General features: G+C 51.1%; 7 protein-coding genes across 18 annotated transcripts in view; 5 read left to right on the top strand and 2 right to left on the bottom strand.

Moving 5' to 3' along the window:
• ARL2 (ARF like GTPase 2) overlaps positions 1 to 3089 on the bottom strand; it is a 5907-nt gene extending 2818 nt beyond the window's left edge. Inside the window, exons 1-3 of the mRNA XM_035263242.2 lie at positions 2988 to 3089; positions 185 to 295; positions 1 to 88 (exon numbers count right to left, since the gene is read on the bottom strand). The exon at positions 1 to 88 is cut by the window's left edge and continues 75 nt beyond it. Of these exons, the coding sequence (XP_035119133.1) occupies positions 1 to 88; positions 185 to 295; positions 2988 to 3052 (264 nt within the window). The 5' untranslated portion in view covers positions 3053 to 3089. The remainder of the gene's footprint in view (positions 89 to 184; positions 296 to 2987) is intronic.
• A 19443-nt stretch (positions 3090 to 22532) lies between these two features.
• Positions 22533 to 31512, top strand: BATF2 (basic leucine zipper ATF-like transcription factor 2). Of its 2 annotated transcripts, XM_002755518.6 has the most exons (3): positions 22533 to 22628; positions 24935 to 25039; positions 29325 to 31512. In XM_002755518.6, exons 1-3 carry the CDS (start codon positions 22590 to 22592, stop codon positions 30006 to 30008), a joined length of 828 nt encoding a protein of 275 aa, XP_002755564.4. In that variant the 5' UTR covers positions 22533 to 22589; the 3' UTR covers positions 30009 to 31512. The 2 variants fall into 2 exon arrangements, with proteins under 2 accessions (XP_002755564.4, XP_035119132.3); XM_035263241.3 differs by lacking the exons at positions 22533 to 22628; positions 24935 to 25039 and adding an exon at positions 27659 to 27776.
• A 16010-nt stretch (positions 31513 to 47522) lies between these two features.
• MAJIN (membrane anchored junction protein) lies at positions 47523 to 79531 on the top strand. Of its 6 annotated transcripts, XM_035263237.3 has the most exons (12): positions 47523 to 47742; positions 55099 to 55145; positions 56092 to 56209; positions 61118 to 61163; positions 63891 to 63966; positions 64422 to 64547; positions 66167 to 66198; positions 66524 to 66612; positions 67821 to 67884; positions 74570 to 74642; positions 75914 to 76019; positions 79187 to 79531. In XM_035263237.3, the coding sequence occupies exons 3-12, from the start codon at positions 56109 to 56111 to the stop codon at positions 79233 to 79235; spliced, it is 762 nt and encodes a 253-aa protein (XP_035119128.1). In that variant the 5' UTR covers positions 47523 to 47742; positions 55099 to 55145; positions 56092 to 56108; the 3' UTR covers positions 79236 to 79531. The 6 variants fall into 6 exon arrangements, 5 of the variants coding, with proteins under 5 accessions (XP_035119128.1, XP_078197521.1, XP_054097020.1 ...); XM_078341395.1 differs by lacking the exon at positions 67821 to 67884; XM_054241045.2 differs by lacking the exon at positions 66167 to 66198 and having other exon boundaries at positions 64422 to 64651; positions 66524 to 66695.
• Positions 79532 to 81782: 2251 nt separating this feature from the next.
• Positions 81783 to 83189, top strand: GPHA2 (glycoprotein hormone subunit alpha 2). The gene is made up of 4 exons (XM_002755516.6): positions 81783 to 81842; positions 82215 to 82317; positions 82500 to 82684; positions 82786 to 83189. The coding sequence occupies exons 2-4, from the start codon at positions 82215 to 82217 to the stop codon at positions 82885 to 82887; spliced, it is 390 nt and encodes a 129-aa protein (XP_002755562.3). The 5' UTR covers positions 81783 to 81842; the 3' UTR covers positions 82888 to 83189.
• On the bottom strand, positions 83186 to 93041 carry PPP2R5B (protein phosphatase 2 regulatory subunit B'beta). 2 transcript variants are annotated; one of them, XM_002807363.7, is made up of 14 exons: positions 92702 to 93041; positions 91806 to 92267; positions 90833 to 91029; positions 89849 to 89950; positions 89594 to 89686; positions 89339 to 89469; positions 87529 to 87588; positions 87321 to 87429; positions 86127 to 86180; positions 86003 to 86053; positions 85746 to 85865; positions 84751 to 84878; positions 84403 to 84504; positions 83186 to 83963 (listed from the first exon to the last, which is right to left on the bottom strand). In XM_002807363.7, the coding sequence occupies exons 2-14, from the start codon at positions 92002 to 92004 to the stop codon at positions 83816 to 83818; spliced, it is 1494 nt and encodes a 497-aa protein (XP_002807409.2). In that variant the 5' UTR covers positions 92005 to 92267; positions 92702 to 93041; the 3' UTR covers positions 83186 to 83815. The 2 variants fall into 2 exon arrangements, with proteins under 2 accessions (XP_002807409.2, XP_035119127.1); XM_035263236.2 differs by having other exon boundaries at positions 91806 to 91891.
• An 8227-nt stretch (positions 93042 to 101268) lies between these two features.
• Positions 101269 to 122766, top strand: ATG2A (autophagy related 2A). 5 transcript variants are annotated; one of them, XM_017978266.4, is made up of 41 exons: positions 101269 to 101513; positions 104083 to 104245; positions 104350 to 104502; positions 104659 to 104761; positions 105152 to 105287; positions 105416 to 105514; positions 105816 to 105912; positions 105991 to 106155; positions 106258 to 106398; positions 106960 to 107197; positions 107282 to 107429; positions 107527 to 107619; positions 108017 to 108172; positions 108286 to 108529; positions 108847 to 108943; positions 109067 to 109226; positions 110198 to 110340; positions 110441 to 110580; positions 110688 to 110848; positions 111292 to 111442; positions 111574 to 111773; positions 111928 to 112008; positions 112274 to 112380; positions 112467 to 112559; positions 113776 to 113846; positions 114073 to 114149; positions 114746 to 114910; positions 115053 to 115179; positions 115257 to 115471; positions 116569 to 116777; positions 117032 to 117167; positions 118496 to 118702; positions 118920 to 119021; positions 119112 to 119196; positions 119307 to 119442; positions 119531 to 119603; positions 119770 to 119852; positions 120456 to 120577; positions 120709 to 120863; positions 121877 to 122029; positions 122105 to 122766. In XM_017978266.4, the coding sequence occupies exons 1-41, from the start codon at positions 101343 to 101345 to the stop codon at positions 122339 to 122341; spliced, it is 5793 nt and encodes a 1930-aa protein (XP_017833755.3). In that variant the 5' UTR covers positions 101269 to 101342; the 3' UTR covers positions 122342 to 122766. The 5 variants fall into 5 exon arrangements, with proteins under 5 accessions (XP_017833755.3, XP_035119124.2, XP_078197519.1 ...); XM_035263233.3 differs by having other exon boundaries at positions 114746 to 114916; XM_078341393.1 differs by having other exon boundaries at positions 101269 to 101541; positions 114746 to 114916.
• Positions 122738 to 127452, top strand: LOC144577926 (uncharacterized). The gene is made up of 4 exons (XM_078339147.1): positions 122738 to 122790; positions 123688 to 124066; positions 124652 to 124719; positions 127207 to 127452. The coding sequence occupies exons 1-4, from the start codon at positions 122738 to 122740 to the stop codon at positions 127298 to 127300; spliced, it is 594 nt and encodes a 197-aa protein (XP_078195273.1). The 3' UTR covers positions 127301 to 127452.
• The last annotated feature ends 10155 nt before the right edge of the window (positions 127453 to 137607 follow it).

Here is a 137607-nt window from a genome sequence, read left to right as displayed (position 1 = left end):
GATAAGGCCGTCGGTGCTCTCAAAGTAGTTCCGCCAGTAGGACCGCAGGGACTTCTGGCCGCCCACATCCCAGATGTTCAGCTTGAATCTGGGCAAGGAGCAGGTGGGAGGAAGGTCAGCTGGGCCCCCCTCCCACCTTCCCTGCCCTGCTCCGGGCTGGCCCACCCATGGGGACCCTGCTCACCCTCGGTGCTCCAGGGTCTTGATGTTGAAGCCCAGTGTTGGGGAGATGGTGTCGATGTCCTCCCCGTTGAACTTCTTCAGGATGGTCGTCTTCCCAGCATTGTCCAGGCCACTGGGCGCAGCAGGTTAAGGAGAAGTCCCTGTGCTCTGCCCTGCTCATCAGAGCTGGGGCGAGTGACCCAGGCCCAGGATAGGGGTGAGAAGGGGACTTTCCCTGAGGCCCAGCCTTAGCCCCTGGAACCTGGTTGCTGATAAGCCCCTGCCCTCAAGCCATCATCCATGTTTCCTTCACCTCTTGATCATCCCCACTGGCTGATGAGCTTTCCGTTCTTCCTCCTACCTTAAAAAGAGCAAACAAAACCCTCGATCTCTCTGCTGCATCTATTTATTCATTTATATCTTGCCTTGTTACAGGAAATCTCAGAATAGTCTTTTGTGCTCACCCCTGCTTCTGCCTTTTTGCTCTTTCTAGACACACTCCCATCAGGTTTTTGCTTCTGCTGTGCCCAAAACTGCTCTTACCAAGGTCAGTTCCCAAAGACCTCCCTCCGGCCCTCCAGAGCCGGAGCAGCCCTGTCATCCGCTCCCCACTCAGCACCTGTCGGAGGGGCTCATCCTCCTCCCCAGCACATGCTGTCCTCAGCACTGGGACATACACCCACCTGGTTCTCCTCCTCACCTCTCTGACTTTATCCTGGTATAACCGGGTTCTCTTCTCGGGCAAGGCTCATCCCTAGGTGACCTCATCCAGGATCACAGCTTCCAACACCATCTCTATTCTGACAACACCCAAATGTGTACCTCCCACACACGACATCAGTGCCTACATCCAGCTGTCTGCCTGACACTTCTGGGCTGTCCAGAGGCATTGCATGTGGCACATACAGGGCTCCCATCTCCCCTCTGAATGTGCTCCTCCCGCAGTCTTCTCCAGCTCAGCAAATGGCTCCTCACCCTTCTAATTGTTCAGGACAGAAGCTTCCATGACCTCACTACTTCCATCCTGGTCCAAGCCACCATCCTATCTCACCTGCATGGCCTAACTGGTCTGATTCCTTGTCTTCTCAGCACTTCTCATCAAAAGGGAAAACGAAGAACCAGAAGGCCCTAGGTTTCCAGTCAGCTCTCCTCAGACCCACTGCCATCTCTCCAAACATGTTAGTCCTCCCAGGGCCTTCGCTTTAAAGTCCCCCCCAACCGAGGATCGCTGCATGGTTCAACACTCACCTCCCTCATGTACTCAATTTTTGAGAGAGTTTCAATTTTTTTTTTTTTTTTTTTTTTTTTTTGAGACAGGGTTTCACTCTTGAAGCCCAGGCTGGAGTGCAATGGTGTGATCTTGGCTCACTGCAATCTCTGCCTCTCAGGTTCTAGTGATTCTCCTGCTTCAGCCTCCTAGGTAGTTGGGATTAAAGATGCCACCACACCCAGCTGATTTTTGTATTCTTAGTAGAGATGGGATTTCACCACGTTGGCCAGGCTGGTCTGGAATTCCTGACCTCAGGTGTTCCACCCGCCTTGACCTCCCAAAGTGCTGGGATTATGGGTATGAGCCACCATGTCCAGCCATCATACAGTGGCTTTCTTCGACCACTGTAAATTGCATTCTTCTCCATACATATATACATATTTATATATGTACTGGGAGTTCATCCTGTAGCAGGATAAGGTCCTGTTCCCCAGAAGCATGGTCCAAAGCATGGCCCATACATATGCAGTATATATGGGGAATTATATGTGTATAAATATAGAGACAGGGTCTCACTGTTGCCCAGGCTGATAAACTCCTGAGCTCAATCGTTCCTCCCACCTCAGCCTTCCAAAGTGCTGGAGTTACCGGTGTGCGCCACTGCACCCAGCACATATCACATATTTTACTTACTTCCTGTGTTGTCATCTTTCTATCCCCCTGCATAACAGAATTTCCTTGAAGGCAAGATGTTTTTGTTTTGCAGTGAGCCAAGATTGCACCATTGCACTCCAGCCTGGGGAACAAGGCGAAACTCCGTCTCAAAAAAATTTAAATGAAACAGACATGGGCCAGACTCCGTAGCTCATGCCTATAATCCCTGAGTTTTGCGAGGCTGCGGCGTGAGGATCACTTGAACCTAGAAGCTTGAGGGTGCAGTGAGCCTTGACTGCACTCTGGCCAGGGCAAAAGGGCAAGACCCTGTCTCAAAAAATAAGAGTCATGAAGTGATGATTAAGTTAGATGTGCATGTAAGCGTCTTTTCTCCCCTGCCATTCCCCCGCGGGGCCTGGCACAGAGCAGCGGGGAACAGGTGCAGGCGCCTAACTGGACTCAGAAGGCGCACAGGGCACTCGGGTCCACACATCCTCAGCCGCAGGGACATTCACGGGCCGCGTAGCAGCAGAAACAAAGAGACGGATTGTTGGATCCACGCAGCCCATACCCGCCACCCCGCACACCCCCGGAATTGGGAGCTCGAGGACGGAGCCGGGGCCTAGAACCCTCGGGCCGCGGGGAGGAGATCAGGCGGGCCAGGCCGCAGGGTGGTGGCGTCCGAGTCACCTCCGGGTCCCACCAGCCCTGACACTTGGGCCGCCCGGTCCCGCCGATGCGCCTGCAGGCCCGTTTCAGCGGCCCTCTGAGCTGGCCCCAGCTCCAGGCCGGGGATGCGGTTCCCCCCGGCCCTCCGTGGCGATTGGTGGGGCCCGCGTGGTGACGCCAGGGGCAGCTGGGAAGCGCCGGCCGCCGCGCTCCGCTCCCGGCAGGGGGCGCCCGGTACCGCCCGCCCGGCGGGGCCCCGCTACGCCCGCGGCTCCGGCGTTGGGGAGGATACAGCATGAGCAGTCGCACCTCCCGCTCTTTCTGCTTCATCTTCTTCAGAATGGCCAGGAGCCCCATGGTCCCCGGAGCCCCCTCCCGGCCACCGTTTCTTCCCAGTCCCGGGACCCCGCTCCCGGCTCCTATTGGCTATCACGCCCGGCGACGGCACACCTATTGGCCGGCCGCTGGTTTGGTCCCGCCTTCGCTGCACGTGACCGCAAGGCCGGCCCGCGCCGCTGCTGCTAGAGTCCCTCTAGTGGCGCAGGGGGCTTCAGCGCGGCTGCTCGCCCTGACGCTGCGCCTCCCGAGGGCTGAGGCTGGGGTAGCGAGGGCGACACCCCCACCCTTTCCCCCGCCGGACCCGGGCGCTCGGCCGGAGCGGAAACCTTGAAGTTCTTGAATCGTATCTTGGCTGCGTCTGACCCGAGAGTCAGAACGCAGGGCCCCAGGGACGGACGGACTCATCCTGGGGCCAGTGTAGGCCCCAGTTCCCAGAAACACGGTACACATCTGCTCATCTGGGCCATCGGCATCATCCTCAGTCGGCCAATGACAGAGCAGAAAGTTGGGCCTCCCCATACCCCGCTCCGGTGGCTCTCAATTCAGGGCGGCAGTGCCCCCTGGAGGCCGTTCGGAAACGTGCGGGGCGCCCAGGGTTCCAATGAAGGAATCCTAGTCCGCCCCAAAGGCTGCTGGTCCCCAGAGGCCCAGCGGTTCCCAGTTGAAAAGTACAATTCCTGCTTTTGCGGATGGGAGAACGGAGGCCCAGATGATGCTTAGCACAGTGGCTGGCACGTAGTAGGTGCTCAATAAATGTTTGTTGTTCAATGAATGGCTTTGTCCAAGAGTTTCGTTCTTGACCTTAGCGCTCAAGAAGTCCAACGTTTACTTCGTGAAAAAGAAAAAAGAAGTCCAACTTGAGGAAACTGAGGCCTGGGACCAAGCCGATCGTAAACTCAGGAGAACCTTATTGTCTTAATTCGGGTCCCAGCAGGGTAAATGTGAATAGGCAGCACGGAGGAGCCTCTCATGCTTGGGAAAGAGCTGTCAGCACCAGCTGAAGACAATGGCTAACTCATGTGTAACTGTTTGCAACGCACTCCACGTGTTCAGCTTCATCCTGCAACCCTGAGAAGTTTGTATTCTTTTTGTAGCTATGATAATGGAATTTAGAGAGTTTAAGGAGCGTGGGTGACATTCAAACTCAGGTCTAGTCAATGGTAAAGCATACTGTCTTCACGCCTCCATGAAGTTTGCCTAGAGAGAGGCCTGGAAGGGGCTGGGTGCGGTGGCACACTTGCCTGTAATCCCAGCACTTTGGGAAGCTGAGGCGGGCTAATCACCTGAGGTCGGGAGTTCAAGACCAGCCTGACCAACATGAAGAAACCCGATCTCTACTAAAATACAAAAGTAGCCAGGTGTGGCGGCGCATGCCTGTAATCCCAGCTACTCGGGAGGCTGAGGCAGGAGAATCGCTTGAACCCGGAAGGTGGAGGTTGTGGTGAGCTGAGATAGTGCCACTGCACTGCAGTCTGGGCAACAAGAGTGAAACTCTGTCTCAAAAAAAAAAAAAAAAAAAGAGAGCGAGAGAGAGAGGTCTGGAAGAAACTAGAGCTTCCCATCTTGCAGAAAGGGACTTGTGGTCAGAGGAGAGAGCTGGACAGTAGGTGCCGGAGTGGGACCCTTCAGTCGGCACCATTTACTCTCCATCGGACACACACAAAGGAAGAAACTGAGCATAGCCCTTACCCAGAGGCTTTTAAACGCAACTAAGATCAATGGTAAGTGCCTAGATGGTAGGAGTCTGCCATCCTGCTTTGAGGAGCCTGCACCATGGAAACTCTGGCATTGCACAAGAACGTTTATGACAAGAAAGTTCACTGTGGCATGGTTTGGAACAGCAAGAAATTGGAAAAAACTTAAGTGCCTCCAGTGAGGGCAGGTTATCTAAGTCGGGTTAGGTGCATGTGGATTCCATGAAGCCCTTAAAACAGGGAAGCGGGCCAGGCACAGTGGCTCATGCCTGTAATCCCAGTACTTTGGGAGGCCAAGGTGGGTGGATTGCTTGAGCCCAGGAGTTCAAGACCAACCTGGCCAACGTAGGGAGACTCTACAAAAATTAGCTAGATGTGCCTGCTTGAACCCAGGAGGCGAAGGTTCCAATGAGATTGTGCCACTGCACTCCAGCCTGGGTGACAGAGTCTGTCTCAAAAAAAAAAAAATGAGCTAGGTGTGGTGGTGCACATCTGTAGTTCCAGCTACCTGGGAAGCTGAGGTGGGATCCCGGAAGGACGAGGCTGCTGTGAGCCGTGATCACGCTACTGCACTCTGGCTTTCACGACAGTTAGATCCTGTCTTAAAGAAACAGAAAGCAGTGGGCCAGGCGCTGTGGCCTGTAATCCTAGCACTTTCAGAGGCCTAGGTGTGTGGATCATGAGGTCAAGAAATTGAGACCAGCCTGGCCAACATGGTGAAACCCCGTTTCTACTAAAAATACAAAATTAGCTGGGCGTGGTGGCAGGGGCCTGTAATCCCAGCTGCTTGGGAGGCTGAGTCAGGAGAATCGCTTGAACCTGGGAGGCAGAGGTTGCAGTGAATTGGGATGGTGCCATCGCACTCCATCCTGGGCGACAGAGCAAGACTCCATCTCAAAAAAAAATTAGAAAGACATTAACTAGAAATATGCCCACTTCGCAGCATTTCAGTCTATGGGATCCTTTCCATTAAGGAAGTGGATTGTAAAATTAGTGTCGCAAATAGGTTGAACCATGTGAAACTGCCCGTATTTGACAGTTCTCACTATGCAGACGTGTTTCATGTGGTTCACCCTAGTAGCATTAACAAAAATGAAACAGAATGAGCAGAACAGAAAACATTACTACCTTTACCCATGTAGTAAAGGTAAGTAGTGTTTGGCAAAACATTTGTTTCAGATATTGATACAGATATGTGTACTTCTCACTGTAAGTCACAGTGACAAAAGTTTGAAAATCACTGTAATGCAGCTGTTAACTGGGCAGTAAGTTTGGGGGAACATAAAATTATTACCTTGGGTGTTTTTTTTTTTTTTTTCTTTCTTTCTTTCTTTTTGAGACAGAGTTTCGCTCTTGTTACCCAGGCTGGAGTGCAATGGCGCGATCTCGGCTCACCGCAACCTCCGCCTCCTGGGTTCAGGCAATTCTCCTGCCTCAGCCTCCTGAGTAGCTGGGATTACAGGCACGCGTCACCATGCCCAGCTAATTTTTTGTATCTTTAGTAGAGACGGGTTTCACCATGTTGACCAGGATGGTCTCGATCTCTTGACCTCGTGATCCACCCGCCTCGGCCTCCCAGAGTGCTGGGATTATAGGCGTGAGCCACCGCGCCCGGCCCTACCTTGGGTGTTTCTAGTTTTCTTTTTTTTTTTTTTTAGACTTCCAGGCTGGAGTTCAGTAGCACAATCCCAGCTCGCTGCGACCTCGGCCTCCTAGGTTCAAGCGATTCTCCTGCTTCAGCCTCCTGAGTAGCTGGGATTACAGACACCCAGTCAACATCCTGGCTAATTTTTGTATTTTTAGTAAAGACAGGGTTTTACCATGTTGGCCAGGCTAGTCTCGAACTCCTGACTTCAAGAGATCCACCTTCCTCGGCCTCGCAGAGTGCTGGGATTGCAGGCATGAGCTACTGCACCCAGCCTTGGATTTTTTTTTTTTTTTTTTTTTTTTTTTTTTTGAGGCAGAGTTTCACTTTTGTTGCCCAGGCTGGAGTGCAGTGGCACAATCTCAGCTCGCTGCAACCTCCGCCTCCCAGGTTCAAGTGATTCTCCTGCCTCAGTCTCCTGAGTAGCTGAGATTACAAGCATGTGTCACCACACCCGGCTAATTTTCTATTTCTAGTAGAAATGAGGTTTCTCCATGTTAGTCAGGCTGGTCTCAAACTCCCAACCGTAGGTGATCCACCTGCCTCAGCCTCCCAAAGTGCTGGGATTACGGGCATGAGCCACCACGCCCGGCTGGATTGTTTTATGTTATTTCCTACCACTAGCACTGAAAGAACTTGTTCAAATGTGTAGCTTAAAATCATGCCTGGGCCGGGTGCGGTGGCTCAAGCCTGTAATCCCAGCACTTTGGGAGGCCGAGGCGGGTGGATCACGAGGTCAAGAGATCGAGACCATCCTGGTCAACATGGTGAAACCCCATCTCTACTAAAAATACAAAGAAATTAGCTGGGCATGGTGGTGCGTGCCTGTAATCCCAGCTACTCAGGAGGCTGAGGCAGGAGAATTGTCTGAACCCAGGAGGCGGAGGTTGCGGTGAGCCAAAATCGCACCATTGCACTCCAGCCTGGGTAACGAGCGAAACTCCGCCTCAAAACATAAAAATAAATAAAAAATAAAGTCATGCCTGTCCGTGCAGTCATAACTCCCTAGGGGCCACGTAGTAGAATTTCAGTGAATAGCAATTAAACAAAAAAGAAAGAAAGAAAATCCAAGCTCTGTGACAAAGGGGTAGTTGAGAAAGTAACTATGTTTAACTTTTAAAAAATTATTTAGAGGCAGGGTCTCTGTTACCCAGGCCGGTGTGCAATGGCACAGTCATGGCTCGCTGAAGCCTCAGGCAGTCCTCCCACTTCAGTCTCCTGAGTAGCTGGGACTACAGGTGCATGCCATCAAGCCGGGCTAATTTTTTTAATTGTGTGTGGAGACGAATGTCTCGCCATGTTGCCCAGGCTGGTCTCAAACTCCTGTACTTAGGTGATCCTCTCACCTCAGCTTTCCAAAGTGCTGGGATTACAGGCATGAGCCTCCCCACTTGGCCTGTGTTTAACTGTTGAAGAACCGACTGTAGCTAGAAATTGGGTGGAGAGGCATTTAAAGACAAGTAACAGGACTCATTAAAAGCTATGTTTTCATTTGCCTCATGGAAATGAGAAAACAGAGCTCTTTTTTTTCCCCCTTGTTTTTGAGACAAAGTTTCCGCTCTTGTTGCCCAGGCTGGAGTGCAATGGCGCAATCTCAACTCACTACAACCTCAGCCTGCCAGGTTCAAGTGATTCTGCCTCAGCCTCCCAAGTAGCTGGGATTACAGGTGTATGCCACCACACCTGGCTAATTTTGTATTTTTAGTAGAGATGGGGTTTCACTGTGTTGGTCAGGCTGGTCTTGAACTCCTGACCTCAAGTGATCCACCCACCTCGGGCTCCCAAAGTGCTGGGATTAGAGGCGTGAGCCACCACTCCCGGCTTTTTTTCTTTTCTTTTTTTTTCTACTTTCAAGCAGAGGAACAGAAGAGAGCTCTTAAATAAAATATTTGAGAAATACCTTTGGAAGAAAACTAGAAAAGAAGATGTATAGAGTTGTAGTTATATATAACCGTGAATATGAATATATATGTATGGTTGGTTTTTTTTTTTTTTTCACAAGAAAGAATCATGAAATTAAAATACCCAAATCGTGACATCTGTGAAACCTGCTTTTGAAGGGAAAACTTCTTAGGGCTAAGTGGCTTGTAACTGAGGATAGAGATCTAGAGCCTTTTAACAAGGCAGGTTTACCCAATATCTGGAAAGGAAAATTGGGCATTATTATTATTATTATTTTTGAGATGGGGTCTCACTCTGTCACCCAGGTTGAAGTGCAGTGAGTGGCACGGTCATGGCTCATGGCAGCCTTGATCTCCCTGGGCTCAGGTGATCCTTCCACCTCAGCCTCCCGAGTAGCTGGGACTAAAGGTATGTGCCACCACATGCAGCTAATTTTTATTTTTTGTAGAGGCTGGATTTTGCCATGTTGCCCAGACTGGTCTTGCACTCTGGGTCTCAAGCAATCCTCCCATTTCAACCTCCCAAAGTGCTGGGATTACTGTTGTGACCCATTGTGCCAGGCCTAAAAATTTGGCATTATAGTTTTAATTTTAAAATGTAAATTTCATATTTCACATATTACCTTTATAGCAGTAAGAAAAATAACCAAACTCTATATAATTCTTCTTTTTTTTTGAGACAGGGTCTTGTTCTGTCATCCAGGCTCAAGTTCAGTAGCATAATCACAGCTCGCTGCAACCTCCCCCTTCCAGGCTCACCTGATCCTCCCACCTCAGCCTCCCAAGTAGCTGGGACCACAGCCACATGCCACCATGCCCAGCTATTTTAAAACTTTTTTCTTAAATAATGATGAGGCCAGGCATGGTGGCTCATGCCTGTAATCCCAGCACTTTGGGAAGCCGAGCTGGGTGGATCACTTGAGGCCAAGAGTTCAAGATCAGCCTGGCCAACATGGCAAAACCTCATCTCTACTAAAAATATAAAAAATTGGGGCGGGCAGGATGACTCACACCTGTAATCACAGCACTTTGGGATCATGAGCTCAAGGGATCGAGACCATTCTGGCCAACATGGTGAAACCCCATCTCTACTAAAAATACAAAAATTAGGGCTGAGTGTGGTGTCTCACACCTGTAATCTCAGCACTTTGGGAGGTTGAGGCAGGTGGATCACAAGGTCAGGAGTTCAAGACCAGCCTGTCCAACATGGTGAAACCCAGTCTCTACTAAAAATACAAAAGTTAGCCCAGCTATAATCCCATACTTGGGCGGCGAAGGCAGGGAAATCGCTTGAACTTGGGAGGCGGAGGTTTCAGTGAGTCGAGATGGTGCCATTGCACTCCAGCCTGGCAACAGAGTGAGACTGTGTCTCAAAAAAAAAAAAAAGAAAGAAAAGAATTGGCCAGTTGTGGTTATGTGCACCTGTGGTCCCAGCTCCTTGGGAGGCTGAGACATAAGAATCACTTGAACCTGAGGGTGGTGGGTGGCAGCAGAGGTTGCAGTGAGCCGAGACTGTGCTACTGCACTCCAGCTTATATGAAACAGAATGAGACTGTCACAAAAGAAAAAAAAGCGGGGGGCAAGTTATGATTTTGTTCATGTGTGAGAAGCAGCACTTAGATCTGGTGTAAATTGCTTCAAATTTCTTATGCTTATAAAGGAGTCTTAATAAGATATGGGAAATTGCGTTCTCTGGTTTCTTTTTCTCTGTTAAACTCTTCACTCATTTGCTGCCTTCTGTGGACTTGCCTTCTTTTTCTGCAGTGTTGCAGCAAGTGAAGTATTTTCCATGCAGCTGCTCATGACACCTTCACGAGGAGGTAGCAGATATCTGTGTCAGAGGGGTCTCTTTCCCTTATTAGATGATCTAAGCTAAATCGCTACCAAGTCTAGAGTGCACCAGTGTCAGGCATGGTGCCCAAACAATGTCATCGGGAGTCAGACTCTTACCCTATGTGCCGTCCTCCGGGCTGGCTACATTCTCAGGCAGAGCTGGCTCATGGGAGTAGGAAGGCCACCAGAAACACCAGCTTAGCAGCTTCCCAGGGGGGCACATCCCAGCCCTTGCCACTTCCCCAGTAGTTCCAACGAAAGTCCCAGGCCTGCCCTTCTTTGGTCTGGCTTGGGCCATGTGCCTATTCCTGACATCAATCACTGTGAACAGGTGAGATGAGGCAGGGCCAGGGCCCCAAGCCCATCCCGGAGCCCAGGGTAGGGGCACCTTGTTGCCCTCAAGGTCCTGGGCTCAAGTGATCTGCCCACCTTGGCCTCCCCAGGCGTGAGCCACCGCGTCTGGCCTGTTTAATTCTTTTAAACGACATCGTTTATATTAGATTGTTTATAATAAAGTCACAGTTATGATGAGAAGACAGAAAACCTGTTTTCCCTCTCTGATAAGACAATCTTTGATGCCCATCTTATTTTTTGGACCACATGCCTGTGACAGAGGCGCCAACCAGCAGGTGGAGGCAGCTTACCCAAGTGTGGGTTTGTCCTGCTAATTAGTAAACAAAGACCTGGAAGCACAGAAACGGCAACCGCACACAGGCCATAGTTCTGTCCTCCCACCGCTCGTCTTCCTGTAGGGTTTTTTTTTTTGAGTCAGTTTCGCTTTTGTTGCTCAGGCTGGCGTAGTGGCGCCATCTTGGCTCTTGCATGCGATCTGGTGCAACCTCCACCTCCTGGGTTCAAGCAGTTCTTCTGCCTCATCCTCTCAAGTAGCTGAGATTACAGGAATGTGCCATCATGACCGGCTAATTTTTGTATTTTTAGTAGAGGCGGGGTTTCTCCATGCTGGTCAGGCTGGTCTCGAACTCCTGACCTCAGGCGATCCCCTGGCTTCGTGCCACTGTGCCCAGCCATTTGTTTTTAGACAGGGTCTTGCTCTGTCACCCAGGTAGGAGTGCAGTGCACCATCTCAGCTCTTGCACGCATTCTGGTGCAACCTCCGCCTCCCGGGTTCAAGCCATTCTCCTGCCTCAGCCTCCCAAGTAGCTGGAATCTGGAATTACAGGCGCACACCACCACGCCTGGCTAATTTTTGTATTTTTAGTAGACACAGGGTCTCACCATGCTGGCCAGGCTGGTCTTGAATTCCTGAGCTCAAGTGATTCACCCACCTCAGCCTCCCAAAGTGCTGGGATTACAGGCATGAACTGCCGCACTCCGCCTCTGTAGGTTTCCAAAGGCAGCTGGGTCACCAGTGCTGGTCGCTGATGATTCAGTGGGTGTGTACATCCTGCAGGCCACTGCTGCATGCCCCATAAGACAAGTCAGAGTGTTCAAGCATCTTCATTACAGATCTTAGCCCAGCTGCCTATGTGGGAGACAGCAGAGGCATCCTCTCCAAATTCCAGATGACAAAAGCAGGTGTTACTCACCACCCAAGGGCACAGGACATCTGCAAGCCCTTCCAGAGCCTTAGGAGGTAGAAAGGACTTGAAAAGCTGAGCTCTCGCTACAGCCACATCCCCGTCCACCGCACCTGTTGCCTGTGGCCCCTCGAAAGCAAGGCTGTGCTGGATGCTTCCTGCCTCCACAGGAATGAACACAGGAGCAGCTGCTGCCCCCCCGGCTGCCCAAGCCCTGCTGTGCCCTCAGTCCGGAACCTGAGGGGCAGGTACCCCTCTTCTCTCTGGGTGACAGACCCCCCCCACTCACCTGCATCGCTGCAGCAGTCCCCTGACCAGCTTCCCTGCTCCCCTGCTCCAAGGCACAGGGTTTATTTATTTGTTATTTATTTATTTACTGAGACCGAGTCTCATTCTGTTACCCGGACTGGAGTGCAGTGGCATGATCTCAGCTCACTGCAAACTCTGCCTCCCAAGTTCAAGTGATTCTCATTTCACAGCCTCCCAAGTAGCTGGGATTACAGGCATGAGCCACAGTTTGTCTAATTTTTGTATTTTTAGTAGAGACGGGGTTTCACCATGTTGACCAGGCTGGTCTTGAACTCCTGACCTCAGGTGATTCCCCTGCCTTGGCCTCACGAAGTGCTGAGATCATAGGCATGAGCCTCTGTGCCCTGCCAACCCTTTTATTTTTAATTTATTTATTTTATTGTTATTATTATTTTGAGACAGAGTCTCACTGTGTTGCCCAGGCTGGAGTGCAGTGGCACGATCTCGACTCACTGCAACCTCTGCCTTCTGGGTTCAAGTGATTCTCCTGCCTCAGCCTCCTGAGTAGCTGGGGTTACAGGTATCCACTACCACGCCCAGCTAATCTTTAGTAGAGACAGGGTTTCGCCACATTGGCCAGGCTGGTCTCAAACTCATGACCTCTGGTGATCGGCCCGCCTCCGCCTCCCAAAGTACTGGGATTACAGGTGTGAGCCACTGCACCCAGCCTATTTATTTATTTTTGAGATGGAGTCTTGCTCAGTGGTGCAATCTCAGCTCAACAGTGCGATACTTGAACTCAGAAGGTAGATGGCACCTCCTGAGTGCAAGAGAGCCTCCTGCCTCAGCCTCCGAAGCATGCGCCACCACATCCAGCTAAGTTTTGTATTTTTAGTTTTGTATTTCATCATGTTGGCCAGACTGGTCTCAAACTCCTGACCTCAAGTGATCCTCCTGCCTCGGCCTCCCAAAGTGCTGGAATTACAGGTGTGAGCCACCATGCCCGACCAGGGACCTTTTAACCTGTGCATCAGATCACATTCTCCTCTGCTCAGAGCCCTCTGGTGCTCTCTGTATCTTTCAGAGGAAAAGCCCAAGGTTCTCAGTGGCCTATGAACTCCTGCATGAATGACCCCGTGGCCTCCACACCAGTCTCTTGCTCCCCTGAGCCTGCCAGTCCCAGGAGTCCACTACACCACTCAGCCCCCAGCCGAAGCCAGTACCTCACTATCACAGCTCTCTCCTCTTCAATTCTTTCCTCAGATGTCCAAAGTCAAAAAAAATTTTTTGGCTGGGCCTGGTGGCTCACACCTGTAATCCTAGCACTTTAGGAGACTGAGGCAGGTAGATCACAGGGTCAGGGGTTCAAGACCAGCTTGGCCAAGATGGTGAAACCCCATCTCTACTAAAAAGTACAAAAATTAGCCAGGCATGGTGGCACGCCTGTAATCCCAGCTACTTGGGAGGCTGAGTCAGAGAATCACTTGAACTAGGGAGGCGGAGGTTGCAGAGAGCCAAGATCACACCACGGCACTCCAGCCTGGGTGACAGAGCAAGAGTCTGTCTCACAAACAAACAAAGAAACAAACAAACAAACAGATGTCTCCCAGCACCTAGAGCAGGGCCTGCCACATGGGAGATGCTCGGGAAATACTTGCCGAGTGATAGAAACGTACAGATTTCTGAATTGCTTTCTAGCTACTCACATAGACAGGAAGCAGTGGGGCTTCACCAGCCTTGTTCTCACCATCAGGTTTCTCAGCCCCCAAACTAAGGCAGACCCAGCTCCTGCTTTCTGAGATCCCCACAGATTCCAACTCCCACACTGGGCCCGAATCAAAAAGGGTGTCTCAGCGGGGCATGGTGGCTTATGCCTGTAATCCCAGCACTTTGGGAGGCTGAGGCAGGCAGATCACCTGAGGTCAGGAGTTCAAGATCACCCTGGCCAACATGGCAGAACCCCATCTCTACTAAAAATACAAAAACTAGCTGGGCTTGGTGGTGGGCACCTGCAATCCCAGCTACTCAGGAGGCTGAGGCAGGAGAATCGCTTGAACTTGGGAGGCAGGGGTTGCAGTAAGCTGAGATCGCCTCATGGCACTCCAGCCTGGGAAACAGAGAGACTTGGTCTCAAAAAAGGCATCTCATAGTTACCCCCTCCCCACAGGTGCTGGGAAGGGAAGACTGAAACCCAGGGGGTGGAAGGCAGATGGCAGTGCTGGGGAAGGCACCTAGGTCTCTGTCTGCAGCACCAGCCTTGGTTCATTGCTAGTCCCGTGTTTAGAAAAAGGCCTCCCTTCTGCACATGGTTGGTGCTAAGAAAAAAAAGAAAAAGGCCTCCTAAGAGGGTCAGGTGGGCCCCAGTCTCCAGCACAGCAAGAAGGACCCTGAGAAGTCATTGTCAAGCGCTGTGTGGTCTGTTGCATTTTGAGTCGCTGGCCAGCCTGGGTTGGGCCTCACTCCCCACCCCACTGTACCCCAGCCAGCCCTCCAGGCCCTAGCTCTGGGAACCTGGCTGGCCACTGGCTGGCCACTCCTGGCACCAGCTTCCACATGAGGCCCTCCCATCTCTAGGGATAACTGGGACAAGAGAGAGGGACTTGTCCTTTCTGAGCTCACTGGTGACCACTTTCCATACCTTGTTTCAGACCTCATGGCACCTCCGGCAAAGTGAGGGAATCGTCACTGTTTTACAGACAAGGACAGTGAGAACCCAGAGCAACCAAGGGCCTTGTCCATGCTCACATAGTAGCAGGATAGAGCGAGGATTTGAGCCCGGCTCTTTCCAGGGCTTGGACCACCTGGGAAAATCCAGGAGCCGTGGTCACAACTGTCATTTCCCACAAAGCCCTGGGATGCTCTCAGACTCATCAGAGCTCAGCTGTTTATAATTTATACTGCCTACCCATTTCCAAAAGTTCCAGATTGCTTCCCAGAAAGATGTGTAAGTATATTAAAGGAATGGCAGAGACTCAGAAGCACAAGGCATTGGAGGCAAAGGGCCCAGCAGGACTGGGGGTTGGGGAGGGGAGTGAGCGTGGGAAGGTGTGCTGAGGACTGGGCAGTGATGAGCCCCATAGAGCCCCGTGAAGTCACTTAGTTCCTGGGAGGTCTGGCTATTTGCAGACTCCATCTTTTTAAATTTTTATTTATTATTATTATTTTTCTTGAGACAGAGTCTTGCTCTGTTGCCAGGCTGGAGTGCAGTGGCACAATCTCAGCCCACTGCAACCTCCGTCTCCCGGGTTCAGTCGATTCTCCTGAATAGCTGGGACTACAGGCATATACCACTATGCCCGACTAGTTTTATATATCTTAGTAGAGACGGGGTTTCACCATGCCAGGATGGTCTTGATCTCCTGACCTCATGATCAGCCCACCTCAGCCTCCCAAAGTACTGGGATTACAGGTGTGAGCCACCACACCCGGCCTATTTTTGTTGTTGTTGTTGTCGTTGAGACAGAGTCTCGCTCTGTCACCAGGCTGGAGTGCAGTGGTGCAATCTTGGCTCACTGCAACTTCTGCCTCCCAGGTTCAAGCAAGTCTCCTGCCTCAGCCTCACCAGTACCGGGACTACAGGCATGTGCCACCATGCCCAGCTAATTTTTATAATTGTAGTGGAGACGGGGTTTCACCAGGTTGTCTAGGCTCGTCTCGAACTCTTGATTTGCCAGCCTCGGCCTCCCAGAGTTTTGGGATTACAGGCATGAGTCACCGTGCCTGGCCCAGACTCCATCTTAATGAGCACTGAAATGTGCTATGCACAATGTACTATGCTGAAATTGAAGTCTGTTCTCTCCCTACACCCTGGGGAGTCCCCCGATGTGGCTTCCCTGTCTCTGCCCAGCATTCAGTACATCTGGAGTCATCCTTTAGCAAGCCTTTGCTTTCCTGTCCACGGGTCTCTGATCATGGAGATCTTCCTCCACCTCTTGGGCAGGTGTGGGGTAAATGGCAGGGAGATTGCTCAGCTTGATATCAGAGACATGGGGGATGGGAGTCCATCCACCTGCGGGGGTGACCAGGGCCGGGGACGAGCTGCTGAAGAGCGACTTCCTCATATCGGAAGCTGAGCTGAGGCCGTGGCATTAGCTCAGCATCTACCCACCCTTCTTCTGCCAACAGCACCCCAATGCCTTGGAAAACTGCCACTTCCTTACCCCGAGTCCTTATGGTTTAGATGGGGATTACCCCAACCCTGGGCTCCAGGATGGGCTCAGGGCCCTGGCCCTGCCTCATCTCACCTGTTCATAGTGATTGATGTCAGAAATAGGCACATGGCCCAAGCCAGACCAAAGAAGGCCAGGCCTGGGACTTTTGTTGGAACTATTGGGGAAGTGGCAAGGGCTGGGTATGTGCCCCCCGAGGAGCTGCCAAGCTGGTGTTTCTGGTGGCCGTCCCACTCCCGTGAGCCAGCTCTGCCTGAGAATGTAGCTAGCCCAGAGGACAGCACATAGGGTAAGAGTCTGACTCCCAATGACATTGTTTGGGCACCATGCCTGACACTGGTGCACTCTAGACTTGGTAGTAACTTAACTTAGATGATCTAATAAGGGAGAGAGGCTTCTCTCACAGATATCTGCAACCTACCGGTGAAGGTTTCATGAGCAGCTAGCTGCATGGAGAATACTTAACTTGTGGCCGGGTGTGGTGGCTCATGGCTGTAATCCCAGCCCCTTGGGGGGCCAAGGTGGGTGGATCACAAGGTCAGGAGTTTGAGACCAGCCGGACCAATATGATGAAATCCTGTCTCTACTAAAAATATAAAAATTAGCTGGGCATGGGGGTGCACTCCTATAATCTCAGCTACTCAGGAGGCTGAGGCAGGCAGGAGAATTGCTTGAACCAGGGAGACGGAGATTGAAGTGAGATGAGATCGCGCCACTGTGCTCCGGCCCGGGTGACAGAGTGAGACTACGTCTGGGGGAACAGAGAAGAATACTTCACTTGCTGCAACAGTGCAGCAGAATAAGGCACGTCCATTCAAAGGGCAACAAATGCCAGTGACGGGTTAAACAGAGAACGCAGTTTCCCATCTCGTACTGAGACTCCTTTGTAAGCATGAGAAATGTGCAGCAATTTACACCAGATCTAAGTGCTGCTTCTCACACATGAACACAATCATAACTTGCCTCTTTTTTTTTTCTTTTGAGACAGTCTCATTCTGTCTCATACAGGCTGGAATGCAATGGCACAATCTCAGCTCACTGCCACCCCCGCTGCCACCCACCACCCCTGGGTTCAAGCCATTCTCCTGCCTCGGCCTCCTGAGTAGCTGGGACTTTAGGCACATGTGACCATGCCTGGCCAATTTTTTGTGCTAGGATCCCAAAGTGCTGGGATTACAAGCGTGAGCCACTGTGCCCGACCGCATCATTATTTAAAACAAAAATGGGTCCTGTCCATAACTTGCTTTTTCATTTAAAAGATATTTCAGGCCAGGCACGGTGGCTCACACCTGTAATTTTAGCACTTTCAGAGGCTGAGGTGGGGAGATCACCTGAGGTCAGGAGTTTGAGACCAGCCTGGCCAACATGGTGAAACCCCATCTCTACTCAAAATACAAAAATTAGCCAGGTGTGGTGTCGGGTACCTGTAATCCCAGCTACTTGTGAGGCTGAGGCAAGAGAATTGCTTGAACCTGGGAGGTGGAGGCTGCAGTGAGCCAAGATCACGCTACTGCACTCCAGCTTGGGTGACAAGAGCAAGACTCTTCTCTCAAAAAAAAAAAAAAAAAAAGGCCAGGCACGATGGCTCACCCCTGTAATCCTAGCACTTTGGGAGGCCAAGGTGGGTGGATCACTTGAGGTCAGGAATTCGAGATCAGCCTGGCCAACATGGTGAAACCCCATTTCTACTAAAAATACAAAAAATTTGCTGGGCATGGTGGCGTGTGCCTGTAGTCCCAGCTACTCAGGAGGCTGAGGCAGGAGAATTGCTTGAACCCAGGAGGTGGAGGTTGCAGTGAGCTGAGGTCATGCCACTGCACTCCAGCTTGGGTGACAGAGTGAGACTTCTTCTAAATAAATAAAGATAAAACAAAATACAAGGCTATTGTTTCCTGAATAAAAATTAATCAGATATGTATCGAGTGCCTTCGTTACATTTAACAGATGTTTGTGTGGCTTAACTATGAGCTGTGCACTGTTATAAGCCCTTTACAAACATTACTTAAATCCTTCTTTTATTATCCCCATTTTATTATTTATTTATTATTAATATTGTTTTGAGATAAAACATTGGAGTGCAATGGCACAATATCAGCTCACTGCAACTTCCGCCTCCCGGGTTCAAGCAATTCTCCTGCCTCAGCCTCCCAAGTGGCTGGGATTTCTTCATGTTGTTGGTCAGGCTGGTCTCAAACTCATGACCTCAGGTGATCTGCCCACCTCGGCCTCCCAAAGTGCTGGGATTACAGGCGTGAGCCACTGTGCCTGGCTTATTATCCCCATTTAAAAAAATGTTATGTTTCTCTTTGCCATAAAGATAACCACCATAAAATAGTATCCCCATTTTACAGATGAGGCAGAAAGAGGTCAGTGAAGTAACTTGCCACGAACAAGTTCCAGGCCTTGGGATAGGGCCTGCCCGTCCTTCAGTGTCTCTTCAAAAGAGCTCCTGCTCTGGAAAGCCCTCCCTGACCTCCCTGGCAAAGGGAAGTCCCTTCCCCAACAGATGTGTCCCACACGCCCTGGGTTGTAAAATCCTCCCAGCTGAGGCTTGGCTCCCATTCAGGTGTGGATGGCAAGTCAGCAGCCAGTCAGCCCTGCCAGCAACTTACTGGCCTCTTTTTCTGCTTTCATCTGTAGCCCCCTGGAGGTACCCTGAGGAGGCCAGGCCTCATATGGCCTAATCCCTAATATGAGGGATCCACGTGATGGAAGGACCTAGAGTGAAGGGTCCTCATCCTTCAGCAGCTGGAGATCTGAGCATCCGCCCAACCTCAGCAGATGTGGGAAAGAACTGGGACAGGGTAGGGGCTGGGCACAGTGGCTCACTCATACCTGTAATCCTAGTACTTTGGGAGACCCAGGCAGGCAGATCACTTGAGGTCAGAAGTTTGAGACCAGCCTGGCCAACATGGTGAAACTCTGTCTCTACTAAAAAAAATATATAAAAATTAGCTGGGTGTGGTGGTGTGCACCTGTAGTCTCAGCTACTCCGGAAGCTGAGGCAGAAGAATTGCTTGAACCCAGGAGGCAGAAGTTGCAGTGAGCCGAGGTCTCGCCACTGTACTCCAGCCTGGCAACAGAGTGAGACTCCATCTAAAAAAAAAAAAAAAAAAGAATTGGAACAGGAAGTCAGTGTATCCTGGCTTCTCCCAAAACAATGATGTGACTTTCCCTTCCCTATACCTCAGTTTCCTTTTTTTTTTTTTTTTAAAGACGGGGTTTTGCCATATTGGTCAGGCTGGTCTTGAACTCCTGACCTCAGGTGATTCACCCACCTCAGGCTCCCAAAGAGCTGGGATTACAGGTGTGAGCCACCTCGCCCGGCTACCTCAGTTTCCTCACTGATAAAATGATGAGGTTGGCTGGGGAGAGCCCTCAAGGAACCCAGGGCAGGTCCTATGGGAATGAGCAAAAAGCATTGTTTCTCAGGAAAGTTGTAGGGTTCCTGGGTGGCAAGTTGCCTGCTGGACCTTAATTCATTAATTGAGCATCTATTATGTGAAGGCAGTGTCTGAGGCACTGGGGATACTTCAAAGAACCTGTCCTGCCATGCAAGAGCTCACTTGGTAGCTATGGTATTTGGGAGGCCTCAGAGCCTCCACCCACTGGGGCTGCTGGCTTTTTACTAATGGACCAGGTCCTTCCAAGCAGGGTGTGGGGCAGAGTGTGGTGAGGCCTGGAAGAGAGAGGTCGTGTTCACCCTCCAGCTCTGCCCCTCCTGTGGGGTGACCTGCTCGTCTCGGCATTAGTTTCCTCACCCTCTTTTATGGACTAAAAGTTTGTGTCCCCCGAAAACTCACACTGAAGTGCCACCTCTCAATAAGATGGTATTTGGAGGGAGGCCTTCAGGAAGTCATTAGGTTTAGATGATGTCGTGGGGGTGGGACCCTTCAATGGGATGAGTGTCCTTATGAGAAGGCAGAGAGATCAAGTGAGAACACAGCAAGAGTGCCACCATCTTCCAGCCAGGAAGAGGCCTTGCCAGGAGCCAAACCTGCCAGCACTGTGCTCTTGGACTTCTCAGCCCTCAGAACTGCGAGAAATAAAAGCCTGTCATTAAGCCACCCAGTTTCTGGTATTGCATTATGGCAGCCTGAACTGACTGAGACGCCGTCCAAGGGGGAGTCAGACTGGATGGTCCCAGCAGCCCGGGAGGACGTCCGCCTCTGGGAAGAGTCTCCTACAGCCGTTCCCAGTTAAATGTTACCTGCTCCCGCGCCACGCCTCCCTGCCACTCCCTCTCCCAGCCACCTCCTCAGGGAGCCATAAACGCTGCCTTCTTTGGTCTTCTCCCAGGACTGTGGCGTTCTGAATAAAGCTGTGTCACCTCTGCTGGAAGCCAGGGTCTAGAGGGGAAAGACTGGGGGTCCAGGGTAGGGGGGACCCTCAGGCTCTAGCCCCTACACACACACACACACACACACACACACACACACACACGTGTTTCTTCTTAGTCCCATCATGCACAGGGCTCCTGCAGACCATCCCAGGGGAGCTCATGGGCTGGGTTAATGAGCTCCTCAGGTGCCTGCCTCAGGCAAGATGCCTTTCTGGTTTCTGGGAAAAAATAATTAAGAGAAACAAGGATGGCCTCACTGCGTGGGGCCATCTGCCCCCAGTCTCTCAGCCTCTGCCCCCAGTCCCCTCAGAGGCAAGGAGGACAAGGCCCAGCTGTCATGCCCAATCCCGCCCACCCAGGCATTTTAAATCAGGAGCCTGCATTAGTAATACTAGAATCCAGAATATGACACCGAAAATCTCAGGAGGGGAATCCTTGCCACATAGCACTTTACAGTATCCCAAGAGCTTTCTTCTCATCTCATTCCTCCCCATCTTCAAAACAACTGTCAAATAGATATCATTTCTTTGTGATCGCCAAAACACTGAGGCTCCAGGTGATAAACTGGGTGAGTGGAGTTCCAGGACCCAGGGTCACATCTTTTGACTCTGAAACCCAGACTTGTTTTATGCCTGGTTCTAGGGATAGCAGGGGACTGCTGCTTTCCACACCTCTGCTCAAAACAGACATCACTAATCGGTCACGGTTTGGCAGATATTGCTAATCAATTGCAGTACTTTTTTTTACTAAGCTCAGAGGCGTGCATGAACTCTTTAAAACAATGTTCAGCCACCATCACCTATCAGAAGATCACCCTCTGTATGTTTGCCATTCTTGTGATCCCACATCATTAGCATGAGCCCTCAGGTCTTAGGTGCAGCCCCAAAATGCCGTAGTCACTTGACTGCAGGACACTGCATACGGCATGCATGCTGTCCTTGACGTTACTGGCTCCTCTTTACAATATCCCAAGAGCTACTGGCCCCTCTGGCCCCCAGAGGCCCCATTCAAGTGTGGTCTCTCTTAGAGATACGACAACCATGCAGATACGCCTGGGGCTTTAGGCTTTGCTTTATTTTTACTTTAAAAATTTTGATTATTTATTTTTTTGAAACAAGGTCTTGCTCTGTTGCCCAGGCTGGAGTGCAGTGGCAAGATCATAGCTCACTGTAGACTTGAACTCCTATGCTCGAGTGATCCTCCCATCTCAGCCTCCTGAGTAACTGGGAATACAGGTGTGTGCCACCATGCCCCACTAATTTTTTGTATTTTTATTAGAGATAAGGTCTTGCTGTGTTGCCCAGGCTGGTCTCAAACTCCTAAGCTCAAGTGCTCCTCCTGCCTTGGCCTTCCAGAGAACTTGGATTACAGGCATGAACCACGCACCCAGCCTAACAGAACTGTTTTTATCCCCACTTTACAGATTTGGAAATGGAAACGCGGATGAAATTATGAACCCAAGTCACGTAGCTTGGAAGCCAGGCTCCTAACCACTGGACATCAATCTTTCCACTGCCGCTCGGTCTGTTGTATGAAAACAGTCATGTATCCATCTGTTCTATCGAAGGCATTGCTTGTTTTTGCAGATATGCTTCAATTGTGGTCTCAGAAGGTTTGGGGGTGGTTGTATTATCTAGCTTAGTTCCTGCTGTGAGCCTGGGAGTATGTAGTTGTACCATCCTCCGGCCCATACCCTTACAGATGAGAAAATTAAAGCTCAGAGAAGGAGAGTCACTTTCTGAAAGCTGGACAGCTCCAATGTGGGCTGTGATCTGGAGTTCCCCAAATTCCAGAGCCCAGAGGCTCTCTCTTACCTCACAGGAGCCCTCAGTCCCCACTGGCTTCTCCTCTCAGCTCAGTCCCTGGCTGCCTGTCCTTTCTTCCCTGGAACACCCTCCCCACACCTGGCCTTTGGTTTTCCATCCTCTCCACGCTCCACCGTCCTCTTTCCAGAGAAGGGGCCCAACCGGAAGGCCAGTTCATATTAGGAAATTCTAGCCACGTGAACAGCCCTAAGCCAGGGATTCTGGGCAGCTGGTGGCTTTAGGAGAAACTGAAACTTGGTTCTCTGGGGGCGGGCGGAATGGTCACTGGGGATTTAAAGAGCTGTCGCTTCCTCAGGCCTCCAGAGGGCACTGGGAAGTCACAGCTGCTGAGGGACGCCTCTGCTCCCCCACTTAAGCCATGCACCTCTGCGGGGGCAACGAGCTGCTGACCCGGACAGTGAGTACAGGGGATTGGAGATGGGGGAGCAACCCAAGGATCCCCAGTGCCAGGCAGTGAGGGCTACAGGTGGGAGGGCCTAGTCCCAGCTCTATACTCTGAGCTGTGTGACAGAGGGCTCCACATGCCCTTCTCTGGGTCTCACTTTCCTCCCCAGGGGACTGGAAATGAGGCATTTCCAGCTCTCACGTTGCAGGTCCAGCCTCTGGTTTAGGACTTGGCCTCTATGTACTTGCCCTCTCCTAACGTACCTGTTCCCCCGCTACTACCCTCACAGGACCCTTTCCTTCCTTCTCCAAATAACCCAGGCCTGCTGGGCGTGGTGGCTCACGCCTGTAATCCTAGTCCCTTGGGAGGCCAAGATGGGTGGATCACATAAGGCCAGGAGTTCGAGACCATCCTGGCCAACATGGTGAAACCCCATCTCTACTAAAAATACGAAAATTAATCGGGCGTGGCAGCGCACGTCTGTAGTTTCAGATACTCGAGAGGCTGGCAAGAGGATTGCTTGTACCCAGGAGGCAAAGGTTACAGTGAGCTGAGATTGTGCCACTGCACTCCAGCCTGGGCAACAGAGAGAGATTCTGTCTAAATAAAATAAAATAGGCTTGGCACAGTGGCTCACACCTGTAATCCCAGAACTTTGGAAGGCTGAGGCAGGTGGATCACGAGGTCAGGAGATCGAGACCATCCTGGCCAACATTGTGAAACCCCGTCTCTACTAAAAATACAAAAATTAGCTGGGCGTGGTGGCACATGCCTGTAGTCCCAGCTACTCAGGAGGCTGAGGCAAGAGAAACGCTTGAACCTGGGAGGTGGAGGTTGCAGTGAGCTGAGATCATGCCACTGTACTCCAGCCTGGGTGACAGAGAGAGACTCTGTCCAATAAAATAAAATAAATTCCCTGTGCCATGGTTTCCTTTGGAAGCTCTGCCTGTCTCACAGGAGCCCCTGTGAAAACTCACCGTGGGTCCTGTCTCAGCCTCTTGTCTCTTGGTGCCCCAGTGTCTACAGTGAGCCTGCCGTGGACACGGCCCAGGGAGCATATGGCCAGGGTGCAGCTGTGGGAGGAGCCTAGGAGCATTCAGAATCTGCGGCCAGGGCGGCCATGGCCTTGGCTGAGGTCCTTGCCCTCAGAACACACACCCCAGAGAGACCTGGGGGAAGGGGCTGGGCTGTGAGCGCTCCAACAGTTCCTCTTGCTCTGACTTTGCAGAGCTTTAGACATTTGGATAAAATATTTCATCTAAGTTTCATTGACCCCAGGGTACAGGGTGGTCACAACTGTCAACCTTTGAGTCCCCTCTTCCGCCAGAATGAACATTTCATTCATTCATTCTTGGCTACCACCTCACTAGAATGTGAGCACTTTGAGGGCAGGGATTTGTGTATATTTTCTTTGCTATCATGTCCCCCTAGCTTAGTGCCTGGAACATAGTAGGTGCTTACACATGCTTGTTGAGTATACGAATATCTGCTTTGGGCTTGAGCTGGGCATGGGCACAGGGAACCAGATCTCCCTTCACGGAGCTCACAGGAAAGTCTACACCTTGGTGTGGAGATCATGACAATGAGAAGAATGGCAGCTGAGCTTCATGCCACGCTGTCTCTGGGCTGCCTGCCACATGGGCTTTCCCCCTCTGCTGTGGTGCTTCCATTGCAGGGATAGGGCGACTGGGCTCAAGAATGTGGGCTTGGCCGGGCACGGTGGCTCACACTTGTAATCCCAGCACTTTGGGAGGCCGAGACTGGTGAATCACCTGAGGTCAGGAGTTCGAGACCAGACTGGCCAAGATGGTGAAACCCCATCTCTACTAAAAATAACAAAAATTAACCAGGCATGGTGGCAGGCGTCTGTAGTCCCAGCTACTTGGGAGGCTGAGGCAGGAGAATCACTTGAACCTGGGAGGCAGAGGTTTCAGTAAGCCAAGATCACACCACTGCACTCCAGCCTGAGCAACAAAGCGAGACTCGTCTCAAACAACAAAAAAGAAAAGAAAAGAGAGAGAGAGAATGTGGGGTTTGAAGTCAGCTCTGTCAGTTTGAATCTCAGGCTTCCCATCCTCCCTGCTTTCCCTCCTGCCCCCAATGTGAGCTGTGAGCAAGACACAGGGGTGAGGCTGGCTTGGCAACAGGGTGTGCAGTGCCTGCTATGGGGGTTGTGGGTGCCAAGTGAGCTTCTGGGAGAACAAAGACCCTCAGGAACTTGACTCAAAAGGAAACCCTTAGCTTTATAAACAGCGGGTCAGGATGGAGGGCACCAGGCCAGTCCGGGCCCGCTAAGTCCTCTGCCTCGTGCCCCTCAGGACTTTGAGGAGCATCAGAGGCAGCTGAAGAAGAAGCAGAAGAACCGGGCAGCGGCCCAGCGAAGCCGGCAGAAGCACACAGACAAGGCAGATGCCCTGCACCAGGTGCGGCCAACCCCTTTCCTTGTCTCTGTCTCCACTTACTGGCCCAGCCACCTCTTCTCCACCCCACCTGTGAGCAGATCACCCCCAAACTCCTGTATTTTTCTAGGTCACCTGAGTTTGGGATGAGGAAAGGATCCTGTGGCTGAGATTTGGAAATGTCTGGGTGTTGAGTACAAACCATGTGCTAGGTACACACCAGGCTCCAGGGACACAAAGGGTTATCCTCAGCCCAGCCTTGCCCTAAGGTGCCCACAGTCCAGGGGAAGGAAGACAGGAAGTGGAGGCAAACTGGGAGACACCAACACAATGGCCAGCTGAGGCACTGCTCACACCTGTAATCCTAGCACTTTGGGAGACTGAGGCTGGAGGATTGCTTGAGCCCAGGAGTTCAAGACCAGTCTGGGCAAGATAGCGAGACTCTGTCTCTACAAAAAGTAAAAAATAGCTGGGTGTGGTGGTGCACACCTGTAGTCCTGGCTACTCAGGAAACTGAGGCAGGAGGATTGCTTGAGCCCAGGAGTTCAAGGCTGCAGTGAGCCATGATTGCACCACTGCATCCAACCTGGGCAACAGATTGAGACCCTGTCTATAGAAAAAAAAAAGTGGATTAATCCTCCTCTGCCAGGTCCCACCTCATAAGGCCAAGTGGGGTCCAGGGACCTGCACGGTGATCTGTGATTAATCACCGTGGGGTCAGAGTTCAGGAGGTGACCAAGATCATACTGTGGGAACTCTGGTTCAGGGTCAGGATGGGTGGGGCTTCCAGTCCCAGTTGCAAGTTACTTCCTTTACCGAGCTTCATGCTCATCTGAAAATACCATAGACGGTGACTTAAAAAACAGACATTTATTTCTCCCAGTTCTGGAGGCTGGGAAGGCCAAGATCAAGGCACCAGCCAATTCAGATCAGTTGAGGGTGCTCTTCCTGACTCGTAAGCGGCTGCCTTCTCTCTGCTTGCTCATGGTCTCTCTGTGTACGGGAGAGGACAGAGTGATCTCTTTCCCTTCCTCTCCTTTTTGGTGTTTTTTGTTGTTGCTGTTGTTTTGTTTTTGACAGAGTTTTGCTCTTGTTGCCCAGGCTGGAGTACAATGGCACCATCTCGGCTCACCACAACCTCCACCTCCTAGGTTTAAGCCATTCTCCTGCTTCAGCCTCCCAAGTAGCTGGGATTACAGGCATATGCCACCATGCCCAGCTAATTATTGTATTTTTAGTAGAGACAGGGTTTCTCCATGTCGGTCAGGCTGGTTTCAAACTCCCGACCACCCACCTTGGCTTCCCAAACTGCTGCGATTACAGTGTGAGCCACTGCTCCCTTCTTTTTTTTTTTTAATTGAGACAGAGTCTCACGCTGTCACCCAGACTGAAGTGCAATGGCCCTATCTTAGCTCACTGCAACCTCTGCCTCCGGGATTCAAGCAATTCTCCTGCCTCAGCTTCCTGAGTAGCTGGGATTACAGGCATGTACCACTAGGCCTGGCTAATTGTTGTATTTTTAGTAGAGACGGGGTTTCACCATGTTGGCCAGGCTGGTCTTGAACTCCTGGCCTGAAGTGATCTGCCCACCTTGGCCTTCCAAAGTGCTGGGATTACAGGCATGAGCCGCCATACCCGGCCCTCTCCTTTTTAATTTTTTTATGCATTTATTGTTTATTTACTTCTTATTTATTTTATTTTATTTCTTTTATTTTTATTTTTTAATACAGATGGGGGTCTAGCTATGTTGCCCAGGTTGGACTTGAACTCCTGGGCTCAAGCAATCCTTCCATCTCCACCTCCCAAAGTGCTGGGATTACAGGCACAAGCCACCATGCCTGACCCCTTCCTCTTTTTGTGTGTGTGTTTTTGTTTTTGTTTTTGAGAGGGTCTTGCTCTGTTGTCCAGGCGGGAGTGCGGTCCATGATCTTGACTCGCTGCAACCTCAGCTTCCCAGGCTCAAGCAATCCTCCCACATCAGTCTCCCGAGTAGCTGGGACTATAAGCACGCACCACCACACTTGGCTAATTTTTGTATTTTTTGTGAAGACAGAGTTCCTCCATGTAGCCCAGGCTGGTCTTGAACTCCTGGACTCAATTGATCTACGTACCTCAGCCTCCCAAAGTGCTGGGATTACAGGCTTCAGCCACCGCTCCCAGCCTCCCTTCCTCTTCTTACAAAGCCACCAACCCTATCAGATTAGAACCCTATCCTCTATCCTAGGACCTTATTTTATCTAAATTACTTTCTAAGAGCCTTATCTCTAATTGTAAGCACACTGGGGGTTATGGCTTCAACATATCAATTTTGGAGGAAATGCAGTAGAGTCTATAGCACATAGGTAGCGGCATAAGGGGTGGTCTGAAGAGGAGATGAGCCAGGCTTGGTGGCTGATACCTGTAATCCCAGCACTTTGGAAGGCTGAGGTGGGTGGATCACTTGAGGCCAGGAGTTGAAGACCAGCCTGGCCAACATGGTAAAATCCCATCTCTACTAAAAATACAAAAAATAGCCACACATGATAGCTAATTAATTAGCCAATCCCAGTAGCTGGGATTATAACGTGTGGTAGCTAATTAGCCATGCCAGTAGCTGGGGCATGAGAATTGCTTGAATCTGGAAGGCGGGGGTTGCAGTGAGCTGAGCTTGCGTCACTGCACTTCAGCCTGGGTGACAGAGATTCCGTCTCAGAAAAAAAAAAAGAAGATGAAGTATGAGCTGATCTTTAAAGATGAATGAGTGTTTCCCCAGAGGATGAAGGTAAGAAAACACTCTGGGGACAAATGACACAGTTCTGGCACAGGCGTGGGGAGCAGCACCCTGTAGACTTGGCGAGAGTAAGGACTGGCGCTCAGAATGGTGCCTAGGAGACCCATGCGTTCATTTATTCCCTCCTTCCGGAAACACCTGTTGAGTGTCTCCCGTGTGCCAGGCACTGTTCTAAGCACTGGAGATAGAGCTGTGGACACATAGACAAAAACCCGCCCCAGCCCCACCCACAGGGCTCCTATTCTCCTGGGGAAGCCAGACCAACAGACAGAGGATCCCTGCAGTGGTCAGGATGTCAGATGGTGTGAAATCCTGTTGGGAAAAAAGGGAAGAGGGAAGGAACGAAATTGCAATTGTCACTCCTTGAGTGGTGATGTTTGATTCTCCTGAAGGTGGTAAACGAATGAACAAATGAATGAGTGAGTGGCTCAGCTCCTGGAGGTGAGTTGAAGCCTTTGGAGAATTTAGGTGAAGGGTGACGTAATGATACATTTTAGAAATGTTCATCATTCCACCTGCAGAGACAGAGTCTGGGAGTGGGGCCGCTGGTGGCTTTCAGGCCTGTTAGAACTTTGAGTCCAGGGCCAAAACCACATTTCTAAGCAAAACACCCTTGGAACTTCTTTCAAAGTGTCCAGAAAAGGGGGTGGAGGGACTGAAGGAAGTTGTTCAATTTGTTCAGCCCTGTGAGATGTAGACATCACGTTCCTTCTGCATTTGTATTATTATTGCCATCATAAATGGTTATTTAGAACTGCATGTTGATAGTGTCTCAGAGGTTCGCAGAACTGGTGTTCAGCAGAATAGAACTTAATAAATGCTGATTCAGGGATGCAGAATCGAACACACTCATGCTGTCAGCCTGTAAAACAAGCCCCTGAATCTTCCCACAGTGCTCGTAGGAGTGAGTTCTGGGCCCTCCAAAGGTCTGGCAGTGTTAGTAAGCAGTCTAGGACAGTATGACATCAGGTTGCCACGGGAAGGCCCTGTTGGGATTTGCAGGCGGGAGGGCGGTGGAAGGGTGTCCAGGCAGAGGAAACAGGAAATGTGGCAGGGAAGCAGAGTTCATGTGACGGTCAGGAAGGGAGGGGAGCAAGAAAGAAGGCGGGAGAGAGAAGACCAGAAGTCTGAGCTGCGGCCACCGCGCAGGCCTGGACTCCTACAAGAGGGAACTTGGTGCGAGCCTCTAAAGGGCTTTAACCTGCAATTAATGACATGGTCGCCAAATGACTCCTGTGGGCAAGAGAATGGGTGGTTTGTGGGGGGGGCACATGAGTTGGCAGCCCATGGAGATCCCAGGTGAGAAATGGCACCAGCTCAGGGCACCAGCGATGGGATGAGAGCAGGCAGATCTGAGCCCCCTCGGGGTGGGATGGGGGATATTTGGTGGATGGCTATGAAGGGCTGGCCAGGCACTTGGCTATTCCGATGCTGGTGGCATCTTTCTCCTGAAGCTGAGGACCCTGGAAGGGGCCAAGGCTCTTACAGGGCCCTTGACACTGGCTGAGTTCCCCTCCCCGCCCATCTGCTTCTCTGCAGCAGCATGAGTTTCTGGAGAAAGACAACCTCACCCTGCGGAAGGAGATCCGGGCCCTGCAGGCCGAGCTGGCGTGGTGGAGCCACACTCTGCATGTGCACGAGTGCCTGTGCCCCATGGATTGTTCCTCCTGCTCAGCTCCAGGGCTCCCGGGCTGCTGGGACCAGGCTGAGGGGCTCCTAGGTCCCAGCCCACAGGGACACCATGGCTGCCCGGAGCAGCTGGAGCTGTTCCAGAGCCTGGACTCCTGCTCCCCAGCTCAGCCGCTCTCTCCAGGTCCACATTCTCATGATTCACCCGGCCTCCTCCAGTCCCCTCTGCCTTCACTGTTGCTTAGCACCACGGTGGTTCCCAAACCTCCTGTCCAGCTGTCCCCCAGCCCTCTCCTGTTTTCTTCACACACTGGCTGCAGCCTGCTGAGGTCTTCCTCTAAGCTCAGTGCCCTCCAGCCCAGCCCCACGGCCCAAACTTCCCCTCCACAGCCCCTCGAGCTGGAGCACCCCGCCAAAGGGAAGCTGGGGTCCTCTCCCAACAACTCTTCCTCTGCCCTGGGGCTTGCGTGTTTGCAGAGCAGAGAACGCAAACCTGCTCTCTCAGCAGCCTCTTGGCAAGGGCAGGGTGTCGATCCCAGCTCTCACCCTCTCCTGGCCTTTCCTCTGCTCTCCTCTGCTCAAGTCCACTTCTAACCTGGTCCTTGGAGCTTGATTGGCCCCTTCTTTGGGCTCAGGAAGCAGCCTTAACACACAGGCATCTCCTCCCTTGCTACTGAGGGCTGCCCTGCATGACTGACCAGCTGGTCCAGGATTTCACGGTGGAAAGGAAGCCATCACTGATGCCTCCCACTGTGACAGACCCTGTCACCATTAATATCTTGTTTCAACTTTACACTTGACCTGAAAAACTGCAATTATCACTCCACTTTTTCAGATGAGGAAACAGGCTCAGGGAAGCCAAATGACAAATCCAAGGTCACAAAATCTTTCCTGGGGCCTGAAGCACCACCCTCTGCTCCTCCTCCTCCTATCCTGGCACAGGCAGATTAGGCGCTGAAATCCTGGAAACTGAGGGCTGATGTGAGAAGGTTTGTGTGCTGGGAGCAGGAAAGGGCTCTCCCTGCTGCTTTGTGATTCCAGGGCCAGAGCCCTGCAGTCCCAGCAACCCTGACCCAGCTGGGGCAGGTCCAGATTGGGCAGAGGCCAAGCAGCAGCTCTGAAGTGGACTTTTGCTTTCCCTTCCCCTAGTAGTGTTTTCAGTGCCAAGAAGCTGAACCTGGCCAGGGGCAATGGCTCATGCCTATAATCCCAGCACTTTGGGAGGCTGATGCAGTTGGATCACCTGAGGTCGGGAGTTTACGACCAGCCTAACCAACATGGAGAGACCCTGTCTCTACTAAAAATATAAAATTAGCCAGGCGTGCTGGTGAATGCCTGTAATCCCAGCTACTAGGGAGGCCGAAGCAGGAGAATCCCTTGAACCTGGGAGGTGGAGGTTGCATTGAGCCGAGATAGTGCCACTGCACTCCAGCCTGGGCAAGATCGAAACTCTGATTCAAAAAACAAAGAGCCTGAACCTGTGGGCTGGAGCTGGGGAGAGGCCTAGAACAGGCCCATCTAGGATTTCTACAGCCTGGGTACCCATAGCCACACCAAGGCTTCTGGAAGATTCTGCAGAGTCAGCTCTCCAGGCTGTTCCCAAATAGCTCCCTGCCTCCCCACTGCCCCTAAAGCCACAGCAGAAGACCCATTCATCTCATAAACAAAATGCAAGAGGAAAGAATAAGGAAGGACCCTGTGCAATGTTATTTTCAAGCAGTGATGGACTTACACCTGACAGCAGGGAGGCTACACCTTTCCTGGTAGCACCCACCGCTGTATGGCCCCCAGGCCCCCATTGCCCTCAGACCCCTCCTAAGCAGTTTCCTCATTGCTCTTTGGCCTGGACTGATGGCAGGAAGAGCAGGGCCCAGGACCAGGAGGGGGCTCAGTGATGGTGTCTGCTTCGGGAAGGGGTTTTGTACTCTGACTCCAGGATAATCACTCTAAGGGGGGTTGAGGGGAGAAACCCTGGCTCTTCACCCAGGTTTCACACACACGTAAATGAAACACTATGTTAGTATTTAACACATTCCTGGATGCTGAGCACAAGCCTTGGCACATACGTGATGGCAAATAAAGTGTTTTGCAATCTTTTCTGCTTTGCCTAGTTGCTTCAAGCTCTGGTTGTAATCCATAGAGTCTTTGAAAGAAGAGAGAATAATAGAGATGGGCAACCCCTCATGAACCACCGGATTAATCTCCCTCCCATACTACAGATGAGGAAACCGAGGCTCAGAGATGAGATGGACTTGCCCAAGTGTATTAGTATTCTTAGAGAAATAGAACCAAGAGGGGTGTGTGTGTGTGTGTGTGTGTGTGTGTGTGTGTGTGTAGAGAGAGAGAGAGAGAGACAGAGATTTATTAATTATTTTTGTTTTTGAGACGGAGTTTCTCTCTTGCTGCCCAGAATGGAATGCAATGGTGCAATCTCAGCTCACTGCAACCTCCATCTCCTGGATTCAAGTGATTCTCCTGCCTCAGCTTCCCGAGTAGCTGGGATTAGAGGTGCCTGCTACCATGCCGGTAATTTTTGTATTTTTAGTAGAGATAGCATTCCACCATGTTAGGCTGGTCTCAAACTCCTGACCTCAGGTGATCCGCCTGCCTCGGCCTCCCAAAGTGTTGGGATTACAGGCGTGAGCCACCACATCCCGCTGAGAGAGGTTTATTTTAAGAAATTGGCTAGGCTGGGCGTGGTAGCTCATGCCTATAGTCCCAGCACTCTGGGAGGCTGAGGCGGGTGGATCACATGAGGTCAGGAGTTCAAAACCAGACTGACCAACATGGTGAAACCCCATCTTTACTAAAAATACAAAAATTAGCAGGGCATTGTGGCATCGACCAGTTATCCCAACTACTAGGGAGACTGAGGCAGGAGAATCCCTTGAACCCGGGAGGCAGATGTTGCAGTGAGCCAAGACTGCACCATTGCACTTCAGCCTGGGCAACAAGAGTGAAACTCCATCTCAAAAAAGAAAGGAAATGGACTCATGTAATTATGGAGGTTGGCAAGTCCAAATTCTTCAGGGTGAACTGTCAGGCTGGAGCCTCAGGAAAGTGCTGCTGTTGCATTTCAGGTCCACAGGCCACCAGCTGCAGAATTACTCTGGCTTGGAGAAGGTCAATTTTTTTGTTCTATTCAGGCCTTCAATTGATTGGATGAGGCCCACCTACATTATGGAGGGCAACATGCTTTATTCAAAGCCCACCAATTTTAATGTTGATCTCATTCCAAAACACATTCACAGAAACATTAAGAATAATGTTTAATCACATATGTGGGCACTGTGGCCCAGCCAAGAGGACACACACAAGTAACCATTGTGCCAGGTTCACACAGCAAAGGGAAGTCACAGGGCTGTGGATGGCAGCATTCACGGTCACCAGCCGATTCAGGGAGAACAAACTGGTGGGAGGGAAGCCGAGATGCTGTTGATTGGAGGTGGGCTGGAGTCTGGGGCAGAAGTCAACATGCTCTGAGCACGAGGACTCGGTGGGTGACGAGGACACCATGCTGCGCTGTGCCTGTCTACCCTAAAGTGTAGCACGCTCTGTGCTGTTTTAGTTGCATTCACTCAATGATGCCTCTAGTAACCCTGTGACGTATGCTTCTCGTCCCCAAAGAAATTTTCTTTGAGCTAGAGCTGTAAGAAAAAGAGAGAAAGGGAAACTGAGGCCTAGAGGTGGTATGTAATAAGTCCAAGGTCACAAAGCTATGAAACTATATAGACTTGATTCAATAATCAGGATCTCTTAGCCACAGGCAACCCAACCTTCCTGGACTCTCCTTGGAGGCCGGGACTGCAGGAGCAGCACATGCTAACAGATATGACCCAAGAAGGTAAAACTCTACCCCACCCTCAAACAAATAGATGGGAGTGATTCGATTAATGCTGATATGCTCACGTGATGGACTACTGAAAAGCTGAATAAAGAATGCTTGGCTGGGCACGGTGGCTCACACCTGTAATTCCAGCACTTTGGGAGGCCAAGGCAGTTAGGTAATAAGGTCAGAAGTTGAGACCAGCCTGGCCAACATGGTGAAACCCTGCCTCTACTAAAAATACAAAAATTAGCTGGGCATGGTTTGGTGAGCCTATAATCCCAGCTACAGCTACTCGGGAGACTGGGGCAGGAGAATTGCTTGAACCTGGGAAGCAGAGATTGCAGTGACACACAAACACACAAAAAGAATGCTTTGGGCCAGGCACAGTGGCTCACGCCTCTAATCCCAGCACTTTGGGAGGCTGAGGCTTGTGGATCACTTGAGGTCAGGAGTTCAAGACTAGCCTGGGCAACATGGCAAAACCCCGTCTCTTCTAAAAATACAAAAATTAGCTGGGCATGGTGTCACATGCCTATAATCCCAGCTACTCAGTAGGCTGAAGCAGGAGAATCGCTTGAGCCTGGGTGGCAGAGGTTGCTTTGAGCTGAGATCGAGCCACTGCACTCCAGCCTGGGTGACAGAGTGAGACTCTGTCTCAAAAAATAAATAAATAAAAGAATGCTTTGAAGACTGTTTAATGTGGTCAGAAGATGCAACGTATTACGTAGAAAAATAGAATATTTAACTGTCACTCTAGTTTGACATTACATTTGTTTAAAATCATAAACAGAAAAAAGGGTGGGAGGAAATGTAGATTCCTGAGGAGGGATAAGTGCTAATTTCTGTGAGTCCCTAAATGTGTAAACACAGCTACCACTGAAGCAAAAACCTCCCGCATGGCCGAAAATGTCCTAGAAATATATGTCTGTGTGCATTCATGATCTGTTGCTGCATAATAAACTACTCCCAAACTTAGTGTCTTTTTTTTTTTTTTGAGACAGAGTCTCACTCTGTTGCCCAGGCTGGAGTGCCGTAGCACAATCTCGGCTCACTGTAATCTTGGCTCACTGCAATCTCCACCTCCCAGATTCAAGCAATTCTCCTGCCTCAGCCTCCTGAGTAGCTGGGATTACAAGTGACTACCATCACCTCCAGCTAATTTTTGTATTTTTAATAGAGACAGGATTTTGTCATGTTGGCCAGGCTGGTCTTGAACTCCTGACCTCAGTTGATTCACCCGCCTTGGCCTCTCAAAGAGCCGGGATTACAGGCGTGAGCCACCACACCCTACCCCCTTATGTCTTAAGTAACAAACACATACCATCCCAGGGTCTGGGTTGATAGCATTCATCCCAGAGTCTTTTTTTTTTTAGATGGAGTTTCACTCTTGTCGCCCAGGTTGGAGTGCAATGGCATGATCTTGGCTCACTGCAACATCCACCTCTCAGGTTCAAGCAATTCTCCTGCCTCAGTCTCCCAAGAAGCTGGGATTACAGACGCCCACCACCACACCCATCTAAATTTTGTATTTTTAGTAAAGACGGGATTTCCTTGTCCAGGCTGGTCTTGAACGCCTGACCTCAGGTGGTCTACCCGCCTTGGCCTCCCAAAGTGCTGGGATTACAGGTGTGACTCACACCATGCCCAGACTCATTTACCATCTTCTATTCACTAGAGGCAAGTCACTAGGTTTAGCCACACTCAAGGGGAGAGGATCACACAAAGGCGTGAAAACCAGGCAGCGGGCTCCTGGGGGCTGTCCTGGAAGCTGCCTACCACACTGGATAAGAACCAGCGCCTTCTCTGGCTCTCTTCTCATTCCCTTCATCACCAGCACTGGTCATTGGCTTTCTTTGGAAAGGGTATTTCAGAAGGAAACACTCTGTATTCCTTTACAAGAGTGGCAATGTCCCTAGCAGTGAGCAGAGATCTGGTGAGTTCTGGATGAGAGAGCTGGAAACTTTCTTTGTGCTCTCACTGAGTGGGACCAGAGAACTCCATCATCCAGAGAGGGGCCTCGCAGAGTCTTTTCAGTTGCATCAGCTGGAATAGGGGAAACAATGGTTGAGGTTGAGAAATTGAGGCTTAGGATAGAAGGAATCTCTCTGGTAAGTAAAAAAGTGAAACAGACGCAGAAGCCAGGGTCATGAAAGCACCACCAGCAGCAAAGTGGCCTTGAGAAATCTTTCTTTCTCTCTTGCCTTTCTTTCTTTCATTGAGTCATTCTGTAATTCATTCAGTCACATTGTCAGTCAGTTAATACATATTAAGCAACTGCTATGTGCCAATCCCTGCTCTTAAGGTACTAATAATAAAATCAAGAGGACAGAAGATAAATCACAAATAAGTAAGATAATTCCAAGAACGTTATGATGTATAAAGAAGTAAAACAGAGGAAGTTTGACAATGACTGGGTGAGAATGCTGCTTTTTCTTTTTTTTGAGACTGAGTCTTACTCTGTTGCCTCTATTCCCAGGTTGGAATGCAATGGCATGATTTCAGCTCACCGCAACCTCCAACTCCCTGGTTCAAACGATTCTCCTGTCTTTGCCTCCAAAGTAGCTGGGATTACAGGCACGCACCACCATGCCCAGCTAATTTTTGTATTTTCAGTAGAGGTGGGGTTTCAACACGTTGGCCAGGATGGTTTCAATCTCCTGACTTTGTGATCTGCCCGTCCCAGCCTCCCAAAGTGCTGAGATTACAGGTGTGAGCCACCGTACCTGGCTTGGGTGCTGCTTTTCCAGAGAATTCAGGGAAAGGAGTCAAGGACAGTGGCTCACGCCTGTAATCCCAGAATTTTTGGAGGCTGAGAAAGGAGGATTACTTGAGCCTAGGAGTTCCAGATCAATATGGGCAACATAGTGAGATCCCATCTCTATAAAAAAAAATACTAAAATTAGCTGGGTATGATGGCGCACACCTGTAGTTCCAGCTACTTGGGTGGCTGAGGTGGGTGGATTGCTTGAGCCAAGGAAGTCGAGGCTCTGCAGTGAGCCACGATTGAGCCATTGCACTCCAGTCTGGGGGACAGAGTGAGATCCTGCCTCAAAAAAAAAAAAAAAAAAAAAAAAGAGAGAGAGAATTCAAGGGAAGGATCTTTAAGGAGGTGTCATTCAGGCTGAGATCTGAATGACAATAGGGAGTCAGCCATGCAAAGATTTAGGGAAAGAATATCCCAGGCAGAGAGCATGTGCAGAACCTCTGGGTCTGGGAAAAGCTAAACGTGTTGGAGGAATAGAAAGGAGGAGGCCAGCTGGGCTCGGTGGTGCACACCTGTAATCCCAGCACTTTGGGAGGCCAAGGTGGAAGGGTTGCTTGATCCCATGAGTTTGAGACTAGCCTGAGCAACAAAGGAAGATCTTGACTCTACTAAAAATTCAAAAAATTAGCCAGGCATGGTGGCATGCACCTGTAGCCCTAGCTATTCGAGACACTGAGGTGGGAGAATTGTTTGAGCCCAGGAAGTCAAGGCTGCAGTGAGCCATGATAATGCCCCTGCATATTAGGTGACAAAGTGAGACTTTGTCTCAAAAATAAATAAATAAATAAAATCAAGAGAAAAGAAAGGAAGGCCAGGCACAGTGGCTTATGCCTGTAATCCTAGCACTTTGGGAGGCGGAGGCGGGCGGATCAACAGAGGTCAGGAGTTCAAGACCTGGCCCACATGGTAAAACCCTGTCCAAGCCGGGTGCGGTGGCTCACGCCTGTAATCCCAACACTTTGGGAGGCCGAGGCGGGTGGATCATGAGGTCAAGAGACCGAGACCATCCTGGTCAACAAGGTGAAACACCGTCTCTACTAAAAATACAAAAATTAGCTGGGCATGGTGGCGCGTGCCTGAAGTTCCAGCTACTTGGGAGGCTGAGGCAGGAGAATTGCTTGAATCCAGGAGGTGGAGGTTATGGTGAACCGAGATCGCGCCATTGCACTCCAGCCTGGGTAACAAGAGCCAAACTCCGTCTCAAAAAAAAAAAAAAAAAGCCCTGTCTCTACTAAAAATACAAAAAAATTAGCCTGGCATGGTGACACATGCCTGTAAACCCAGTTACTTGGGAGGCTGAGGCAAGATAATCACTTGAATCTGGGAGGCAGAGGTTACAGTGAGCTGAGATCATGCCACTGCACTGCAGACTGGGCAACAGAGCAAGACTCCATCTCAGAGAAAAAAAGAAAGAAAGAAAATTAGCAGGGCATGGTGGTGCATGCCTGCAGTCCCAGCTATTTGGGAGACTGAGGCACGAGGATCTCTAGAACCCAGAAGGTGGAGGTTGCAGTGAGCAGAGATCGAGCCACTGTACTCCACCCTGGGTGACAGAGTGAGACTCTATCTTATAAAAAAAGAAGAAACACATTTGAGCAAGGTCTTGAAGAAGGCAGTGAATTAGCCAGGGGCCAGATCATATGAACCCCTGCAAGGGTGTTGCCTTTTTTCCATAATCAGGGAAACTGACATTTAAAAAAGATCAGAATGATCAGGAGTCAGAGTGGAAGCAGGGAGGTGGCAAGAAGAGGTCAGCCCATCTGACAAGGGATTAATAACCAGAATTGAGGGAGAACTGTGGGGATCGCTCCCGTGTGAGGCCCCTAGGAAATGGGCCTCGCCATTTGGTGAGCTTGAGCCCGGACACAGTTCCCTGGTTGGGGGAGTCGAGCTGAGGGAAAGCAGGAACCGAGAGAGGGACTATGCTATTCAAAATAATTAACAGACATTACTTTATGGATGTGAGGACTTGGAAGGCATTGTGTCCACTTTCGATTCCTTATGGTTTATTGCTTCATTGTGTTCATTTTGGATCCTTGCTACAGTCATTGTAAAATATTAACTTCAGTATTTACAATTGTTACTGGGCATAACTTACTTACTGGGCGTAACTTACTTACCTTGTGACTTAAGTATTTACACTTGTTAAGTATTTACTGGGTGTAACTTACTTACTGGGCGTAACTTACTTACCTTGTGACTTAAGTATTTACATTCCTTAAGTATTTACTGGGCGTAACTTACTTACTGGGCGTAACTTACTTAGTGGGCTTAACTTGCTTACCTTGTGACTTAAGTATTTTGATCTGACGTAAACAACATTAAGCAGAAAAGTATATAATGGAACCTATTGCAAAAATAAAATTGATGCATGGGCATAGCTCATGTAGTCCTCCAGACCTCGCTCTTTTTCTTTCTCCCTTTTTTCCGTGCACCCTCTCTTCCAGGTTTGGGACCCTCTCACTGGACGAGATTCCTGGGCTAGCGTTCAGTTCACAACACAGAATATATAAGGAGCTCAAACAACTCTATAGAAAAAAATCTAAGGCTCTCCTTTTAAAAAAAAAATTCTATTTTCTTGAGAACACCTAATAATCTGATTTTAAAATGGACAAAAAGGCCGGGCATAGTGTCTCACACCTGTAATCCCAGCACTTTGGGAGGCTGAGGCAGGCAGATCACTTGAAATCAGGAATTCGAAGCAGCCTGGCCAACATGGTGAAAACCTGTCTCTACTAAAAATACAAAAATTAGCTGGGTGTGGTGGCAGGTGCCTGTAATTCCAGCTACTTGAGAGGCTGAGGCAAGAGAATTTTGGGAACCCAGGAGGTGGAGGTTGCAGTGAGCTCAGATCATGCCACTGCGCTCCAGCCTGGGCAACAGAGTGAGACTTTACCTCAAAAAAAAAAAAAAAAGTTGGGGGGGGGAGCAAAAGAGTCAAGTAGACATTTCTCAAAAGAAGATATACAAATGTCAAATAGGTGTATGAAAAGGTGCTAACATCATTAATCATCAGAGTGATGCTAATGAAAACTACGATGAGATATCATTTCACCCCCGTTCAAATGGCTTATATCCAAAAGACAGACAATAATAAATGCTGGTGAGGATGTGGAAGAAAGGGAACCTGTGAAGACTGTTGGTGAGAATATAAATCAGCATAACCACTATGGAGAACAGTTTGGAGGTTACCCAAAAAACTAAAAATAAAGCTACCATATGATCCAGCACTCCCACTGCTGGGTATAGATCCAAAAGAAAGGAAATCAGTATATCGAAGGAATATCTGCACTCCCATGTTTGTTGCAGCACTGTTCACAATAGCCAAGACGCAGAAACGATCTAAGTGCCTGTCAACAGAGGAATGAATAAAGAAAATGTGGTACATACACACAATGGCGTACTATTCAGCTACAAAAATAATGAGATTCTGTCATTTGCAACGTGGATGGAACTGAAGATCATGATGTTAAGTGAAGTAAACCAGGCACAGAAAGACAAACATCACATGTTTTCACTTATTTGTGGGATCTAAAACTCAAAGTAATTGAGATAATGGAGTTGGAGAGTAGAAGGATGATTGCCAGAGGCTGGGAAGGGGATTGGGGGTGGGCAGGGGGAGGTGGGATGATTAAGAGACACAAAACCAATATAGAAAGAATGAATAAGACCTACTATTTGATAGCATAATAGGATGACTATAGTCAGTAATAATTTAATTGTACGTTTGAAAATAACTAAAAGAGTGTAAGTGTATTATTTGCAACACCAAGAATAAATGCTCAAGGGGCGGATACCTCATTCTCCATGATGAGATCATTATGCATTGCATGCTTGTATCAAAACATCTCATGCACACCTACTGTGTATTCATAAAAATTAAAAAAAAGAAGTGGTCAGATTCAGGGTGTGTTTTACAGGTAGAGCTGATGGGATATTCTCGTGGATTGAGTGTGGTGAAAGGGAGGAAGGAAGGATGACGCTGAGATTTGGGATCTGAGCAATCTGTTGTTGGTAGTGCCAACGACCAAGAAAGACTAGAAGAGGAGAAGTTTGGGGTTTGAGGGCGGGGATCAGGAACCGTGTCTCGGCCATGTTAAATTTGAGATACCTATTTGACATCCTATTGGTTTAAATAAAAGAGTCTAGAGTATGGGAAAGGTCAGGACTGGATAAATAAATTTGGAAGCCACTGGTAGGTTGGTGGACAATGAGGGGTGGGCAAGAGGGCGAGATGACGTCTGAGGGCCTTTGCAGCCTGTGTCTGCTTGTGCCCAGAGCTCTCAGCCTGAAAGTCTTTCCCTTATCACTCCTGCATTCTCAGAATCTGCCCCCATCCTTCCTTTTCAAATGCTCCTTCCTCCAGGAAGCCTCCTGTAATCTTCCAAGATAAAAGTGGCCTGCTTTCCTCACCATACCTACCTGTGCTTTTCTATCATCTTCCTTTTTGTGTGACTGTGTCTTACTATCCTCTTGTCTCCCTCAGTGACAGCAGCCAGTGTGGCACATGATGATGATGATGATGATCTTTTTTTTTTTTTTTTTTTTGAGACACGGTGGCCCAGGCTGGAGTGCAATGGCACAAACACAGCTCACTGCAAGTGAGCTCACAGCCTTGACTTCCCAAGCTCAAGTGATTCTCCCACTTTGGCCTCCCAAGGTGCTGGATTTTCAGGCCTGAGCCCCACACCCGGCCAACACATAATGAATACTTTGTTTAATTTTTTTAAATTTTTGTTAGAGTTGGGGTCTCGCTAGGTTGACCAGGCTGGTCTCAAACTCCTGGTTTCAAATGATTCGCCCATCTCACCCTCCCAAAGTACTGGGGTCACAGGCATGAGCCACCTGTCTGGCCAATGAATATTTTTAAAAAGCCTATGCTGGCCGGGCATTGTGGCTCATGCCTGTAATCCCAGAACTTTGGGAGGCCGAGGCAGTCGGATCACCTGAGTTCAGGAGTTTGAGACCAGCCTGACCAACATGGAGAACCCCCCTCTCTCTACTAAAAATACAAAATTAGCCAGGCGTGGTGGTGCATGGCTATAATCCCAACTACTCAAAGGCTGAGGCAGGAGAATCACTTGAACCTGGGAGGTGGAGGTTGCCGTGAGCCAAGATCGCACCATTGCTCTCCAGCCTGGGCAACAAAACTCTGTCTCAGAAAAAAAAAAAAAGCCTATGCTTTTAGGCAGTGGAGCACAGTGGTTAGACAGCTAGACAGCTTAGGCTCCAGGACCATATAGGATTAGGTTCAAGACCAAGCTCTACTATTTCCTCACTCAACTTCAAGACAGCTTTCTCATCTGGAAAATGGAGATTAATATATATGTATATACATATACACACACATATATATATGTGGGGTGGACTGCAGGTACCCACCTAAAGTCCACCCCATGTATATGTGTGTGTGTGTGTATATATATATATACACATACATATGAATGCATAATGTAAATAGATGATAGGTTTGGCTGTGTCCCCACCCAAATCTCAACTTGAATTGTATCTCCCAGAATTCCCACGTGTTGTGGGAAGGACTCAGGGAAAGGTAATTGAGTCATGGGGACTGGTCTTTCCCATGCTATTTTTGTGATAGTAAGTCTCACGAGATCTGATGGGTTTATCAGGGTTTCTGCTTTTACTTCTTCCTCATTTTTCTCTTGCCATGGCCATGTAAGAGGTATCTTTCACCTCCCACCATGATTCTAAGGCCTCCCCAGCCATGTGGAATTGTAAGTCCAATTAAACCTCTTTTTCTTCCCAGTTTCAGGTATGTCTTTATCAGCAGCGTGAAAATGAACTACTACAATAGGTATAATAGAAAAGCATATGTTCAGCCAGGCATGGTGGCTCTCACTTGTAATTCCAACACTTTGGGAAGCCAGTTGAAAGGATCATTTGAGCCCAAGAGTTCAAGATTAGCCTGGGTGACAGAGCAAGACTCTGCCTCAAAAAAAAGAAAATTCACTGAGCTATATATTTATGATCTGTGTTTTTTTCTATTATGTCTGGTTACTTTGGGAAAAAGGAGTTGCATGTAAGAAGTAGTTCACAGTCCCTGGCATACAGTAAGTGTTCAGCAAATGTTAGCTACTCCAAACGAATGAAAGAACCCATGACTTGCCCCTAAGTGAATGCCATTAAAAATCAGAACCATGGACAGATCAGAGACTGTGCTCAGGGAATATTGAAGGAAAATTCTCAGATCTGATACAGGGGACCTGAGGCAAGAAGGAATCTGAGACCTTTTCTCTTGCATTAGTGGTTCAGTGCCTTCTGTGGGTATTCCCATCCTGCGGGAGAGAGACTATTCCTTGGGGACTGTAAGTGTCTGTGTATGTGTTCCTGCAGAAATGCATGCCATCTTAAAAGGTCTACAGCCTCATTTTTCTAAGCAGAGAAAGCTGAAATCTCCCTAGAGAGGCCAGTCCTGCCTCCACTACATCTGACAGCGTGCCCAGACCCTTGCAAGCTTTACTCCTTGTGTCTTGGTTTCAATTTATCTGGTGAGGGGGTGGACACGGAAGAGACTCCAGTCAGGATAAAAATAACCTAGGAGAGATCTCTCAATCATGCCAGGACTCCCGAATTTGACTCCCTGGGGTGGGCTTGGACCCAGAGTGTAGAACAGTTTCCATGGATGATTCTTGGGAATACTTGAACCTCTGGCAGCTCAGTCTTTTGAGTTAGATTCAAACACCAAACCTTGCCAAAAAGAGCTCTTCTGAAGGGATCTCTGCAGTTGGGGAGGGGACTCTGGGTTAGTGGTTCATCTCCTTCTTGGAAGCTTCCCTTCCTTCCGGGGGTCCTCTGCTTCTGTCCTGTGACAGCCACCACCCACAGGAATTAGGCTCCTGTTATTAAAACTGCACAAAGACCTCCAAGGTCTGGGCTGAGCCTGGAAGGATTTGGAGGCCTCTTTGAGCAAACCTATCCCACCTCCTCACCTCCCCAAGCTCCAAAAGGCTCATATCTGGATGGTCACCGGGTTTCACTAGTAAAAACTAGGTTTTATATAGTAAGGGTCATAGTAGCCTTTCTATGAGCCAGACACCCAACACACAGCGAGGGAATAGTGAACTGATGACTGAATTACACTACCCTAGGGGTGGGGGCAGACCCACCTGCCAAGGGTTGGCAAACCCATCCCAAGGGTTGCCTCTCCGAGTTAGGTCATTTCAACTCCCAGTGGCCCTGTCAGGCCAGTCTCTGGCTGGCCAGGTTTGCTGAGCTGAGGCCCGTCACCTGGAAGGTAATCGATCTGGGAAGCCCAAAGGGAGGTGGTGTGGGTTGGGGAGCCCCAAGTGCTGCAGGAAATGGAGCTGTTTATTCAGTGGCTCCTCCCCTTTGCCTTGGAGGCTAGGAAGCTGTACAGGCCCAGGAAGCAGCAGCTGCTCTCTAAGGAGACAAGACCTGGTTCTGCCCCTTTCGGGGAGATCATGGGTCTGTGGAGCATTTCCTTAAGAGCTGCAGGGGCTGGCAGTTAATGGAACCCTATTCCCAGCACTCCATTCTTCCTCTGTATGTGCTAGGCTTCTTCCTAGGACAGGATTTGTTTTGTCCTCTGGGGCTCCCAGACTGAACTGCTTAGAGGGAGGAAAGCCAGTTGTAGAATGTGACCATGTTACCAGCACCCCTCTGAGAAGCCTTTCTGGGAGTTCCTGGGAGAAAAGGACCACAAGAGGACTGGGTGCAGTGGCTCACGCCTGTAATCCCAGAACTTTGGGAGGCCATGGCAGGTGGATCACCTGAGGTCAGGAGTTCAAGACCAGCCAGGCTCACATGATGAAATCCCATAGCTACTAAAAATACAAAAATTAGCCAGATGTGGTGGCACTCACCTGTAATCCCAGCTACTCAGGAGGCTGAGGCAGGAGAATCGCTTGGACCCAGGATGGGGAGTTTGCAGTCAGCCAAGATTGCACCACTGCACTCCAGCCTGGGCGATAGTGAGACTGTCTCAAAAATAGTAATAATAATAATAATAATAAAATAGCCCAGGTGCAGTGGCTCACGCCTGTAATCCAAGCACTTTGGGAGGGCTAGGCAGGCAGATCATCTGAGGTCAAGAGTTCAAGACCAGCCTGGCCAACACGGCGAAACCCCACCTCTACTAAAAATACCAAAAATAGCTGGATGTGGTAGTGTGTGCCTGTAGTCCTAGCTACTCGGGAGGCTGAGGCAGGAGAATTGCTTGAAGCCAGGAGGTAGAGTTTGCAGTGAGCTGAGATCATACCACTGCACTCTAGCCTGGCAACAGAGTGAGACTCCATCTCAAAAAATAAATCAATAAAAATAAAAATAAAGGGACCAGGAGAGGATAAAGTGATCCTGCCTCCAGGTCAAAGAGGTGGGACAGTAGTCAAGACCAAGGACATCCCCTGAAGGGTCAGGTGGTCAGATGGTTGTGATGAAGCACAGGAATGATGATCCCCTGGCAGTGTTCAGCCTGGGACTTGGTTCTGAGAAGCACCTGAACTGTACCCACAGTCACACGTAGGGAGTGTTTCATCCAAAGTTTATCTGAGTGTGGTACCTTCTGCCAGCAGCAGCACCTGGAAACTTACTTGTTCAAAAGGCAAATTCTCGGACCCCAAGATCTACTGAATCAGAAATGTGGGAGTTCGAGCCAGCAATCTATAAGCCCTCTCGGTGGTTCTGACGCATGCTCAAGTTCGAGAACTAATACCGGTATCATCTGACAGGACTCCAGAGCCGGATTGCCCAGTAAACTTTCTTCATTTCAAAATTCATTGACAGTCATCAAACATTGATTAGCACCTGCTATGTGCTAGATCCCTTGTCAAACCATATAAGAAGCCCGAAGTGGGGTAAATTACAGTTCCCACCTTCCAGGCAGACTGGCCAGTAAACACAAAGAAAGGTAAAAAACAAGTAGGTTATCTTCTGGCTACGGGGGTTACAGAAGGCTTCTCAGAGGAGGTGGCACTTGGATTGGGCCTTGAAGGATAAGAATAAATAGGCAGAAAATGAAAATGAAGAAGCCAGGGAAGGGTTCCAGGACAGAGCTCGCTCTGTTCCCCAGGCCAGACTGCCCTGGCATGATCACAGCTTACTGCAGCCTTGACCTCCTGGGCTCAAGCAATCCTCCCCCTCAGCCTCCCAAGTAGCTGGGAGTACAGGTGTGCACTTCCATGCCTGGCTAATTTTTCTTTTTCTTTTTTTTAGAGATTGAGTCTATGTTGCCCAAGCTAGTCTTGAACTCCTGATCTCAAGAGATCCTCCTGTCTCAGCTTCCCAAAGTGTTGGGATTACAGGTGTGAACCATCGAGCCTGGCCTCAGGAATATTTTTCTAAAACCAAAATCCAACTTTTAAAAGTGTCTAATTACTGTGGGGATAAACTCAAGTACCTCAGCCCAAGCTTCTTCGTGGTCTAGCCCATGTCCCTCCTCAACCCCATCTCCTGCCACTCCACTCGTTTCTTTTTTCTTTACTTTTCTTTTTACACAGTTTCACTCTTTTTGCCCAGGCTAGAGTGCAGTGGCGCAACCTCGGCTCTCTGCAACCTTCACCTCCCAATTTTTTTTTTCACCTCCCAATTACAAGCAATTCTCCTGCCTCAGCCTCCCAAGTAGCTGGAATTACAGGTGCACGTCACCATACCCAGTTATTTTTTTTTTTCAGTAGATACAGGGTTTCACTATGTTGGCCAGGCTGTTTTCGAACTCCTGACCTCAGGTTATCTGGCTGCCACGGCTTTCCAAAGTGCTAGGATTACAGGCATGAGCCACCGTGCCTTGAAACCTGTTTCTTACATTTAAGTAATACTGAACTTCTTGGAGACACACACACACACAGCATGCAATTTTTTGTTGCCAGGCTTTTGCCATGTTGCTGGCTGGCTTGACAGATCTGGTATATGTGCTTTGAATTCAGTTGTCATCTGTAAGCACTGCTGCTGAAATGTTCCAGCATGGCAGGCTAAGTCTAAATCCATAAAGTCTCTTTAACATTGTAAATTGTTTCTGAGTTAGGGTATAGGTTTATTAATTCTCAGGAATCCCAAGGGCTCATAAAAAGGTGTTCAACGTTATTAATTGTTAGGGAAATACAAATTAAATCTGTAACTAGATACCATTACACATCTATTCCGATGGCAAAAAATTTTTAACTGAAAATTTCAAGTGCTGGCAAGGATGCAGAGCAACTCTCACACTCTGCTGTTAAGAGTGCAGAATGGTACAGCCACTCTGGAAAACTGCTTCGTAGTTTCTTTTTTCTTATTTCTTCTTCTTTTTGTTTTTTGTTTTTTTGAGGTGGAGTCTCTCTGGATCTTTGCGCACTGCAACCTCTGCCTCCCCATCCCAATTCAAGCAATTCTTCTGCCCCAGGCTCCTGAGTAGCTGGGATTACAGGTGCATGCTGCCATGCCCAGCTAATTTTTATATTTTTAGCAGAGATAGGGTTTCACCATGTTGGCCAGGCTGGTCTTGAACTCCTGCCCTTGTGATCTTCCCGCCCAGGCTAGAGTGCAATGGCACCATCTTGGCTCACTGCAACCTTCGCCTCCCGAGTTCAAGCGATTCTCATACCTCAGCCTCCCGAGCAGCAGGGGCTACAGGCATGTGCCACCACACCAGGCTAATTTTTTATTTTTACAAAACACAGACGGGGTTCACCATGTCGGCCTGGCTGGTCCTGAACTCCTCACCTCAGGTGATCCGCCAGCCACGGCCTCCCAAAGTGCTGGGATTACAGGCGTGAGCCACCGCGCCCGGCCCCTGTCTCTATTTTTATTTATTTTTTTTCTTTTTGAGACGGAGTTTCACTTTTGTTACCCAGGCTGGAGTGCAATGACGCGATCTCGGCTCACCGCAACCTCTGCCTCCTGGGTTCAGGCGATTCTCCTGCCTCAGCCTCCTGAGTAGCTGGGATTACAGGCACGCGCCACCATGCCCAGCTAATTTTTTGTATTTTTAGTAGAGACGGGGTTTCACCATGTCAACCAGGATGGTCTCGATCTCTTGACCTCGTGATCCACCCGCCTCGGCCTCCCAAAGTGCTGGGATTACAGGCTTGAGCCACCGCGCCCGGCCAATAAAATTTAAGGAACAAAAGTGGGCGTGTGTCCGCGTGGCTCCGAGGCCTCGCCGCGTTCGCGCGTGCGTAAAACAGGGTCTCGCTCGGTCGCCCAGGCTGGAGTGCAGTGGCGCGATCTCGACTCACGGCAGCCTCGGCCTCTTGAGCTCAAGCGATCCTAAAATCGGGACATTAATGCTTGCTGCAGAGCATGTCGCCGAGGAATAAAGGAAGGTGCCCTGCATAACGCCTGGCACACAGTAAGGGCTCCGCAGTCGCTAGTTCCCGACCAGAGCACTTCAGGCACGTAGCAGGCGCGAAGGGCTGGTCAGTCTGGGAGGGACCTGAAGACGCCCGGGGTGGGGCCGCGCGTGTCCTCCTGGCAGCAACAACGAAATGCGCATGCGCAAACCGCGGCGAGGCCTCCGAGCCGCGCCCGAAGGGACGGCGGGAAGAGCAGCTGCGCGTGCGCAGAAGGCACGGCGGGCGCGCGGCAAGAGCATTGAGGTCGCGGACTAGCGGGCGAGTCAGTACCTCAAGCGGACTTCGTTCGAGGTCGGCGCCCTCCCTTTTCAGAGAGCACTTCTTAGTGGGTATTCTGGCCGGGGCCACTTTTTTGAGGACTCCAAGGACCCCTAATCAGTGTGTCAGACACAGCCTGGCCGAGCCCAGGAGCCACCTGGGGCTGAGGTAACGGCGTACAACGGCCCGGCGTCCTCTGGAAGTTCTTTGCGTTTCTGTTCATTTCTGAGGGAAGTTTCCGGCCCAGGCCCCACCCTCCCCGCTGAGGTCCCTTTCTTAGCGCGGGACTCCCGGGACACCTAGCAGGCCCGCCCAGCATCCAGGCCGTGCCACTGCAGGGCTCCCACGTGGAGGCCATGGGACCGGCGCGCGGGTTGCAGGCCGAGATGGTGCGAGGATGAGACGGGGCCCCCGGCCTGTGCCCCCTGCCTCGAGCGAGTGACCGGGCACAGAGAGGCCGGGAGCCCTGTCATCCGCCGACTCCAGGGACTGCTCTTTCCCCACCCCACACCCAGCGCCCCTAACCGCGACCTTTTTTTTTTTTTTTTTGAGAGGGAGTCTGGTTCTGCCGGCCAGGTGGAGTGCAGTGGCGCGATCTCGGCTCACTGCCACCTCAGCCTCCTGGGTTCAAGAGATTCTCCTGCCTCAGCCTCCCGAATAGGGATTACAGGCATGCACCGCCACGCTCGGCTAATTTTTGTGTTTTTGGTTTCACTCTTTGTGTTTTTGGTTTCAACCCAGGAGGCTGAGGTGGCAGTGAGCCGAGATCGCGCCACTGCACTCCACCTGGCCGGCAGAACCAGACTCCCTCTCAAAAAAAAAAAAAAAAAGGTCGCGGTTAGGGGCGCTGGGTGTGGGGTGGGGAAAGAGCAGTCCCTGGAGTCGGCGGATGACAGGGCTCCCGGCCTCTCTGTGCCCGGTCACTCGCTCGAGGCAGGGTTTCACTCTGTTGACCAGGCTGGTCTTGAACTCCTGACATCGAGTGATCCACCTGCCTCTGCCTCCCAAAGTGCTGAGATTACGGGCACCCGCCCCCACGCCCGGCTAATTTTTGTGTTTTTAGTAGAGACAGTTTCACCACGTTGGGCAGGCTGGTCTCAAACTTCTGAGCTCAGGTGAACTGCCCACCTCAGCCTTCCAAAGTGCTGGCATTACAGGCATGAGCCACCGCGCCTGGCCACACCCTGCCTTCTTTTTTTTTTTTTTTTTTTTTTTTGAGACGGAGTTTCGCTCTTGTTACCCAGGCTGGAGTGCAATGGCACAATCTCGGCTCACCGCAACCTCCGCCCCCTGGGTTCAGGCAATTCTCCTGCCTCAGCCTCCCGAGTAGCTGGGATTACAGGCGTGCGCCACCATGCCCAGCTAATTTTTGTATTTTTAGTAGAGACGGGGTTTCACCATGTTGACCAGGATGGTCTCGACCTCTTGACCTCGTGATCCAACCGCCTCGGCCTCCCAAAGTGCTGGGATTACAGGCTTGAGCCACCGCGCCTGGCCACACCCCGCCTTCTTACCACACACTTTGTCCAGGAACCAAAGTGTTCCTTCTGGTCTATACGCACCCTCCAACCCGGGCTAGCAGTTGCCATGAAAACAAGATTTCTTCCATTGAAACATTTCTTGTCACATCATGTCTTGACTGGAATGAGTTTCTGGCTTTCAAATGCCTGATTGCACCTTGCAAGTAAATATGAGTCATGGAACTGAGATTTCTGTGCAGCTCCCCAGAGCCTAGATTGAATTTTGGCATCTGGGCACATGGACAGAAAGATGCCAACAGGTGTACTTTGCTGAACATCTTTTCCTTTTTTGAACTCTAGTTCCTTTGTGAGTTCATCTGCAGGTAGGAAGCTACAGTTTCCAGCAGCCTATCTAGAATCTCTCTTTGAATATCTCATTGGTATCTCAAACTTGAGAATGTCCAGATATAGACTCGACATCTTGCCCTCAAAAATTTAACTTTCCAAGGCTCCTGTTTTTGGGAAGTGGTGCTTTTACCTCTTCAGTTAGTTGCCAAAGCAACCTGGAGTCGTTGCTCTCTCTCACCCCATCAAGTCACCAAGTCATTACTAGGCATCTTCCAAATCAGTCCCCTTCTATCACAGTAGACCAGGCTACTGTCAGCTTCTGCCTTGAGCTGGAGAAGGCTCCTAGCTGGTCTTTCATCTGTTCTTGTTCCAGGTTGTTTCCCACATTGCAGCCAGGAGGGGTTTTTTTTTTTAAGTCGCAGCCATCTGGTCATGTCATTTTTTTATTATATTCTTCAGTGCTTTCTGATTGCTCTTACGGTAGATTCCACAATCCGTAACGTGGTTTATAAGAAAGGTCCTCATCCCTTCTCTACAATTTCTCCCTAGATGATCTCATCTATTCCAGTAGTTTCACATACCATCTAAACACTGGTGACTCAAATGTATATTTCTGACTTGATTTCTGACCCTTACACACTAGGAGATTGCCTCCTAGGTATATCCATTTGATTTCTGACCCTTACACACTAGGAGATTGCCTCCTAGGTATATCCATTTGGATGTCTCATAGGCCTCTTAGACTTAAAACAGAACTACTAATTTCCCGTGCTCCCTCCCACCCCAAATCTCTTTCCCTAGAATTATTCCCTATCTCAGTAGAGTATGTACCATTGTCTACCTAATTACAAAGGCAAAAAACCTGAGAGCCTTCCTTGATTACCACATCTAGTTCATTAGTCTAAAATATATCTCAACTCCAACTATTTACTTATTTCTAAAATCCCAAGTCCAAATCAGCAGCATCTTTCTCCTGGATGACTACAGAAAGCTTCTTAACTGGTCTCCCTGCTTCTGCTCCTGTCCCCTTACAGTTCATCTTCCTTTCAGGCACCAGATATTTAGATATTTTGGACCAAGCATGGTGGCTCACACTTGTAATTCCAATCCTTAGGAATGCTGAGGTGGGCAAATTGCTTGAGCTCAGGAGTGCGAGACCAGCCTGGGCAACATAGTGAAGCCCACCTCTGCAAAAAGCCGGTATGGTGGTGAGTACCTATAGTCTCAGCTACTTGGAAGGCTTAGGTGAAGGACTGTTTGAGCCTGGGATGTTAAGGCTGCACTGAGCTGTGATTGTGCCACTATACTCCAGCCTGGGTGCCAGAGAGAAATCCTGTCTCAAAAATAAATAAAAATATATATTTAGATGTTTATAAAGCCTACATCAAATCATTTATCTTCCCCTTATAAAATAATTAGCATAAAATCTGAACTTTTTACAATGGCCTACAAGCCTTACAGGATCTGGTCCCTGCCTGACACTTCATCTTCATCTTCCTTCCCTCTGTCTTCATTCTCAATGTTCTAGTAGCCACATTGACCTTTCTGTCCATTAAACTGCTCATCAAAGACATCTGTGCTTGCTGATTTTTCTGCGTGGAATGCTTTTCCCCATGATTATTGCTCCTTTCCATGAAGGCCTCAACTCAGTTGTGATCTCTTCTGAAAGGCCATCACTGGCCATACTAACTAAAGCAGCCTTCTAGTCATCCTAAATTAAAACCATATATTATTTTCTTCACACTACTTAGAGTACCTCAATTTATATTTATTTATTTATTTATATGTTTAATGTTGCTCTCCACACCTCCTGAAATGTAAGCCCATAAAGACAAGGAATCATGTCTCTATTGTTACTTATATTAGTGCCCAGAACAGTGCCTGATGCACCAATGGGGGTCTGATATGTGCCGACTGACTCACTTATCTGTATAGTCTCACCTTGTAACACTGTCTTTCTTGCCACTGTATTTGGGTTTCTGTACTTTTGTCTTTTGAAAGCACCATGCTTTTTCTCAACTGAGTACTCTTGTACCTGCTATTTCCTCTACCCACCCCAGACCCCGCATCCACTCTTCATTTGTGCCTCACTAGCTCATATCCTTTCTTTAGAAATTAGTCACTTAATGCTGAGCATGGTGGCTCACGACTGTAATCCCAGCACTTTGGGAGGCCGAAATGGGCAGAGCACGAGGTTGGGAGTTTGAGACCAGCCTGACCAACATGGTGGAACCCTGTCTCTACTAAAAATACAAAAATTAGCTGGGCGTGGTGGCGCATGCCTGTAATCACAGCTACTCAGGAGGCTGAGGCAGGAGAATCACTTGAACCTGGCAGGCGGAGGTTGCAGTGATCTGAGATCATGCCACTTTACTCCAGCCTGGGTGACAGAGTAAGACTCTGTCCCAAATAAATAAATAAATAAGTCACTTACTTAGAGTGGGATTCCCTGACACGTTATGGGGAAACCTAACCTAGAACCTAGGTTCTAGGTTACATGTCTTCTATCTTTTATTGTAGCAGACATCACATTTAAAATTATTTATAAGTTCTGTGCAGGCAAGGAACAACTTCTTAACTGCTCCCCACTTCATCTACAGCCCTTAGTTGTTCCTTTTTCTTTTTTTTTTTTTTTTGAGACAGAATTTTGCTCTTGTTGCCCAGGCTGGAATACAATGGCATGATATCTCCTCACTGCAACTTCTGCCTCCTGAGTTCAAGCAGTTCTCTTGCCTCAGCCTCTGGAGTAGCTGGGATTACAGACATGTGCCACCACGCCCAGCTAATTTTTGTATTTTTGGTAGACACGGAGTTTCACCATATTAGCCAGGGTGGTCTCAATCTCCTGAACTTGTGATCCACCCTCCTTAGCCTCCTAAAGTGCTGGGATTACAGGTGTGAGCCACTGTGCCTGTCATTTCTTGGGTATTTTCAAGGAAAAGTTCTTGATTGGAATTTGTCCAATTTTGCATTGAAATTAAAGCTAATCAGTTTTCCACGTGCTCTCTTTTAAGAATTGATTTCCTAGAAAGTTTTGCTTTCTCGAATTTGCTTTTTTTTTTTTTTTTGAGATGGAGTCTCATTCTGTCCCTCAAGTGCAGTGGCGCCATCTTGTCTCACTGCAACCTCCGCCTACCACATTCAAGCGATTTTCATGCCTCAGTCTCCCAGGTAGCTGGGATTACAGGTGCCTGCCACCACACCTGTCTAATTTTTATATTTTTAGTAGAGATGGGGTTTCACCATTTTGGCCAGACTGGTCTCAAACTCCTGACCTCAGGTGATCCACCCACCTTAGCCTCCCAAAGTGCTGGGATCACAAGCCTGAGCCACCATGACAGGCTTTGAATTTGCTTTTCTAGTGAAGCATTAGGGAGAAACTCTTCAAATATATCATAATGGCTATCGTTTATATAATACTCTAGAATTTACAAAGTGGCTACTTACAGCATTATCTCATTTAATCCACACACTCCAGGGGCCATTGGAATCCCCATTTGTAGATGGAGAAACTAGGAAATGAAGAGATTAAGTGACTTGCACAGGGACTAATGACTAATAGAGGCAGAAGCAGGACTCAGCCATGGTCCTCCAATTCCAAATCTTAGTCTTTTGCACTATCCCATACTGCCTGTAACTTTTCTTCCTTTATTTTAAAACCATGATTTGTGGTCACATAAAAATGTGTGGAGAGTCTGAGCCTTTATATGCAAGATCTCATCAACTTAATAATAGTTACTGGGACATAGTATCACCATGGCCACAGTACTCAATGTTGGAAAATAACCCTGTGAAATATTTGAACCACTACTCCTATGTGGTTGTTTGGGATATGCAGTCGTCTAATCTTCATTTTCACATGAGACAATTAGGGTATGGTGTTTGTTTCTAAAGGAGGCAGCCAGCAATGAACAGGAACAGGCCCTAGCTAGAAGAGGGTTGTTTTTTATTCTTTCAGACAACCAGCTGTGATACAGCACATGAAATGTCCTCTTTGGACTGTCATTTCCAACAAATGTCTTTCATTTGCTTTGCTCTGATGCCCCATTCCTCTGTTGGGGGTGGAGCAGGAGGCAAGTTATTGCATCCTAGTGGAATCCCCTGGCTAGATGGCAGTGGCTCATGCCTGTAATCCAGCACTTTGGGAGGCCGAGGCAGGAGGATCACTGGAGGCCAGGAGTTCAAGACCACCCTGGGCAACATAGTGAGACCCTGTTTCCAAAAATTTTTTAAATCAGCTGGGCATGGTGGTACACACCTGTAGTCCTAGCTACTCAGGAGGCTGAAGTGGGAGGATTGCTTGAGCCTAGGGTTTTGAGGCTGCAGTGAGCTATGATTATACCACTGTATTCTTGCTTGGATGGCAGAGCAAGACCCTGTCTCTTAAAAAAAAAAAAAATCTAGGCACGGTGGCTCATGCCTGTAATCCCAGCACTTTGGGAGGCTGAGGCGGGCAGATTGCCTGAGCTCAGCAGTTCAAGACCAGCCTGGACAACATGGTGAAGCCCCATCTCTACTAAAAATACAAAAATTAGCTGGGCATGGTGGCATGCACCTGTAGTCCCTGCTACTCAGGAAGCTGAGACAGGAGTATGACTTGAACCTGGGAGGCAGAGGTTGCAGTGAGCCAAGATTGCACCACCGCACTCCAGCCTGGGTGACAGAATGAGACCCTGTTTCAAAAAAACAAAAACAAAAACAAAAAAAAGAATCCTTGGAAGAATTCCTTAATTTTAAGGAATTTCTGTGGCAGCAATGTAAGTCTCACCAGGTGGGCTCCCTGCCTACTGAGAAGGGTCATCTGGCACTAGAACATCAAAACTAGCCTGGGTTCCTGCCATGCCTTCAGCATGGGGCATCAGTAAGTTTTTCTCAGGATATGATCAGTACTTCCCCTCTGGGGACTGTGCAGTTGGCACAACTATTTATTTTCATTTTTGACTGCAGTTCTAGTCTAAATAGTCTCATGGGCTCTGGCTCCAATCTCCTGTCATTCTAATCCAAAGCAGTCAAGATCAGACACTGGAGTATCTCTTTACTGGCAGCCCCAGACTTGAACTTTGGAATTGGTGGGAAATTCCATTCTTTTGGCACGTAGAACTTGTGACTCTGATAGAAAAGCTTCTACCATGGAAGTGTTTTCCCTGCTGAGCAGAAACGGCATCAGAATAATATGGAGAAAAGCATAATGAAAATAGTTTTTTATGTGTATATGATATTTTACTACTTTAAAAGTGATTTATGTTTATTATGTTTTTCCTCCTTATAACCCTGGAGCAGATTGGCAGAGTGGTTAAGAATATCAAGTCTGGATCTGTATCGCCTTAGTTTAAATTCACACTCCAACATTTGTAGCTATGGGCAGTTTACTTCATCCCTCAGTGCCTCCGTTTCCTTACCTATCAAATTTAGACTTAAAGGCTTCGAGTGAGGATTAGAATAGGGCATGGCAAAAGTTGATACAGAGTGTTGTTATTGTGTAAGTAAGAAAACCAAGTTTCAGAGAAATTAGGGACTTTGGACTGAGATTCAAACTCAGATTCTCCTTATTTTGGACCTGTCCTGTCTACTCCATCTTAGCTGCCTCTGAAAGCAATACCTTGTATATTTGTATATTGGTACTGTTGCAGTTTTGATCCTTAGGAATTCTGGACCTTCTCCTCTAATTATTTATTTTTATTTCTTCCATCTCTCCTCATTCCTTAACTCCCCACAGAGAGGACCTTAAGTGGACAGAGATTCTAGAACAGGAGAAATAAAACGGTAAGTGCTAGGGGTATAGTACGCACTCTTGGGACACAGGGACGCCTCACAAATAGTGGAGAGGAAGAGCAATTATAGATCTAGAAAATAAGCCATTCCTTGGTACCACTCAAAAACATTAATGTACAACCTCATTTGCTATATTGGTTGTGGCAGGGAGTTGTAGTGACATCTTAATTTCATCTAAAATTGATGGTAAACATCCTCCTAATTGGTGTATTCTTTGGATTGTGTCATTATTTAACTTGAGCTCTCTCTGTATCCACTGAGATTCCAGTGAAAGTGGGGAGGAGAGAACAGATTCAAGAGATACTTGGAGGTCTGGTGCGGTGGCTCATATCTGTAATCCCAGAACTTTTGAGAGGCTGAAGCAGGCAGTTCACCTGAGGTTGGGAGTTCGAGACCAGCCTGACCAACATGGAGAAACCCCATCTCTACTAAAAATACAAAATTGGCCAGGCATGGTTGCACATGCCTGGAATCCCAGCTACTTAGGAGACTGAGGCAGGAGAATCACTTGAACCCGGGAGGTTAGGTTGTGGTGAGCCGAGATTGTACCACTACACTCCAGCCTGGGCAACAAGAGCAAAACTCCATTTCAAGAGAGAGAGAGAGAGACAGACAGACAGACTTGGGAGAAACATTTAATTCTAACAAAGACCCTGTGAGTCATCAGGGCAGATACTCATATCATTAGTCTTACGGAAGAGAAACGATTTGCACAAGATCATAAATGACAAAACTTGTATTCTGGTCTTTTTCCCCATGAGTAGGAGAATGGTCCAAGTGATGAATAGCAGCATTGATCCTGGTACATAAGCAGTAGTGTTGAGTGTGGACATTTTACTCATGAAGAGATGTTACAGATTGGGCAGGTTCCCTTTCCTGTAAATAAGGAACAATCTTTAGCTTTTTAGTAATTCTCTAATATTTCTATTTTATTTAGGCCATCATTTGGGAGCAATGAGTTTAAAACCCTTTACCTACCCATTTCCAGAGACGAGATTTCTTCATGCAGGATCCAGTGTATATAAATTCAAAATCAGATACGGGAACAGTATCAGGTAATTTCAAAGGTGGGAGAGTAGTCTATGTAAACATCAGTTAGTGCTAGTGCATTCCCACAGGTCACTCCTTTTCTACCTTCACCCAGGTGAGTTCAGGAGAGTGGTAAAGTAGCATCTTGCAGGATATCTTTCCCAGGAATTTTATATTCAATATATATATATTATTCGGCCGGGCGTGGTGGCTCACGCCTACAATCCCAGCACTTTGGGAGGCCGAGGCGGGTGGATCACAAGGTCAAGAGATCGAGACCATCCTGGTCAACAAGGTGAAACCCCATCCCTACTAAAAATACAAAAATTAGTTGGGCATGGTGGTGCACGCCTGTAGTCCCAGCTACTTGGGAGGCTGAGGCAGGAGAATTGCTTGAACCCAGGAGGCAGAGGTAGCAGTGAGCCGAGATCACGCCATTGCACTCCAGTCTGGGTAACAAGAGCAAAACTCTGTCTCAAAGAAATAAAAAAAAAATAAATAAATATATATATATATATTATTCATATGAATCTCTAAACTAGGGACAACATATCTTTTTTTTTTTAAGAGAACTGGATCTCACTATGTTGTCCAGGCTAGTCTCAAACCTCTGGCCTTAAGCAATGCTCTCACCTCTGCCTCCCTAAGTGTTGGTATTATAGGTATGAGCCACCACACCCAGCCTAAGACATATCTTTGAAACAGTGTTTCTCAAAATTTTTCGTCTTGGGCCCAGGAGCAGTGGCTCACGCCTGTAATCCCAGCACTTTGGGAGGCCAAGGTGAATGGATCACTTGAGGTCAGGACTTCAAGACCAGCCTCGCCAATGTGGTAAAACCCTGCCTCTACTAAAAATCCAAAAATTAGCCGAGTGTGGTGGTGAGCGCCTGTGATCCCAGCTACTCGGGAGACTGAGGGCAAGAGAATTGCTTGAACCTGGGAGGCGGAGGTTTCAGTGAGCTGAGATTGTGCCACTGCACTCCAGCCTGAGCAACAGAGAAAAAAAAAATTTCATCTCAGGACTCTCTTGAAATGTTTCTTTTTTTCTTTTTTTTTCCCAAGACAGGGTTTCATGTATAGTGGTGTAATCACTGCAACCTAGACCTGCTGGGCTTAAGGGATTCTCCCACCTCAGCCTCCAGAATAGCTAGGACTACAGGCATAGTGCCACTATACCAGGCTAATTTTAAAATTATTTTTGGTAGAAATGAAGTCTCACTATTTTGCTCAGGCTAGTCTCAAACTCCTGGGCCCAAGGGATCTTCCCACCTCAGCCTTCTGAAATATTGGGATTCCAGGCATGAGCCACCTGTACCCAACTTGCATTCCTTAAAATTATTAAGGACCCCAAAGAGCTTTTGATTATATCTGTCAATATTTGTCATAAAAATTAAAGCAAAAAATTAAAACGATGTGTTTATTAATTTAAGAATAATATATGCAAGAAATACAATATTATTAAAGTTGGCCGGGTGTGGTGGCTCAAGCCTATAATCCCAGCACTTTGGGAGGCCGAGGCGGTTGGATCACGAGGTCAAGAGATCGAGACCATCCTGATCAACAAGGTGAAACCCCATCTCTACTAAAAATACAAAAATTAGCTGGGCATGGTGGTGCGCGCCTGTAGTCCCAGCTACTTGGGAGGCTGAGGCAGGAGAATTGCTTGAACCCAGAAGGTGGAGGTTGCGTTGAGCCGAGATCGTGCCATTGCACTCCAGTCTGGGTAACAACAGCGAAACTCTGTCTCAAAAAAGAAAATAAAATAAATTTATATTTAGTGAGCCAGGTGTGATGGTTTATTCCTGTAATCTCAGCACTTTGGGAGGCCGAGGCAGTCTGATCACCTGAGGTCAGGAGTTCAAGATCAGTCTGGCCAACATGGCAAAACCCTGTCTCTACTAAAAATACAAAAAAAAATTAGCTGGGCTTGGTGGCATGTGCCTGTAATCCTAGCTACTCAGAAGGCTGAGGCACGAGAATCGCTTGAGCCCAGGAGGTAGAGGTTGCAGTGAGCTGAGATCGTGCCACTGCACTCCAGCCTGGCTGACAGAGTTAGACTCCAATAATAAATAAATAAGTAAAATAAAATTATATCGGCTGGGCGTGGTGGCTCACAACTGTAATCCCAGCACTTTGGGAGGCCAAGGCGGGTGGATCACGAGGTCAAGAGATTGAGACCGTCCTGGCCAACATGGTGAAACCCCATCTCTACTAAAAATTCAAAAAATTAGCTGGGCATGGTTGCACATGCCTGTAATCCCAGCTACCCAGGAGGCTGAGGCAGGAGAATCGCTTGAACCTGGGAGGCGGAGGTTGCAGTGAGCCAAGATCTTGCCTCTGCACTGCATTTGATCAAACCCAGTACCTCACCCTTTCAGGATAAAAACACTCAATTAAAAAAAAAAAAAACAAACACTGTGGCTCACACCTGTAATACCAACACTTTGAGAGGTCGAGTCGGACAGATCACCTGAGGTCAGGAGTTCAAGACCAGTCTGGCCAACATGGTGAAAACCTGCCTCTACTAAAAATACAAAAATTAGCCAGGTGTGATGGCAGGCACCTGTAATCCCAGCTACTCGATAAGCTGAGGCAGGAGAATCGCTTGAACCCAGGAGGCAGAGATTGTAGTAAGCCAAGATTGTGCCATTGTACTCCAGCCTGGGCAACAAGAGCAAAACTCTATCTCAAAAAAATAAATAAAAAATAAATTAGCTTATTTGTATTTGGAATTTGGAAAGGTAGGACTATATCCCTCTTAGATCATTGTGGATATTCTTTGACCCTATGACAATACTGGACAAATCATAGTTTAGGTTTTTTTTGTAATTGGTAATTTTTTTAAGATTAGTTGCAAAATGTGGAATCTGAAATTATATCATGAACTTTCTGAAGTCTGTTACATTAAAATATCTTGGTCTTTGTTGTTCTTCGACTGTTTGACCTAGGAGGATTTTTGTTTTTGTTTTTGTTTCTTTTTTTTTAATTGCATTTTAGGTTTTGGTGTTTTTTTTTTTTTTTGATATGGTATTTCAAGCTTGTCGTCCAGGCTGGAGTGCAATGGTGTGATCTTGGCTCACTGCAACCTCCACCTCCCAGGTTCATGTGAGTCTCCTGCCTTGGCCTCCCAAGTAGCTGGGATTTCAGGCACCCACCACCAAGCCTGGCTAATTTTTTATATTTTCATTTTTATTTTACTTTATGTATTTATTTATTTGATACAGAGTTTTGCTCTTGTTGTCCAGGCTAGAATGCAATGGCGCAATGTCAGCTCACTGTAACCTCCGCCTCCCGGGTTTAAGCGATTCTCTTGCCTCAGCCTCCTGAGTAGCTGGGATTCCAGGCATGTGCCACCATGCCCGGCTAATTTTTGTATCATTAGTAGAGATGGGGTTTCTCTATGTTGGTCAGACTGGTCTCCAACTCCCAACTTCAAGTGATCTGCCCTCCTCAGCTTCCCAATGTGCTGGGATTATAGCATGAGCCACTGAGCCTGCCTGACCTAGGAAGATTTTGTAGCATGATGTGTTTCATTGGTCATTTGGAATATTTTGGTTCACTAACTTATGCAGATCCTCCAAATAGTGACACATTTCATTATACAGTATCAAAAAATATTTGTTAATATCACCACAATCTTAAAAGTGTTGAAGTATTTAGAAACTGTCAAACTCACAATGGTGAACAGAAATTTTCCAAAATTTAAATTTTCACTTGAAAGGCCAAAATTTATTGGTGACAAGTATTGTCAGTTGTTTTCCTTTATTTCACATGCTTATTTTATTCATTTTTAAGAAAATATCTATCAAACTCCCAAGTATGAATAACAACCATAGTTTGTCTGTTAGCTAATCATTCAAGTAAAATATTCCATGAAGAAAAGCAGAGACAGTCAGTTTGCAGCTTGAACAGTCACACAAGTGAGATTCCCTAAAATAACCATCATATTTTGGTATGCAACAGAAGTGCTTTATGCATACTTTGTGTTTTCTCATATAACATTTAAAAGATATGTAGTCAAAGATTTGAGATTTTATAAAATGATTTTTTTCTTTTTTTTTTCCCTACTGTTTCCTCAAGGATATTCAGTGAAACAGGATTTTTTTTTCTTATGCAGCAGTAAAGATTACTTTGACTTTCGTATCCGAGTCATGGCACCAAAGGAAAAATAAAAAGATTGCTTTGACTGATAGTACAGCCTAGTGCAGCTGGCTAGATCTGTGCTAAGGCGCTAGCAATTTTGCCCACCATTGCTTTTGCAATCATGGTTACAAATATTAACATAGTGAGAAAGTCAAATTGTATCTTAGTATTATTATGAAAATAGTTTTACCCTGGCAGACCCGTTGAAAGGGTCTTCAGGCTAGGCACGGTGGCTCATGCCTGTAATCCTAACACTCTGGGAGGCTGAGGTGGGCGGATCACGAGGTCAAGAGATCGAGACCATCCTGGCCAACATGATGAAACCCCATCTCTACTAAAAATACAAAAAATTAGCTGGTCATGGTAGTGCGTCTCTGTAGTCCTAGCTACTTGGGGGGCTGAGGCAGGAGGATCGCTTGAACCTGGAAGGTGGAGGTTGCAGTGAGTTGAGATTATGCCAGTGCATTCAAAAAGGGGGGCCTTCAAAACCCTTAAGGGTCCCCAAAGCACACTTAAAAGTACAGCTGCTCTAACAAATGATTAACTTTCACAGTGGGAATTTCAGGTCTTAGCAGGTTAACTAAGAAGTCATCTTGGTACAGCCTGTACCAGTGTTCAGACCATACCAAGTTGGTGATCACTTCTTCCTCATGAGCATTGGGGCAACACACACAATTGCTACTTATGTTTCTTTAGCTCAGTGAAAGTGTTATTTTTGCCCTAGTAGAGTCTACTCTCTCCGGAGCTTTCCTTCATGTCTTACTTGTCTTTCTTGTCTGTTTACCTTCTAGAGGAGAAGAGATAGAAGATAAGGCAGTCATCATCCGGGAGCTGGAGGTAGGGAAAGAAGCATACAACTTCTGGAAAAGTTATTCTTTAAGCTAAGGATACATCCACATTCAGGTTGTAATTATTTCCTATAAACAGTTACAACCTCCACTTGTTAACTTGGCTTCTCCCTGCCACATCTCCTTTGCAAAGAAACTTTACAGTTTTTCCAGGGAAATGTAAAGCTTTTATTCTTTCTCAGTTTTCCTACTTGAAGTGTCAGCACCTTTGAGGCTGAAGAGCTTTTTTGTTCTACTAGAGTTCCCAGCCTTGGGCACCTCTCTTTTGTGGCAGCTGGCATAGGGAAAACTTCTGGAGGACTGCCTCCTTCCAAGGCTCTGGGAAACCTTACCATCCCAACCACTGCCTGGTACTTGACGTTCAGGAAACTTGACTGTAAATACACAGACAAGGCTTCTGTGTCTTCATTTTAATTGGAAACATTTGCAATTGCCTTATTCTGACTTCATTTTCATTCCTTTCTACCCAATTCCTCTAGATTTAGGTTTAGGAAAGAAGACTGAGCAGGTGGTCAGCTTTACAAATTGGTGAAAGCAATGGACAAGGAGTTAGTGTTGTGGGGGTTGGCCCTGGATTCCAGTCCTGGTGTGGCCACCAGTTAGCTGCATGGCCCTTGGAAAATCATGTTTCAATTTGGATCTTAATTGCCTTATCTGGAAAATGAGAGGTTCAAACTAGCTTTTACTCCTCTGACTTCACAATTCAGTGATTTATGACTATTGTGATTTCTTAATAAGACATGTGCCTCCACATTTCAAAGCAATTAAATACACTTAAACACAAAACTCTGAAACCAAAACTGAGTCATACCCTTAAGAAGGTAACTCTTTGGCCAAGTGTTAAAAGATACATTAGGGTCTTGCAGGAACCTCAAGGATGTCATTATAAGTAAGTTATTTTAATATAGGACCAAGAAAATGTTATACCTATTTTAATTAAGAGTAGAGCAGACTTTATTTCACTTTGTTTCCATTAACCTGGGCAGTGAAAAGCTCAAGGAAGCATAGCAGAGAGGAGGGAACACAGACTTTGGAGCCAGTCAAACCTAGATTTGAATTCTCCATAGTAGGATATGTCTAGCTTATAATTATAATAGCTAATATTTATTGAGTAATTACTATGGGCAGTGTTCTGCCATTCACAGTGTGACTTTGAACAAATTACCTACCCCTTCTGAGTCTGTTTCCTTACCTGTCAAATGAGGTTAATAAAGAAGGCCTGTTTAAAGACTGAGCATTAGAAATAGATGTCTGCAATGCCTGCCACACTCGAGCTACTAATTATTGAGCTACTGTGTGGCAGGCATTGCAGAGAAATCGCCACAGTTTTCCACAGTGGTTGAACTAATTTACACTATCACCAACTGTGTAAGAGTGTTTCTATTTCTCCACATCCTCTCCAGCATCTGTTTTCTCCAGACTTTTTGATGATTGCCATTCTAACTGGCGTGTCTCGCTCTGTCGCCTAGGCTAGAGTGCAGAGGATCTCCTAGGTTCAGGTGATCCTCCCACCTCAGTCTCTTGAATAGCTGATATTACTGGCATGTGCCACCACACCCAACCAATTTTTGTATATTTTGTAGAGATAGGATTTTACCACATTGCCCAGGCTGGTCTCACTCCTGGGCTCCAGCAATCCACCTGCCTTGGCCCCCCCTCAGAGTGCTGAGATTACAGGCATGAGCCACTGCACTGGCCACAGTTTCTATCTTTTTTGAACCCAAACATGGTAACAGTGAAGCTTAGGGTGAAATGACAAGGCTGGGACTGAAATTCAGACTTTTTTCCCATAGAAATTTTGTAGTCTTTATGATGCCATATTCTAATTTATAGACTAATGAGCGCAGCTTAATTAGGGATTAATCAATTTAAAGTGAGTCGGAAAAAAAGTTTGACTTAAACAAAAGCAAAATACTATATATCGGTAAAAACCAGTATTATTCATTTATTCAATATACATTTGGTGAGGACTTCTTTTGCATTATTCATGATGGTAGACACCATAGAAGGGATATTAAGATAAATCAGGTGTATATTCTACTTCAAGTAGATCTCCCAGTAAGGGATATAAAACATTTGTATGTGGAATGTAGTAAAGACTCCAGGCTAACTACAGTGAAGTTTGATACTAACAGCTAATTACAACTTGGTAAATCAGGGAAAGCTCTCTGGATGAGATGGCTTTTAATCTATGCCTTAAAGGCATGTCGGATTTGGACATGTGCTGATGGGAGGAAATTCCCTTTCTATGCAAAAGCATAGAAATGGAGAAGCAGGCTGGGTGCAGTGGCTCACGCCTGTAATCCCAGAACTTTGGGAGACTGAGGAGGGCGAAGCACTTGAGCCTAGGAGTTCAAGACAAGCCTGGACAACATGGTGAAACACCATCTCTACAAAAAATACAAAAATTAGACAGGTGTGGTGGCACATGACTGTAGTCCCAGCTACTGGGGAAGCTGAGGTGGGAGGATCACTTGAGCCCAGGAAATGGAGGTTGCAGTGAGCAGAGATCACACAACTGCACTTCATCCTGAGCCACAAAGCAAGACTCTCAAAAAAACAAAAGAAAAAGAAATAGAGAATCAGAACACATGTTAAAGGAGCAGCAGATAGTTCAGTTTTGATAGTATGTGGGGTATGTGACTAGCAGTGACAAATATAACAAAGATTGGCTGAGACTCAACAGTGTTAAAGTTGTTTCAAATATGTTTTTCAGGATTCTATCCGTGTGGTCTTGGGAAACCTGGACAATCTTCAGCCCTTTGCTACAGAACACTTCGTTGTATTTCCCTGTATCCTTTTTTCTTTTCTTTTTTTTTTTTTTTTTGAGATGGAGTCTTGCTCTGTTGCCCAGGCTGGAGTACAATGGTGCAATCTCGGCTCACTGCAACCTCCTCAGCCTCCTGAGTAGCTGGGATTACAGGAGCGTACCACCATGCCCAGCTAATTTTTGTATTTTTAGTAGAGGCGGGGTTTCACAATGTTGGCCAGGCTGGTCTTGAACTCCTGACCTCAGGTGATCCACTCAGCTCTGCCTCCCAAAGTGCTGGTAGGATTACAGGCATGAGCCACCGTGCCTGGCCTATCTTTTCTTTTCTGGGTGGAACATTGTAGACTCAAATGGAAGTAGCAAAACCATAGGCAGTTTGGAGGCTAGGTCAGGGGAAGGAAAGAGAGTCTCATCCCTAAAATAGTACTTAGGGATGCATACTGCCATCTTTCCTTGCTCCTTAGCAGCATTTCCCAGATAAAAGCAAATGGGAGAGAGTTTCTCACCTGAAATTCAAACATGGGGAAGTTATCTTGATCCCCTACCCATTTGTTTTTACTCTATATGTGGAGATGAAATGTTTCCATGAAAACCTGTCACCTGGTAAGTGGAATGATGTGGATAGCAGAGAAGAAAATGGTTTAGCAGTGCCAGCTGGATATGGTGAAATGGGCCACTGGATTGGGCTCCAGCCACACAGTGCACAGGTCAGGATCATGTGCTCCAGGCCAGATTAACTGATTCAAATACTGGTGGCTGCCGCTTAGTAGCTACGTGAAATTACATAAATTACTTAATCTTTCTGTGCCACCCTTGTGAAATGGTGAAGAATAATACTAGTACCTATATCATTGAGTTGTGATTAGGATTAAATATATAAATACTAATAGATGAAAAGTACAAAAAGTCTGACTTAATCAATGAAAGATAACTATTATATAAATGCTTCCATTAGAGAGAATTCTATGACTTTTCACTTTAGAGGTGTCTTAAAGGTATCTCCCAATTTTATTTTTATTTAGACAGCGTCTCACTCTGTCACCAGGCTGGAGTACAGTGGTATGATCATAGCTCACTGCTGTAACCTCTAACTCCCAGGCTCAAGTGATCCTCCTGCCTCAGCTTCCCAAGTAGCTGGGACTATAGCTGTGTACGACCATGCCCAGCCAATGTTTTTTTTTTTTAAAGTAGAGACAGGGGTCTCACTTTATTGCCCAGGCTGGTCTCAAACTCCTGGGCTCAAGTGATCCTCCCACCTCAGCCTCCCAAAATACTGGGATTACAGGCATGGGCCACTGTGCTAACCCCCAATTTTTATTCTCTGAGTGCCATGGCTATTCTTGCTGATTGAGCGACAAGTAAATATTACCCGTTTGATTTGAAAAGGGATGCAAGCTGGACACAGTGGCTCATGCCTATAATCCCAGCACTTTGGGAGGCCAAGGCAGATCACTTGAGGCCAGGAGTTCGAGACCAGCCTGGCCAATATGGCAAAACTCCATCTCTGCTAAAAATATAAAATGTAGCCTGGCATGGTGGCGCATGCCTGTAATGCCAGCTACTCAGGAGGCTGAGGCAAGATAATCCCTTGAATCTGGAAAGTAGAGGTTATATGGTGAGCCAAGATTGTACCACTGCACTTCCACCTGGGCAACAGAGCTAAAAACAGAAAAGTGGTGCAAAGGCCTTGCCTCAAAATATCTCTCCTTTTTATTTGTTACAGATAGCCGAAGTTCTGCTTTTTTTCTTATTTATTTATTTATTTATTTTTAAAGATGGGGTTTTACCACGATGGCCAGGTTGGTCTTGAACTCCTGACCTCAGGTGATCTACCCACCTCGGCCTCCCAAAGTGCTAGGATTATAGGCGTGAGCCACTGCGCCTGGCATGTCACGCTTTTTTTCTTTTGTAGTAAGGATCGTCCTCTTTTTAAACCCTTTCTAGCTTGTAGATTATAATCATTCTGAAACGGGAGTAAGACAGTTTGACGACACTATTTTTAGGGGAAATGGTACGAAGTAGAAGGGAGAAGGGCACATGAGAAGGCTTTGTCTAGGGTCAGTTCCAAGAAATAAATAGTAGCCAGAAATCCAGGTAAAATAGAGTCTTGGCAGGGTACAGTGGCTCATGCCTATAATTCAGCCTGGGCGACAGAGAGACCTTATCTCCAAATTTTTTTTAAAAAGTCTAATCTATTAAGACACTCACATTTCCTATTGTAGGGAAACCACTAAGTGACAGTCCTCTTGGGTTGGTAAGTTTGCCTTTTCTATACAAAATGAAAATTGCCTTCATCACCTTCTGTTGTCCAAAAAGCCCTCCTCTTGTCTCTTCCTCTTACTTTGCTTCTCACTTGCTGCCCAGGTCCAATCAGAACTGTAAATATAAGACCGTATTTTCCCCCTTGGCTAGATTTCTGAGATCATGTCTATAACAGAATGTCTATTCTTACTTGCAAAGCTGGTGTTAAAAGTTGCCTTTGGCAGTTTAAGGATGGGGAGCTCTCTTAACTATGCCTTCATGAACTGTGAACAGCTCTGCAGGAGGAGGAGTCACAGGCATCTGCTTCCTCTCTGAAGGTCCCAGCTGAGAAGAAAGCAGTAGGAGCTGTGATGAAACGAAAGCACGTGGATGCGCCCAGCTCCCCGAGCAGGCCAGAGCTAGACAGGTCAGTGGTGTGGGGAGACAGGCTCACGCCTGCATCCTCGTTAGGCTTTACCAGCTATCACTATTGGTTGATCCTGTCCTTCGGTGAGTCACTTTATTTTTTAGGACTTAATCAGTATCTGCCTATTCCAGTGGATGGACTGAGGAAAAGGAGCAAGTTAATATTTATAATATGATTTGAATACAGTCCCTTTGTCAGCAAAGTATGATTTTTCAAGATGAAGGCTGAGAGGAAATACAATCCGATTTAACTGAATTTAGGACATTCCATAATACTTACTATGCTAATATCATCAGAAGGCACAAGACTTATGAAGTCTCAGAATATTATGCAAAAACATAGGGAAACTCGAAAGAGTAAGAACAAATAAAATATAATTCTATTTTACCCAGTGAGCAGTTAGCTTTTGGAACCTTAAGAAGCAGTCCAGACTAAAATGTAAATGTTTGCAAGAGGGTCTGTATCAATCATGGGGTGGGGTGCTGTGATCTTAGGGGGAATGTTGTTGTTGTGGAGGCTACTTATGTTCTTTCAATTCTTTATCGCGGACAAAATGAGTCAGTAAGACAATTCAGTCTTTCTTATTAGCATGCTAGAAAGCTAAGAAGAATGCTGCTGGAATAATCCAAGGTGTGGTTTGTTCCCTAGCCCAAGATACTTCACCCTAGGCCCACAGAGAATAGCTATCCTTTTCCTGGAACTCTGTGGACCCCTAGACATACAGGAAAAGTAAGAGAGACCACTAGAAAGCTGACCCCATGCCCTCCAGATGTACATGGAGGTAAAGAAATAGGGAACTCCCTTCCAAGCCAGGTATGTGAGGGTACTTCCAAGCCAGGTATGTGAGGGTACTTGAAGGTATGAAGCTTTGCTCTGTTCCATTCGACTGAATTTTCCATAGAAATGAGGTCTCAGATTTTCCCTTTCTCTGGGTTTTGATGCACAATCAAGTATTTCAAAATCTGATACCTGCTGTCAGTCACATTTTCACTTTCTCAAACCCCAGATCCTTAAGGGTCTCAAACTGGGATTCTGCTGTGAATTAAAGCAGCACCCAAAGAAAATTTGGCCACCCAATTTATTCTGCCAGCCAGGAGTGGTATAAAAATAGCCAACATGCTGAAATATTCATTTGAGCCACATTTGCTTGAATGTAATGATATTGCCTCTGCCAACAACATTTCCTGCATATTTCCCCCCCACCTCAGGGTCAACACAGGGCCTTCCAGTCAAGGCTCCAGCAAAAAGAAGCCCCCTGTGGAAACCAGGAGAGTAAGTACCAAAATGGAGACTTAGAGGCTGTTAGCTGTTCCTGTTCTGTTACAAGTCAGGATTCCAGTTACCAGCACATCTTGGTTTTTTGTGCAAATTGAATTGACTGAATTCATTCTCGAGTTTCACTGTCTGCAGAATAACATTCAACTATTATGCCTTTGTTGCCACAACCCATCCCAAAGTGGCTGCATAATACAAGCATCGATGAATCCTTTTGTTAAAAAGTCCTCTCTGCACCAGGCATGGTGGTTTACGCCTGTAATCCCAGCACTTTGGCTAAGTGGAGCGGATTACCTGAAGTTAGGAGTTCAAGACCAGGCTGGCCATGCTGGTGAGAACCTGTCTCTACTAAAAATACAAAAAATTAGCTGGGCATGGTGGTGCACACCTGTAATCCCAGCTACTCGGGAGGCTGAGACAGGAGAATTGCTTGAACCTGGGAGGCGGAGGTTGCAGTGAGCCAAGATCGTGCCACAGCACTCCAGCCTGGACAACAGAATGAGACTCCATCTCAAAAAAAAAAAAAAAAAAAAAAGTCCTCTCTTAGCTTAAAAAGCTGCTTGTACTCAGCAGTTGAAATAAGAAAATATGTCTGTATAGAACTGAGGTGGGATCCTGTATAGAATTTTCCCTTTAGAAAACTTTTTGCCTTCATCTACACTGGAGTCTGAGTCTAGGAACATCTAGTTTTAGCAAATGAGCTAGGCATGTATCAGCACTGATAACTGGTAAGAGAAAACTTCTAGAGCAGTGAAGGGTTGGCCCCTGATGGGATTAGATTTCATTTATGGGGTCTGTTTCCCATTTAGATATTCATATATCTGCTACCCCTCCTCCATTTGAGGACTTCTTTTCTATGTAGTCTCTAAAATAGTGACCTTTGTTTTTTCCTCCCCACTTTAAATAGCTGTTAGCTGGTATCCATGCCTTAAAGATCCTTCCTTTTTTCTCTCTGTCTCTAAAGTAGCCCTGACCCTAAGTATCCAAACAAAGCTTACTTTCTTCACCTTCCCAGGACCCATACCATGATCTGTTATGGAGCAAACTTTTACATATATGTTCATTCAACAGATTTTCTTTCCTTTTCCTTCCTTCCTTCCTTCTCTCTCTTCTTCCTTCCTTCCTTCCCTTTCTTTCTTTTTCTTTCTCCTCCCTCCCTCTTTCTCTTTCTTCCTTTCTCCTTTATTTATTTCTTCTTTCTCCCCTTCCTTCTCTCTCTTTCTTTCCTTCCTTCCTTCTTTTCTTTTTCTGTCTCGCTCTGTCTTCAGGCTGGAGTGCAGTGGCATGACCTCAGCTCATCACAACCTCAACCTCTGCCTCCCAGGTTCAAGCAATTCTCCTGCTTCAGCCTCCTGAGTAGCTGGGACTACAGGGGTGCGCCACCAGGCCCAGCTAATTTTTTGTATTTTTACTAGAGACAGGGTTTCACCGTCTTAGCCAGGTTGGTCTCTATCTCCTGACCTTATGATCCACTTGCCTTGTGATCTACCTCCCAAAGTACTGGGGTTATAAGCATGAGCCACTGTGCCTGGCCTTTTTTTTTTTTTTTTTTTTTTAGAGTCATGCTCTGTTGCCCAGGCTGGAGTGCAGTGGTGTGATCTTGGCTCACTGCAACCTCCACCTCTCAGATTCAAGAGATCCTCTCATTTCAGCCTCTGGAGAAGTTGGGACTAGTAGTGTGTGTCTTCAGGCTGGAGTGCAGTGGCATGCTAATTTTTGTATTTTTTGTAGAGATGGGATTTTGCCATGTTGCCCAGGATGCAGTCAACAAATTTTCATTGAGTGTCTAAATGTGCCAAGTATCAGGGATACTTGGCAACAGCCCTAAAAACACCAACAGTGTATGGCTAGGCAGACAATTACTGACAGATGTACCATGTGCAGGGTCAGAAGGAAGCACAGGATAGAAAGAGAACATAAAGTGTCCAGGAAGGAAGGATTCCCAGAGTAGCTTACAGTACAGTGCTAAGAAATGTTACCGAAGAAGTCAGAATGGACTGGATCTTGAAAAGCCTTGAGACTATCTTCAAGATCATAGGAATTCTCTAAAATATTTTTAAGTAGAAAAATGAAGTTATTTTCATTTTTAAGGGATTGTTCTGTCTCCTGCTCAGAAGGCATTGTGTTAGGTGCTCAGGCACACACAAACATATGTAAACCCTGATTTCTTTTTCTAGGAGCTTGTAATTTAGTTGGGAGAGGAGTGTATCCTTGGGGATTTACACCTCTGCCTCTGTGACAAGGGCAGAGTCCAGGGCCCAGTTGTGCTGTGGCCAGCTGGCCCACTGAGTGATTTTGGGCAGATAGTCAACCCCTTCTATGCCTCCCATCCTTTAGGGTGGTAAGAAAAAAGAAATGAGAAAGTACATGAGGAGTACATGAAGCTCAGGAGAACAAAGACGCTTTATACAACCAAGATAATTACTATTAAAGGAACATTTTCCTCGCTCTCTACCCTGCGTACCTTCCTATTCTTAGTTTGACACATCATCTCTCTCAAGAACTGTACCCACAGCTTCTTACTCAACATAATTACCTTTTCAACCTGATTCTGGCTTTAGAAAAAAACTCTAGTAAAAGGAACATGTTTATTGATTTTGACTCAAAGCCCAAAGACATTTACCATCATGGACCCTGTTCCCAGGAAGATGATTTCTCCTAGATTAAAGTGATCACAGTGACTCTCAGTGTAAGTCACTTGAGCTGGAAAAATTGAATTTGCTCCTATGGTCCATTGCTTAATATGTTCTGCCCCCTTTACATGGAGTTAAGGGTGCAGGATTACAATCACTGTGCATGTGCGTGTCTGAACACATTGGGAGCCTGTGTAGAGAAAGCTTAGAAGAATACAACACGTATCTCTGTTTTATAAGAAGTGTTTTGCGGAGAATGGGAAGGAAGAGCAGAACCCCCTCTCCTTTGTTACTTCATGTCCCAGATCGAAAGATCCAGACTCTGGAAGGATAAAAATTGGGAGAGAGCAGATGAATGGCCCAGAAGTGAAACAGACTAACTTCACGTAGCATTTTGTTGTTGTTGTTGTTTTCCTGTATCTGCTTGAACTGCACTTCTAAACAGATCTGGCCCTGAACATACAAAGGACAGTCTTCCATCAGGTTTTCAGAGTATTATATTCAATGGAGATCCCAGATGTACCTTCAGTCTGAGTTCCAGCTATAATGCTTTTCCTCTCTTATGACTTTTTCTTGAGAAGACATCTCTCAAGATTTGGGGAGAGTACAAAAAACCTACACTGTCTTGTAAGGGCACTCTTCCCTGGTTCAGAGGTAGGCTGTACCTCTGTCCCAGGGCCTTTGCCCTCTTGTTCGTCCTATCAACTTTAATAGGTGCTTTCACTAGGGCCACTGTATGCAGCAGGATTAAAACCCCAAACCATAGTTTCGTTAAATTTGTAAGAATCCCTCAAGGCAGAAACCAGAGCTTGGCCTTCTAAATTCCATCTCCACTCTCTCTAGAAAAGGTAAGAATGGTCTCCTTCCTCCCCAGAGTTCCCTGTTGCTTTTATAGGAATATGACTTAGGTGGCTGCCCATGTGGTCTGGGATTTAAGCAGTTTGTGAATAGGCTCAGTTCAGAGATGTCTGCCATTCTAACCTGAAGCTTATTCTTAGGATGGGGGCAAGTCCTAGCTTTTCTTTTTGCTTTTTCTTTTCCTTTTTTTTTTTTTTTTTTCCCCTGAGACGGAGTTTCACTCTTGTTGCCAGGCTGGAGTGCAATGGCACAATGTCGGCTCACCGCAACCTCCGCCTCCCAGGTTCAAGCAATTCTCCTGCCTCAGCCTCCTGAGTAGCTGGGATTACAGGCATGTGCTACCACGCCCAGCTAATTTTGTATTTTTAGTAGAGATGGGGTTTCTCCTTGTTGGTCAGGCTGGTCTCAAACCCCTGACCTCTTGATCTGCCCATCTTGGCCTCCCAAAGTGCTGGGATTACAGGTGTGAGCTACCACGCCCGGCCTAATCCTAGCTTGTCTAGAGACTTGCCATTGCCTCTGCCTCCCAGAACCTACCTTTATAGTCTGCAGCCCTTTGCTCTAGAACTCTTCACCATGGGAGCTAAGCTGTGAGGATGCAAGGCTTAAGAATGATACAACAGATTGGGCCGGGCATGGTGGCTCACACCTATAATCCCAGCACTTTGTCTAAGGTGGGTGGATCACGAGGTCAGGAGTTCGAGACCAGCCTGACCAACATGGTGAAACCCCATCTCTACTAAAAATACAAAAATTAGCCGGGTGTGCTGGTACATGCCTGTAATCCCAGCTACTCAGGAAGCTGAGGCGGGAGACTTGCTTGAACCCGGGAGGGAGAGGTTGAGGTGAGCCAAGATCTCGCCATTGCACTCCAGCCCGGGCAACAAGAGCAAAACTCCATCCCAAAAAATAAAAAAAGAATGATACAATGGACTTAGGGGACTGGGAGGGAAGGGTGGGAAGGGGGTGAGGCATAAAAGATTACACATTGGGTATAGTATACACTGCTTGGGTGATGAGTGCACCAAAGTCTCAGAAATCACCACTAAAAAAAGTATTCATATAACCAGACACCTGCTCCCTAAAAACCTATTGAAATTAAAAAAAAATTTAATGGGAAAAAAATTCAGTAAACTGCATACCCAAAAGTAAAAAAAAAAAAAAGGAACTCTTCACCAGCAAAACAGCTCGAGGAGCTCCATCACTGCTGGGTGGGTAAAGCCCCTAGGTTCTGACTGGGTAAAGAGAGGAGTAGCCAGTGGCAGAGATTCCCAAAGAAAATAGAACCATATTTCTGACTATCAAGGTGTTTACTGGAAAAATGTGAGCCTGGAATCAGGTTATAAAATGTCCTCTTCAGAGTACAAAGAAATTTCTTTTGTTTGTTTGTTTTTGTTTTTCTATATAGAGACGAGGTCTCACTGTGTTGCCCAGGCTGGTCTCGAACTTCTGGGCTCAAGCGATCCTCCTGCCTTGGCCTCCCGAAGTGCTGGGATTACAGGCATGAGCCACCGTGCCTGGCCTTCAGAGTACAAAGAAATTTCTATAAAACAGCAGCACATGGAGAAATAGTAAGATTGTGCTGTATTGTGCTGGCTGCTAATGCCACAGTTGTGTTTTCACCATGCCTGGCTCTAACCATGCTGATCCTATTTATTTAATGGCACTGTGCCCTCATACATCATGTCCCTGTATGGTATGTATGGAATGCCTTGCTGTGACTGACCATCTCCTCACCTCTGTTATGACAAAATCCCACTCATCCATCAAGGTTCCATTCAAATATCACTTCTCCTGTGAAGCCTTCCTTGAGTAACACCACCTGCTCCATTAACATACTCCTCGGCAATCACAGCACTGTATATGGATTCGTTGGGTGGTCTTATCACACTTTTTTTGTTTGAGACAGAGTCGGCTGGGCGCAGCGGCTTACGCCTGTAATCCCAGCTCTTTGGGAGGCCGAGGCAGACGGATCACGAGGTCAAGAGATTGAGACCATCCTGGCCAACGTGGTGAAACCCCGTCTCTACTAAAAATACAAAAATTAGTCAGGCACGATGGCACGTGCCTGTAGTCCCAGCTACTCAGGAGGCTGAGGCAGAAGAATCGCCTGAACCTGGGAGCTGAAGGTTGCAGTGAGACGAGATTGCGCTGCTGCGCTCCAGCCTGGCTACAGAGCAAGACTCCGTCTAATAAAAAAAAAAAAAACCGGCCGGGCACGGTGGCTCACGCCTATAATCCCAGCACTTTGGGAGGCTGAGGAGGGTGGATCACTAGGTCAAGAGATTGAGACAATCCTGGAAAACATGGTGAAACCCCGTCTCTACTAAAAATACAAAACTTAGCTGAGCATGGTGGCACAGCCTGTAGTCCCAGCTACTCAGGAGGCTGAGGTAGGAGAATTGCTTGAACCCAGGAGGCGGAGGTTGTGGTGAGCCGAGATCGCGCCATTGCACTCCAGCCTGGGTAATAAGAGTGAAACTCTGTCTCAAAAAAATAAATAAATAAATAAAATAAAACCAGAGTCTCCCTCTGTCGTCTAAGCTGGAGTGCAATGGCACAACATTGGCTCACTGCAATTTCTGCCCCCCAGGTTCAAGTGATTCTCCTGCCTCAGCCTCCCAAGTAGCTGAGATTACAGGTGCCCACCACCATACCTGGCTGATTTTTTGGTATTTTTAGTAGAGACAGAGTTTCATCATGTTGGCTAGGATGGTCTCGAAGTGCTGACCTCAGGTGGGTGATCCGCCCATCTTGTCCTCTCAAAGTGCTGGGATTACAGGTGTCAGCCACCAAGCCTGACCATCACGCTGTCTTAAAATTGACTAAGTTTATGTCTATTTTGCCCCATAGATTATACATATCTCCAAGGTAAATTTAAGGTCCTCCTGATTTCTGAAACCTCAGTGTTCTGTCCTTGATCATAGTGGGCACTCAGTAATATGGGATGATAAGTTAAACCCAGCTTGATTTATTCTTGGCTCTTAAATCTTATTGCTTTAGTGGGACAGTGGTTAGGATGTTGAAATGAAAAAAGGACAGTCCTATGGAAAGAAATGTAGAACCTGTCTAGGCAGTCAGAAGCCAGGCCCCAGTGTTGATGTGAAACCAGTTCTCCGGCAAATAGCATTTAGATTGCCATGCAGTATAGGAGTAAAGTTTAAGACTTTTCTTGGTCTTCTTTCTATCAGAACAGGGAAAGAAAAACCCAACAAGGATTGCAGGAGACTCTGGCCTCTGATATCTCTGATGTCCAGAAACAAAGTAGGTTCTGGGAAATTTCCATTTATTCTCCTTTAATAATCACCCTTTGCCTCATAGTTCTCTGATGAGTAGAGCAGCACAGAGCTGAGTCTGGGCACACTCAGTAGGTAATGTGCCTTGCTCCCGTGGAGGTGCCTGTTAGCCATCCTCTGGTCTGGGGACCTGTCCTGAGTAATAGAAGCCCCTCAGCTCCCAAAAGGAGTGAAGGGAGGCAATGCATGTCCTTCTTCTGCTTCTGATAGTGAAGTTGTGCTCACCATTTCAAAACATTTCTGAGCGAGGTGATAAACTTTATAGAAAAGTTGGGAGGGGGCTGGGCGCAGTAGTTCACACCTGTAATTCCAGCACTTTGGGAGGTCGAGGCAGGTGGATCACTTGAGTCCAGGAGTTTGAGACCAGTCTGGCCAACATGCCAAAACCCCATCTCTACTAAAAATACAAAAAAAAAAAAATTAGCTGGACATGGTGGTGTATGCCTGTAATCCCAGCTACTCAGGAGGCTGAGGCAAAAGAATTGCTTGAACCCGGGGGGTGGGGGTGGGGGCGGGGTGGAGGTTGCAGTGAGCCAAGATAGCACCACTGCACTCCAGCCTGGGTGACAGAGCAAGACTTTGTCTCAAAAAAGAAAAGTTAGGAGGGTTTTGTTTTCCTTTTCTGCTGTTAGAGAATGATCTCTTCCATTTGGAGCATTAATGTTAATATTGAAGTTGCAGAGCCTGGGCACAGTGGCTCATGCCTGTAATCCCAGCACGTTGGGAGACCGAGGGGACAGATCACAAGGTCAGGAGATTGAGACCATCCTGGCTAACATGGCGAAACCCTGTCTCTACAAAAAAAAAAAAAAAAATTGAAGTTACAGATGGATGCTTTGCAAGGATTGGTAATGCATGTCAAGCTTTTGTCCTCTCTACTTGATGATCTTTTACCCAGCATGAGGATTCAATGTGGATTGCCATTATCATAGAAACAGGGATGTAAGCAAGTGAGTCCTTCAACAACTTGTCATTCTCTGTGAAGACATACCAGCCAGAGTGCATGGCTGGAACTTGAGCTGGGTAAATATCCCCAGAGCCTGAAAACACTCTTAAGGTCAGAATAGCATCTTACTGAACTGAGATGAAATTGGGAAGGTCAGAACAAACAATTTACCTGGCTTTAAAGAACTCTTGGTGTGAGGTTGCCTCTGGCTCATACTGGGTATTCTGCCTTCTACTCACATGAAACAAGCTATGGACAAACATCTTGTTCCTGCCTGATTATTTTCCTTACAGATTCTGAGTGGGGACACAGCCTGCCAGGGCCAGCTGTCCCACTGCTGCAGCACAACTCATCTCCACCTAAGGAGCAAGAAGGCAGTCGCTTCATTGAGTTTCTAAGGTAAGGCAGCTTTTGTCCAGCCATCAGACTCTGGCGATCCAGCTCAGAGCAGCTCATTGAGTCTTTCAGGGAAATTAGAATAGAAAAGAAAGCAGATTACTTACAGAGGCTTCTCAATTATGTCTAGGATAGATGATGGAAATGAGATTGAGAACAAAAGCCCCAATTGTGCATTAAAAAATATTATTATTATTATTATTTATTGCATTTTAGGTTTTGGGGTACATGTGAAGAACATGTAAGATTGTTGCATAGGTACACACATGGCAGTGTGGTTTGCTGCCTTCTTCCCCATCACCTATATCTGGTATTTCTCCCCATGTTTTCCTCCCCAACTCCCCACCCCCCGCTGTCTCTCCCCTGTTCTCCCCACCACAAACCCCAGTGTATGATGCTCCTCTCCCTGTGTCCATGTGTTCTCATTATTCAACACCCACCTATGAGTGAGAACATGTGGTGTTTGATTTTCTGTTCCTGTGTCAGTTTGCTGAGAATGATGGTTTCCAGGTTCATCCATGTCTCTACAAAGGACATGAACTCACCGTTTTTTATGACTGCATAGTATTCCATGGTGTATATGTGCCACATTTTCCCTGTCCAGTCTATCATCGATGGGCATTTGGGTTAGTTCCAAGTCTTTGCTATTGTAAACAGTGCTGCAATGAACATTCGTGTGCATGTGTCCTTATAATAGAACGATTTATAATTCTTTGGATATGTACCCAGTAATGGGATTGCTGGGTCAAATGGAATTTCTATTTCTAGGTCCTTGAGGAATCTCCACACTGTCTTCCACAATGGTTGAACTAATTTACACTCCCACCAACAGTGTAAAAGTGTTCCTATTTTACATCTGTTGTCTCCATATTTTTTAATGATTGCCATTCTAACTAGCTTGAGATGGTATCTCAATGTAGTTTTGATTTGTATTCCTCTAATGACCAGTGATGATGAGCATTTTTTCATATGTTTCTTGGCCTCATATATGTCTTCTTTTGTAAAGTGTCTGTTCATATCCTTTGCTCACTTTTGAATGGGCTTGTTTGTTTTTTCTTATAAATCTATTTTAGTTCTTTGTAGATTCTGGATATTAGCCCTTTGTCACATGGGTAGATTGAAAAAATTGTTGGTTGCCAATTAACTCTAATGACTGTTTCCTTTGCTGTGCAGAAGCTGTGGAGTTTGATTAGGTACCATTTGTCTATTTTGGCTTTTGTTGCCAATGCTTTTGGTGTTTTAGTCGTTCTTGCCTATGCCTATGTCCTGAATGGTTTTGCCTAGGTTTTCTTCTAAGGTTTTTATGGTGTTACATCTTACGTTTAAGTCTTTAATCCATCTGGAGTTAATTTTAGTGTAAGGTGTCAGGAAGGGGTCCAGTTTCTGCTTTCTGCACGTGGCTGGCCAGTTTTCCCAACACCACGTATTAAACAGGCAATCCTTTCCCCATTGTTTGTTTTTGTCAGGTTTGTCAAAGATCAGATGGTTGTAGATGTGTGGTGTTTCCTCTGAGGCCTCTGTTCTGTTCCATTGGTCTATATCTCTGTTTTGGTACCAGTACCATGCTGTTTTGATTACTGTAGCCTTGTAGTATAGTTTGAAGTCAGGTAGTGTGATGCCTCCAGCTTTGTTCTTTTTGATTAGAATTGACTTGGCTATGAGGGCTCTCTTTTGGTTCCTTATGAAGTTTAAGGTGTTTTTTTCCAGTTCTGTGAAGAAGGTCATTGGTAGCTTCATGGGGATAGCATTGAATCTGTAAATTACTTTGGGCAGTATGGCCATTTTCACAATACTGATTCTTCCTAACCATGAGCATGGAATGTTTGTCCATCTGTTTGTGTCCTCTCTTATTTCCTTGAGCAGTGGTTTGTAGTTCTCCTTGAAGAGGTCCTTTACGTTCCTCGTTAGTTGTATTCCTAGGTATTTTATTCTCTTTGTAGCAATTGTGAATGGCAGTTCATTCTTGATTTGGCTCTCTTTTAGTCTGTTATTGGTGTACAGGAATGCCTGTGATTTTGCACATTGATTTTGTATCCTGAGACTTTGCTGACGTTGCTTATCAGTTTCAGGAGATTTTGGGCTGAGACTAATTGTGCATTTAATAAAGATTGTGTCTTACTCATTTTTATACAACTCACCTCTATCTTGATGTATCCAGCATAAAGCCTAGCTCCATAAACATTAACTTGGACGGGGGGTCGTGGCTCATGCCTGTAATCCCCACACTTTGGGAGACTGAGGCAGGGGCATACCCTGAGATCAGAAGTTCAAGACCAGCCTGGCCAACATGGTGAAACTCCATCTCTACTAAAAATATAAAATTTGCCTGGCATTGGCCGGGTGTAGTGGTTCACACCTGTAATCTCAGCACTTTGGGAGGCCCAGGTGGGCAGATCATGAGGTCGGGAGTTCGAGACCAATCTGGCCAATATGCTGAAACCCGGTCTCTACTAAAGATACAAAAAAAAAAAAAAAAAAACCTAGCTGGGTATGGTAGCGCACACCTGTAATCCCAGCTACTCAGGAGGCTAAGGCAGGAGAATCGCTTTAACCCGGGAGGTGGAGGTTGCAGTAAGCTGAGATCGTGCTGTTATATTCCAGCCTGGGCAACAGGGCGAGACTCCATCTCAAAAACAAAAAAGAAAAAATTAGCCAGGAGTGGTGGCATGTGCCTGTAATACCAGCTACTAGGGGGTGCTGAGGCAGGAGAATTGCTTGAACCCAAGAGGCAGAGGTTGCAGTGAGCCGAGATCGTGCCACTGCACTCCAGCCTGGGCGACAAAGCGAGACTCGTCTCAAAACAAGCAAACAAACAAAAAACATTAACTTGAACAAAATCTATTCCTATTTTATTGAGCCATTCAGAAGATTTGGTTACCAAAACATTTCCATTCTCCCCTCTGAATCTAGGTTGTGTTTCCAGAGGATAGTTACAAATGTCTCTCTCTCTTTCTCTCTCTCAGCTATCCCGTTGCAATTCTGTTTCTTTATTTCCCCCTCCTGAGTGTAATCTAATTTGAGTACCTTTTCAAATGCTATTCCAGTCTTGAATTTCCATTCAATGGTTCCCCAGAGCAAAAATGCCCTAGCTAGTGAAGCACTAATGGGAAATGGGGAGAAGGGAAGGAGACCTCATAGAATCTTAGTCTACTCTGCTCTCATTCCTGCAGCTCTCTCTTCCCAATTCGATATTTCTTCAGGAAGAACAGCCACTCTTGAGCCTTCCAAATGCAGCGCTGGAAAGAGGATCATCTCTTGCAGTGACTCTTCCCGAGCCATTCGTCTTCCAACTCTATCCTTTTCTTATGACACTTCAGTTGTAGGGAATGAGGGCCCCGTACTGAGTCCTCTGTGGGTTTATCCTGTCCTTTACCCCTTTATAATAGATTTTGTTTCCCAATTTAAAACATAAAGAAAAGAATGGAACTTTCTAAAATGTTCATGTCCTGAGGGCCAGTTTAGGCCTTTTGTCTTCAGCACTTAGAATCCTAATGACAATAAATTATTTATGAAGAGTTATTGATTGAATTTAGTGGAAGAGAGTAAGAGAGAACAAATTCTTCCCTCAAGATACAGAGAAAATGCGTGAAACTTCCCTAGGTCTACCTGGTTACTGTTCACAGGATAACTTTAGGTATGTCAGTCTGTGCCAGCGGTTAGGGAACAGGGTCTTTCAAGACTCACTGTCCTGAGCCCTGCTCACCCAAGAGACCTCCTCAGTTCCAGTTTGGCCCCAAATGATAGCCTCTCCATAGACAAAATGTTTCCCACTTCTCTATCCCTCTAGCTGTTTGACAGTAATGCAGATTTCGTTATCAGATTAACTGGAAGTCAGTCCAGGTTGGCACCCCTAGAGAAGGCCTGGGCACCTGAGCTGCCTTTAACTAAAGGGCTGATCTGGAACAGACACTAGAGCCTTGTGTGGCTGTGGAGAACCAAAATGATCTATGGAAATGTAGGGAAACTCGTTTGAGCTCACAACAAAGAAGTCACTTTTTACCAGTTAGAGATGTCCAATATTAGAATGGGCTACCTTGTAAGGTAATGAGCCTTGTCACCCAAATGCTTTAAACAGAGGTGATCACACGCACAGGGTGCCCCTCATGAGTGAGAGAGTAGGGGCTGGACTGCTACAGAGGACCCGTCAAACCAGGATCCTGGACTTGAGGGGATGGGGGCTGATGAGGAAACCGTAGGGTGTGGAGATTTAAGGATTAGTGACATTGGTAACACTAATGCCTCTCAAATGATGTTTACAGCCTTTACTATTCCCAAAGATGGCCTGCTTTACAAAGCTGCTAAGAGGCATAGCTCCAAATCTGGAGCTGTGAATGCCCACCCTGACTGACTAGCTTACAGTGAAGCCTTGGGAAGTTGTTTTCCTCTGAGCTCTTATTTTCTCATCCAGAAAATGAGAGGGTAAGATTTGGCGAGTTATAAAATGCCTTCTGCTTCTACCTCTGGCAGTCTGTGTAACTGGTCCTGCTCTTTCTGAGCTGGACAGTGAGGCAGTGACCTTGAAGGGGGCTGCCCAGATCACCCACCACAGGCTTCCTTCAGCTCTCTACCCTGCCCCAACCCCTCTAGCCACTGCTGCCTAGGGGTCTTTTTCCAATTTGCCACATTCTTGCTCCAAGTTTAGCACCATGGATGGATAGCAGATTTGGGTTTGAAATCAGCCCTGACATTAACTAGCTGGGTGACTTTTAGTGACTTTCCTTCTTTGAGCCTTAGTTGCCTCATCTATAAAACCAGAGCTGGACAAATCAATCAGCTTTGCTGGTGTTGATGACTTCAGGCCCTTTCAGGAGTCAGGTCCCTGTTATTCCAGGGCTAGAGGGGCACTCCAGCTCAGAACGTAACTCTGTAGCACAGGATGCAAAGCATCCACCTGACACCGTGGCCATGCAGCTCTGAAACAGACAGCAACCCTCAACCCCCCTGGCTCTGCTACCAAGCACATCTCAGGAGACATCCACTGGTATAATTTCCCTTGTCCCTAAGAAGGGGTTAGGGTCCCTAAGAAGGAGTTCCCCAGTCTCTTTCCTTTGCAGTTAGAAAAAGTCAAGCAAGGCTGAGTTTAGTGGTTTTAAAGTTAGGGGTGTGGCCAGGCACAGTGGCTCATGCCTGTAATCCCAGCACTTTGGGAGGCCTAGGCAGGCAGATCGCTTGAGCTTAGCAGTTCAAGACCATCCTAGGCAACATGGCGAAACCCCATCTCTACAAAAAAATACAAAGGTTAGATGGTCATAGTGGTGCGCCTGTGGTCCCAGCTACTCAGGAGGCTGAGGTGGGAGAATGGCTTGAGCCTGGGAGGCTGAGAGGCAGAGGTTGCAGTGAGCTGTGATAACGCCACACACTCCAGCCTGGGCGACAGACCCAGACTCTCTCAAAATAATAGTAATAAATGACAGTAAAGTTAGGGGTGATCAGGCCCTGAACAGGGAAGTGTTCTGTGCAAAGTCACACAGCAAAGAAGATAACCCAGGTACCCACATCTCAGCCGAGAGTCTTGACCCCTCTGTCATCAGTTGCACACATGCTGCACACTCCACCAGCTTGTGGGTTTCTCTACATATCTGACTTCTCCAGAAGGAAGTGGAAAACAGCAGGAGCTACTCTCCAAGGACCACGCCTCAAACAGCAAGATGCAGGTGGGAGTGCTCTGAGGCTTCAGGCAGGGGAGGCTGGCCTGAAAGCCGACCTCCAAGAGGGCGTGGCTCCAAAACGCTGGCAAATAAAAGCCTGGAGAGCCAGCACCAGTCTAGAGACCAGCGGGAGGCACCGGAAAACTGCAAGCCGTTCTGTTCCTGGGCCTTGGAAGTGGTGAGCTCGCAGAGGCAGGAGGAGCTCTGGGGAGGGCCTGGGAATGTGGATGAGGGCCCTGCAGGCTAAGAAGGGGCAGATGGAGGGAGGAAGATGTTTGTGCTCCAGATGGTGAAGGAAATTCCAGGGAAGGGAGAATCATTGCACAGTAGGCTGACACACAGGTCCTATCCAGAGACACCTGCTCACACTCATACCTGTACACACACACACACACACACAAGGTAGATGTAAGGAAAAGGCAGTACCACTCAGGCACACCTCACCTGTCAGACCAGCCAGCCCTGGCTCGCTCACCTGGAATGCAGTATTTAAAGAACTCACCATCCCATCTCTACACCCATGTAGAAACATCTCCCTACTGTGTTTCAGATGCTCATGGCATCCCCCCAAACCCTGGTCCTCTGTCTGCTGGTCCTAGCAGTCACTGAAGGCTGGGGCCAAGAGGCAGCCATCCCAGGCTGCCACTTGCACCGTGAGTACCTCTGGGACCAGAGGGCTAGGAGGAGTGGAGGTTCTGGGTGGGAGCAAAGAGCTGATAGACTGGACGGTGGGGCAGGCAGCACCCTAGAGGGCCCCATGCTGAGGCACAGGCAACAGGAGCTGGGGCGAGGCGAACCTTCGCAGAGGCGCCGTCTACTGCTTGTCTCCCTCTAGCCTTCAATGTGACAGTGCGAAGTGACCGCCAAGGCACCTGCCAGGGCTCCCACATGGCCCAGGCCTGTGTGGGCCACTGTGAGTCCAGCGCCTTCCCTTCTCGGTACTCTGTGCTGGTGGCCAGTGGCTACAGGCACAATATCACCTCTGTCTCTCAGTGCTGCACCATCAGTGGCCTGAAGAAGGTAAGGAGGGCCCGAGCCTGGTGGGTGGACATTGAGGTGGGAAGACGTGGGAGATGGAGGCCCTGAGAAAGGGGCCTACAGCACAGACTCCCCTCCTGCAGGTGAAAGTACAGCTGCAGTGCGTGGGGAGCCAGAGGGAGGAGCTCGAGATCTTCACTGCCCACGCCTGCCAGTGTGACATGTGTCGCCTCTCGCGCTACTAGCCCATCCTCTCCCTTCCTTCCTCCCCTGGGGCACAGGGCTTGCCATTCTGGTGGGGAAAACCTGGGTATGAGATTCAAAAACTGGAAGGAACTCCAACCCTGCTGGTTACTTGCTATGGAATTTTTTTAAGTAACGGGGGGTTGTTCCAACTCTGACCGTCGTAAGATTTTGTGACTGTCACCTCGTGAGAAGAGGGGAGTCTCTGCTTCTTCCCTGCCTCTCTCTGGCTCTTCTAAACCAATCTTTCATCATTTTACTTCCCTCTTTTCCCTTACCCCTAAATAAAGCAAGCAGTTCTTGAGTTTCTCTCTTTATTAAGTCTACCCCCAGCCAGGGAAAGAGGGTAGACCATGATTACTATGACCCCCCCCCTTACCCCAGGACACTGTGAATCTCTTCTTGCCTGTGCCCTCACCCTCCCCCTGCCCAATAAATAAAAAGGGGACAAGGAAGTACACAGCGAGGGAGGGGAGGAGTGTGCCCCCAGGACAGTGTCTTTGTAGAGGGTGAGCTGGGCAAGAATAAATAGACCATGGACCCCATAGGGATGAGGAAAAGACCTCGTGCTGGCCAAGGCAGGGGCAGGCGAGGCGCTGAGTGCCCTTGCCCAAGGCCAGGAGCAGAGGGTGGGAGCCTGCCTGCAGCCCGGAGCCCAGCTTTGCGGGGCAGGGGAAGATCCCTGATGGCAGCTTCCTGGTCAAGCTTGCCCTTGTCAAGTCCTGCCACGAGGGGCTGAGCATTCTGTTGCCAAGACCACCATCGCCTCTCCTCGTCTCCCCCCAGTGAAAGCTGGGCCGGGCAGGGAGTCCTCAGAAGCCACTCTGGCAAGGCCAGGGGTAGGTGTGTTTCTCTCTGGGCCCCTGAACAGGAGAAGGGATAGAGGGACTGACAGCTCTGGGTTTAGCTTCTCCTCTTCTGAGGTGCTGTCTAGCTCTGACCCCCACTGGTGGCCACCTGGGGTGTAAGCCGCTGGAAGGGAGCCTCCTTGGCCCCCTGGGTCCCCTGTAGCCGGCGTAGCCGCAGCTCCTCCAAACCTTGCCACAACTCCTGACGCTCCTGGGCCTTCTGCTGCTCCCTGGGGAGAGAAAGTGAGGCAGCTCTCCTTCCTGCCCCCCCTCCCCAGTCCAGACTCCCTCACTACCACCCCACTGGCAAAGGGAAGGCATGGAACGATTTTTGTTCTGTGACTCCATAAAAACCCTCTGCTGAGAGAAGAGAGCAGAGGAGAGACTGATGCCAGCTTGCGGTCACGGAGAAGATGATGGGTGGGGCTCTGAGTGGTTCTGGCTGAAAAGTGGGACGCTACAGAGAGTCAGAACAAGTCCGAGCTACTGGAAGAATGATGGGAAGATACAGGGCAGGCAGTCAGGCACAGGATGGCAGGAGCATGGAGACTTGCGGACTTGTGGCATCTCATCAGATAGGGTTTGGGGTGGTCCTCGGGTTCCCTCCAGCCATGGGGGGTCTCATTCCTCCCCGTTGTTCTCCCCCCACACCCAGCCCCCAACACTCACTGCTGCTTTTCCAGCTTGTAGGAGGCTGTGAGCTCATCAAACAGCTTCCCATTCATCTCCATGAAGGTCTTGAGCACATTGTAGATCAGCGATACGATGGTTCTTGGCAGGGTTAAGGAGGGACAAGGAGATGAAACAGCTTCTGTTTGCCCACCTCCCCCTTTCCCTGCCCTTCGCATATAGCATTCCACACTGAACACAAGCACTGCCCACTTCCCTGTCCTTTTCACCACCCTGGGACCATCTTTTGACACTCTCTGATGCTCTCCAGCTTGGAGTAACCCCAGGGTCTGGACTGGCTGGCCCTGGACCTAGTGTCTGTGAGTTAGGTCAAGGCCTGGCACTCACTGGTTCCAGTGCTCCTTGGAGACTTGGTAGAGGGTCCCAAACACAGCGGGCAGCACAGTGTGGCAGTTGTCCTCAATGAGGCTTAGGATATACTCATTGTTCCAGAAATACAGAGCCCGCTCTGCAACCTGGAGCAGACAAGATGGCAGAGTGAGTGACTGGCAGTGGCCTCTCTGTATGCAAGGTCTGGTGTCCACCACTACCTCAAAGCCCAGGCCCCCTGACCTTCACACATCCCACCCTCAGGGCTCATCTGAGCCCCAGGAAGCAATTTGTTGAAGGGAAAAGAGCACTAGATACAGAATCCAATGCTGCAGGGTGAATCCTAACCACTACAGGCTCCACTACGCCCTGTCACCTTGGGAGAGGCATTTAACCTTCCAGCCTCAGTTTTCTCATCTGTAAAAAGGTGCTAATAATACCTATCTCCACAGGCTGTTAGAAGAATCAAATGAGATACCAGACGTTTAGGTGTTTAATGAACTGAAGTGCCAGAATCACTGTGAGGAAGACTTGACTTCCACTGGATTATGGCCCATGAGAATGGGAGGAAGTCTGCACATGCCTGCAGCAGAACGTGAGTTAGAGCTAGCCGGGATGACTGGGGGAAGCCTGGCTGCAGCCCAAAGCGAGTCCCATGAAATCTAAGGCCACTAGCAGAAGGGAAAGCGGTGACAGCTCCATCCCATTCTGGAGCACACTTCAGTTTACCAAACATGTTTACACTCAGTCTCTTCCATCCTCATCTCCACCCTGTGGAGAGATGGTTGGCCCATTTGACAGCTGAGGAAACAATCAGAATCAGAGTGGAGCAGCGATTTCCTCAAGGCTCCTCAGCCAGTGGAAAGCAGAGCCGAGGCTTCACCCTAGATCTCCTGACCCTAAGTCCAGCATCTCCCCATTACCAGACCCAGGATTAGAGAAACTGCATTAGGTCAACTACCCAACCTCTCCAGGCCAACCCTGCTCCCATCCCCACCTGTCCTGCCTCATACCTGGAAATGGGGGCTGGAAACACAGCGAGCCACCTGCTTAAAAAGGGGCTCCTGGATCTTCACAAACTGGGACGGCTCGATGACATCAAGAATTTCTTCCATCTCCCCCAGAAACATCACCTGGGTGAGGTGGGTAAGGCAGTAGGGACAGCGGGGCAGCAGCTCACATCTCCCCCACCACATACACACCCTGACTGCCTTCTAGAGCCGAGCCCCCCCAGCCTCCCTGTGGCGAGCACCAAAGCCCTTCTTCATACCTCCTTCTGCGTGCAGGTTTTTGGCCAGTATTTGAGCAGTCCCCGGATCACCTGTGGGAGTCGAGACAGAAAGGAGTCATGCCTGCAGGGGTGAGAGGCTACCTTAGCCCCCAGAGGTACTCACGTGCTCCGTTAGAGTGGCGTCTTTCTCCAGGAACTGCACCACACAGTATGCCAGCTGCAAGGGGTGAGAGGTGGAGACATGAAAGATGGGTCAGGAAGGTACCAGGTGCCAAGGACTTGCTGCCCAGGGCAGAATGCCAGATACTTCACCCACTGCCTGTCACTTTCTTGTTTTGTTTTGTTTTTTTGAGACAGAGTCTTGCTCCATCGCCCAGGCTGATGTGCAGTGGCACAATCTCTGCTCACTGCAGCCTCTGCCTCCTGGGTTTAAGCAATTCCCCTGCCTCAGCCTCCCGAGTAGCTGGGACTACAGGCGCATGCCACCAAGCCTGGCTAATTTTTTGTATTTTAGTAGAAACGGGGTTTCACCATGTTGGCCATGATGGCCTCGATCTCCTGACCTTGTGATCTGCCCGTCTTGACTTCCCAAAGTGCTGGGATTACAGGCGTGAGCCACCACACCCAGCCGCCTGTCACTTTCTTATTCACCGAGCATTTATCACCTGCCTGTGCACCAGGCATCACACGCAGTGTGCTGGGAATACAACTACGATCTCATGGAAGGGACAGTCAACAAACTCATCTTTACAAATTTTGCAAAAGGTTCTGTAATATGACTAGTGTGGAGGTTCACGCCTGCAATCCAAGCACTTTGGGAGACTGAGGCAGCAGAATCCCTTGAGTCCAGGAGTGACCAGCCTAGGTAACATAGCAGGACACTGTCTCTACAAACAAAAAAAAAATTTTTTTTAATTAGCCAGGCCTGGTGGCATGTGTCTGTGGTCCCAACTACTCAGGGGGCTGAGGAGGAAGGGCTGCTTGATCCCAGGAGGTAGAGGTTTCAGTGAGCCAAGTTCATACCACTGTTCTGCAGCCTAGGCAACAGAATGGGGTTCAGTCTCAAAAGAATTTAAAAAGATTTGTGTATCAAAATCTCCCATAATAGATTTGTGTATCCAAATCTTTGGGAATATAGGAGGAGAATTTAATTCTGCCTAGGGAGGGGAGAGAAGAAAAGCCTGGCTTCACAGAGCTGATATCTGAGGTTAGCCTTAAAGGGCCAGTGGGAATTCTCTAAGGCTGAGGGAACAGAATTCTAAAGACGAAGGTGAGATGCGCTCCCTGGAGGATCTGACCTCCAGGAGTCACTGACTATCCAGAACTCCGCTGCAGCGGGGCCAGGCCTGGGCCTCACCTGGGCGTGAAAGACAGACAGCGACTTGACAGAGTGCAGGGGGATCAGGACGCGAACCAGGAACTGTTTGTGCTCCGTCTTCAGGGGCAGCGCAAAGCCATTGATGATGCTGAGGAGGAGGCAGAAAAGAGGAAGGGGGCTCAGGTGACCTGGCCCCAGTCCCTCCTTTCATAATCTTGAGCTCTAGCTGAGGTCCCGGGAGAATCACCTTCCTAGGATCTCCAGCAGCTCAGCCACACCATTGAAGTGCTCAAATTCATAGATGAACCTGCAAGAGAAGAACCCAGGCAGGCTCAGAGCGAGCAGGGTATACCCGGTGCCCCCTTAGGCATCCTGCCTACCCACCCTCACCCACATGGTACGCTCATCCAACTCTCCCAACCCAGAGGCTGCGCTCCCTTCTCAACAACCCACACTAGGCCCCACTGAGATCCACACTGCCCACTGAAATGCCCTTCTCAGCCCAGCTGCGTCTGCCACTGAGTCCCAAGCTCAAGGCTTTCTTGCCAGTCAACCAAGAAAATGAGAAACACTTAGTGCATCTACTCTGTACAATGTAAGTCTCAACGTTATCCAGGAAGATGGGGCTTATGAAATCCATCACATGGTTGAAAAAACCAAGACTCAGAGGTTAAATGAAACAACCCCAATTTTTTTTTTTTTTGAGACTGAGTTTCGCTCGTTACCCAGGCTGGAGTGCAATGGTGCGATCTCGGCTCACGGCAACCTCCGCCTCCTGGGTTCAGGCAATTCTCCTGCCTCAGCCTCCCGAGTAGCTGGGATTACAGGCACGCGCCACCATGCCCAGCTAATTTTTGTATTTTTAGTAGAGACGGAGTTTCACCATGTTGACCAGGATGGTCTCCATCTCTTGACCTCGTGATCCACCCGCCTTGGCCTCCCAAAGTGCTGGGATTACAGGCTTGAGCCACCGCGCCCGGCCCAACCCCAATGTTAATAGGCAGGGAATCTAATGGACTCCAAGGTGCAGGAGGACCGGGATCATGGCTCACCCGTTTTGTAGCTAATAACAATAACAGTCAATGTTTCAGGGTCCCGGCCTCAGTCCAGGAGCTATGCTGAGTGCTTTGGAGGAAAGGCCCCAAGCCACCTTGATGATGGTACCTGAGTTAGCACAAGCAGCATCCCGATTCTATTCTATCCTGTCCTATTTTATTTTTTGAGATGGAATCTCGCTCTGTCCCCCAGGCAGGAGTGCAGTGGCACAATCTTGGCTCACTGCAACCTCTGCCTCCTGGGCTCAGCCTCCTGAGTAGCTGGGATTACAGGTGCATGCCACCATGTCCAGCTCATTTTTGTATTTTGTAGAGACGGGGTTTCTCCATGTTGGCCAGGCTGGTCTTGAACTCCTGATCTCAAGTGATATGTCCACCTTGGACGCCCAAAGTGCTGGGATTACAGGTGTGAGCCACCGCACCCAGTCAGCATCCCCATTTTAAAGACGAGCAAACTAGGTAAAAGCTTAAGTAATTTTCCCAAGTTCACATTGGAACCAAACTCAAATGTAGGCCATATACCTCAGGAGCCATGGTCTCAACTACCAGGCCTCATGAGCCTTGATGCCCAGTGGGTGCTGGTGCTCAATGCATGTTTGCAGAAAGAATCTCTCTTTGGGTCCTTATGGCCTGGCATGATAGGGTCAAAAGAGTTAGCTCCCAGGCCCCTGGACTGCCCCAGTCCCTACAAACTCCTTCACCTCCTTGGCTCCACTTCCTCATCTGTAAAATGGAAATAGCCATTGTTGCTGACTTCACGGGCTTTGTATAATCAGTATTATGTAACACGTAATTGCCCCAGCAAGCAGTTCATTCCTTGGGCAATCATCACCTGAATGCCTAGTTCATGCAAAATTCCATGAGGGCCCCTGCAGCCCAGGAGCCTTTGCCGCAGTCTTGTTTTTTTGTTTGCTTGTTTTGTTTTTTTGAGACACAGTCTCCCTCTATTGCCCAGGCTGGAGTGCAATGGCAGGTCTCTGTTGGGCAGCAGCAGCCACTCACCGGAGGAAGATGTGGTTGCACTGCTTTCGGATGTAGGCCCGGAGACCCAGGAACTTGCCATAGACCCGGTGCAGGATGGTCTTGAGGTACTCACGCTCCCGGGGGTCCTCGCTATCAAACAGCTCCAGCAGCTGTGGGACCCAGAGTCAAGGTCAGGGGAGAGGTCCACCTCAGGTTGCTTCCATCCTATCCCTAGCCCCTCAGAGAGCCTGCCCCTGCCTTGTGGTACCACCCAGCCTGGGCTCCCCACTTCACCATCAGGACAAACTTTTGGTCCACATATCTCTTGGCCACGGAGGGCTGGAAGTCGGGGCTCTCCAAGAAACGCAGGAAAAACTCATATACCAGCTGAGGGAGGGGGACAGACAAAAAGGTGAGTTCAGTAACAGCCTTACCCACTCACTCCACCCTATGGTCCTCATCCAACAGTCTAGGGGCTAAGGAGGCCCTCTCCCTAAGCCTTGGCTCTCCGCCGAAACCTTGATCTCTGCTTTCCCCAACCCTTCAGACCTGCAGGTGGGGCCACGAAGGCTCGAGGTTGGGCTCATCCTCTTCAGGGTCAAATTCAGGGTTCTCACTGGGCGGCAGAGTCCGGAAGATATTCACTGAGATCTGCATGGTAGAGTTGGGGTTCATTAAGGAAGAGCCCTCGAAGGCAGATGCCAGGAAGTCCCTCATTCAAAGTTCTTTCTTTTCCCCCAAGACAGGGTCTCACTCTGTTGCCCAAGTCGGAGTGCAGTGGTGCAATCTCGACTCACTGCAACCTCAACCCCCCAGGCTCAAGCGATCCTCCCACCTCAGCCCTTCTGCATAGCTGGACTACAGTAGCTCACCACCATGCCCAGCAAACTTTTAAATTGTGTAGTGATGAGGTCTCACTGTCAGGCTGGTCTCGAACCCCTCGCCTCACGTGATCTTCCCACCTTGGCCCAAAGTGCTGGGATTACAGGCATGAGCTGCTGCTCCAGGCCCTCATTCAAACTTCTAATGGGTTGGTTTCAGCACCTTCCCCAGCAAGCAGTTCATTCCTTGGGCAATCATCACCTGAATGCCTAGTTCGTGCAAGCCCTGGGCCAGGGGCTGGGAACCCAAGGGTGAATGAGACACATCCCTGCCTTCTAGGCAGGTGCAATCCAGTGAGAACAAAGTCGAAAGCTGTGAGGTCTACGGGCATTCTGGGCAGGGAAAGGGAGATTTCCAGCTTAGGCATTGAGAGCGGCTTCTCTGAGAGGCGACACCTGAGCCATGGATGGTAAGGGGTATGGGCAGGGCACTCCAGGTCTCCAGCAAGCATAAGCGAAGGTATGGAGGTGGGGCAGGCCCAGAGGCATTCAGTGGGTGTCATGCAGCAGCAGGTGGAGGGGAAGGAAGATGTGGACTGGAGGCCAAGCCGAAGAGCGCAGGGTTATTCTCCATGCAGGGGTCCTGTGGACAGGTTACCGGGCTCACACACCCTCTCGGCCGGCCCTTGGAGCCTGGGTAACAGGTGCTCACCATGCGGATGATGTCTGGGTAGACGGGCTCGATGAGGACACCCCGGGTGCTCCCCACACACTCCACCAGCTCGTTGAGGGCTGCGCGCTTCACCTCCTTCCCCTTGAGGTCAGCCACGCAGTCCAAGAAGTCAAACATCACCCCACACTGGGCCAACTTCCGGCTCAGCAGCTCGTGCAGCTCAGAGGCCGGCACATCTGAGGAGGCGAGGGCGTCCTAAGCCTGGGCTCCGGCTGCCCCAGCTGCCCCAGCTCTGGGTGGGGCAGACCCTCCTAATCTCCAGAGCAGCCCCTGCCATCCCCAGGCTCCATGCTCTTGTGCCATCTCCCGCTCCTTGCAGACAACAAACAACTGTCCCTTCCTTCATTCCTGGGGGTTGAGGGTTGCTTTTCTTTCCTCTAATCCAGGCTCAGAGAGTATGGTGGCCTGATTTTAAAGCAAGATCACAAACCTGGATGCAGGGGCTTTCCACAGGTGCCCCAAATAGCCACTGCCTCCCTCTTGGGTGGTACCCTGTTCTAAGGGCCACAAGCGGGGAGGGGTTCAGGGCCAAGGATCTCTACGGTGCCCTCAGGCTTGGCCAGTCTGGCCCCATGGCCCAGGGCTGGGGAAGGGAGCTACGTGGTGATCCCAGGGAACCCTGCCAAGCTCCTGCTCCAGGACTCCGGCAGCTGGCTGGGCTGATAGTGGCCCTCTGGAACTCAGGCTGTGGGCCCCACCCTTGGCCCTGGTCTGCCCCTAGGGTGGTGCCACCTTCAGATGTTCCACCTCTAAGGATGACAGGCCAGTCAGGCCATGCGTCAGCATCAGAGAGGGCTGGAGGGCTGGGGTCAGTTCTGACTGCAGAGTCCCTAGCCTGAAGGGGCCATCCAAACTCCCTCTCTTGGCAGCTGCCGGCTGCTTCCCACCCCACCCCACGGCCCTGTTGGTCCCCTCGGGGTCTCGGTTCCCCAGTGGACAGCAACCAGCTCACCTTTGAGCAGGGGCAGCGGTGTGAGCTCCTGCTGGTTGCTCTGATAGCGGAACTGAGAGGAGCTGTGGGAGCGACGGGGCCGGGCCCTGCGGAGGGAACGGCGGGAGAAGCCGTCCACCTTGTCGGGTGGGGGCACTGGTGACAGCCCAGGGGAGGATGGGCTGGTGGGGGTGCTTGCAGGGGGCAGCTTCGTCTCCATAGCAGTCAGGCTGCAGGTCAAGCTTTCAGAGCCCTGGGGGTTCTCTCTGGGCCTGGGAGGTGCTAGGTGAGACTGCACAGACTAACTTGGTCCCATCCTGTCGGGGCGTGGGGGGGGGGCACAATCACAGTCCTGGGCCCCCCCCCAGGGCCTCTGGCAACTGCCCAGTCCTGGGGGGCAGGCAGAGCAGAAAGGAGGATGGCTCAGGCCTCAGGTCCTTCCTGGGCGTCCGGAAGAGTCCAGTTAGGGTTCCCACCCTGGCTCTTTTGAAAACGAAGTCAGGCAGTTAGGTCAGCAAGAAAGAGACAGAGAAACCTGTCAGTTCCTCAGGAGAGCCCGGAGGCTTCGCGGAGCGTCCAGGTCTTTTCCCTCCTATCCTTGCCCAGACCCTAAAATAGGGGTGCAGCCCCCTCGCACCCTGCACAAGTCCCTCCCATCTTTCAGATAGAAAGGCTCCAAAACAACCCCTCCCAAAATAGGGCCTATCCCCCAAGCCAGCCGGGACTCAGAATGGAGCCCCAATCCCTGCCCCTTGCAGAATGGAACGCATCACTGCTCCACTAACCCCGGCCACTTGGGACAACCCCAAGACTGGAGGCCCCGTCTCCATGCCACCCTGCTCCTAGAACCCGGCACCCTCCCCCACCTCAGATCCTCTTTCCTGGTTCCCAAGCCACATGGGGTGGGGGACACTCACTTCTCAGAAACCCAGACTTCGGTCGCCAACCCCCGCGGGCTGCCCGTGGAGAGGGCTACGGCCGTTCAGGGCACCTTCGCAGCGGTTCCGCTCGGGGAGCTGGGGCTGGGCGGAGGCGCTCCTGGGTTCTCTCCTGGGCTCCGGGGGGGCTGGAGCATGCCCCCAACTCAGCCCCGGGCCGGGACCGGGCGCTCGGCTGGCTCTGCACCCGCCCTTGCAGCGCGCGGATCTCCGCTGAAGTCCTGGGACTCCGCACTCCCAGCGCGGTGCAGCGCAGCGGGAGCCCCGGCTCGGCTCCGTGCGCACCGGCACCCGCCGCCCAGCTGCTCAGGATGACATCAAGTCACCTCCCCCCGCCCGGCCCGCACCTCCCGCGGGCTGAAAGGCGGGGCTGCGTCAGGAAGGCCCGGGGCCGCTGGGAGATGTAGTCCCCGCACCGTTTAAAGTGAGCGGCCAAATCAAAGGGGACACCCTTGAGGGCAGACTCGGGGGGTGAAGGCCGAAGCTTTTGAAGCCCGAGAGCAAAGTGGGATGGGGTCCAGCTGGGGGCTGGAAGCCTGGATTCTGGAAGGGAGGCTGCAGAGGGAAAGAGGAGGGCTTAGGAGTTTGCACCAGGAAAGTGGTGTGATGCCAACACACTGATGGGAAGAAGTCCACAGATTCGGCCTGGGCCATCTGTGCCCTAGGCCATCCCCATAGGAATCCCAGAACCACCAGACACTTAAAAAAAAAACCCTTGGAAACCAGCACTGGATTAGTTAAAAGTCTGGGATGAGTCAGTGCTTGCCGGGAGGAGCGTGGTTCACCAGAGGCTGCTGGGAAATGCAGTCCATTCTCAGGCCTGCAGTCCCCCTCCCGTCCCTTGCTGTCTGTGGTGACATCATGGTCTCGGGTTTAAAGGGCCAGTCCTGGAGTGGCAAAGCACAAGAGGAGGAGGTTCTCTCCTGGAGCTGCCACCTCACCCCAGGCAGCCTGGCCTTCCCGGATGGACCTTTCAGATGCCCCGGGCCCTGCGATGTGCTGGCTGGGACAGTATCTCTGGCTCAAAATCCTGCTGCTGGGATGCAAGGCACAGGTGGGAGTCCAGGAATTTGGCATGCTGACCAAAAGTTCCCAGCCTGCAGTCCTGGGCACGCTTTCTAGGACCCTGGGCCCCAACACTCTTTATAGCCCTGAACTCCATCCCCCTCCACTGCTGAGAAACCTCCACCCTGAAGTGTTGCCTGAATGAGCAACTCGTCCTTGGTGAGCAGCAGGAAAGGGTGATGAGACTGGATAAGGAGGTTAGGGAGGGGGCTAGGACCCTTTTCAGAGTCTGCCTCATTCTTCTTTGGGCCTTTGGTGACCACTCAGTGCTCTAGCGGAACTGCCCAGCCATCCTCCTGGTTGCAGAGGAAGCCTGGGTGCCCAAGAGGTGCCCACCTACCAAAGCAACAGAAGGCAGAGGACTGCACCAAGGGCTGCGGTTCACCAGGCTTGGGGCCAGGACTCCGGCACCAGAGACCCAGCAAGTGCTCTGCTTGCTCAGGAACCTCCATCAGGCCTTGCCCATCCAGCCTTTGGTGTCCTTGTCTGTCCAATGGGAATCCATGATCTCCCTCCTTGCCCACCTCTTCTGCATCCCTGAACAAGCTTGAGGGAGGACAGGTCCACAGTGCAAAGTTCTTTGAACTGGCTGCACCATAGGCCATACCCTAGGTCGCGCCATGGTGACCCATGGATGGCCTCCTGGAACTAGAAAGTCTGAAGTAACTGGAAAACCACAAAAGGAGAAGGAATGACAACCCCTGTGGCGCCTAATGAACTTTGAGACATTCTTCTATTGTTCCTTATTCCCACCTCAACTGACAAGGCAACCGTACTTTGTAACCGACCTTGGTCAACCTCTTGACTCCAGACTCTATGACATCCCTCCCAACTTGCCTGAAAAGCCGTCCTGAACTGTAACTTTCTGCTGCCTACCCCAAACCTATAAAACCAACTCCTATCCCACCACCCTCCACTGACTCTCTTTTCGGACTCAGCCTGCCCACACCAGGGTGAATAAACAGCCTTGTTGCTCATACAAAGCCTGTTTGGTGGTCGGAGGGGGGGTCTCTTCATTCAGAGTGCATGTTTTAACACAGAGCCTCTGCAGCCAGGCAAGGACCCAGAGGCCAAGAGAGGAGAAGAGCCTTGCCCAAAGTCACACAGCATGTCATCAAAAGTTGGGACCAGGGGCCAGGCCTCCACCTCCCAGCTGGCTGCAGCCCACCTCCACAAACCCCCTGGGTACCAGTGCCCTCGTCTCAAGGCTACACTGACCACACAGGACTGGTGTTTTATATAAAGGAGGTGCTAAGGCCAGGTGTAATAGCTTACACCTGCAATCTCGATACTTTGGGAAGCTGAGGTGGGAAGATCACATGACCCCAGGAGTTAGAGGCTGCTAAGCCATGATTGTGCTGTCACACTCCAGCCTGAGTGACAGCGACCCTGTCTCAAAAACAAAAAAACAAAAAACAAAAACAGAGATGCTCCATTTCAGAACTGGGGACTGAAGAGTAGAGGAGAGGCATAAAACTTCTGGAAGGAAGAAAAAGACTTCTGAAGGGGTGGCATTTGAACTGGGTCTCAAAACACGCAGTGTCACTTGGAGGCTGCAAGATTGAAAATCTTTTTTTTTTTTTTTTTTTTTTTTTGACGGAGTCTCTGTCACCCAGGCTGGAGTGCAGTGGCACCATCTCAGCTCACTGCTGCAACCCCCACCTCCTGGGCCCAAGCAATCCTCCTGCCTGAGCCTCCCAAGTAGCTGGACCCACAAACGTGCGCCATCATGCCAGGCTAATTTTTGTGTTTTTGGTAGAGACAGGGTTTTACCATGTTGCCCAGGCTGGTCTCAAACTCTGAGCTCAAGCAATCTGTTCGCCTTGGCCTCCTAAATGCTGGGATTAGAGGCATGAGCCACTGCAACCTGCGTTTCTGTTTGTTTTTGCAGTGGGTCAATCATGGTTCACTGCAACCTCTGCCTCCCAGGTTCAAGCAATCCTCCCACCTCAGCCCCAGTCCCGAGTAACTGGGACCACAGGCGCATACCACAACTCTTGGCTAACTTTTTATACGTTTTGTAGAGACAGGGTTTCACCATGTTGCCCAGCCTGGTCCCTAACTCATGGGCTCAAGTGATCCTCCCATTTTGACCTCTCGAAGTGCTGGGACTACAGGTGTGAGCCACCATGTGTGGCTTTGACCACAATTTAAACAAAATGCACTAGATTCTGTTATATGCAGTGACAGATATATGTTCAAAACAAACAAAGTCACTCATTTTAGTAGCACAATTCAACAGTATATATATATTTTTTTTGAGACAGACTCTCTTGCTGTCATCCAGGCTGGAGTGCAGTGGCATGATCTTGGCTGGCTCACAGCAACCTCCGCCTCCCAGGTTCAAGCTATTCTCCTGCCTCAGCCTCCTGAGTAGATGGGACTACAGGTACGTGCCACCACGCCTGGCTAATGTTTTGTATTTTTACTGGAGACCAGTTTCACCGTGTTAGACAGGATGGTCTCGATCTCCTGACCTTGTGATTGCCCGCCTCGGCCTCCCAAAGTGCTGGGATTACAGATGTGAGCCACCACGCCTGGCCAACAGTATCGTATTTATAGATGAAGTTTCGTGTTTTATAGATGAAGTTTATTTTTTCAGGTGTGTCCAGGTCCCCCTGTTCTCCTGGCTGCCCGTGGGCTACCTGGAGGAGCTCCTCTAGCCTTGACACCCAGTTCCCTGCCATGTCCCTGGGATCTCCTCCCTCCAGCTCCACCCAGCCTTGAGGGATGGCCTCTCTTCCTGCATGAAAGCCCTTCCCTCTGATAAAACCCAAGCTCTCCACCCAGGACCAAGTCAAGTCACAGCCTCCAGGCCACCTCGGTGATCCTTTCTTCACCTCAGAGGGTGGGCCATCCCTGGGGGAAGGGAGAGGCGCCTCGGGGCCCCTGGGGCCTAGAGCACACTGTTTGCCTGATGAATTTTCATGTAATCTAAAGTGGGAGAAAGATCCCACTTTTCTTGGACCAAGAGAATATCCCCTTTTATTGTCACTGCCTTTGGAAAGAAAGAGCCCCCACCTTAGATTAGGGAGCTCACCCCTGGGCAAAGCCTGGCCCTCCCCATTTTCTCTCTAAGGGAAGGAATCCTGACCTCTTGAGTTGACTGGAATCCAGTCGTCCAGTAGAAGAAGCCCCTGAACGCAGTGTCCAGGGCCAGTGTATTTGTTAGAACTGCTGGACCTAGGCCAGGTGTAGGAGCTCACACTGTAATCCCAGCACTTTGGGAGGTAGAGGCATTGCTTGAACCCAGGAGTTCAAGACCAGCTTGGGCAACATGGTGAAACTCCATCTCTACAAAAATAGAAAAATTAGCTGGGCCTGGTGGCATGAGCCTATAGTCCCAGCTACTTGGGGAGGCTGAGGTGAGAGGATTGCTTGAGCCTGGGAGGCAGAGGTTGCAGTGAACCATGATCACACCCCTGCACTCCAGCCTGGGCAAGAGTGAGATACTGTGTCTAAAAAAAAAAAAAATTCACATATGTATATAAAACTGCTGGACTTTAAGTGGGGCTTGGAATTTCATCACAGAATACTGTATGGGGCTCCTAACACCATCTTTCCTCCCAAGAGAATATCATCCCTTTTACTGTGCCAGGATTTTTTGCTCATTCCTTCACCATCTACTCCCAGGCAAGGTTGGGGAATGACTGTCTCTGGAGTTGGTTTTCTGCAGAGCTTGTCTGGGGAAGTATCTTTTCGTCCTTTCAGTCCTGTCTAATCTTCTGCATGGCACACACACGGCACTGGGCATGGGGCTCAGGAATGGACCTGCAGGCACCAACTTCTAAGAGATGGATGTGCCAACCAGTTAAGTTACAAGAGACAGATGTGAGTGCAGCCTGACCCTGGGGTCTCCCTCACCGGAGGATAGCAGACTCCCAGAGTAGCCTCATGGGCCTAGAAAGGACAACTTTTCTTGGACCAAGAGAATATTCCCTTCTATTGCCACCGCCTGTGGAAGGAGGAGAAGTGGTGTTTTATCTTTTTCGTTTTTGAGATGGAGTCTCACTCTGTCACCCAGGCTGGAGTGCAGTGGCACAATCTCGGTTCACTGCAACCTCCGTCTGCCTCCTGGGATCAAGTGACTCTGGCCACCTCAGCCTAGTAGCTGGGATTACAGGCATGCACCACTATGCCCGGCTAAATTTTGTGTATTTCAGTAGAGAAGGGGTTTCATCATGTTGGCCAGGCTGGTCTCAAACTCCTGACCTCAAGCGATCTGCCTGCCTCGGCCTCCCAAAATGCTGGGATTACAGGCATAAATTACCACTCCCAGCCTCTCCTTTCTTTCTTTATGGAGATAGAGTCTTGGCTTTGTCGCCTAGGCTGGAGTGTAGTGGTGTGATCTCAGCTTACTGCAACCTCTGCCTCCTGGATTCAAGCAATTCTCCTGCCTCAGCTTCCTCAGTAGCTGGGACTACAGGCATGTGCCACCACACCTGGCTAATTTTTGTATTCTTAGTAGAGACAAGGTTTCACTGTGTTGGCCAGGAGGGTCTCAATCTCTAGAACTCGGGATCCACCCGTCTCAGCCTCCCAAAGTGCTGGGATTACAGGCATGAGCCAGTACGCCCAGCCTCTTTTTATGATTTCTGAATCTTAATGCTTTTTCATTCATTCATTTGCTCCACAGCACTTAGGCACGTAGCCTTGGTCTCCTCTCCCTTAAGAATGGGGATATTAATAGAACCTTCTTCTTGAGCATATGGTGAACAGCAGAGCAGATGAGATCATACTCGTAAAGTAACAGCCAGGGCCTAGGACATCACACAGGCTTAATTCATGGTGGCAATTGTATTTACTAGTAATTCCTTTTTCTTCGTTTTTGAGACAAGCTCTGTCACCCAGATCGAAGTGCAGTGGTGCATTTATAGCTTCACTGCAACTTCAAACTCCTGGGCTCAAATGACCACAGGCATGTACCATCAGGCCTGGCTAATCTTTTTAAACATTTTTTTTTTTGGTAGACACAGGGGTTCAACTATGTTGCTCAGGCTGGTCTCAAACTCCTGGGCTTAAGTGATTTTTCTGCCTCAGCCTCCCAAAGTGCTGGGGTTACAGGAGTGAGCCACGCAACCTGGTCTATTTTTATTAATTTAATAATCCGTTGATGAGCACAGCACTGCCCCTGGCCTTGGATAACCAAGGCATGGAGGGAAGGCAGATCTCTCAATTCCTTCCACAAGCACTTTCTGAATGGCTGTCCTATCAGCCTGCCTCGCTGAATGGAGCCTTCCCAATGTTTTCAAATTCTCTTGAAGCCTGTTCCTTCCAGGTAATGAGCTGTCTCCACCTACTAACCCAACCCCAGTTACAGAGGACAAAACTGAGGGTGGCAAAAGGAGAAGAAACCATCCAAGGCTGGGACTGGAATACGGGTTCCTGCCCCTTGGGCCAGGGTGGTTGCCCTTGCTTCAGGCTGCGTTTTGACATTAGAATGTAAAAGTCTAGCTCCTAAGTAAGATTAAAATAGAAACATAGCAGGGTGGGTGGTTCGAACCTATAATCCCAGCACCTTGAGAGGGAAAGGCGGGCAGATCACCTGAGGTCAGGAGTTGGAGACCAGCCTGGCCAACACAGCAAAATCCCATCTCTACTAAAAATACAAAAACTAGCCCTGGGGTGGTGGCGCACACCTGTAATCCCAGCTACTCGAGAATCCCTGAACCCAGGAGGCAGAGGTTGCAGTGAGCCAAGATTGTGCCACTGCACTCCAGCCTGGGTAACAGAGCAAGACTCCGACCCAAAATAAGTACATAAAAACAAAATAGAAACATAGGCCGGGCATGGTGGCTCATGCCTGTAATCCCAGCACTTTGGGAGGCCAAGGTGGGAGGATCACCTGAGGTCAGGAATTCAAGACAAGCCTGGCCAACATGGTGAAACCCTGTCTCTACTAAAAATACAAAAATTAGCTGGGTGTGGTGGCATACGCCTGTAATCCCAGCTACTCGGGGAGGCTGAGGCAGGAGAATCATTTTAACCCGGGAGACAGAGGTTACAATGAGCCAAGATTGTGCCACTGCACTCCAGCCTGGGTTACAGAGTGAGACTCCATCCCAAAAAAAGCAAATAAAAGAAACATGATTACCTATGGCTGTCCCTGAAGTCGCCCATGATGTAAGAGGTTTTGTATGGCTGCCCCCTATAGAGCAGTGGTTGGCAAACTTTTTCTGTAAAGGGCCAGAAAATAAATATTTTAGGCTTTGCAGGCCTCTGTCTCAAGTACTGAATTCTGCTCTTGTAGCAAGAAAGCAGCCCTAGACAGAACTGAAGGAAATGAGCATGGCTGTGTGACACCAAAACGTTATTTATAAACACTGAAATGTGAATTTCATGTGATTTTCACATGCCATGAAACATCCATTCTTCTTTTGATATTTTTTCCCCAACCATTAAAAAACATAAAAACCATACTTAGCTCACAGGCTGTACAAAAAAAAAAAAAAATGCCCCTAAGGCCTGAACAACAGCAGAGAGAAGGGAGGGTCAGTTAATCTCCTGCTGAACATTCCCAGGTGAGGAGGAAAAAAAGACCTTCCTTGGTGATGGACTCAGAACCTTTGTTTATTTATTTTTGTTTGGTTTTGAGGCAGCGTCTCTGTCTAAACCTGCTTTCTTTCTTTCTTTCTTTTTTTTTTTTTTAAGAGATGGAGTTTGCTCTTGTTACCCAGGCTGGAGTGCAATGGAGCGATCTCGGCTCACCGCGACCTCCTCCTCCTGGGTTCAAGCAATTCTCGTGCCTCAGCCTCCCGAATAGCTGGGATTACAGGCGCGCACCACCATGCCCAGCTAATTTTTGTATTTTTAGTAGACACGGGGTTTCACCATGTTGACCAGGGTGGTCTCGATCTCTTGACCTCGTGATCCACTCGCCACGGCCTCCCAAAGTGCTGGGATTATAGGCGTCAGCCACCGCTCCCGGCCTTAAACCTGCTTTCTTACCAGTAAAGCGGTGGCAATAATCCCTACCTTGGAGGAAAGTTAAGAGGCATCAATGAGATAAAGGATGATAAAGGTTTTTGCAAAATGCAAATGTTTACTCACTGAATTGTTTCCACAGATGCGCGCTTAAGATCGCGCACTGACTTTATTTCTTTGGGGAAGGCTTCTACGAAGTTTGATGGGACACTGTCCCTTTAAATCCTCCCCAACCACTTAAAGTGGTTGGAAGAATCAGCACATGCGCATTCCTTTGCGGGGCCGGCACCTGGAGCAACAGCCTTCCCATAGCCTGTAGACCGGAGGTTAAAGGTCCTCTCACACAGCACTTTACGCAAGCGTAAATCATGATTGAGGGCACTCTATCATGCAGAAAGCCCAGTCCCTTTTTTGCGCCCAAAGGCTCCGCCCCGCGCAGCCAATCAGTAGGCTTCGCCCTTTGCAATAGCCAATGACAGTGAGCGTCGGGGGCGTGGCTGGGCGTCCGGGGGCGCGGCCTGGCGCCGAGAGAAGCGGCGGGGCGAGCCGGGGGCTCTAGTGAACAGCGCAGCCGGACGGGGATCGCCGGCGAGCGGCAAGCGGAGGCGGCCCGGGCCCGGCGGTCTCCGAAATGTCACGATGGCTGTGGCCATGGTCAAACTGTGTGAAAGAGCGGGTTTGCCGCTACTTGCTGCACCACTACTTAGGTCACTTCTTCCAAGAGCAACTCAGCCTGGACCAGCTCAGCCTCGATCTGTACAAGGGCAGCGTTGCCTTGCGGGACATCCACCTGGAAATCTGGGTGAGGAGCCAGGCCCGTGTCCAGGAAGGTGCGGAGGGCGGGAGCGCAGCGACCTGAGGCTCCCTGCGAAAGGGTCGGGCTCGGGGATCAGGCACCGGGCGTAGAGAGGCCAGGGGAATCTGGCCCTCTTCAGGCTGGTCAGAGGCATCCGGGCTGGCCGCTTCAGTTCCTTGCCACAGCCAGAAACTGAGCGGGAAGGGGCTTCTGTCTCCATGGGAGGAGAAACTGAGGCTGGAGAGGGCGAGGTCACCTGTCCAGAGAATGCAAGACAAGCCGGTCAAGTTCGGGGGCTGAGTTATGGCGGGTAGCTCTGAGGGGCTGAGGAGGGGCTGGGGAGGGAGCGTAGGAACTGAGCCTGGCCAGGGCAGTGACAGACTTGGGCCTGCGCAGCTGGTCAGGGAAGCTGGTAGGGGTCTGGAGCCTGGCGAGGACACCTGTGGAAAATGTGCCCCGACCTCTTGACCCCACGGTCCTGGGCCCGTAGGTGGGATCAACAAACCACCGGATGAGTATGTCAACAATCGCGTCAGCACCAGTGTTGATCAACACCTCATGTGCCTGCGGACTCTGCCTACTTCCTGCTTTTGGGAGAGTGGGATAAGCCAAGTGGGTGTCCAGGGAGGACCTTGGGGGGCCAGTGTCTGGAGGGTGCCCTCGAGGAAAGGTGGGGAGATCTGGCCTCAAACCCGGAGGAGGCAGAGGTAGATGCCAGGGAGGCCAAGAGGAGTAAGGTCTGGGTCAGAGACTTGAGGCTGGGAACAGTAAGGAGCCCTGACTCACAGCTCAGCTGACTTGGGGAGTTTTGAAGGAGCCTCCAATTAAAGGCACATCCTGGTCAATCTACCAGGTCCAGAGCAGCAGGGGTGGGCATGGAGGCAGGGACTTCTCACTCAGTTTTGTGGCTGGACCCAGGGGTCTGCTACTCTGGGCAGAAGGGCTAGGCTTTGGAAGTAGGCCAGGCCCTGGTGAGCAAGTGTGGGGTAGGATAACTCTGGGCCCTGAATTGGGGGCACCTCCCAGTAGCCTGCTGTCTGTGAATTCCACCTAAGAGGCCCTCTCTGACCTCTGACTTTAGCCTCTAAGGCTCCCTGAATGACAGCCCAGACCTCTTGGCTGCCCCTTTTTAATTTTAGTTTTAGAGACAGGATCTCACTATGTTGCCCAGGCTAAGTCTTGAACTCCTGAAGTGGTCCTCCTGCCTCAGCCTCCCAAAGTGCTGGTATTACAGGCATGAACTACCATACCCAGCCCTAGGCTGCCCTTTCTACTTTCAGCTCCAGAAAATGCCCCTCCTCCTGTTCCCTGCCTTCCTGTCGGCGACTGAATTAGCTTCTCTAGGGCCCTGGTGGAATGCAGGTGCTTTCTTTCCTTTCTTTCTTTTTGAGACAGAGGGCTGGAGTGCAATGATGTGATCTCTGCTCACTACAACCTCTGCCTCCCAGGTTCAAGCAATTCTCCTGCCTCAATTACAGGCGTGTGCCACTGCACCCAGCTAATTTTTTGCATTTTTAGTAGATCCAGGGTTTCACCATGTTGGCCAGGCTGGTCTTGAACTCCTGACCTCATGTGATCCACTGGCCTCTGCCTCCCAAAGTGCTGGGATTACAGGCGTGAGCCACCGACCCTGGCTGAAGGCAGGTGCTGTCTTGGTAACCAGATCCCAGTCTTAGTCCCCACAGTATACTGGATAACTAAAGATTAGTCCTGTCTCTAGGCCTCAGTTTCCCCAGCTGTGGTCTCTGGGTGAGGAATTTGGGCCCCATCTGCTCTGCCATGTGCTTTTTTATTCTTGGATCCAACCAGTTTACTGTTGGGTGACACCTGGGGCCACGGGGGAGGTGGATGGGCTGCAGCCCTTCAGGAGTTTCCAGGTTAGCAGGGGTTCGACTCCAGCATGGATATCTTAGCAGGGACTCAGCCTTGTGCTTCACAGAGAGGTACAGCTACACTAGGTGCTGGGGTTGTAGAGCTCCCATCTGGCATCAGGTCAACCCCCTTTCCTGGACACTCTCCCCTTGAACTCTGCTCACCCAGGGTGAACATGGGTGTTCCAGACTCTGCCAGGCCTGTACCCATATTGTCCCGTGCTTGCAACACACCACCTTCTACCAGTGCCTACCCCCTCCCTTTTATTCTTCAGCTCTCCCCTCCTCAGACCGCCCAGGCTGGGTTAGGCATCTCCCCCACAACCCTGCTCACCTCTGGGTTTCATCCTACTTGCTTTGAGTCCCCCCAGCTGGAGCCTAGCTTGGCTGGGGAATAAAGACGTTTTGTTTACTCATCTAGCTTCGGTGTCAGCACGTAGAAAGTGTTCAATAAATATTATTTTGCATTAAGTGGCAGGGAAACATTTGTTCTGGCTTGAAGGATTAGGCTCCTTTGGGTGATGGGTAGAGGGGCTGGCTTGTAATAGGGGACAGCATGAACACAGGTGGGACCTTGTAGATGGCCTGTGGAAGGACAGGGCAAGCCAAGGGTGCTCTCCAGGGCACCATGGCCAGGTAAGGCTGCGCCAGCCTGTGGGATCTGGGGTTTCCCTGAGCTGGTTGTGTCCCTTGTCTGCTCTCAGTCTGTGAACGAGGTGTTGGAGTCCATGGAGTCGCCGCTGGAGCTGGTGGAAGGCTTTGTGGGCTCCATCGAGGTGGCCGTGCCCTGGGCGGCTCTGCTCACCGACCACTGCACAGTGCGCGTGTCCGGCCTCCAGCTCACCTTGCAGCCCCGCCGGGGTCCAGGTGAGGGCAGGGCAAGGCTTGGGGCAGGCAAGTGGGGAGAGTGGGCCAGGGTGTCCAGAAGCTGACTGGGCCTGCCTGCCTTGAGACCCTGTTCCTCCCTACAGCCCCAGGGGCTGCCGACTCACAGAGCTGGGCCTCATGCATGACCACAAGCCTGCAGCTGGCCCAAGAGTGTCTGCGGGATGGGCTGCCAGAGCCGTCTGAGCCACCACAGCCCCTGGAGGGGCTGGAGATGTTTGCCCAGACCATTGAGACTGGTGAGCAGCCCCCCCCACCCGCCGCCCTGTCCCCTACTCCGTGACACACAGGACGGGGGCTCAACACAGCGGCATGGCCACCCTGCTGCCCAGATGGGAAATTCTGCCTCCCCTTTGCTGGTCCACCTGACCCAAGACCCCTCCCGGACTCCTCAGTGCTGCGGAGGATCAAAGTGACCTTCCTGGACACTGTTGTGCGGGTGGAGCACTCTGCGGGTGATGCGGAGCGTGGTGTGGCCGTGGAGGTCCGTGTGCAGAGGTAAGGGCGGGCTGGTATGAAGAGGAGGGTTGGGAGCTGCTGGATGGCCTGGGTTGCTGGGAAGAGGCAGGGTGGGTCTGAGTGGGCCTGGCTGGTGGTAGGGCTGGGAAGGTGGGCTGTGTGGTGAGCCCAGACTGGTGTCCAGAGGTCGGAAGCTATAGGCCCAGAGTGGCTGAGGCCTCAGGAACCAAGGTAGATGCTGAGGGTCTGAGGAGCAAGGGCTTCGCTGAGCCTTTGAGCTGGACATGGTGGTTCAGGATGGCCTGGGTAGGAGGGGGCAGCTCTGCAGGCCAGGATCCCTGACCCCATGCCCCGAGAACAGAGCACTGTGTGGAGAGAGGGGCTCCGGGCCTGGGGTGGCCGGGCACGGGCTGACCCTGCACTCCCCAGACTGGAGTACTGTGACGAGGCGGTGCGGGACCCAAGCCAGGCGCCGCCAGTGGACGTTCATCAGCCACCGGCCTTTCTGCACAAGCTGCTGCAGCTGGCAGGGGTGCGCCTGCACTACGAGGAGCTCCCCGCACAGGTGGGCGGGGTCCGATTCCCACCGCCCCTTTATCCTATCGCTTGAGCCCTCTGACCCCACCCCATCCTTCCTGAGCATCTCTGACTCCATTTTCTCAACTTCCTCTCCTATTTTCTCCCGCCTCCCAGGAAGAGCCTCCAGAGCACCCCTTGCAGATTGGCAGCTGCTCAGGGTACATGGAGCTGATGGTGAAGCTGAAGCAAAACGAGGCCTTCCCCGGCCCTAAGGTGGGTCCCCAGGCTCCTGGGGAGGGGGGTGAGTACCTCATCTCAAGACTCCTCCTCCTCAGCAAGGCTGATAACCCACAGACCAGAGTGGGGATGTCAACTGGGGGAATTGCTGCCTTCTTGGCATCTAAAGAAACTGCAGCTGAGAGGTCAAGTTGTGGCTGGGTTCATACAGCTAGTTGGTAACAGTTTAGTCTGGCAGCCAGCATGCTGCTTTCCCAGGGTGAGGGCAGACGGGTGGCAGCTGTTAGAGGACCGGGGTGGTGGACTTAGGCTCCGTGGCTGTCCCCTCCGCCCCCAGTTGGAGGTGGTGGGACAGCTGGGTTCCCTGCACCTGCTCCTGACCCCGAGGCAGCTCCAGCAACTTCAGGAACTGCTCAGTGCTGTGAGCCTTACAGGTGAGGCCTCTGGGTGGCATGGGGGTAGGATGGCTGGGAGGGCCAGCCAGCCTGGACTGAAGTTACCCTCCTCTGCAGACCACGAGGGCCTGGCTGACAAGCTGAACAAGAGCCGCCCCCTAGGTGCCGAAGACCTGTGGCTGATTGAGCAGGACCTGAACCAGCAGCTACAGGCAGGGGTGGTGGCTGAGCCCCTCAGCCCAGACCCCCTTACCAACCCCCTTCTCAACCTGGATAGCACTGGTGGGTGTGGGGTCAGACCGTGGTTGGAGGGGTGGCTGGTGTGGGTGCAGGAGCCTTGGTACTGGGGCCGGCTGTCCCTAACACTCCTCGCTCCACCCACAGACCTCTTCTTCTCCATGGCTGGCCTCACAAGCAGTGTGGCCTCAGGCCTCTCGGAGCTCTCCCTCTCCGATATAGACCTGGCTTCCTCTGTGCACAGTGACATGGCCTCTCGCCGGCTCTCTGCCCAGGCCCACCCATCTGGTGAGTTGGAGCACCCTGGGGGTACTCCAGGGGCAGGAAAGACTGGAAGAGGCCTTAGTGGGATGTCAGAGGCACACAGGAAACCCCCAGCGATGCATGGACATCTACCATCTGTGACTTTGTTCCCTGGGGACCAAACGAGGTGGGAGCTGGTGATAGAGTGGACAGAGCCTAGGTTTATCAGTCATTGGTCTTAGTCAAGCACTTAAATGCTCTGAGACTCAGCTTCCTCTTCCATAGGAAGAGGATGGTGAGATTGGCCTTTGTTGGGCTGTGTATTTGGGTTCATGTTTATTGAGAGCTTATTGTGGGTGGGTGTTGGGCTGGGTGCTTTATCACATCCTATCCTTCCAGCACCCTGGGGAGGGTTCAGTTGAGCCTGGACAGAGGGCCTGGCCTACCAGAGGCACCGGTGTCACCCCTGCCTGACCAAGCCTTCTGCCAGAGCCACATCATGGGGCAGGCTTGTCTTCCCAACCCCCAGCCTGGTGGCGAACCATCGCTCCACCTGGGGTGCCCTGGATCTTTCAGGACTCTCTGGTGAAGCCTCTGTCTCCTCAGGCAAGATGGCCACCACTCCCCTCCCGGACACCATGCGCCCTGACTCGCTGCTGAAAATGACTTTGGGGGGTGTGACCCTGACCTTGCTTCAGACCTCTGCCCCGTCTTCTGGACCACCTGACCTCGCCACGCACTTTTTCACCGAGTTTGATGCTACCAAGGATGGGCCTTTCGGTTCCCGAGACTTCCACCACCTTCGACCACGTTTCCAGAGGGCCTGTCCCTGTAGCCATGTTCGGTACAAGCCCGAGGCCAGGGCCAGAGGAGAGACCGTCAGAGCCCTCTTGAGTGCACCTTCTGACACCTGTCCTCTTCCCCACAGGCTAACGGGCACAGCCGTGCAGCTGTCCTGGGAGCTGCGGACCGGCGCCCGGGGCCGGAGGACAACCAGCACAGAAGCGCGCTTTGGGCAGCTTGAGGTGCTGGAGTGTCTGTGGCCCAGGGGCACCTCAGAGCCTGAGTACACGGAGGTGAGGCCAGAGGCAGAACATGTGTGAGGGGGGTCTGGAGGTGTGGGTGGCTGTACAGCCAGGCCCGACCCTGTGTTCCTCCCGGGTCCCATCCCAGATCCTGAGCTTTCCCAGTACCTTGGGCTCCCAGGCCTCAGCTCGACCTTGCGCTCATCTACGCCACACACAGACCCTGCGCCGTGTGCCTAAGGTAACCCATCTGCTCCAGGCCGTGTTGACCCCACCCTCGCCTCTGCCAGGGCCTTCCCTGCTCCCCAGCCCTGTCTGCCTTCCCCTGTGCTCCACACCTTACTTACCATACCAGGCCCTTGAGTACCTGCCTGGGCCTTCCCTTGCCAGTCCCTTAACCCTGGTCGCGCCCTTTGCTTGTCACAACATGGCAACCCCCACTAGGCCTCTGGCTAAGAGTGGCAAGTGTTGGGTGGCTTTTACGAAATAAGCACATTGTCTACATCAGGCAAAGTTGGGACAGGTCTCCTTAGTGCCCTCCTGTCCCCCACTCCAGTTCTCCTCCCACCACCAGAGAAAGCCTTCCCATCCCCGCCGTGCCACTCAGCCGTCACTGACCCGAATGCCCTCTTCCTCAGAGCCGACCCCGGCGCTCAGTTGCCTGCCGTTGCCACTCAGAACTGGCCCTGGACCTGGCCACCTTCCAGGCGGACGTGGAACTGGGGGCCCTGGACCGGCTGGCTGCCCTGCTGTGCCTGGCCACCATACCTGCCGAGCCACCAGCCAGCCTGCTGGTGAGGGGCCCCGCCAGGGCTGGGCTGGAGTTGGGTGAGGGCCTGGGTCTTTGACCTCTTGACCACAACGGGAGGGGCTCTGGTGGCAGCTTTGACCCCTGACCCTCCTGCAGACAGAGCCGCTGCCGGCGATGGAGCAGCAGACGGTGTTTCGGCTCTCGGCACCCCGGGCCACACTGCGGCTGCGCTTCCCCATTGCCGACCTGCGGCCCGAGAGGGACCCTTGGGCGGGCCAGGCTGTGCGGGCTGAGCAGCTTCGGCTGGAGCTGAGTGAGCCCCAGTTCCGGTCAGAGCTTAGCAGTGGGCCTGGTCCCCCAGTCCCCACCCGCCTGGAACTCACCTGCTCTGACCTACATGGTAAGAGCCCCCTGAGTGACAGAACCTGGGGCAAGAGGCCTGGGCTTCTGGGAGAAGTGAGCTTGGGGGTATGGGAGGGGCCCGGTCACACCCGGGCAGACACTGGCCCAGGACTTTACCAGTTCTTGAGGTCCCAGCACTGCCTGTCCCCGGCCTCCTGACCAACAAGTAGGGTGGACCCTTTGTCTCCGGCTTTCTCCGCTGACCCCAGGTGTGTGTGTGGAACGGGGGGATCCTAGCTTCATCCTGACCTGGGGGTTGGGGAAGAAACAGGAAAAGGCAGCAGTGATGATCCCCACTTCCCTGTCCCTCTCCAGGTATCTACGAAGATGGAGAGAAGCCACCTGTTCCCTGCCTGCGTGTCTCCAAAGCCCCGGACCCCAAGAGCAGTGGGCGCAAGTACTTCCTGCCCCAGTAAGTGGGGGCTCTGGACGGGGCCCAGGAGAGAAGGGTTCTGCTGCTGGGGGTGGCAGGAGGTCAGTTTGGAACCGGTTTCCCGGGTCCCTGCAGGCCAGTGACAGGCCTGTGCTCTGACAGGGTAGTGGTGACCGTGAACCCCCAGTCCAGCAGCACTCAGTGGGAGGTGGCCCCGGAGAAGGGAGAGGAGCTGGAGCTGTCGGCGGAAAGTCCATGTGAGCTGCGGGAACCTGAGCCCTCGCCCTTCTCCTCTAAGAGGACTATGTACGAGACAGAGGAGGTGAGGCCTGGCCCCACCTCTTCCCAGGACTCCCTCCCGCCCACTGCCTAGGTTTCTGCAGGTGGGAGCCACCTGTGTGGCTGTGGGCCAGGACGACCACCTGGGGTGGGCATTAGCTGACCCAACACCAGTGAGGATTTTGGCTCTTCATTCTTTCCAGCAAATAACGGAGTCTTTCTGAAAGGGTACTGGAGAGGGTAGGCCCCTGAGGATCATGGGTCCTCCATCAGAAAGATCAGGTCCCATCTAGACAGTTGATCAGCCCTGTCTTCTTGGAGAGGCAGTTAAGGGCCAGGCTCTGCCACTTGGTGGCTGTGTCATCTTGGAGAGTTACCTATAGATGAGCTTCCTCCCCTGGAAAATGGGCACCATGACCTCCACCTCCCAGGCTCAAGTGATTCTCCTGCCTCAGCCTCCTGAGCAGCTGGGATTACAGGCACCCGCCACCATGCCCAGCTAATTTTTATATTTTTAGTAGAGACGGTTTCACCATGTAGGCCAAGCTGGCCTCGAACTCCTGAACTCAAATGATCCACCTGCCTCAACCTCCCAAAGTGTTGGAATTACAGACGTGAGCTACCATGCCCAGCCTATTTTTGTATTTTTAGTAGAGACAGTGTTTCACCATGTCGGCCACGCTGGTCTCAAACTCCTGACATCAAGTGATCCACCCACCTCCCCCTCCCAAAGTGCTGGGATTACAGGGGTGAGCCATTGTGCCCAGCCTAACATGACCTGTGTCATAGGCCTGTTGTGAGGATTAAGGAAGTTAACATACATGAAGCCCTTTGGAACGGCACATGTGCCATCAGTACTGCGTCCATATGGCCATCACGCATCCCCAGCAGAGAACGACTTCCTATGAATGAATGCATGAATGAATGATAGGAGGGCAGGACTGAGACCAGAGGCAGGCCCCAGCCAGCATCTCTAAGATGACCTTCCTGCTTTTTCTGCCTTACCCTGTTAAGATGGTGATCCCTGGAGACCCCGAGGAGATGAGAACGTTCCAGAGCCGGACCCTGGCACTGTCCCGCTGCAGCTTGGAAGTGATCCTGCCCAGTGCCCACATCTTTCTGCCCAGCAAGGAGGTCTATGAGAGCATCTACAACAGGTGGAGATGCGAGGCCCTCGGGTTGGGCCCAGGCACAGGGTGGGGCCAGGCACGGGATGGGCCCAGCCTCTCTTACCTGCTGTCCCCCAACTCATCTCAGGATCAACAATGACCTGCTCATGTGGGAGCCCGCAGACCTGCTGCCCATCCCCGACCCCGCTGCCCAGCCCTCTGGCTTCCCTGGCCCCTCAGGCTTCTGGCATGACAATTTCAAGATGTGCAAATCAGCCTTCAGGCTGGGTAGGAGAGGTGCTCAAGCTGGGTTGGAGGGAGGAGCCCAGGTCTGGGCAGGGCCAAGCCAGCCCTCCAAGGTCTCCTTCCCACCGGGCTGCTTTGATCTCCCCCAGACTCGGACTCGGATGATGAAGATGCCCGCTTCTTCTCAGTGGGGGCATCAGGCGGCCCGCAGCCCCCTGCCCCTGAGGCCCCAAGTCTTCACTTGCAAAGCACCTTCTCAACAGTGGTGACAGTGCTGAAGGGGCGGATCACAGCCCTCTGTGAGACCAAGGTGAGTGCAGCCCTGGGCAGGTGGACCCCAAACCTCAGAGCTCCCATTGGCAGCAGAGCAAGACCAGCATGAACAGCTCCAGGTCAGGAATTTGGAGAGCAGGAGGCCTAAGTGGGCAGTGCCAGCCCACGCATGCCAACCTGCCCATCCTATCACAGCCCATCAGCTCCTTCTGAGCCCCTGCTGTATACAAAGCACCATGCTAGGGGTGGTAATGGCATGGGGCACCATCCGTCACCAGGGAGACAGAAGGGGCAGACCCGGCAGAGATTATTTTTCCCCTGGCAGAAGAGGCAAGTGCCATCCAATGCCTCAAGTGGTGTCCATTGTAGGGGCTAGAGCTGACCCCCTTAGGCCAGGGCTCCAGAAGCCACCAACCCCCCCGAGAGCATGAGAGCTGCTGAGTGCAGCTGGGGAAGCCAGGCCATGTGCTCCTTCTGCAGGATGAGGGTGGGAGGCGGCTAGAGGCTGCGCATGGGGAGCTGGTGCTGGACGTGGAGCACGGCACCCTCTTCAGCGTCTCCCAGTACCGTGGCCAGCCAGGACTCGGCTACTTCTGCCTGGAAGCTGAAAAGGCAACACTCTACCACCAAGGTGTGAGGCCTGGGGGCAGGTCACCGCCAGGGGCCAGGGTCGGGGGTGGAGCGCTTCCAGGACAGATGTGGGCCCTGGGTGGAGTGGGTAGGCAGTTGGCTTGGCAGGGGGCTCATGAGACCCCTCCCCAGCGGCCGTGGATGACTACCAGCTGCCCAGTCACCTGGACCTGCCCAGTTTCGCTCCCCCGGCTCAGCTGGCCCCAACCATCTACCCATCGGAGGAAGGGGTGACTGAGCGGGGAGCCTCGGGCCGCAAGGGCCAGGGCCGTGGCGCCCACATGCTGTCTACTGCTGTGCGCATTCACCTGGACCCCCACAGGAATGTGAAGGTACAGGCTTGCCTGCCAGCCACCTGCCTCGGGCCTGGACTGTGGTCCCGGTGCACGGTGGGGCCTGGTGTGCGGTGGGGGCCCGGTGCTTGGTGGGGGCCCAGTGCATGGTGGGGTTGGGCTCCCCACTGCCCTGACTGTACCCTACCCTTAGGAGTTCCTGGTGACACTGCAGTTACACAAAGCCACCCTGCGCCACTACATGGCCCTGCCCGAGCAGAGCTGGCATTCCCAGGTGAGCATTCATGTCCTGGGAAGTCACATGAGCCAGTGACTCTGGGCTTCTGTTTAGGGCAGGCAGGTCTCTAGGTGGGAGGAGGCCGGTGGGAGGAGCATGGGTTGGGCCACTGCTGACCTTGGCCGGAGCCCCTAGGCAAGGGGTGTGGCAGACAGCTGGTGGGCAGAAGGTAAGGTGCCAGGCAGGGGCCAGGACAGGGAGGGGTTAGAGGAGGGAAGAGGCCACTGATTCTCATTGCCTCCTTTTGCCCTGGCCTCGGAAGTTGTTGGAGTTCCTAGATGTGCTAGATGACCCCGTGCTGGGCTACCTCCCCCCGACGGTCATCACCATCCTGCACACACACCTGTTCTCCTGTGCTGTGGACTATAGGTACTAGGCTGGGTGGGCCAGGGGTTGGGGATAGGGATGGGCTCTCAGGTGTAGGGAGCCTGCCCCAGCCCAAGTATCACCCCCAGGCCACTCTACCTCCCTGTGCGCGTCCTCTTCACTGCGGAGACCTTCACCCTCTCCAGCAATATCGTCATGGACACGTCCACCTTCCTGCTCAGGTATGCAGCCACCCCGCACCGGGCCACCCCACCCCACCCAACTGAAGCTGCCTGCCCACCTTGTGCCCTCCGGCTGCTCTCAGTCTCCTGTGCACTCAGATGATGCTCCCATTCTCAGGAATGTGGATTTTTCCGCCTTCCTGGAGGGCAGCTAGACCCTCCTAATCAGAACCTGATGAACATTTGTGCTCTCTGACCAGTAATCTGACTTCTGGGGGTTGTCCTAGGGTGTGAGAATAAGAGAGGTGAAATTTAATGCATATGTAATATAAGTTTAAGCAATCAAAACAGATTAGTGAAGTCACAACTGAGTAAATGAGCATGGCCCACCTAGCAGGTGGGAAGCCACACAGCCATGGAAGCGAAGCTGAAGAATCACTTGAAAAATAAGATGATGCCACAGTACAGTGTTCACTCAAATAACACTGGATACAGGACTACGTACATTTTAAAATCAGTTCACGAATGGGTGTTTATATATGTCTGCCTGCAGCTGCAGAGAAAGTTTGGAAGGAAATGCATATGGTGGATTTCTCAGAATTAGGGATTAGGGATGATGAATGATTTTCATTTTCTTTATTATTCTAAATTATCTTAAAGGACTTTGCTTTACGTTACCCTTAAAATAAGGACTTTTTTTTTTTTTTTTTGAGACAGAGTCTCACCTGTCGCCCAGGCTGGAGTGCAGTGGTGCGATCTCAGCTCCCTGCAAAAGTGATTCTCCCACCCCAGCCTCCCAAGTAGCTGGGATTACAAACGCCCGCCACTATGCCCAGCTAATTTTTGTATTTTTAGTAGAGACGGGGTTTCACCTTGTTGGCCAGGCACGTCTCCAACTCCTGACCTCAAGTGATCTGACTGCCTCAGCCTCCCAAAGTGCTGGAATTACAGGCATGAGCCACCATGCCGAGCCAAAACTAAGGACTTATTTTAAAAGAACCACAAATGCCATAGAGCGGGGGAATGGACACCCCTTCCCGGGACTGTCACGAGGCCCCATCGAGGTGTCGGAACTGCAGGCACTCTGAGAGCTGCAGGTGCTGCCTGCCTCTGCTGCCTGCCGTCTGGGCCTTCTCCCCATTGTGCAGGCAGGAATGCCAAGGCCGGAGGGGCCATCCATACCACTTCCTGTGGGCTTGGGACCCCTCTGCTCAGCTCCCATGGAGCTGCCACCTGCAGCAGTGCCTGGGCCCTTCTCAGCCCTGTTCCCCCCCAGGTTCATCCTCGATGACTCCGCTTTGTACCTGTCCGACAAGTGTGAGGTGGAGACCCTGGACCTGCGGCGAGGTGGGCAGGGCCGGGACTGGGCTCCCTCCCCTCTGAGGGACCACCGCCCCGGCCACACCCAGAGCAGCCAGGTGTCTCCCCGAAGCTGCTGGCCGGGTCCTTAGCTCCCACGAGTAGCCTGCACAGCGGGGGCTACACCTGGATCAACCGGATCCTTTCCCCAGGTGCTGGGGCCGGGGCCAGGTGGAAGGGGGCCACAGGACCTTTCCTCTTGCCTTTGCTGCAGATTATGTCTGTGTCTTGGATGTTGATCTCTTGGAACTTGTGATTAAAACCTGGAAAGGGAGCACTGAGGGCAAACTGGTGAGTGAGGCTGTCACCCAGCGTCCTGGAGACAGAGCAGGTGCGGGGGGGGGCCAAGGGAGTCTTCAGGTGTTGCTACTCCCCCACACGCCCAGCCTCCAGACACAGTTCACACTGCCCTTCCCAGGCTGCAGTTAGCGCCCCTCCTGCAAAGGTCCAGGCTCACCGTGGGGTTGTCCTTGATGCTCGCTGAATGAATGAGTGGGTTTCAGCCCTGCCACCAGAGGGCACTGCAGCCGGGGCACTGGGCAAGGCCTTGGGAGTCAGCTGTCTTTGTGGGTCCTCAGGTTTCTCTTCTGTAAGATAACCGGTCCTGCCTCGCTGGTCACGCAGAGCCCTTCCTGGGGAGTGGGGTAGGGTGGGTGGGCACACTCCTGCTTCCTTGGATGGCCCTGGGCCAAGCCCCTTTCACCCTCTGGCCTCAGTTTGCTCATCTTTTCAGTGGAGTTACTGGGCAGGTTGCCCACTCTAGGAAAGACCCAGCCCTGTTCTGCTTGTGGTGGGGTCAGAACTGTGGTACCTTCCCAGGGAGCAGATGGGGCTGGCAGGCAGCGGGCCCTGTGCTCACGTAGCTGCCTGCCCCACCCCACCTGCAGAGCCAGCCGCTGTTCGAGCTGCGCTGCTCCAACAATGTGGTGCACGTGCACAGCTGTGCCGACTCCTGTGCCCTGCTGGTCAACCTGCTCCAGTATGTAATGAGCGCGGGCGACCTGCACCCCCCACCCCGGCCCCCCAGCCCCACGGAGATCGCCGGCCAGAAGGTACAGGTGAGGCCTGGCCACAAAGGCTACCAGAGCTTGGCCAGGCCCCTCGCCTGCCATGGCCCTCGGGCCTGGAGTTGGGGGAGCCCTGGGGGTTGCCCTCGTCCTCTCTGGCTCATTGCTCCTCCCCTGCCTGGCCCAGCTCTCAGAGAGCCCTGCCTCCCTGACCTCGTGCCCCCCGGTGGAGACGGCCCTCATCAACCAGCGAGACCTGGCCGACGCCCTCCTGGACACTGAACGCAGCCTGCGGGAGCTGGCCCAGCCTTCAGGTGGTGTGGGGGTGCTGTGGGGACAGCAGACACAGGCAGCCTGTGGGCGCCTCTCCAAACCTGCCTTTCTCCCACAGGTGACCCCCTCCCTCAGGCCTCGCCCGTCTCGGTCTACCTATTCCCAGGCGAACGGAGTGGGGCCCCACCCCCTTCACCACCTGCCGGGGGCCCTGCTGGCAGCTTAGGGTCATGCTCAGAGGAGAATGAAGATGAAAGGGAAGAGGAGGGTGATGGAGACACCCTGGACAGTGACGAGTTCTGCATCCTTGATGCTCCCGGCCTGGGCATCCCGGTGCGCGGTGGGAGGGGTGGACCAGTTTACTGTCCTTCAGGCAGTGTGTTTGGGGTGGAGGCCAGGACACTCAGGGGTGGTTGCCTGGCCCTCTGGAATTCCTGTGGTGAGAGGAGCAGGCTAGAGTGAGTAGATTTCCAGAGGAAGAGGAGGCCTGGTGTTCTGGACAGAGGGACTGGGACATTCAAGGGATGGGGGAAGAGGAGAGGGCAGTTAGCAAGAGGGGCAGAGAACCATGTGGCTGCAAGGGCCAGTGGGAATATTTGAACTCACCAAAGTCTGAGGAGGCAGGCTGGCAGGAGCAGGGGACTCTCAGGCCCCTCTTGGACCACTCAGGCCTAAGCTCGGGGGAGAGCAACCCCAGAGTGTCATCTTTCATAAAAACGGGAAGGAGGCCAGGCATGGTGGCTCACCCCTGTAATCCCAGCAATTTGGGAGGCCAAGGTGGGAGAATTGCATGAGTCCAGGAATTAGAGATCAGCCTGAGCAGCATAGTGTGATCCTACCTCTAAAAAAATAAAATAAAATAAAAATTAGCCAGATGGGGTGGCACATGCCTGCAGTTTCAGCTACTCGGGAGGCTGAGGTGGGAGGGTCTCTTGAGCCTGGGAGCCAGAGGTTGGAGGGAACCGTGGTCGTGCCAGTATACTCCAGTACTCCAGCCTGGGTGACTGTGCGTGATCCTCTGTTAAAAAAAAAAAAAAGTGGGATGGGCGGGGTGGCTCACACCTGTAATCCCAACACATTGGAAGGCCAAGGCAGGTGGATCACAAGGTCAGGAGTTCAAGACTAGCCTGACCAACATGGTGAAACCCTGTCTCTACTGAAAATACAAAAATTAGTCAGGTGTGGTAGCACATGCCTGTAATCTCAGCTACTCAGGAGGCTGAGGCGGGAGAATCGCTTGAACCCAGGAGGTGGAGGTTGCAGTGAGCCAGGATCACACAGCGTTCCAGCCTGGCGACAGAGTGAGACTCTGTCTCAAAGAAGAAAAGAAGTATTAAGAAGTGATGCCAGGGGAGAAACAGGAGCTGGGGCTGGGAGCAGCTGGGTGGGGCCAATGTCTGTGCCACATTCTCCACTTGGCCTCCCTGCAGCCTCGAGACGGCGAGCCTGTGGTGACCCAGCTGCATCCCGGCCCCATCGTTGTGCGGGACGGTTACTTCTCACGGCCAATCGGCAGCACAGACCTGCTGCGGGCACCTGCCCACTTCCCAGTGCCCAGCACTCGTGTGGTGCTACGTGAGGTCTCCCTCATCTGGCACCTCTACGGGGGCCGAGACTTTGGCCCCCATCCTGGCCACAGGTGAGGAGGATCGGGGGCAGGTGGCAGCTGGTGAAGGTTGGGGCTCAGGCTGGTCCAACTCTTGACTTCAGCAGCTGGAGATCTTAAGCCCCATCCACCCCGAGTGGGTCTCAGTTTCCTCATTCTTCCTTATCCCGCCTGCCTCCGAGGACTGGGGCTAATGGGGGTCTCTTGTCCCAGGCTAAAAGGCCTGCTGAGGACAAGAGGGGGAAGCGGGTTCCTCTGAGTCAGTTTGGCCCTGTCCCTCTTCCCAGGGCAAGAGCTGGCCTCTCAGGCCCCAGGGGCTCCCCTTCCCGCTGCTCTGGCCCCAACCGGCCCCAGAACTCATGGCGAACACAGGGGGGCAGCGGGCGGCAGCACCACGTCCTCATGGAGATCCAGCTCAGCAAGGTGAGTGTGGGGTGCAAGCACCTGCTACACGTGTGTGTCCTAGAGCAGCGGACCTTGTTCTTGATGTCACATGTGCAATGACTAATGTGGAGGAAAACCCCTGCCCCACTTTGTAGTGGATGAAGCCAAACAGGAACCAAGATATATCCAGTGTGTCTGATGGTGAAGAGTGCTCAGGAGGGTCAGCAGAGGTGGAGACAGGTGTGCCAGGGAGGGTCTGAAAAGTCCTTTTTCGAAGGCACCATTTGAACAGAGACCTGAACAAGTGGGAATGTGAGCTGGGAAGAGTTTTCAGGCAGAGAGGACAGCATGAAAGCTATACATTGAGGCCAGGCATGGTGGCTTCTGCCTGTAATCCCAGCACTTTGGGAGACTGAAGCGGGCAGATCACCTGAGCTCAGGAGTTTGAGACCAGCTGGGCAACATGACAAAACCCTATTTCTAAAAAAAAAAAAAAATTGACCAGGTAGAGTGGCATGCTCCTATAGTCCCAGCTACTTAGGAGGCTGAGGCCGGAGAATCGCTTGAGCCCAAGAGACAGATTGTTCAGTGAGCCAAGATCACCCTACTGCATTCCAGCCTGGGCAACAGAGTAAGACTCGGTTTCAAAAAAAAACACTGCAAGCTGAAAACAAAAGCAAAAGCTGGAAGCATCCTGGCGTTTCCGGGAGCATCAGAGCCTGCACTGAACCGGCAACCCAGAATGTTTATTTTGGGTCTTACCAGAGATGACCCCTGGGTCAGGGGTTTTCAGGAGGGCATCTGTGGGGCAGGGCTTGGCAGCAGTCAGGGCTGGTGAGTGTGGGCAGGTTCAGGAGAGCCTGGATGGGGTCTGGCTGTGGATCAAGTGTGTGTGAGATACAGAGTGTGGTGCAGAAGCTTCGGGGTTGGGGCTGGGAAATTGCACAGGGGCGGGGTCCCACCCCACCAGGCCAGTGCTGAGTTTCCCAAGCAGCCACTGGAGGCAAAGGACAGAAGGCCCCTCAGGCTGCTGGAAGTGGTGGGCTGAGCTGTGAGATGAGTATTGGGTCGGGGGTGGGGGGTGCCAGGGATCTCTGAGACCTGATGGTGAGCTGGTGGCTGTGCAGAAAGGGAGGAAGGAAGGCTCTCCATGGAGAGGGACCTCAAGGGCAAAGGCCTGAAGACAAAACAGTCCTAGACTTCCTGAGGGGTAGAGACCAGTGCAGCTGGCACGCAAAACAAGGGCAAGGGCAGGTCTGGAGGGAGGCAGGTCTCTGCTGGGCGTAGAAGAGAGAAGGGGTCTGGGCCAGCCTTTCCCTCCCTCTTGAAGCCCTGTTTACCCAGCCAGGCCTCTGTCCACTCCACAGGTAAGCTTCCAGCACGAGGTATACCCGGCAGAGTCAGCCACAGGCCCGGCGGCCCCCGGCCAGGCGCTAGAGGAGCGGCCGCTGTCCCGCCAGGTGTTCATTGTGCAGGAGCTTGAGGTCCGAGACCGGCTTGCCTCCTCCCAGATCAACAAGTTCCTGTACCTGCACACGAGTGAGCGGATGCCGCGGCGTGCCCACGCTAACATGGTACCAGCAGCCTGCACTGTCCACCCCGGGGCAGGGCAGGGGGTGTCCGGGACACATCTTCACACATGGCTTGGATTCATACACGTACATGCAGGTTGTGAGCCTGGAGCGGGGCAGAGCTAGGGACTGTGTTAGTGAAGGGAACAGCATGTTCAGAGGCAGAGTGGCTGGGTGAGCTGTCAGGGGACGGCATCCATAGCTCACCCTTTGCTCCCAGCTCACCATCAAAGCGCTGCACGTGGCCCCCACCACCAGCCTGGGTGGGCCTGAGTGCTGTCTCCGTGTCTCGCTGATGCCCCTGCGGCTCAACGTGGACCAGGTGAGTGGTCCAAGTGAGGGTGGGTTCCAGGGTGACCCCAATGTCTCCAGGCCTCTGTGTCTGATCTGTGCCTGGACCTCTCCCATGCAGGACGCCCTCTTCTTCCTCAAGGACTTCTTCACTAGCCTGGTGGCCGGCATCAACCCCATGGTCCCAGGGGAGACATCTGCTGAGGGTGAGAGGCTGGACCGGGGAGGGGGTGTCCGGGCCTCCTGCCTCCCAGGGCAGCCCAGGTTCCCAGTCATCCATGGCCCCATCTGCAGTCTATGACCTCCTCTCCCTTAGCTCGTCCCGAAACTGGAACCCAGCCCAGCAGCTCCCCGGAAGGACAGGCTGAGGACTTAGAGGCCTCCAGCTCGCGGGAAGCCCCAGGTGGTGGACATAGCCCCTCCCCTGCTGACCAGCAGCCCATCTACTTCAGGTAGGCTGCCGGACTGTGGGGGTGGGGGCCTGGGCCAGATTGCTGGGGGCTGGGCCAGTGAGCAAAGAACCCCCTCTTTCTGCTTCAGAGAGTTCCGCTTCACGTCCGAGGTGCCCATCTGGCTGGATTACCACGGCAAGCACGTCACGATGGACCAAGTGGTAAGTTGGATGGGGTGGCCATGTGGGGTCAGCTGTGGCCGAGTCCCTCTGGGGGCCAGGTCTTGCATTAGGCACCATCAGCGGCCAGGGCGGTCTCCAGTGGCTCCCATAGGCTGGCTGGCTCCCTGAGTCCCATCAGGTAAACCCAGACTCCTCCCTCTCCCAGGGCACTTTCGCTGGCCTCCTTATCGGCCTGGCCCAGCTCAACTGCTCTGAGCTGAAACTGAAGCGGCTCTGTTGCAGGCACGGGTGAGTCCCCAGCACCCCAGCCTCTCTCCAGGGTCCCTGATCTTCACTCTGTTCTACTCCTGACTCTGACTGGTCATGTGGCCTTGGCCAAGTCATTACCCTTCTCAGGGCCTTAGTTTCTTCTCTGTAAAAAGGACGTAGTTGGCTAGGTGTGGTGGCTGATGCCTGTAATCCTAACCCTTTGGGAGGCCAAGGTGGGTGGATCACAAAACAAGGTCAGGAGTTTGAGACCAGCCTGACCAACATGGTAAAATCCCATCTCCACTAAAAATACAAAAATTTGCCGGGCGTGATGGCACATGCCTGTAATCCCAGCTACTCAGGAGGTTGAGGCAGGAGAAGTGCTTGAACCCAGGAGGCAGAGATTGCAGTGAGCCAAGATTGAGCCACTGCACTCCAGCCTGGACAACAGAGCAAGACTCCATCTCAAAAAAAAAAGAAAAAAAAGACACAGTCCCTGTGCACATGACTGGGTGGGAACCATGGCGAGGGTAGACATGCCCACAGTACTTGCCACAGGGGTACTCAGTCCTCCTGGCCCCATGATCCCTCCATGTGTGGCTCTGCCCCACTTCCCACCTCCTCACCTCCCTGCCCTGCCAGGCTTCTGGGTGTGGACAAGGTGCTGGGCTATGCCCTCAACGAGTGGCTGCAGGACATCCGCAAGAACCAGCTGCCCGGCCTGCTGGGAGGTGTGGGCCCCATGCACTCAGTTGTCCAGCTCTGTGAGTGTCTGGGTTTGGAAACCCTCAAAACTGCTTTCACCTTTGGGCAGCCTAGAAACTGCCTTTAGGAATAAGAAGAGGAGGTGGGGGCAGGGCAGCCTCGGGAGTCTCTGACCGCTCCTTCCCCCTAGTCCAAGGGTTCCGGGACCTGCTGTGGCTGCCCATTGAGCAGTACAGGAAGGATGGCCGCCTCATGCGGGGGCTGCAGCGAGGGGCTGCCTCCTTTGGCTCATCCACGGCCTCTGCCGCCCTGGAACTCAGCAACCGGTTGGTACAGGCTATCCAGGTGAGCAGGTGCCCTGCGACCAGGCTGTGCAGGGCAGAGCCGCTGGAGCCCTCTGCTCCACAGCTGCCTGATTCTATCCTCAAAGCTCTTCTGAGAGTGGGCAGTCTGGGTCTGACAGCCCTACTTTATAGAGAAACAGCCCCGGAGAGGCTAAGTGACTTGCCTGGTGGGACCTCCAAGCCAGGTCTCCCAAGACCCACAGGGGCTCCCGTGCAGGATCGGGGTGCTCCCCAGTCCTTTAGAGCCCACTGTTTCCGCCTCATGGCATGTCTTGTAAAGAGGGTGGAGGACGTTTCAGGGGAAGCATCTGAGGCCCAGAGACTGCCCTGGTTCATTGAGGCCATGGACTTTCCTAGGCCAAAGGGACCCAGGGAAGCCGGGGAGCCAGTCTTGTGGACAGTTGTCAGATGAATTCTGTAGGGGGTCGATGGTCCTAGTAGGCTAAGGGGTGAGTGCACATGCACGGTGCATTCTGGAACCTGCAGGGTCAGACCCCAGCAGAGCAGAGGGCAGGGCTCAAGGGGAGGCGGGAGGGATGCATGGGCACCTGGGAGCCCCCAGGAGTGTTTAGCTGGGTGGAAAACAGTGACGCCAGGTGAGCTGCCAGGCAGAGGATCTGACCGACGGAAGGATGGGCTCCCTGACCGTCTGGCAGGGGCATTCGGGGGCCCAGACAAGGAGCGGTCAGTCTCAGGTGAGCCACAGCTGTGGCGGCGGTGTGGTGCCTGCTGGACATGGCGGTCAGCAGGAAGAGAGGTTTGGGTGAGAAGACTAGAAAAGTCCCCTGAGGAGTCCCATGTTCCTGGAAGTCCCTGAGCAGAGTGGCAGGTGCCTAGGAAGGAGAGGAGGAGTGGGAGGAAGTGGGGAGCGAGGCTAAGCAGGACCCCCGGAGGCAACACAGTGACAGGCAGGGAGGCTGAGGGCAGGTGGGGTCTCACACTGCCCAGGGGAGCTTGGGGCCAACATGTGTGCCCTGGCCAGCTGTCATCATCCAGTGCTCCCATGTCTCCCAGGCCACAGCAGAGACCGTGTATGACATCCTGTCGCCAGCAGCCCCCATCTCCCGCTCCCTGCAGGACAAGCGCTCTGCACGGAGGCTGCGTAAGGGCCAGCAACCTGCCGACCTACGGGAGGGTGTGGCCAAGGCCTACGACACAGTGCGAGAGGTGACCAGGCCTCCTGCCCCATCCCCCACACCCCTCTCCTTACGCAGACCTTGCCCTGACCTCTGGTCCCCACAGGGCATCCTGGACACAGCTCAGACGATATGTGACGTGGCATCACGGGGCCATGAACAGAAGGGGCTGACGGGTGCTGTGGGGGGCGTGATCCGCCAGCTGCCCCCAACAGTGGTGAAGCCGCTCATCCTGGCCACGGAGGCCACGTCCAGCCTGCTCGGGGGCATGCGCAACCAGATTGTCCCTGACGCCCACAAGGACCACGCTCTCAAGTGGCGCTCGGACAGTGCCCAGGACTGAGCCTAGGGTGCCCAGCACCCAGAGGGTGCTGCCCACCGTGCTCCTGAGCCTCCCAAGAGCTGCCGCACATGGGCCCGGCCCAGCCCTTCAGGGCATGGCCACTGTGAAGGACGCCTTCCCACCTGCCCGTTGCCAATCTGCTGTGAGGGGGGGCCTCCCTGCCTTTGGGCCTTGGCCCTGGCTCTGCACTTTTCCTCCAGGGAGAAAGGACACTGCCCCTCCCTCCCACCTGGGCCCACACCGCTGCCTTGTCCCAGGAGGGAGGCTTTTGGACCCTCAGATCCCCACCCTACTCAGCCAAGTGTTTTTCTGTGTCTGTGGAGAGGAGAGGGGAAAACATCCGTGTGGTTCAATGTATTATTTTTAAGGTCCGTGAGCGTGTGGGTCAGTGTCTGCATGAAGTGGAATAAACTGTGCCCGCCGCAGCCCCCCTCTCAGATCCTGTCCCTGTGAGCCCTGGTCTCAGCCTTGACCTTGGTTCCGCCCAGATCCCACCTCTGCACCCAGCACCTCCCATGTCACCACCAGGGGTCGCCACGCCTCCCAGCCTTGCCCAGCAGGTCATGGCACAGGGGGACCCAGAGGCACCCAGCCCTGCACACCTCCCCCTGGCTCTGGGCTTTGCCTTGCCCCACCCAGGGGGATGCCACCCCAACCCCACTCCTGATGTGTCAGGAGCTACTTGGGGCTGCCAGGGAGGGAGGGATGGTCCTTGGAGCCCACCTGCCCAGACCACATTGGCCGTGTCCCTGTAAGACCCTAGGGCCAGAACAAAGGACAGGGCTGTGGGGATGCCAGGAAGGCTCCAGCCCTGACTATGCTATGGGACCTGAGGCGAAACCCTGGCTCCCTGAGCTTTAGTCCTTCCTGGTGCTTCCTGCCCAGCCGACCCTGCCTGGCTATCACTTGAGGCCACTCCTGGGAGGCTGAGCCTGTGGCCTTCTAGAGGTTGCTCCCACCATCCCTAGTGGAGGCTTTTGGGGTGGTCCAGGCCTTGGCCCCTCAGCTCCCACTCTTCTGGGTCCCAGCTCCAGCACTTGGAGGGGGAGGGGTGCTGGAGCAGTGCTGCAGCCAGAATCCCAGCCCTCAATGCACAAAGCTTTACATGGGACCAGGGAGTGGCCATTGCCCCCACACATCGTGTTTCTTGTGAGCAAAAAATGGAGCTGCTCCCATCATGCTCCTCTCTGCCCTGCTTCCCAGGAGCACTGCAGGAAGATTGGGAAGGTCAATGGGGAAACTGAGGCTTGGGTTGGGAATCAGAGGACCCTCACCTTGCTAGGTTCTGCAAGCCTCTGGGGTTAGCAAAGTTCCCCCAGCCCCACTCTGTGGCCCCTCCTGAGTAGGGGAGATCTGGGCCCTGGGAACAGCAGAAGCTTTGTCCTGAGGGACCCTGGGGTCCTGGCTGCCCATGGAGACCTGGGGCAGCAGGCTGGCAAGAGATCAGGAGGGCGAGGCCCTGAAGGAGACAGGGCTGTGGACGACTGGGTGCTAATGGCACCCAAGAGGCAGATGGGGCCCAGCCTGATGCTTCCTGGACCCACCCCAACCTTCCCCGGGCACAGTCCAGGGCTTCCTGCCCTTCGAACCGCACTTGTGATCAGTATTGACGGGGGTGGGATAATCATTAACCACCACTACGGGCTGGGTCAACGGCTCAAAAGGCCCTGGGCCCAGGGCGTCCCCACTTCCTCCTTGTGCCCTGAGGGCCAGCTCAGCACCCAGGTAAGAGACTTCCTGAGTGAAGGGCCCCTGCTGCACCCCCTGTCCTAGGAGGCTTCTGAGCCCAGGCACCTCACCAAAGGGTGGCCAATCCTGAGGAAGAAAGGGACCTGGACAGCCACACGGTGGCCAGGATTAGCCCCTTCCTTTCTGTGCCTTGGTTTCCACTGTGGGATGAGGGGTCCTTAGCATCAGCACTCAGAGCTGCCCCGTTCTGTGGAGCCAGGGTTTCGGATCAGGCGCTGCCTCTGCCAGGACAGGGCACTTAGCCCACACCACAGGAGGCTGGTCTCACCCAGGCCGCTGTAGGAAGGGCAGCCAGGCTGAGTGAAGGGCCAGCCACCAGCTATAGTGTCTTCCTTTGCAGGCCTGTCCCCCAGGCAGAGGGATTCCAGCCCAGTGATCCCCCATCCCACTCCGACTGCATCCCGAGAGGGAGGACACCACTTTGGGAAGGTGTTGGAGCAGCACAGGCCCTGAGGCCCTGCTCTGTGACCTTGGGCAGCCCCCTCTGCCTCTCTGGGCCTGTATCCACCACTGGCAAAGGCAGGGCCCAAGTCTACTCTGAAAGCTCCCCTTTCTCTCCAGAAACTTCAGAGTCTCCCAAAACGCCTGCTGAGTCTGCAGGACTGGCACCGGTCACAGGAACCTGTCTGGTAGGGACGAGAACACGCTTTGCAGAAGGAAGCTCTGCCTCCGAGTCCTGGGCTTGCATGGGGACCCCAGCCAACAGCTGCTTCCTCTCCAGTGGAGACAGACCCAAGGGTCCCAGGGCAGATGCTGCCCCCAGTCCAGGCCAGTGTGCAGGGTGACCTCATAAGTCCTGACTGACATACAGTCAGTGGTTCAGAGAGGTTACGCTACTTGCTCAAGGTCACCCAGCTCCCAGGCCCCTGCTGTCTTCCCCGACGCTGAGTCCTAAGCGTCCTTCCAGGTGGGCCGCTGCTCACAGCCTGTTCTCATGTTCTGCACCAGGTTTGTGTATCCACATCTTTTCCAGTCCACTGTCCCTGTTTGTTTTCTCTGTTCCTTTCTGGTTCTCTCCCTGCTCCTCTTAATTTTCATTTGAGACAGGGTCTTGCTCTGTTGCCCAGGCTGGAGTGCAATGGCACAATCACAGCTCAGTGCAGCCTCGACCTCCCAGGCTCAAGTGATCCTACTGCCTCAGCCTCTTGAGTAGCTGGGACTACAGGGATGCATCACCACGCTGGGCTAATTTTATTTTTTGTAGATTGGGGTCTCAATGTGTTGCTTGAGCTGGTCTTGCACTCCTGGGTGCAAGAGATCCTCCTTCCTTGGCCTCCCAAAGTGCTGGGATTCCAGGTGTGCCCACCATACGCAACCTCAGTCTCCTCCTCTCTCAGCCCCTCCGCCTCACTCTCCCTCTTTCTGTGCCCCCTCCACAGCCCCCACACTTCTTCTCTTCTCAGTCTCATCTTCAGCTTCCCATACAGGGCCATCCTCATGAAACTGGACACTGGGAGGTCCCTGGAGACTGACAAGTGCCAGCTGTCTCTTGCTATCCCTCTGGCCCATGGCTGCAGCAGGGAGGGTGGGCAAAGGGCAGAGGTGACAGTGGCCAAACCTGAAACTCAGGCCCAGCTCTGGTTGGGAAAGAAACAAGGAAACAAAAGAACTTGGGGATAGAGGGCGTGGGGGCATCAGAGCGGGCAAAGGCTGCCCAGGAATTGTAAATCGGAGCCACACCCGGCTTTATGAGGCTGATTTGGGGTTAAGCCTGGACTTCGCCCAGGAAGGAGGGGGGACAGCACATGGGATGCCAGGTGTGGGCCCCAGATGATAAGAAGCCTCAGAGAAAAGACCATGGACCTGGGGCATGAGGACTGTGCACCCAGGGGAGCGGGCGTGGGACACTCTCCACAGCCCTACCCAAGGCGGATGCCAGGCAGGGCCGGGCCTCCAGTTGGCTCCCACCCCCTGTAACAGCAACTCCATGTGGAAGTGCCCACCGATTCCAGTGGGGCTGCTGTTATCTGGGGCGAGGGCTGGTACTCACGAAGGAGAGGCAAGCGCCACCCAGCAGACCAGCCCGAACTGCAGTGGTGACGCTCCCAGGCCAGATGGTGGCGGGGGGGGGTGGGGGCTGTCGGCGGGCTGCCGAGACCGAGTGCACAAGGCTCTGACCTATGAGTTGACAGCCAGTGCTCTGGTCTCCCCTCTGGCTGCCAATTCCATAGGTCACAGGTATGTTCGCCTCAATGCCAGCCACCAGGACCTGCAGGGGTAGGGGCGGGCCGGGGGTGTCCAGCGGTCAGAGACCCTGCAACCCCAGTGCAGCACTCATGGTCCCACCTTCCTCTGTCTCATTCCCCGAGATGAGCCTGAACACCTTTAGTCCCGGCCCTGCACTGCCTGCCCTGTAGTGACTCTACGCTTTGCCCGTGCTGTTCCCTTCGCGGCTCTGTGCTTTCCCGTGCTGTTCCCTCCTCGGCTCTGCGCTTTCCCGTGCTGTTCCCTCCGCGGCTCTGCGCTTTCCCGTGCTGTTCCCTCCGCGGCTCTGCACTTTGCCCTGTTCCCTCCGCGGCTCTGCGCTTTGCCAGTGCTGTTCCCTTCGCGGCTCTGTGCTTTGCCCTGTTCCCTCCGCGGCTCTGCACTTTGCCAGTGCTGTTCCCTCCGCGGCTCTGTGCTTTGCCCTGTTCCCTCCGCGGCTCTACGCTTTGCCCGTGCTGTTCGCTCCGCGGCTCTACGCTTTGCCCGTGCTGTTCCCTCGGGCTGCGACACTCTTCCTAGCTTATTTGTCAGGCTCGCTCGTACTAACTCTTTCAAGCTCCACCCAAGCATTTGCTGCCTCCAGAAGGCCTTCCTGAAGCTTATAAGTGCCCACCTGGGCCCCCCACACTATGCTGCCCTCCCAAAGCCCTGGAGCTGGTTCTGCTTGTGTCTCGGTCCTTGCGCCATCTGTGTGACCTCAGTTCCCAGGCCAGGCGCCTGCTCAATAAATGTTTGCTGAACCAATAGTGAGCCTCTATCTTGCACCCTGAGGAAGCACTCAGCAACATGCAGTGTGGCCAAGGTGGGGGCTGAGTACTCTGGGCCCAGTGTTTGTGCTGGAGCCCCCCACCCAGGACAGTGGCCCTGAGCCAGCCCCGCCATCTGCTTCTTCCTCTCCCCTCCCTCGCCAGCCTCATCTTCCTGGAGTACAGCCCTGTGGTTGGTGGAGCAACTTCTCCAGCCCCTGGGATTCCTAAGAAGACCCAAGAACTCCGCTGCTGGTAGAGGGGGAGCAGCCAACCCAGGACAGGACAGCTGACCCCACCCCTGCCCCACCTCCCACACCAACAACCTCATTCCCACCTGCTGCTGGTTTTTTTTTTTCCTTTGAGACAGAGTCCTGCTCTGTTTCCCAGGCTGGAGTGCAAAGGCACGATCTCGGCTCACTGCAATCTCCACCTTCCGGGTTCAAGTGATTCTCCTGCTTCAGCCTCCCAAATAGCTGGGATTACAGGCGTGGACCACCATGCCCAGCTAATTTTTATATTTTTAGTAGAGACGGGGTTTCACCATGTTGGCCAGGCTGGTCTCGAACTCCAGACCTCAGATGATCTGCCCACCTCAGCCTCCCAGAGTGCTGGGATTACAGGCATGAGGCATCACACCCAGCTCCACCTGTTTCTTATACAAAGGGGTTCTGGAAAAATTTTCTTTTTTTTTTTTTGAGACAGAGTCTTGGTCGTTCTGTCACCCAGGCTGGAGTGGCTGGAGTGCAGTGGTACAATCACAGCTCACTGCAGCCTCTACCTCTTAGGGTTCACACAATCCTCCCATCTCGGCCTCCCAAGTAGGTGAAACTACAGACATGTGCCACCATGCTTGGTTAATTTTTGTATTTTTTGTAGAGATGGGGTTTCACTATGTTGCCCAGGCTGGTCTCAAATTCCTAACCTCAATCAGTCCTCCTGTCTCAGCCCCCTAAACTGCTGGGATTACTGACGTGAGCCACTGTGCCTTGTCAGAATTTTTCATTTGAATAAAAAGGTTTCTAGTACTAAAAAATAAGATGTGTGAAATGGGAAACAGACCTAGGAATAAATTTCAAATTGCTTAATAACAGGCATTGGCCGATGAGCCCTTTCTGTGTGCCAGGCAAGCACATCCAGGGCCTAGTTCTGGCACCCATCATGAACCTGTTTGGGAGGGGAGGACCAGGCTCAGAGAGGGTGCCAATTTGTTGAAGTCACAGAGCAAGTTGGACCTTCTCCTTCTGGGGACCTTATGCAACCAACATCTGGCCCCTAAGACACTGTCTCGTCCCTTCCCACGGGCAGCTCTGCACCCCCCCACCCTCCACCATTCAGCTGCTCTGAATCCCTGGGCTCCCATCAGCCCCTGCTGTGGCCCAGTTCAGCAACCCCTCCCTGCAGCCGTCCATGACTCTGCAGGCTGCTCCCCTCTCTGCCCACACTGGCTTTGCGGGCCTCTCTTGCCACCCTTATCTCATTCCCTGCAGAGTTAAGGAGCCCGGTGTGCTTATCTAATCCTGTGCTGGTCTTAGACTCCTTGAGGGCAAGGTCCACCATTTACTCATCCTCCCTGGCCTGCTTCCCCCACTCGCCAGCAGAGTAGGTGTTCGGGATACATGGGCTGGATGGTGGGGCCCTGGACTCTAACCCCCTTGGGGCTGTCAGGCCTCAGACCCAGAGCACTGGCTTAGGGTGAAAGGGGTTTGCAGGCAGCAGCCACCCTGTCCTGGGGTCCTCCTGCAGCTGTCTCTGCAGAGCACTGTGATCCCACAAAGGCCTGTGAGGGCTACTGGAGACCATGTTCCAACGCAGGAGCGGGACAGACCCAGCACCCTTCACCTGGCTCCTGGACCCCACTGCCTTGTGTCCTTTTCCCAGCAGGCCCTGGGCCCATGCACATTCCCCTAGCCTGAGTCTCACCTCCAGCCCCTCTCAGAACTCCTCAAGACCTGCCCAAGGGTCACTCCATCCAGGACACCTGCCTGGGCACCCCCGCATTACCTCACTCACTGGCTCCCAGATGCTCTGTGGCTGCGATGTTAGTGCCTCCATCATGTCCCATCACCTACATCGAGTTATTTCCCCCATCAGCCTGAGAGCCCCCAGGAGTGGCTGCCACTGACTTGTTTCCTGAAGCCTCAGAGACTCCAAGGAGGGGCTTAATAAATGCATGCAGAAGGACTGGCCACATGCCTGAGCCAAGTTGCTTAGGAAGGGAGCGTAGACACAGTGGGGCGTCAGCACAGAGCCGGCCGCGGGAGGCCTCAGTAGCATCGTCTTCGTTCCACTGTCCACATCACGCGCGCGTGTGAATCGCGACGCTGACAGAGGCCCGGAGAGGTTGTGCAGATTGACTGAAAGCCAACCTCAGAGAGAGAGGGCCCGGGGGGGAGGAGGAAAGCCTCCCCGGGAGAGGCGGGTGTGAGGTCGGCGTTTGCTGGGGTGAAGCCGAGAAACCGGACGTGAGCCCTGGAAAAGGAAGGAATGCCAGAGGCAAAGATGCAGAAAGGGGATCAAGGGTAGGGGCGGGCTGGACAGCTTGTTCTTCTGCAAGGCTTACTCCTGGTGGCCACCACCAGGGGGCGCCCCGGGCACCCTCCCAAGCGGGGCGGGACGAACCCTCCCCACCGCGCTTCTCCCAAGGCCCTGGTGAGCAGCCCCTGGGGTTCGCCTTCCCGGAGCCATCTAGAACCGCAGCCGTCTAGAACCTCGCCAGGCCGGGACACTGTCCTGGGCAGAGGGCACAGCCCGGGTGCTAGCGTCCTACACACAGTTGTGGGTCCCAGGCACGCACTGCCTCCCCCAAAGTGGCCCTGGTGGGACCCTTACCGCTGTGGTGTGCATAAAACATCACTGTAAACCGGCCGCCGTGGCTCATGCTTGCAATCCCGGCACTTTGGAAGGCCAAGGCGGGCGGATCACGAGGTCAGGAGTTCGAGATCAGCCTGGGCAACACCGTGAAACCCCATCTCTAAACTACAAAAACAATTAGCCAGGCCTAGTGGCACATGCCTGTAATCCCAGCTACTGGGAAGACTGAGGCAGGAGAATCGCTTGAACCCGGGAGGGGGAGGTTGCGGTGAGCCGAGACTGCGCCATTGCACTCCAGCCTGGGCAACAAGAGCAGGACTCCGTCTCAAAAACGAACAGAAAATCACTGTATAATGTATATTCACAGTATATAATGAATATTCACAGATTTACAATGAGTCCTCATTAACAACCTGCGGAGCCCCCAAATGTGCCCTTCCAGGTCTCCCCCAGGTCAGCACAGTTCTGAGTTTTATGGTAAGCACTTCCTCGCCTTTCTCTGGGATTTACTACCCTGTACACTGCCCCAAACAGTCTGTGTGCGTTTTGTCTGGATTTGTTGTTACAATGTAAACGGACTCACGCTGCCGTGGCCCGCTGAGTTTCATGCAGTTGCTGGAGCTGAAGCTTCTTCACTCTTGTTCACCGCTCGCTGGATAGTGAAGAGTACACTTGGGGTTATTATGAGAGTACTATAATGCACAGTTTCTACTGAAGAGTGCTTCTGTCACGGAGCGGCCGACCTAACACTGGACCAGGCCACGTGGTACCTAAGGAAGGATAGCTGGGTACCGGCTTTTTGTTTTTTGTTTTTCTTTTTTTTTGAGATGGAGTCTCTCTCTGTCGCCCAGGCTGGAGTGCAGTGGTGCGATCTCAGCTCACTGCAACCTCTACCTCCCAGGTTCAATCAATTCTCCTGCCTCAGCCTCCCAAGTAGCTGGGATTAACAGGCACCCACCACCATGCCTGGCTAATTTTGATATTTTTGTAGAGATGGGGTTTCACCATGTTGGCCAGACTGGTCTCAAACTCCAGATCTCAGGGGATCTGCCTGCTTTGGCCTCCCAACGTGTTGGGATTATAGGCATGAGTGACCTCAGCCAGCCACGTTTTCATTTCTCTTTTTGACAATGATGACAGCTTCAGAAACGTTGCAAGAAAAGTACAAACAACATCCATATACCCTTTATTTTGATTCACTGACAATTAATACTTTGCAATATGTTTACTCCCTCTCTCTCTCGCTCACCACACACACACACACACACACACACACACACACACATTTTCTGAACCATTGGAGAGTAAGTTACATAAGTCCCTTCACCCTTAAATATTTCAACATGTATCTCCTAAGGAAACTGACATTTCTACACAACCACAATACAGTTACCAAATTCAGGCCTGTTGACAGTGATGCAATGCTATTATTTACTGTACAGTCCACTTTCAAATGTCCCTGATTGTCCCAATTTGCTGGGATCATGCTTCACATCTGGTGTTGGGTCTCCTCAGTCTTCTTTTTTTTTTTTTGAGACAAAGTTTTGCTCTTGTCGCCCAGGATGGAGGGCAATGGTGTGATGTCAGCTCACCACAACCTCTGCCTCCCGGGTTCAAGCAATTCTCCTGCCTCAGCCTCCCTGGTAGATGGAATTACAGGCGCCTGCCACCATGTCCAGCTAATTTTGTCTTTTTAGTAGAGACAGGGTTTCTCCATGTTGGTCAGGTTGGTCTTGAACTCCCAACCTCAGGTGATCTGCCTGCCTTGGCCTCCCAAAGTGGTAGGGTTACAGGTGTGAGCCACCGCACCCGGCTTCCTCAGTCTTCTGTAACCAAGAACCATCCCAGCCCTTCTTTGTTTTTCAAGACCTTGGTGTTTTTGAAGAGTCTAGATCAGCTGTTTTGTAAAATGTCCCTTGTCCTTTTCTCCCCGTTTCCCCCCAGTTAAACAAGTCAAGTACGTCCATTATATACATTTGGACAATATAGAAAAGTAAATAAAATTGCCCCAGTTCCTACAATGCAGAGATAGCCCCATAGACATTTCCTGTAATTCTCGAGTAAGCTGACTCACTTGCTCTACGCACTCTGCGCACAGAAACTCGTATCATCCTAGGAGGGAGGTGCTTTTGTTATCTCTGGAGTGCCTTGCTAAAGATCATACTGTCTGCAGGATTTGATCCTGGACAGTCTGCTCCAAAGGCTATACACTTGGCCTTTATGCCACATTGCTTCTCAATAGTAGCCAGCGACGTGCGTGCCTGCCTGTGTGCGTGCGTTTGCATGTGTGTGCATGTGTGTGTATGTGTGTGCACATCAGGATGTCTCAGCTTCTGCCCTATTGGCATTTCCAGCAGGGTAATTCTCTGCTGTGGAACTGTCCTGTGCGTCATAGGATGGTCAGCAGCAGCCCTGTCCTCTGCCTAGTAGGTGCCAGCAGCAATCCCCAAAGTAGTGATACCAAGAATGTCCTCTGGGGAGCAAAATCACCCCCAGTTGAGAACCACTGTGGTGGGTGTGTAGCCAGGTGATGCTGTATTCCCTTCTGAAATCTTTCCCAGTGATTGGCACTCCATGATCACTTCCAGGTCCTTCCATTTTCTTCTCCGGTCCCATGGCTAATGGCTGCCAGGTGTTGCCTCTGAAGGGACTCGTGGATCAACAAAAAGACAAATCTATTGCAATAGCTGCCTTCTATTGCTATACAAGATCCATGGGTTAGAACCACCCCCATTGATGAGCTCCTGCTTCTACAGGTCAGAAGTCTGGGCCCAGCGTGACTGAGTTCTGTGCTCAGACTGTTAGCCGCTAAAGGAAGGTGGCAGCCAGGCTGCGCTCTCACCTAGAGGCAGGGGAAGGAATCTGCCTCCAGGCTCATTCTTGTTGGCAGAATCTGGTTCCTTGCATCTGTAAGACTGAGGTCCCCGCTTCCCTGCTGGGGGGCTGCTGGGACCCCTCTCAGCTCCTAGAGGTCACTCACATTCCTTCTCACATAGTGTCCCCCAGGCTGGAGTGCAGTGGCACCGTCATGGCTCACTGCAGCCTCAACCTCCTGGCTCAGGTGATCCTCCCACCTCAGCCTCCCGAGTAGCTGGGACTACAGGTGCATGCCACCACACTCAGCTAATATTTTGTATTTTTGGTAGTGACAGGGTTTTGCCATGTTGCCCAGGCTAGTCTTGAGCTCCTGGGCCCCACTGATCTACACCCTCGGTCTCCTAAAGTGCTGGGATCACAGGTATAAGCCACTGCCCAGCCAGCTCTGCTTTCAGAGGGCTCATGTGAGTGGGGGTGGGGGGGGCACTGGGATTATCTCCCTTTGGACAGTGGACTGCCCCACCTAACTCCACCTGTTATGAAGTAAATCCATCAGACCTGCATTCCCAGCATTACACTGGGTATGTACAACAGGGGTGTGGGATCTTGCAGACATCGTGAAATTCTGCTTTGTTGCTATTCACTCGGCGGTGCGAGGGGGGGGGGTGCTGGCAAAATATTAAAGATAGTAACTTTTAGGAAAAATTGTAGATGAGTCTCAAACCTTTTGGGAGGCTGAAAGATTTTACTGGGGCAGGCTGAAGGCAGCAGCCCGGTCCATTAAGTTAGGGAGAAGATAAGGACAGGGCTTTCCCATTTAAGTCTGTTTACCCCACATCCCTTTGTCTCTACTCTGTTTACTCCTGTAAACTTTGTGCTGGATGGCCCTCTCCTGGGAAGATCGAAGGGGAATTACCTGCTAATAGTGTTTAGCAGGTACCTAAAGCTTTTATCATTCGTATAACCACTCTTTTAACCGTGTTAATCGTCCGCAAGTGTGTTAACTTAGAAGCGCTGTTGTAAAATCTCGAGGGAATAAATGTGTGATGGACAGGGAGTCTGGGTTGATTGCATTTCGCCCTCTGAAAGCAGCCAACAGTCATCCCTAGCCCACTTGAATCACTGTAATGGTGTGAGAGTGCACTTGTTCATCCGTCAGGGTCTGCAGGCTAGACTTTCGCGGTGGTGACCGATGTCTTACTGATGTGTTAGTGATGACCAAAGGGCAGGAGAAGTGTTTCTGGGGCAGGACATGGACCAAAGGGGCAGGGGCCAGATTGGGTGAGCGGGAGACAGAGGCCTGGCCCCACCTCTGAGAGGGTTCCACTATATTCCTGCCCTCGGGGATGCCCCAACATGTGCCTCTAGGAGCCAGCATGGAGCCTGGGCCTCGGGGGAGGGCTCTGGCCTCAGTCTCCCGGCAGATGGAGCATCACCATGTTCTGTACTTAACGGCAGAGTAAAGAAGTGCAGTTCAGAGGAATGTGCTGGCTGGGCCACAGGATGAGGCAGGAGACTGGCTGTTGCGAACAGGTGGGCCGGGTGACCCCAAGCGACCTACACAGAGACTTTGATTTGGGGGGATGGAGGAGGGAGGGGATAGCCCAGCACAGGGGACAGGAGGGTGGCCTTGGGCATGATGTCTGGCTCCTCCCAAGGTGTGGGAGTGAGGAGCTGGGCCAGAGCCCAGAGGAGATGCTGGGCTTGTTGAAGATGGGCTGGGCTCTGTGCCTTGGTGGCTGAGTGTGACACATGGTTGGGGACAGAATTACCCTCCAGCCCCCAGCCTGTGAGCCCATGGTGAGGCTGAGGGCCGCAGGGGGACTGCAGGGTGAGGCCAAGGCAAGGGAGAGGCAGCTGGAGCAGAACTGGGGCAGGTTTGTTCCTGCACACACAAGACAGACTCTAGAGCCCCCTGGAAATGCAGAGGGGCCATGTGCCTGGCAGCAGCCTGCACTCACACAAGGAGCCTAAGACCATGCACCTCACTTGTACTTTCAGGCCGCCAAGGCTGGGGGACAACAGGTTTACACTCGCCATTTCATTACTGTAGGGTAAGGGCGACCCAGCACCCAATAAGGGACCCCTAATGTCACCACAGAAGGGGATTGCTCATATGCCAAATAATAGGCTGTTTCCTGTGGAGTCAAGCAAAGGCCTGGGCCCTCCGATAAGTTTAGGGTAAACCCTGCACCCTGCACTCAGTGGCAGCGCTGGCCTCAGCAGCCCTGAAAAGACAGAGCCAGAAGCCACAGGGACTGAGACACACATGCAGAAGCCTGGCAGGGGAACTATAACTTTTACTCAGAGTGCTCAGAGACTTCTAAGTCTCAGCTCTGCAAAGCACTGTGCAGTTATATGTGTCCATCACCCTGATAAAGGTGCAAGCCTGTCTCCCAGGCTGCAGAGCAGCAAAGGGGCGGGTGAGCTTCGGGACACAGATTCACTTCAGCCTGCATCTGGGGAAGAGGCTCTTGAAACCCTCTTTCTCTGCCTTTCCACCTGCCTGACCTTGCAACCTCAAATGGCTAGAGTGTGACAACAGCGCAGTGTTAAGATTCCGAAGGCCCAGATTCTCATTCAACCTGGGCTACTTTGAGCAGTCACTGGACATCCCGGGCCTCAGGCTCTTTCTCACTGGGATTTGAAAACATCTAAGATCCTGACATGGACACCTCCAAGTTGGGCCATGTCCCGGCTGCCACATGCCCACAGAAGCCTCTGGGGCCCAGCAATCTCCCCAGAGCCATCACCCAAGGGCCACAGCTGCTGCCAGAGAGAGGCCTCAGGGTGTGGACAGGATGCTCTTCTTGCCAGTGCGGGAGACTCAGCATTCGAAACAACAGTCCTCCTCAGTTCCTTACCGTGTGTTGGCAAAACTGATTTGTTGCCCAAATCTCACGACTAAGAGAACAACAATCTGTGCTGATACGCAAACTCTCTCAGTGGAAAGAATGAACCACTCCTCATCCCAGGGAGAAACCTATGTGTTTTGGTTTTTCCCAGCCCTATTCTTCTTCCATATTTGGAGAAAAACCTTAAAAAAACAAAAAATACCGGCTGGGCACGGTGGCTCACGCCTGTAATCCAAGCAGTTTGGGAGGCCGAGGTGGGTGGATCACTTAAGGTCAGGAGTTTGAGACCTGCCCGACCAACACGGCGAAACCCTGTCTCTACTAAAAATACAAAAGAATGAACCAGGTGTGGTGGTGGGTGCCTGCAATGCCAGCTTCTCGGGAGGCTGAGGCAAGAGAATCCCTTGAACCTGGGAGGTGAAGGTTACAGTAAGCAGAGATTGTACCATTGCACTCCAGCTTGGGTGACAGAGTGAGACTGTCTCAAAAACAAAAAACTCCCAAACACAGTTTATTATACAGGTAAATCCTGGTCCTCGTGACGGCCTTATCAGTAGGATTTCTGGTACCAGGCACAGGCACCAGGGCCTCCAGCATGTCTGGTACCAGGCACAGGCACCAGGGCCTCCAGCATGTCCGGATTTGCAGCAATGGGGGTCAGCTACTGGCAGGGTCCGGTCTTGCTAGATGAGGATGCCGTTCATCCTTTTGGAAGCCTCATCCATTTATTTCCAGTAATAGGCCACTAGGGCTTTGGAAATGGACTGATGGAGGGCAAAAATCTGGGCCACATGACAGCACCCTTCACACAAACATGGGTGTCCACGTCAGCAAATTGCTCCTTGCCCAGAGGCAGAACTAGTTCCAGCAGCTTCAACTGCATCGCAAGGCTCCATCATCTCCAGAGGTCACCCATTCACCTTGATGAGGCCACGGCTACGTTTGCGGTGGACTGCCCCGACTGCAGCTGGCTCTTGGGCGGCAAGGCCAAGAGCACAGATAAGAGCACCTCACTGCGCGGCATCGCAAGTGGAAAAGGCACATCTTTTTCTTGAGATGGAGTCTTGCTCTGCCACCCAGGCTAGAGTGCAGTGGTGCGATCTCGGCTCACTGTAACTTCCTCCTGGGTTCAAGCGATTCTCCTGCCTCAGCCTCCTGAGTAGCTGGGATTACAGGCACATGCCACCACACTGGGTTAATTTTTGTAATTTTAGTAGAGACCGAGTTTTGCCATATTGGCCAGGCTGGTCTTGATGTCCAGTGATCCGCCTGCCTCAGCCTCCCAAAGTGCTGGGATTACAGGCATGAGCTACTGCACCCGGCCTTTTTTTTTTTTTTTTTTTTAAAGTTGTCTCTAGGAGCCTTGTAGATACTTCCCTAGACCAGGCCATGACAGGACCAAGTAGATCACTTAGAGAGTAGGCAGGGCCCCTTTCTGCTGGATGAGGGCAGTTTCTGAGGAGACCCAGGGATACCTCAAGGCCCTGCCTGGGTTGGAAGGGAATTGAACTTTTTATGAACTGAAGAATAAAACACTGGCGTGGGGGTGACGCCGTTTCTGAGATAAAAGGAAAATACTTGAACCCTCCATCAATCTGCCCTGAACTCAGGCAGACAGGCAGAAAGTGAAACAGCAGAGAAACCACATGTGAAATGGTTCATTCACATTTTAGGAAACTTTCCCACCAAACTGCCTTACTCAGAAAACACAAAAGAAAAAAATATTGCGACATTTTCAGTCTGGAGCATGACAAGATAAGGAAGCTGCCTGGAAGCTGCCTGAAAACTCCATGAAATTGGGGGAACTAATTCCAGGCCACTTGAGCCTCACCAGGGTGGCAGAGATCCCTTCTTCAGTCCTTTAAGCTCTTTGGAGACAGTCAAGTGGCCACACAGAATAACAGGGTCTAGGATTCGTTTATAAATAACCCGGGAACATTTTGTTGTTTTCAGTCTTCTGGGGCTGGGTTTTCCCAGCACACAGGGCTCTGGGGAGATGTGAAAAACGTCCCTCAATGTGATGCTGCCGGCGCGCCACTTTGGAGCAGCCTCATTCAGACCACTGAACAACTACTTCATT

Source organism: Callithrix jacchus, chromosome 10 (genome assembly GCF_049354715.1).
Source record: "Callithrix jacchus isolate 240 chromosome 10, calJac240_pri, whole genome shotgun sequence".
Lineage (NCBI taxonomy): Eukaryota > Metazoa > Chordata > Mammalia > Primates > Cebidae > Callithrix > Callithrix jacchus.
This window is presented reverse-complemented; position numbering and strand designations above follow the sequence as displayed.

Excerpts from the sequence above, each read along its gene's own strand:
- BATF2 (XM_002755518.6), top strand. The coding sequence starts at position 22,590 with ATGCACCTCTGCGGGGGCAACGAGCTGCTGACCCGGACA. Across the intron at positions 22,629-24,934 it reads ACGAGCTGCTGACCCGGACA|GACTTTGAGGAGCATCAGAG; the intron begins GTGAGTACAGGG and ends CGTGCCCCTCAG. Across the intron at positions 25,040-29,324 it reads AGGCAGATGCCCTGCACCAG|CAGCATGAGTTTCTGGAGAA; the intron begins GTGCGGCCAACC and ends GCTTCTCTGCAG.
- MAJIN (XM_054241045.2), top strand. The coding sequence starts at position 56,109 with ATGAGTTTAAAACCCTTTACCTACCCATTTCCAGAGACGAGATTTCTT. Across the intron at positions 56,210-61,117 it reads AGATACGGGAACAGTATCAG|AGGAGAAGAGATAGAAGATA; the intron begins GTAATTTCAAAG and ends TTTACCTTCTAG. Across the intron at positions 66,696-67,820 it reads TTGGTTGATCCTGTCCTTCG|GGTCAACACAGGGCCTTCCA; the intron begins GTGAGTCACTTT and ends CCCCCACCTCAG.
- GPHA2 (XM_002755516.6), top strand. The coding sequence starts at position 82,215 with ATGCTCATGGCATCCCCCCAAACCCTGGTCCTCTGTCTGCTGGTCCTA. Across the intron at positions 82,318-82,499 it reads CCCAGGCTGCCACTTGCACC|CCTTCAATGTGACAGTGCGA; the intron begins GTGAGTACCTCT and ends GTCTCCCTCTAG. Across the intron at positions 82,685-82,785 it reads CCATCAGTGGCCTGAAGAAG|GTGAAAGTACAGCTGCAGTG; the intron begins GTAAGGAGGGCC and ends CCCCTCCTGCAG.
- PPP2R5B (XM_002807363.7), bottom strand. The coding sequence starts at position 92,004 with ATGGAGACGAAGCTGCCCCCTGCAAGCACCCCCACCAGCCCATCCTCC. Across the intron at positions 89,470-89,593 it reads ACCAAAAGTTTGTCCTGATG|CTGCTGGAGCTGTTTGATAG; the intron begins GTGAAGTGGGGA and ends TGGGTCCCACAG. Across the intron at positions 86,181-87,320 it reads TGTCTGTCTTTCACGCCCAG|CTGGCATACTGTGTGGTGCA; the intron begins GTGAGGCCCAGG and ends CACCCCTTGCAG.
- ATG2A (XM_035263233.3), top strand. The coding sequence starts at position 101,343 with ATGTCACGATGGCTGTGGCCATGGTCAAACTGTGTGAAAGAGCGGGTT. Across the intron at positions 118,703-118,919 it reads GGCGTGCCCACGCTAACATG|CTCACCATCAAAGCGCTGCA; the intron begins GTACCAGCAGCC and ends CTTTGCTCCCAG. Across the intron at positions 120,578-120,708 it reads GCACTCAGTTGTCCAGCTCT|TCCAAGGGTTCCGGGACCTG; the intron begins GTGAGTGTCTGG and ends CCTTCCCCCTAG.
- LOC144577926 (XM_078339147.1), top strand. The coding sequence starts at position 122,738 with ATGAAGTGGAATAAACTGTGCCCGCCGCAGCCCCCCTCTCAGATCCTG. Across the intron at positions 122,791-123,687 it reads CCCTCTCAGATCCTGTCCCT|GGGAGATCTGGGCCCTGGGA; the intron begins GTGAGCCCTGGT and ends CCTCCTGAGTAG. Across the intron at positions 124,067-124,651 it reads AGGGCCAGCTCAGCACCCAG|AAACTTCAGAGTCTCCCAAA; the intron begins GTAAGAGACTTC and ends CTTTCTCTCCAG.